Consider the following 144,179-nt stretch of genomic DNA (forward strand, 5'->3'; position numbering starts at 1 on the left):
TGAAAAAAATGGAGGGATGGCGGCACCACTTTAGATGTTATGAATAGGACATTGATCCACCAAATGGGGCTGAGAGGAGGGGATCGAATGTACGCAAACAGCCTAGGAGTGTTTTCATAAATTATTACTCTACGAATCATAATAATGCCAGGCAGAGTTGATTTAAGAGTAGGGTCTGTTTCTTCTTTCTCCTCAGCATGTTCCCTATGTGCCTGGTTAGACATGTTTCGGAGGCTTCTGTATAGCGTGGCTTTCGTCTTGGCCCTGATGCTGGCTGGGGCTGAATTGGCTAGCTGACTTGGCTGGTTCTCTCACCGAGTGTGTGCCGCAGCCATAACGCTCTCTCTGGCTCATTGACTCCTGGGGAGTGAGGGCTGACACACACACACACACACACACACACACACACACACACACACACACACACACACACACACACACACACACACACACACACACACACACACACACACACACACACACACACACACACACACACACAAACACACGCACACACACACACTGGAGTGTGTGCGCATCTCAAAGGCCATGTTTCTGTCAGCACCACTGGTATATTAAAGTAGACCCAGCAGAACAGGCATGGCAGTGAGACCGTGCCCCTCTGGTCATCCAACTCCCAGGACACAACTAATCTTAGACGTTTCTTGGAGCTCCGTTTGATGTGCCATCATCACCTGAGTGATTTTGACTGTACCTCCATCTACCCCAAGAGAGCATTGGCACCCATGGGCTATGTAACTAAAAGCATAGGCCAACAATTACTTCTGATGTTGCTGTAGGTTTGGGAGTGTTTTTAACCCACTGCATCCTCTTCATCTTTAAGTACATACAAACTGTCAAGTGTGTCAAGCCCCTAACGTCATCGTCTCAGCTCGGTGTGGTCTACCTCACCCAGAGAGTAAATGGTATCACAGTTTCTGATAATATCTTCGTTGTTGCTGGGTGGCTCCGTTGGTCCTGCCTCTCTGCAAACTCCATGGCAGCGCTATCTTATCTGGCTGGCCTTCCTCTATGGATGCTCATTGGGTTCCATCGTCTCCTCCTCAGGAACAAACTAGAGCTCAGGCATAGAGCTGATCCCTTTGTGTAGACCTTATCGGCTTGTTCCATCTGAAGGCGCTATCTGCCCAAGAGTTTGCACGAAGGCCTGTGTACACAAACAGAACTGCAATGGGCTTGTACTGTCTAGACATGCAATGGGCTTGCATTGTGGTAGGTCGAAAACTTAAGTAGGCGTTTGAGCATCTTCATTATTAAAACCTTTTTACAGTTTCATCGCAATACATAAAAATTATGCTTTTCATATGAATATTATACCCTAAGACTGGTATCTGTAACACACACCTAGGGTACAAAGTTAGACAATTGAGATACACCTTAAGTTGCACACCAACCTGTGTAATTATAGTGTATAACTTGAATGTAAGCACAATGAGTGGATAAAACATGCTTGATAGACAGACCAACCAGGGTGTCAGCCTGGAGAGAACTACTGTATCAAGACAAAAATACACTGCTCTTTGCTGCCAACCGTTGGCACAAAAAAGAAGACAAAAAGAGGACAAAACTTTGGGACTGAGTTATATGGATGTGGTGAGAGTTCAGACGCACTCTCCAGCTTTTCAGCGGGCTTAACATACAAACCCTCAGTGTATCTAACTCATATGATTGGCAGTCTGCTTCTCAACTTAAAGGGGAACTTATTAGGGGAGTAATTGACTTTGACAAATCTTGGATGATAGGTTAGTAACTTGATGGAGCATCTCAAAAGTTTGAAAAGGAATGTAGCCAGCGGTTGGGTATACATAGGCACTGAGCCTTTTGCACAGGAGGAAGTCTTCAGAGAAAGGGGGGGTGACAGGTGAAAACTGCCTTTGTACAACATTACATTAGGTTATTTTATCAACTTAAACTAGAATGTGTATTTACAGGAAAATATATCAAAAGACGAAGAATATCAGAAGTTAAATCATCTGAAAAGGAGAACATTCTGAATGTTGCTGATACTGATATTGTGGGTGTGCAGTTATGCCTTTAATGTGGACAGGGTGAGAGGGCACAAAAAGTGAAGGGGTACGCATTTTACCTTCGTAGGATGCCAACAAAGAAAACTAAACAGCTCCATTCATTCATTCAGCAAGCCTAAAATATCCAGTATTTATTTTGAATCAATTGCAATTACGACCCAAGGAAAACAGGGTTCAGTTTACCCCAGCTTCAAAACCTTGGGTAGGATAAGCATTTTCTTCAGCCCTCTGCAAAACAGCCTCAGGGAACCCCAAGGAACTGAAGAGGGACTTGTCTGACTGGGTTTACAACGATGACCTCCAATGCTGCGCTTTGCGTGAGTGAGTGAGAGTGTCCACAGTTTATAAAGGCGGCATTATATGGTCTGAGCTTTTGCTGAATGTGTCAGAAAGGACACCGTCACACACCATACATGACTGTAGAGCAACCTAAATGAGAGGTTTCACACCCACACTGGCTAATGTAATGGATGCAAATATATTCACACCAGACTAAAAACTCTCCACGCACAAAATACCTAAATCCAAGCCTTTCAAGTCCCAAAGACGAGAGTACAAAGCCTAGTGTTCCGTCTTTATCACTCAAAGACAAGCACTTCAGATACTTTAGAGGAAATGTTAATGGTTAGACTTCCCAAATCCTAACTAATTCCCAAAACCCTACCTCAACAACACTCCTCCGCCATTCATTACTCAGAATATTCTCAATAAATAGAATGTATTCATCAACCCCAAATAATTACTCTAACCCATTACTTGGTAGTGATATTTCAGATTCCATCCTGTATCTTCATAAATGAACAATAACAAGTCCAAATAATGCACTTTCAATACAAGGTAAATGGACACTCTTAGCAAAAAGGGTTCCAAAAGGGTTCTTTAGCTGTCCCCATAGGAGAACCCTTTTTGGTTCCAGGTAGAATCCTTTTGGGTTCCATGTAGAACCCTCTGTGGCAAGGCTTCTACCGGCAACCAAAAATAGTTATTCAAAGGGTTCTCCTATGGGACAGCTGAAGAACCCTTTTAGGTACTAAATAGCACATTTCAAGGGGGTAGATTCAGTGCAATCCACTGCACTTTAGATGCTGACTGAATCACGCTCAAATTTTTTTTTATTACAGACTATACTGTAAACATAATTACTCAACAGCATTCATGGATTCTAAACAAATGTGGTTGCTCACCCTCTAGCATAAACAAATCTTAAAATAACATAACTTTGCAATTGGACAGACTTTTGAAAGTCATAGTAAAAGGAATTTGGATGTCCTGATTCAAATATAAGCCTGCGCTCATTCATTTAAAGTCAAGAGGACAGGATCACAGAGGGAATGACAACTAAAATGAGTGGCAGAGTACATCCCTGTGGACCAGAGCAGGATTGTGGACAGATCTGTATAGTCTCGGTCTTGCATCTGTGTATGATGGAAACACATAAATACCCACACCCATTCCACATTTAGCCAGAAGTGCACAATTTACACAGCAACAACCACATTTAAATGATTGCTACTGATTTTCTTATTGGGGCTCAAAAAGAACTGGGCGTGCCCTGCAAACACAAACTTCCAAATTAACACCTATAATTACAAATGCTCGAGCTGCTGCATTTGGTGACGTGTTAGACGAGTAGCTGTCTTTTCTACTTGCAATATGAAGATGGCCGTTTTGTGTCTACTGAACATGACCAGAATAGTTAAAATATGAAGCATAATAGTCAGCGATAGCATTAGCACCAGACACACTTAGTCTGCAAAGCCTCAAACAGGCAGAGCATGGAATGGCAACATCAGCAAAACGGCATCAACCAAAGCCACTCAACCCAAAAAGCTAAGAACAGTAACTTAGATTTTTTTTTATCTCACAAAGCAAACTCTGACTGATGCTTCTCAATTGCACAACATTGCCCGAAACCACTATTTCTAAAGGGCATCTGGTTTGGATTAATTGTATTTGACCAAAATAATGTCAGTTATTGTGGGTTGAAAAAACTAAATCAAAACACATGCCAAGAGAAAAGGGATGAAACGTTCAACATGACTGGATAGATAATGTAGGAACCACCGAATTATTTGGGACAATTGCATATTTGATCCCCTTTTAAAGCATTTTGCACCAGAGAAAAAAACATTTATCTCCCCTTAAATGAAACCATCAGACCACTAAAACCATTTGAATTGTACCTCTAGTGTTTAATGACAACACCTTTGAGTCCTGGTTCCAAAGTGGCAGCATGCATTTTGAGCATGTGTACTATGATGGCTCTCAACTGTCTTTAAATCAGTTACAAGAAAAATGTGTGATATCCAGGGCCAATTTCTTTAAGTTCTTAAAACTAAGAAATCTTATTCAAGCGCTTCAAAAGAATCTGGATGAACACAAGGCATCTAGCTTTGAAAAGATACTGAAAGAAGCTGCTACGCCAAAGAAGTTGATTGCCAATTTATATCAAGGGTTCATTGAAATTCCTGATTCGGAAAGTATTCAGACACTTCCCTTTTTCCACATTTTGTTACGTTACAGCCTTATTCTAAAATGGATTCAAATTTTTTTTAAATCCTCATCAATCTACACACAATACCCCATAACGACAGAGCAAACAGACATTTTTGCTAATGTATAAAAAAAATAAAAAATAAACTGAAATACCTTATCTACATAAGTATTCAGACACTTTGCTATGAGACTCGAAATTGAGCTCAGGTCCATCCTGTTTCCATTGATCATCTTCAAGTTGTTTCTACAACTTGATTGAAGTCCACCGGTGGTAAATTCAATTGATTGGACATGATTTGGAAAGGCACACACCTGTCTATATAAGTTCCCACATTTGACAGTACATGTCAGAGCAAAAATCAAGCCATGAGGTTGAAGGAATTGTCCGTAGAACTCCGAGACAGGATTGTGTTGAGACACAGATCTGGGGAAGGGTACCAAAAAATGTCTGCAGCAGTGGCCACTACCCAAATACAGGTGTGCCAAGCTTGTAGCGTCATACCCAAGAAGACTTGAGGCTGTAATCGCTGCCAAATGTGCTTCAACAAAGCACTGAATAAAGGGTCTGAATACTTATGTAAATGTGATACATTTTTTATTTTTAATACATTTGCAAACAGTTCTAAAAATCTGTTTTGCTTTGTCATTATGGGGTATTGTATGTAGATTGAGAAAAAAATAACAACAATTTAATCAATTTTAGAGTAAGGCTGTAACATAACAAAATGTGGAAAAAGTCTGAATACTTTCACGAATGCACTGTACATTCAGAATGTATTCAGACCCTCGACTTTTTTCACATTTTGTTACGTTTTTTTTTCTCATCAATCTACATCTGTAATCACTGCCAGCGGTGTTTAACACGTACTGACTCAGGGGGGTGAATACTTATCTAATCAAGGTATATTAGTGTTTTACTTTTTATTAATCTTAAAAATGATATATTCATTTTCATTCCACTTTGACATTAGTATTTTGTGTAGATCGTAGACAAAAAAAAGACAATTAAATCCATTTGAAACCCACTTTAACACAAAATGGTAAGAAATCAAAGGGGGTGTATGTCATAATGGTGGGTGTAGCTGGTGTATGCAGTCAGGCGCAGGAGAGCAGAGAATTGGGAGCAATGTAACTTTACTTAGAATAATGAATGGTGCAAGGTAAAAATCTACACTTGCCCAAACACAAACATCAAGTTTTACGCACGGGCAAAAAACAGCATCCGTCGAAATAACCAGTCACCAACATACCGAACATGACATAAAACAATCCCGCACAACACCATAGGGGAAACAGAGGGTTAAATACCCAAACAATAATTAGGGGAATGAAAAACAGGTGTGTAGAAACAAAGACAAAACAAATGGAAAATGAAAAGTGGATCGGCGATGGCTAGTAGACCGGCGACGCCGACCGCCGAGTGAACAAGGAGAGGAACCGACTTCGGCTGAAGTCGTGACAGTGAATACTTATGATAGGCTCTGAGATTGTCATTGATATTGACAATGTACGAAATATAAATATGCTCGATTGAATACTATGGAAAAACAATAAAAACAAATTAATTGTGCCCTGTAAATGGAAATGTTAAAAAAGGAAGGAGGCAACTGCACTGGGTGTGGGCCACACCATTGAAAAGGCCTGAAAACCTAGAGAAAGGTGAACTGTAGTACCAAGTAATGATAGAAAATGAACCAAGTTAAAACCTAGATGTGATAAAGCCTGAAAATGATTTGCAAAGCATGACCTTTTAGCCATATTCAATCCCATCAAAACATGTTTTAAAACGTTTTGCAACAGAAAACAAAAATAAGCCTTTCTTATTGAACAGATAGGCATACACAACTTACCGGCTTGTTTTTCTGTCAGGTCAGGTGTTCTCCGCTGGGAAAGATCTAATTGTAGTTAGTGTTGTTGTGGATGTAACAGTCAGAGGAGAGTTGCTGCTCTCCACACGATCTTCCCACCCTATTTCATCAATTAGATTTGCTCAACTCCTGTGTCCTCTCTCTCTCTCCTCCATCCTCTCTGGCCTCTTTTTGAAAAAGTCAAAGGTAATTGAGGAGAGGCGGCAAGGAGTGTGAAAGTAGACAAAAATGCGCTTGTATGAAATGACAACTCCAATCACGTGTTACAGGGTGGAAACCCAAAATAATTGTATAACGTGATTAAAAACTAAATGTGCAAGACATTTTATAGAGAAAGGGATAAGTAACATATCGTTTTTAGCCAATGTTTGCAATGATGATGAAAAAAATAACATTAAATTGCTAATTAGATTGTGAGGTTGCTTGCTTGTGTTTGATATGCTGCCTAGATAGCTGCATGTAACTCCCCACTTGAGTATTGCATTGGGGCAAAAAACTATCTGAGAGTTTGTACAAACATGTTGACCATGTCTTTTGTGTACAACATGAAGTTTGTAGGCTGCACCAGACAAAGTGTTCATTGCTGATCAAAGAGGGGGAAGCTGCAGTGTAACACTGAGCAGCAGGTACGTAGGCAGCAGCTATGTGAAAAAAAACCTGCAAATGTCTTTGGCCATGGCAAATCGGGTTTACAGAAAATCAGTAACCACAGCCAGTACATAATAATGGGTTGCCTCCAACCTGCACCAATGACTATAGACCTAGACATTGAAAAATGAGTGCCTCTAGCCTATTAGACTAAATTGACTAACTCCTTTAGCAGTAAAAACATGGTTTCCCTTCCAATCATAATACAGAGTAATTGGAATGGCTCTGGGTCCGCTATAATGAGCAAGCTATCTCGTGATCATCTACCACTTTAAACAAACACCGGGTGGGAGAGTTTCTCTGCCTCACTTGTGGTTAAAAGCCAAACACTGTTACGCTGAGGTTCTCCGACAATGCTCTTTGGTGAGGCACACTCGCTAAACACACATGGCAGGCTCACTCCTGGACAATGATGGTAGGCGGAAACCACATTGTCTGCAGAGTACCCGGCAAGCATGCCCCACAGTCAGCTAAGCAGAACAGGTGAACATTTAGGATAGATCTCGGGTCTAATTTGGCTTCTTCCCCTTCTTTCCTACCCCATCTACACACATCTGAAAACACAGGTAAAATCAATATGACAGACACCCTACAGGAATTTACTTTCACTTGTCCAGTTCTTTCACACCAGCATAAATAAAGGAAACAAGATGAAGGTAGGAACCACTTAGACCATTCAGATGCACCTTTCAAGTTCCGCCATTGAATTCCTCAGTACTTGGGGAGTGGGCACCGCCAAGGCAAAACTGTGTGGCAGGAAGTGGAGGTAGTAAAAGCGGTCCTAGTGAAAGGTAGCCCTAGGCTATAGGATTTGGTAAGGTGAAGGGCTAAATAACCGTAGACATGGCTTCCACTCTACACTGCACGCACATCTTACCTCGAAGAACCACCTAGGCTCTTTAGGTTGGTCAGTGTTAAAAGAAAAATATCCACCGGACCACCGTCAAATCAAGCTCACAGCTCTTTCCAAAACCTGATATGAATTTAGAAATAGGCCGACAAGTAAATTATAGTCAGATTGAAGCAATTCCTCGATTATGGCTTCTGAAACCATAATGCTAGGCATAGGATTCAAATATGGTCATAACCAAAGAGATTTATTTAATATTGCTGTCTGCATAATGAAACAGAAAATCTATCATTTTAACATTCATTTACTGAACAACTCCTAAAAGCTACTCCTGGTGCAGCGGAAACAGCAACGCCCATGCCCCTCCCACCTGAGGATCTGTCTTTTTCAGCCATCTATTTCCTGTGTTTGAGGGGTGGAAAATACACTTGTCACTTAAATCTCACTGGATTGACTGCTTCAATTTGACTCTTTTATACTCTTGCTTTTGCCTGTCGTTTTTTCCTGTTAACGTTACCACCACGGAAATGTTTGCAATGAACTGTCATGAACCCGGTAATTGCTGAAATGGGCTCAATGGAATACATCATCTTTCCTGTTGCATTTCTAAGAACGGTAAAGCTTCATAAGGGATTTAACACACTCTTGACACTTATATCACAACAAAGAAGAAATATAACTTTATTTTGATGTACAAGCATGTTGATTTTTAATCAAGGGTATCTGCTATTGACAGACTTGTTGAATTATGCAAGAGAAACGTGACAACAGTAAAAAATGAAGCAGTATAGACAGTGCAGGTGAGTGCTGGTAGGGTAGACAGAGCAGGTGAGTGCTGGTAAGGTAGACAGAGCAGGTGAGTGCTGGTAAGGTAGACAGAGCAGGTGAGTGCTGGTAGGGTAGACAGAGCAGGTGAGTGCTGGTAAGGTAGACAGAGCAGGTGAGAGCTGGTAGAGTAGACAGAGCAGGTGAGTGCTGGTAGGGTAGCCAGAGCAGGTGAGTGCTGGTAGAGTAGACAGAGCAGGTGAGAGCTGGTAGGGTAGACAGAGCAGGTGAGTGCTGGTAGGGTAGACAGAGCAGGTGAGTGCTGGTAAGGTAGACAGAGCAGGTGAGTGCTGGAAGAGTAGACAGAGCAGGTGAGTGATGGTAGAGTAGACAGAGCAGGTGAGTGCTGGTAGAGTAGACAGAGCAGGTGAGTGATGGTAGGGTAGACAGAGCAGGTGAGTGCTGGTAGGGTAGACAGACCAGGTGAGTGCTGGTAGAGTAGACAGAGCAGGTGAGAGCTGGTAGAATAGACAGACCATTTGAGTGCTGGTAGAGTAGACAGAGCAGGTGAGTGATGGTAGGGTAGACAGAGCAGGTGAGTGCTGGTAAGGTAGACAGAGCAGGTGAGTGCTGGTAAGGTAGACAGAGCAGGTGAGTGCTGGTAGGGTAGACAGAGCAGGTGAGTGCTGATAGGGTAGACAGAGCAGGTGAGTGCTGGTAAGGTAGACAGAGCAGGTGAGTGCTGGTAAGGTAGACAGAGCAGGTGAGTGCTGGTAGGGTAGACAGAGCAGGTGAGTGCTGATAGGGTAGACAGAGCAGGTGAGTGCTGGTAAGGTAGACAGAGCAGGTGAGTGCTGGTAAGGTAGACAGAGCAGGTGAGTGCTGGTAGGGTAGACAGAGCAGGTGAGTGCTGGTAGGGTAGACAGAGAAGGTGAGTGCTGGTAGGGTAGACAGAGAAGGTGAGTGCTGGTAGGGTAGACAGAGAAGGTGAGTGCTGGTAGGGTAGACAGAGCAGGTGAGTGCTGGTAAGGTAGACAGAGCAGGTGAGTGCTGGTAGAGTAGACAGAGCAGGTGAGAGCTGGTAGAGTAGACAGAGCAGGTGAGTGCTGGTAAGGTAGACAGAGCAGGTGAGTGCTGGTAGGGTAGACAGAGCAGGTGAGTGCTGGTAGGGTAGACAGAGCAGGTGAGTGCTGGTAAGGTAGACAGAGCAGGTGAGTGCTGGTAGGGTAGACAGAGCAGGTGAGTGCTGGTAAGGTAGACAGAGCAGGTGAGTGCTGGTAGGGTAGACAGAGCAGGTGAGTGCTGGTAGGGTAGACAGAGCAGGTGAGTGCTGGTAGGGTAGACAGAGCAGGTGAGTGCTGGTAGGGTAGACAGAGCAGGTGAGTGCTGGTAGGGTAGACAGAGCAGGTGAGTGCTGGTAAGGTAGACAGAGCAGGTGAGTGCTGTTTTGGTAGACAGAGCAGGTGAGTGCTGGTAGGGTAGACAGAGCAGGTGAGTGCTGGTAGGGTAGACAGAGCAGGTGAGTGCTGGTAGGGTAGACAGAGCAGGTGAGTGCTGTCTGGGTAGACAGAGCAGGTGAGTGCTGTTTGGGTAGACAGAGCAGGTGAGTGCTGGTAGGGTAGACAGAGCAGGTGAGTGCTGGTAAGGTAGACAGAGCAGGTGAGTGCTGTTTGGGTAGACAGAGCAGGTGAGTGCTGGTAGGGTAGACAGAGCAGGTGAGTGCTGGTAGGGTAGACAGAGCAGGTGAGTGCTGTTTGGGTAGACAGAGCAGGTGAGTGCTGGTAAGGTAGACAGAGCAGGTGAGTGCTGTTTGGGTAGACAGAGCAGGTGAGTGCTGTTTGGGTAGACAGAGCAGGTGAGTGCTGTTTGGGTAGACAGAGCAGGTGAGTGCTGTTTGGGTAAACAGAGCAGGTGTTTGGTGGTTGCAGCCCTGTTCCACCCTTTTATGTTAATGTGTTAATATATGCAAATACACCCGGTGTTTTTATGTGCAATAGTTCAGTCAATATCTAATGGATTACAACAATTCTAAAAGTTTGGAGTAGCTACGTCCAGTTTCCAACTGCTGCTTTTATTCAAGTTGTTTTTAAAGCCTTAACAATTTTGATGTCTGTTGCTAGTTAAAGAGTTTGTCAATGGTATCAAGAGATTTAAACAAAGAGAAGTATATCAACTCTGCCTTGTAAAACCAGCATGTTATGGTATTCCAACTGGCTTCAATGAAATGTCCTTCAATACAGGTTTCGCCAGGAATGCTTTATCTGAAACTTGTTTGAATCACTGGAGAATATGTTTATTCAGACAAGACAATGGTATGTTTTGGAGAGGCTTTACTTCTTGAATATATCTCAATAAACAACAATGGCCCTTGAAAATATTATAACAAGATGAACAAACACATTTTTCATTATTAAGACATTTCACTGTGTCCCAACTGCAGTTGGATTTAGTGTACAGAATAGCTTTGTAAATGTTGGTACATAATGACCAAAAACTCTTGAAATCAAAGTGAATATATTTACATAATGTACATTTACATTTAAGTCATTTAGCAGACGCTCTTATCCAGAGCGACTTACAAAATGGTGCATTCACCTTATGATATCCAGTGGAACAACCACTTTACAATAGTGCATCTAAATCTTTTAAGGGGGGGGGGGGGGTTAGAAGGATTACGTAGTAAGCCTTATGTAGTAAGGCTTGTGTCAGTCTTCGGTGTTGACTTTAAGTTCTCCTTACACCATCACCTGCAACAGAATGTGAGTCCAAAATTTTGCTCCAGACATTGCTCCTCTCACTCTATCTCTCCTGTCAGGCAAAAAGGGCAGATCCCACCTTGTGATACAGGGAGGATACCTCAGCAGAACTGGAGTGTCCTAAAGCTCTGTAGAACACCCAGAGCATGTAGGCAACATGATTCCCAAATTACACTCAGAAGCTTTTGATCTTGAGAGAGCGCTGCCACTTGAAGATGAGAGTCTGGAGTTTGGACCCTTGCATAAGCAAATATTTATGTACCTCTGGAAAAAACAGGTTCTGACAAATCACACTCAAGTTTCGGTCGGTCATCCCTTTGGGAACAGATGACTGCAATATCTCTGTGAGCTGCCAGTGTTGTTGCATCTTCCAATTCACATGAAAACACGACTATACAAATATGCTAGATGATTGAATTGTCTTAGATGGGCACTGATGGCACTGCGTCTCTTATTAAGACAAAGTGAAATGGGGCAACTATGTGAACTGGATACAGATAGTTAGCAATGTATGTGGCAAACATCAATCAATGCTTTGAATCTGTTCATACGGCGCCCTCCTGTGGCTAGCACAGAAATACAAGGTTACCATCCAGCCTTTTTATGTGAGTAAAGTTCATGTCGGATAAAGAAAAGTCACAACAGGTCTGATGTAAACAGAAAACGTGTCCGTAAACGTTCCAAATGTCGACAAAACAAAATACACTAGACAAGGTGGGCTCTCCGTGTTGGCAAAATTAATTATGCAAGAATTTTTCAAATGGTGTTGGAAATGCATTTATGCGCAATGGACTTCTGTGGGCAAATGTTCACCTTTGACGGCCACTGGCACGCTGGAGAAGTGTGCTCTTCACAGATTTATCCCTGTTTCAACAGTACTGGACAGATGGCAGACAGTGTAGTGTGTATGGCGTTGTGTGGGCAAGCGGTTTGCTGATGTTAACGTTGTGAACAGAGTGCCCCATGGTGGGGTTATGGTATGGGCAGACATAAGCTATGGACAACGAACACAACTGCATTTTATCGATGGCAATTTGAATACACAGAGATACCGTGACAAGATCCTGAGGCCCATTGTCATGCCATTCATCTGCCGCCATCACCTCATGTTTCAGCATGATAATGCACGCAAGGATCTGTACACAATTCCTGGAAACTGAAAATGTCCCAGCTCTTCCATAGCCTGCATACTCAGACATGTTTGGGATGCTCTGGATCAACGTGTACGACAGAGTGTTCCAGTTCCAGCCAATATCCAGAAACTTCACACGGCCATTGAAGACGAGTGGGACAACATTCCACAGGCCACAATCAACAGCCTGATCACCTCTATGCGAAGGATATGTGTTGTGCTGCATGAGGCATATCGTGCTCACACCAGATACTGACTGGTTTTCTGATCCACGCCCCTACCCTTTTAAGGTATCTGTGACCAACAGACGCATATTTGTATTCCCAGTCATGTGAAATCCATAGATTAGGGCCTAATTAATTTATTTCAATTGACGGACTTCCATATGTGAACTGTAACTCAGTAAAATCTTTGAAATTGTTGCTTGTTGCGTTGAGTGTAGTTGGGATGTGGTTAAATCATGGTGAATCAAATCATGCGAATCAAAATAATCATTTGTGAAACACGAACAGTAATTTTCATAGACTTCCTTTGGGATTATGTGGCTGCAAAACTTGTTTTGTAGATACTTCAAATTGATATGGGCATTTCATTTATGGGACATTGCAACTCAATAGATGTCAGCCTGCAAAGTAACTTCTAAGGTAAGATAAATATGACTAAACTAGAAAAGGTACATTTCCTGAAGAAAATCTGTGTGCTTGCCTGTCTAAAAATATTTGTTAAAATGAATAATTCAAGCTGAATAGAAAGTGAAGCAGTTCGTCATAGTAAGAACAGGTCTGATTACTTAAGTATATACACTCGTTGGCTAGTTTATTCGGTACAACCGACTAGTACTGAGTTGTACCCCCCTTTGCCTCCAGAACAGTCGGAAATTCTTTGGGGCATGGAAACCTAACGTGAGCCAGGAAAACATTCCCTACACCATTACACCACCGCCACCAGCCTGTACCGCTGAACCAGGCAGGATGGGGCCATGGACTCCTGCTGCTTATGCCAAATCCTGACTCTGCCATCAGCATGACATAAGCCTGTAATGCTGGAACCGGGACGCAACAGGAACTGGGATTCGTCGGACCAGGTAAGGTTTTTCCACTCCTAAATTGTCCAATGTTGGTGATCGCCCACTGAAGCCGCTTCTTGTTTTTAGATGATAGGAGTGGAACCCGGTGTGGTCGTCTGCTGCAATAGCCCATCTGTGACAAGGACTGGCGAGTTGTGCGTTCCAAAATGCCGTTCTGTACACCACTTTTGTAATGCGCCCTTATTTGCCTGTTTGTGGCCTGCCTATTAGCTTGCACAATTCTTGCCATTCTCCTTCGACCTCTCAACAATGAGCTGTTTTAGCCCACAACACATTTAAAGTTGCTTAGGTCATATATTTTTCCTATTCTAACGTTCAATCGAATAGTAACAGAATGCCTCGATGCCTGTCTGCCTGCTTTATATAGCAAGCCACGGCCACGTGACACAGTCTGTAGGGGCGAACCATTTCCGTGAACGGGGTGGTGTACCTAATAAACAGCCACTGAGTGTATTTCAACTAGCAAAGTTTTAGGCAATTAACTGTGCCTAAAACTCAGCTGGGACAGGCTTTCAAACTGTGGTCCTTGTGACTGTCATTCTAAAACCATTATAACAAAAGGCTAAAATCTCTTGGTAAGGTCGCTAGGTGTTGGTGGTGTAGTGGTGCCTAGAGAAGTGGGTATACTCTTAATTTTTCCAAAAATGTCCCAAACGGCCCACTCGGCAAAGGAAAGGCGACCTGTGTGAAAAATGATATGAGAAACAGTGGCATACACTCTGAATTACCTAAAAATATGAATCCCATATTGGTCTTTCACAGTCAGGCCAACCCAAGTTGTACTGTGCAAGTAGGCTAATAGTAGGCCTACTATTGAAACAGATAAATGAGTCTGTCAACTGAGTCAGAAATCAGGTTTTTGTTCTCAAAGTCACTTTTTTATAGAAACCCCCCCCCCCCAAATTGTACGTTATAAGTCCATAACAATGCTTAAACCACAACAGGAGACCACTTTTGAGGTCTGGAAAAATGTAAGACATTTTTATTTGAGTGTAGTTACCCTTTAATTCAAGTGCACAGGCACCTAGCACTGTTTGGTTAGTGGTGTTTCTGTAGCACGAGATGGAGTTTACAAAACAAATGGCCATTGGATTGAAGCAAATAATCATGTCATTCTGCCAGGTAGGCAACCTCTATGGGCAAGGCGGGACGAATTCGTCCCACCTACGTAACAGCCACCTGAATTCAGTGGCGCGATTTTTGAATCGTTTGAAATACTATTACTTCAATTTCTCAAACATATGACTATTTTACAGCTATTTAAAGACAAGACTCTCCTTAATCTAACCACACTGTCCGATTTCAAAAAGGCTTTACAACGAAAGCAAAACATTAGATTATGTCAGGAGAGTGCCCAGCCAGAAATAATCAGACACCCATTTTTCAAGCTAGCATATAATGTCACAAAAACCCAAACCACAGCTAAATGCAGCACTAACCTTTTATGATCTTCATCAGATGACACACCTAGGACATTATGTTATACAATACATGCATGTCTGTTCAATCAAGTTCATATTTATATAAAAAAACAGCTTTTTACATTAGCATGTGACGTTCAGAAAAAGCATACCCCCCGCAAACTTCCGGGGAATTTACTAACAGTTAGCTAAATTACTCACGATAAACGTTCACAAAAAGCATAACAATTATTTTAAGAATTATAGATACATTACTCCTCTATGCACTCGATATGTCCGATTTTAAAATAGCTTTTCGGATTAAGCACATTTTGCAATATTCTAAGTACATAGCCCAGCCATCACGGCTAGCTATTTAGACACCCGGCAAGATTAGCCTTCACCAAAATCCTATTTCCTATAAGAAAAATGTTCTTACCTTTCCTGTTCTTCGTCAGAATGCACTCCCAGGACTTCTACTTCAATAACAAATGTAGGTTTGGTCCCAAATAATCCATCGTTATATCCAAATATCCTCTGTTTTGTTCGTGCGTTCTAGACACTATACGAATGGTAAATAACGGTCGCACGCATGGCGCATGGCGTGACAAAAAATGTCTAAATATTCCATTACCGTACTTCGAAGCATGTCAACCGCTGTTTAAAACCAATTTTTATGCCATTTATCTCGTAGAAAAGCGATAATATTCCGACCGGGAATCTGCAATAAGCTAAACAGCCGAATGAAATTTCTCCACGGGGGCGAATCGTGCACGCGCCTCATTCAATGGTCCTCTGATCGGCCACTTGGATAAGGCGATAATCTGTTTCAGCCAGAGGCTGCCTCGTCATCGTTCAGGTTTTTCCCGGGTTCTGAGAGCCTATTGGAGCCCTGGGAATTGTCACGTTACAGCTAAGATCCTTACTCTTCAATAAACAGATGCAAGACGCACGACTCCTTGTCAGACAGGCCACTTCCTGCATGAAACCTTGTCAGGTTTTAGCCTGCCATAGGAGTTCTGTTATACTCACAGACACCATTCAAACAGTTTTAGAAACTTTAGGGTGAACAATAATATGCATATTCTAGCTTCTGAGTTGGTGTAGGAGGCAGTTAAAAATGGGCACATATTTTTTCCAAAATTCTCAGTACTGCCCCCTAGCCCAAACAGGTTAACATTTAATTGAGAAGGTTATTGGGAAAGCCTTTCCATCTACCAGAGTACAGTTAGGCCTATCATTAACGTCGCTATATTTTTCCTGTTCCTTAATTGCTTGAAACTTGGACGTTTTACTTCATATTATGAGGCATGTCTTATCTTGCTTCAAAGTAGCCTATAGCCAAAATCCCACCATAGAAACGTGGAGGAAATTGTTTTTTGTAAAACAATTTCCTCCACGTTTCTATGGTGGGACTTCCTCATTTGCTTTCTCCTTTTCTATTAGTTTTCTTTCTTTCATTGTCTAGCAGCAAAATACAAATTATCCTAGTCATATTATCAACCCATGATAGTTGTTGCATGTTTAGATCTCCCCTCTTTCTACATTTCTAACAGATATTTCCATCTCTGTCCATGAAACCGCTCGCATGTGCGGTGCACATTCTAGAAAGGTGTTTTACTGCAATTTGCATTTTGGAACATTCAGGCATAGGCCTACTGCAGTGTGCACATTGTTATGTCTAAAATGTGAAGAAATATTAGTTTATCAACAGTTTAAACTAAACATTCTGATCTGTTCCATCAGCCTTATTAAATGATATGGCGTATACCTCTACTACACTACTTTAAGACGCATCATGGGGATTAAGAAGTCAATATACGCAATTCTCAACGAAAAATAAGTGGCTATGTGGCATATACCCTCCACTACCCCACTGGTTGTAAGGCTGGTCAGTATTTTTATAAGGGGTTCAAATTGTATTTCTTTATACACTGAAGAAAAATATCAATGCAACATGTAAAGTGTTGGTCCCATGTTTCATGAGCTGAAATAAAAAAAATCCCAGATATGCTGCATACGCATAAAAAGCTTATTTCTCTCAAAATATATCCAGTTTCTGTTAGTGAACATTTCTCCTTTGCCAAGATAATCCATCTACCTGACAGGTGTGGCATATCAAGAAGCTGATTAAACAGCATGAGGATTATTTCTGTCTTTAATAAAGCCCTTTTCTGGGGGGGAAATCATTCTGATTGGCTGGGCCTTGCTCCCCAGTGGGTGGGCCTATGCCCTTCAAGGCCCACCCATGCCTGCACCCCTGCCCAGTCATGTGAAATCCATAGATTAGAGAATAATGAATTTATATCAATGGACTTATTTCCTTATATGAACTGTAACTCAGTAAAAACATTGAAATTGTTTCATGTTGCGTTTATATTTTTGTTCAGTATATATTTTATTCGCTTGCCTCAACTTTGTATAGCCTTACCATCACTTCTTCACAAAGTCTGCACACATCTTGAAGCACATTTCTTTCTCTTTGTCCAAATAGTCCTTGTAGCATCTGCACAAATAACAATAATGTAGTTGAAACAATGTGTCACTTGGGAAATAATCAATGAACGTCAATGAATAAACAATGAATGTCAGAAATATTATCTTACATGGCAAGCTTCCTCAGGAGATTGTTGATGTCGATGTCGAATGGTTTGTTGGCCTGAGACATCCTGTGGTAATCCTGGGCTTTCTCATAGTCAAACAACTCCAAATAGGCCTGAGGAAAACCCTCTGGTTAAAACATCTGTGACTGTGATTCTTTCAACAAGTGAGCCATCACCAAACATGCAAATCTCAAATGTATGAAAATGGGAAGATGTACGCTTTAGAATCATTTTAAGATGCTAGTAAATGGGTAAATCTTCATAAAACATATGGTCCTAGCAAATGCACAACCTGTAAAAGTATTTTTTAAAGAACATTTATGTCTGCCGTCAGATCCGTCTGCTCACCTATATTTAATATCCATAGCACAAACTATGATGCCAAAAACAAGTACATATACTGTAGGCACACACACACACGAACCCAGCTTATTGACAAGAATATGACTTCCCCCACCCTGAGGGTCTGACCTGACCTGACCACAGTGGAAGAGGGCCTTGGTGTTGGTGGGGTCGATCTCCATAGCCTTGTGGCCGTACTCCAGGGCTTTCAGGGGCCTGTCCAGACGGAGCTGGGTCAGGGACAGGGTGAGGTAGATGGGCAGCTGCACCGCTGCGATGCTCCTCTTCTCCTCCATCTCCCGATTCCCCAGCAGAGTCACCGCCTGACCAGACACATGGAGAGGTCATATGTAGAAAGAGTTATTTGATGTATTTATTTATATATCACATGCACACTTGCGTGCGGACACAGTAGGGCGTGCACACACTACACGCACTCACACAACAGTGTGCTTGTCAAATATTACACATGACAGTGAGTTTCTGACAATAAAATAAAATCTACAAAAAACTCAATACTTATGAGAGGGATCCAGCATAACATCACAATCATTCCTCTCATTCATTCACATACACTTGAAGTAATCCTTCATCATAAAATAATGCTGAAACTAAAATCAAGGGGCTCATTAGACGACATAACATTTAGGACATAAAACTTGTTTTTCTGATACTACCTGTTTGTAGCGATCTTTGGCATCCTCGAAGCAATGTGTCGACCACATTGAAGAGCGTGGACAGAGGAACAGTGTTCTGCTCCTCCTGGAGGGAGAGAGGGGTTTAGGAAAGGTAAAAACAGGGGAGAGGGAGCCAACAAAATTACAACTAATCCCCAGATAGTAGTGAGAAGCATGACCAGAAATAGTCACTTCAGTCCAAGTAGAAAATGGCTTTATTCAACCCCCTAACATATCTCAGCTCCTTCCACTGTATTTAATAAGGTAGGTTGACATTCTCTGTTACAACAACATCCTGGTCCTGGAGGTTATCACCATTAACCTTGAGGGAACTCTAACTAGTTTTGTCTGAGTCGAGTAATGATATACAGCTAGGGCTCGGCGATATATAGATATATATATTTTTTTTAATGAGCGTTTATGTCGACTTGTTCTCATGTTGTCTTTTTAGTCTTGTCTCTTTTCCTAAGATCACTTCTAACTCTCTGACAAGTATTTTCAACTCGCTATTTGCATTTCTGGTTTGGTCCAACAGAATGGGTCATATGGACACTGAAATACATTGAGACATTATTTTACTGTAATAGAGGAGAAGATAACCTTTCTAACAATACCCTTTTTCATGTCTCAACTCCTCAAATTGTGTGCAGAGCAGACACTATTAAAACAGGAGTATCAATAAACATAGATTCTGGTAAATTAATGCTCAGTTTGTTGTGCGCGGCATAGAATTTTAGCCAAAGACTATTATACTAGCTGTCTAGTCTGTGTTTTATAAATGTGCAATGAGCCTAAAACCTAATTATATAAGGAATTGGCAACTTGTTCTCATTTTCAGAAATAAGGTAGGCTACTTGATTTCAACATCTGAACAGTGGACCAGCTAACATGCCGTTCAAACAATTGGAGACAGACAGAAGGGTGTGTTCATAATAATGAAACTGTAAAGCTACCTTGTTAGCTAGCAAATGGATACAAGTATGCTAAACTTGAAATATAAAGATTAGCTGGCTACTCACTAGCATGTGCAGGGATGCAAACTGGTGAGCACCCAAAAAGGTGACACTTTTTTTTATTTGCACCGAAACATGCAAAAAAATCCCTGCTAGGGGGAAATGCAGGTTTTAACTAATTAAACAACAAAGAATATATGATGTACATGCTCAGTCTGTGTGTCATTTTTTTAAAGTGGTTAATGTGAAATAAACTCACAGGTAAAAAATGTAAAGAACGCAATCTAATGTTATTTGTTGCCTAGACTTTACTGCAAATGACACTCAATGTCTTGAGAAAAAAACAATACACTAATATTGCAGTTAGCCATGACAGCCTTTATAATAGAACGCTTGTGACCACACACATCTAAATATTGCACTTGGGGAAAAAACATCTTAAAGTAGAAATAGAATGAAACAAACAGGCATTCTATTTTTGCTCTATTATAGTGGCCACTATAGTAGACATCGATCAAGTGCACAAGGCTACACGTGTGCAAAAATAACGTTCACCGGGTAAAAAAAATTGAATTATCCCCCCTCACTCGCACACAAGTTGTACTGTCAAGTTCAACTTTATGCATTATACCGCCTCCAACGTTCTAATTTACTTCCGATCGGGTTGATGACTTCCGGAGCGTGTTCTGCTATTGTTTTTATCATTAGCTTACTAGCTATCGTCGATGCATTTCTGACTGAAATAGTTCGCAATGACTACGTTTAAATTACAGCCCCGCGAGGAGGTGCTAATGAACATTGTTCACGTCACCCCGCTCCTCCGCTGGCTTCCTGTTGAAGCTCGCATCCGCTACAAGACCATGGTGCTTGCCTACGGAGCTGTGAAGGGAACGGCACCTCCGTACCTTCAGGCTCTGATCAGGCCCTACACCCAAACAAGGGCACTGCGTTCATCCACTTCTGGCCCCCCTACCTCTGCGGAAGCACAGTTCCCGCTCAGTCCAGTCAAAACTGTTCGCTGCTCTGGCACCCCAATGGTGGAACAAGCTCTCTCACGACGCCAGGACAGCGGAGTCAATCACCACCTTCCGGAGACACCTGAAACCCCACCTCTTTAAGGAATACCTAGGATAGGATAAAGTAATCCTTCTAACCCCCCCCCCCCTAAAGATTTAGATGCACTATTGTAAAATGGTTGTTCCACTGGATATCATAAGGTGAATCCACCAATTTGTAAGTCCAGAGCGTCTGCTAAATGACTTAAATGTAAATGTTCAGTGCCTCTGTGTTCAGTTTCTTTCAAATTTAATGGTATTGTGAGCTTCCATCGTTTCCCGGTCGATGTAGAGCTCAGAAAAAGGTGGTTGGTGGCAGTACGTCGAGACAATTTTGCTGTCACCAAACACCTTTTCTGTTTCATTACAGAAAAGGTGTGTAGTACACATTTCGTCGAAAGTCACTTTGTTGCGGGAAGAATTGGGGGGCGACAATACCTAAAAAGAGGTGTTGTTCCTACTGTCTTCGCGTGGAACTGGCACATTCAAAAGAGACCTGGTGTTTGGGGAAGATGACTGAAACCTCCTGCTCCGACTGAGGGGGATGAAGAACAAGGTGCGCTGCCTGTGGACTGTGCCATCTCTGATCCGGTCCAGAGCATGGGCCAAGCCAGTGTAAATGTGTTTATTTGCTCTTAGCAAAATAATAATTTGTTTATCTACGACATGTACTAATCATTTGTGTTGTAGTGAATATCAGTTTGTGTGGAGCTTGTATTGGCTTTAATTAGGCAATGAGTAACAGGGGTGGGGGAAAGAAATCAAGTAAAACACAGAATAGCCAGAATGCAAGATTGAATACAATGTTAGAGATGTGTAATTGATTAACTGAACTGTTGAACATTTGCTGAAATATATATATATTTTTAAACAAATCTATTCTACTGTAGATTTCTTCACGAGAACATCAATACTTATTTTTCATAAAACCACTGAACTTGGCACCCATTCAGTTGCGAGATAGACACTTCTGCAAGTAGTGGTAAAAATAAAAGTGGTCAACCTTCTCTCTTATAGTTTTTGAAACCTGTAGATCTGTATATATCCTTTCAACTAGGATGTCCTCCTGTGCACAGATGACAAAGTCACACCACCTACAACCTGTGATAAGGATTTGACCTTGCACCTGCCAGTAGTAAGCATGAGATCTCTTCAACTTCAGCTCTCCATTCTGTATCTTCAGGTAAGGGCAGTCAACATAACTTGGTACATTTGGGCACTTGACCTCTAAGAGTCCAAAGTGTGGTCTCACAAATATGATTCCATCTGGAGAGGATCCTAACCACAGAGCATCCGGGTGCACTACGAAGCCACACGGAAAGAAGTTAACATTCTTCAGTGTGCAGTACTCCTGTACAGCCACTGGCTCCATGGCTAGCCCCCTCTTCATCTCCATGGTCTGCATACCAGATCCCTTGAACATCCGCTCAGCTAGGTGGTCAGCTGAAGTCTCCCCGGACATGGCAAACCTCTTGGAAACGAGAGGATGTTATTCTCATTTTCCTGAGCTGATGCCATTCCGGGCTGCTGCTCTGCTCCCTTGTAGCAACCTCGACTTTGTGTGACATCTCGTAGGTTGTCTCTAATGCCTTGAGGTGGAACTGCTCCTGATGGCTAAGGACGTAAGCACACTGGGAAGCCTGAAGCCTGTAGCCATCTAATGGAAGTATTGGTGGAGAAGTGGCATCGGCAATCTTCACAATTTCACGGGTCTTTGGCTGTGGAAGCTGATAGGACAGAACACTGCCGGCTTGCACTGGCCCAAAGGCGGACTCAACCAGGGGCACGTCAGCTGACATTTCCATTGTTGTCACAAGAGGGGCAGTAAGTGGAGAAAAGTTGGCATGTATCCATTGAGTGCTTTGTAGAGAGAACTTCTGCAAAACATTTTAAAACCTTAACATCAGGTTGGAGAGATTACTATGACAAAGACTCATGTAACTTTTCCAGAAACAGCACAAGCCCGAAAGTTCAAATAAAATGAATTAAAATATACAGATTTATAGATTATATATTTACCCCCAGGCTTTTCCCAAACATTTGTCATTATCATCTGGATACAATCACAAGAAAATGGTTTCTAAAATGTTTCCATTCTAGGAACCTCCAACTTACCTTATTCCATCAGCACACAAGTTAGTAGGTTTACGGAACTCTATCCCATCAACCGGACCTGGTTTCACACCCTAATTAACAACGATTTACTGTTACATAGGCTCAATATTTTTCAGGTGCATTTTTTATGGATATTGATAAGACTCACAAGTGTTCTTGGCTTGTGCCAATGCTGTTCTGTGTCTGTGCAGCAGGAATGTTTAGTTGAGAGTAGTGGGCTGTCTGGTAAAGAAGGGCCACCAGATGATTGCACAGAGCACTTCCTGCAACACAGGAGCAGTGGCTTTGGACCACTATCACTGGTTCGGAGTGCTTTAACACCATCTGCGAAGTGAATGAAGTGAGAAACAAGAATGATGCGGCCCTGGTAACCACATATTGTAGAGGGAAAACAATAGTTCACAGATAGTAGTTAGTTCGTTTGCTAGTTAACATTTCACACAGATTGCCAGGGTCCAGTAAGCAACTAACGCGTTATAGCTTGAGGAACAGCAAGGAGTCGTAACGTTATACCAGTTAAATTAATACTATAGCGAATTGGTTAGGTCACTAATGTAAGCTCATCTGATGTTGTAACGTTAGCTGTCTGACTTTATTGACCAGCTCATTTTCACACCATAAACTCAATTATTTGATCAGTTAAGTTGGCTAATGTTGCTCAACATTTCTCGGGCTAGCTAACGGAGAATTTGATCCAGCTAGCAAGATAGCGTTACTTAACAATGCTAATACTAGTACTTGTTCCACCACACTTTCTCCCTCACCTCAAACTGTCCAAATACCAGTTGTTTTTCGGTTACAGCTCATGAACTACGCTTTATCACCTTCTCACCCCCGTCTCCGTGGTCAGGCTTTTCACCTACCTCTCCGTTATCGTTCAGGAGACGCGCTGCTGTCAATGGCAAACTGCCTTTCTACTCTCTGCTGTCTTTCCAGAGCACGCACTGATGCTGTAACTAGCAAATTGGTTGTCTCTTCTCTCTTCAGTAGCGTGCTGCATTCTGCTGTTATGTGAACAATTGGCTGAGCCTTGGATACAGCCAGTATTGCCCCAAACGCGCATCACTCGTTCGCTTACAGCTAGTAGTGTGATCCAAAGCCCCCCTCCCTCCCAAACATTTCTCATCGGATCTACACGAATCACATAGGTCACCTATTTTGAATTCAAAACTGCGAATTTAACCGAAAGGTGACTAGCTTGCATCCCTGCATGTGGGCTTGTGTTCGAGTGACTGTTTATGAGACCTGTGTTAATTTTCTATAATGACTGCTACAAGAAGTTACTCATTATTAGTGAATGTGCAATTACACATGGTTCTGGTTAAATTTGTAACAAAAAGGGCATTTTCATCTGAGAAACTTGAATGCCAGATCAGTGATTATTGCAGAAAAGCAGGTTAAACTATTTTGAAAAAATAATTACATTATTAGTGAGTTATGGTTGTGGAAGGCTTCAATTTAGCCTTGGTATAAATTTGGTATTTGACCTATAATTGTACAACAAAGCTTATTTAGAGAAACATTTTTAAATATCTAGGTATATGGTGAATCACCCATAAATTAGAAACATTTCTAATAAAATTGGCGATATTGCCCATCCCTAGATACAGCCCTGACTGAATAAGGCCCCTAGTCTCCTCATTGCGAAGAACTCATCCACGAAGAACTCATCCACTTGGGCTGAGTCAAGGAAATCGAGGACCTGCACCTCGTAGAGCACAGTGGCTACAGGAGGGATGAGTGGAGGGCAGCCCATCTCTCCATTCGCATACGCAGGCAGGAAGAGAAAACTCTCCCTTCCTCATGGTCAGAATACCCAGCTCCAGGCCACATAGAGTCACGTCTGTAAGGTAAGGAGTGTGTATTAGTTGTTTATGAAGCCACATATGAAAACCAGTTACCTAAAGAGTAGGCTATACCTTACCTCTTCCAAGCTTCATCATTCGAGGGTATTGCAGGTGGCTGGTGGTCTCAAACGGTCAGTCAGAGTACTCAAGAAATCCTGAGAAATTAACTGAAGGAATATTAGCAGGTGTACAAATGGGAAATGTTATAAGAAAAAATGGTGGTGTCCCACTATGGTGTAATGTTGATACATATAATCGATTGCATTATGTCCCAATAAATATGCAATACATATACTTTACATTGTAAGGCATCCTAAAGATAGGAGTATTTTTAGAGGGTACTTGACACAGATGAATCTCTTGGCACTGGTGGGCCTTCTCCAGGTTGGATCACTTCCTTCTTGATCCGCCATCGCCCAAGAGGTCCTGCATCTGCTGGAAAGGGCTCTGACAAGGATATAGAAAAGTTAACAACATTGATAACACTTACCAAAAAATTTTCAAACCTTTTTAAATTTGTTTGCAGAGGGGCACAAAGAAACAGTCTTGCCAAAACACCGTTTTATATCTTAGTTAGATAGCTAGTAAGTTGAAACGAAATTCTGCAAGGTGGGACGCGAAGCAAAAATAATTTTGCGTGACAGGTTCAAGTTCGCGAGGCTGCAGCATAGTGTCTTGGCTAGTTAGCTAGCTAGCAAATGAGCAAATTATGCTCAAAAATGTATACATTGTAACCAGTTAGCAATACATTTTGGTTTATGAAACATCCCTATTAATATGATGGTGTAAAGTTGAGCAAATAATAGTTGTGTTAAAATGTTGACATCACATGTAACGTTAGGTTAACTAGCGAACATTAACTCGCTGCTGGCAATAGGCAGCCTCCCATCCATCTGTTTACCTGAGTAAACATTAGCCGCTCGTGGGAATCCAAAAACTGCTGAATTCTGGTCCACAGTCCATTTCCTGACATAATGTTGTCGAAAGATGATTGAACATTTCAATTGCACTAGCTAGCTATGATAATATAACATTCTATGAATAATGTGGGTTACTAGTTAGCTTGCGTTAACAGATTTCCCGCGGCGAACGTAGCCAGGGGTGCGTTCAGTTCGATCGAACGTTTGCTACTTTGCGTAACGACTTTTACACATTTCCCCAAAACGTTCAACGTTCTTGAACATACTTTGAGGTACGTTCTCTACGTTTGGCGGGTGTGTCCTTTTAGCAATGAGTGACGTTTTAAAGGGCAGCGGTGCATTTTAGATCCCACAACCCAACCAAAGTGGTCCTTCAGAACAGCACTGTTCCCGTTTAATTGAACCTTTAGAAACTGTGTGGTTGCATTACATGTTTTCGTGTTGAACGCAGGTATGGTCATTAGGTCACAGAACACCACGTGAGGTGCACTGACCTTTTGACATTATTCAATCAAAACTGGAAATCCACTAATGGTTAACATTAAAAACAACATACTATTTCCCCTTTTGCACAATTCTTATTTTTCATGTTTCATTGGCATAACAGTCTATGGACATAGATAAGCCTACTGTACAAATTTAGTTTGTAAGTCTGTTGGAGTACTTTGACATTTTTATATTGATAAAAATATAATAAACAAAATATATGCACAAGCGCATCAATAGCATATAATACATTTTCAAAAATATGTTTTTCTGAATAATAAATGCTATGAGCTTCTGTTGTAGTTTTAAGAACTGATCAAGCATTTAGCTCATTTAGCCAATACCGCTGAACACATGTTTAAACTACAAAGGCAATAGTCCATGCTAGTAATTTGACAAATGTACAACACACTCAAACATATTTCAAATTATACTGTGGCATGGGACTATTTTATACAATTTCACAGTTGTTTAAAATGAAGTTAAATCCTCAGCGTATACCAAACACAAACAAAGGATTTCACAAATACAGTTATACTGTATATGAGTCATTCCAAGTGTTTTCAAACAGACTTTTGCCAGAGCAGTCTTCCTTTCTTTTCAAAAGAATGCATGCAAATCTCTCCATCAAAGTTTTACTTCATATGCTAATAATTAATCTTTTTCTCCCAGGGTGGGATAGTGCAGACTAATTTACCTGTTCTAATCTATTTACTGGTGGGGGTGTTAAGCTTTTAGCGCAACACTCCATAGCAAGGCATTTGCAAAAATGTTGACCATTCGAGCATCAAATATATGATAATTTTAGTCTGATAGTCTTCAAAATACGTCCATCATTTAAGAATAGTACATTGATTTGTCTTCAAAAATTCAAAAACACCTCAATTTTAAAGTCACCAATCACAAATTCACATGGATATCTACACTGTGGCTCAGTTGGTAGAGCATGGTGTTTGCAATGCCAGCATGGTGTGTGCAACGCCAGGGTTGTGGGTTCGATTCCCACGGGGGGCCAATACAATTTTTTTTATTTTTTTTAAATGTATGCATTCACTACTGTAAGTCGCTCTGGATAAGAGCGTCTGCTAAAATGTAAAAATGTAAATGTACACTCTTAGAAAAAAGGGTTCTTCGACTATCCCCATAGGAAAACCCTTTTTGGTTCCAGGTAAAAATCATTTTTGGTTCCATGTAGAACCCTCTGTGGAAAGGGGTCAGCCGTAGAACCCTTTTAGGTTCTAGATAGTACCCTTTTCTAAGAATGTAGGTCCTCAGAAAACAATAACTATAGGACTCTCTGGGCAAAAAAGTGACACAAACATGCATTACATTAAGGTTATATTTTATGCCTTTTGAGGCCAAAGTTCGCATTGAAATCCCATCAGAAAGAAGGCATTATATAGGAGGCTTTTCTTTAAATACTGTAATTAGTAGTCTGTCACACATTTGATATACTGTTAAGGGGATATATCAACAGACCTTGCCTTGCAAGTAAATCAGGTACTCAAGAAGCAGCAGTACTACCTACATTGTGTGCCAGACTATACTGTATGTGGCAAATATGAGCTTTCTTTGTTGAAGAGTGTTCTGTAAGGGTAAAATATGTTGTTTGGAATGTTTAGATATTGGGTTGGGTTTAACTAAATGTATGCACACATTTTACAGTGGCTTGCAAAAGTATTCACCCCCCTTGGCATTTTCCCTATTTTGTTGCCTTACAACCTGGAATTAAAATTGATTTTCGTATCATTTGTATCATTTGATTTACACAACATGCCTACCACTTTAAAGATGCAAAATATTATTTTACTGTGAAACAAACAAGAAATAAGACAGAAAAACAGAAAACTTGAGCGTGCATAACTATTCACCCCCCCCCCAAAAAAAGTCAATACTTTGTAGAACCACCTTTGGTAGCAATTACAGCTGCAAGTCTGTTGGGGTGTCTCTATAAGCTTGGTACATCTAGCCACTGGGATTTTTGCCCATTCTTCACAGAAAAACTGCTCCAGCTCCTTCAAGTTGGATGGGTTCCACTGGTGTACAGCAATCTTTAAGTCATACCACAGATTATCAATTGGATTGAGGTCTGGGCTTTGACTAGGCCATCCAAGACAATTAAATGTTTTCCCTGAAATTACTCGAGTGTTGCTTTAGCAGTATGCTTAGGGTCATTGTTCTGCTGGAAGGTGAACCTCCGTCCCAGTCTCAAATCTCTGGAAGACTGAAACAGGTTTCCCTCAAAAATGTCCCTGTATTTAGCGCCATCCATCATTCCTTCAATTCTGACCAGTTTCCCAGTCCCTGCCAATTAAAAACATCCCCACAGCATGATGCGGCCACCACCATGCTTCACAGTGGGGATAGGGTTCTCGGGGTGATGAGAGGTGTTGGGTTTGCGCCAGACATAGCGTTTTCCTTGATGGCCAAAAAGCTCAATTTTAGTCTCATCTGACCAAAGTACCTTCTTGCATATGTTTTGGGAGTCTCCCACCTTTTGGCAAACATCTTTAAGCAATGGCTTTTTCCTGACCACTCTTCCGTAAAGCCCAGCTCTGTGGAGTGTACGGCTTAAAGTGGTCCTATGGACAGATACTCCAATCTCCGCTGTGGAGCTTCACAGCTCCTTCAGGGTTACCTTTGGCATCTTTGTTGCCTCTCTGGTTAATGCCCTCCTTGCCTGATCTGTGAGTTTTGGTGGACATCCCTCTCTTGGCAGGTTTATTGTGGTGCCATATTCTTTCAATTTTTTAATAATGGATTTAAATGGTGCTCTGTGGGATGTTCAAAGTTTCTGATATTTTTTTTAACCCAACACCGATCTGTACTTCTCCACAATTTTGTCCCTGACTTGTTTGGAGAGCTCCTTGGTCTTCATGGTGCCACTTGCTTGGTGGCGCTCCTTGCTTAGTGGCAGTGTAGACTCTGGGGCCTTTCTGAGATCAGGTGACACTTAATCCAAGTCCACCCGTGTGCAATCTATCTAATTATGTGACTTCTGAAGGTAATTGGTTGCACCAGATCTTATTTAGGGGCTTCATAGTTTTTCACAATTCCTGACATTTAATCTTAGTAAAAATTCCCTGTCTTGGGTCAGTTAGGATCACCACTTTATTTTATGTGGTGAAATGTCAGAATAATAGTAGAGAGAATGACTTATTTCAGCTTTTATTTCTTTCAACACATTCCCAGTGGGTCAGAAGTTGACATACACTCAATTAGTATTTGGTAACATTGCCTTTAAATTGTTTAACTTGGGTCAAACGTTTCGGGTAGCCTTCCATAAGCTTCCCACAATAAGTTGGGTGAATTTTGGCCCATTCCTCCTGACAGGGCTGCTATAACTGAGTCAGGTTTGTAGGCCTCCATGCTCGCACACGCTTTTTCAGTTCTGCCCACAAATTTTCTATAGGATTGAGGTCAGGGCTTTGTGATGGCCACTCCAATACCTTGACTTTGTTGTCCTTAAGCCATGTTGCCACAACTTTGGAAGTATGCTTGGGGTCATTGTCTATTTGGAAGACCCATTTGCGACCAAGCTTTAACTTCCTGACTGATGTCTTGAGATGTTGCTTCAATATATCCTTCCTCAGGATGCCATCTATTTTGTGAAGTGCACCAGTCCCTCCTGCAGCAAAGCACCCCCACAACATGATGCTGCCACCCTCGTGCTTCACATTTGGGATGGTGTTCTTCGGCTTGCAAGCGTCCCCCTTTTTCCTCCAAACAAAATGATGGTCATTATGGATACAGTTCTATTTTTTTTCATCAGACTAGAGGACATTTCTCCAAAAGTACAATCTTCGTCCCCATGTACAGTTGCAAACCGTAGTCTGGCTTTTTTATGGCGGTTTTGGAGCAGTGGCTTCTTCCTTGCTGAGCAGCCTTTCAGGTTATGTCAATACAGGACTCGTTTTACTGTGGATATAGATAATTTTGTACCTGTTTCCTCCAGCATCTTCACAAGGTCCTTTGCTGTTGTTCTGGGATTGATTTGCACTTTTCGCACCAAAGTACATTCATCTCTAGGAGACAGAACGCATCTCCTTCCTGAGCGGTATGACGGCTGCATGGTCCCATGGTGTTAATACTTGCTTACTATTGTTTGTACAGATGAACGTGGTACCTTCAGGCGTTTGGAAATTGCTCCCAAGGATTAACCAGACTTGTGGAGGTCTACAATTTGTTTTCTGAGGTCTTGGCTGATTTCTTTTGATTTTCCCATGATGTCAAGCAAAGCGGCTCTGAGTTTGAAGGTAGGCCTTGAAATACATCCACAGGTACACCTCCAATTGACTCAAATTATGTCAATTAGCCTATCAGAAGCTTCTAAAGCCATGACATCATTTTCTGGAATTTTCCAAGCTGTTTAAAGCCACTTCTGACCCACTGAAATTGTGATACCGTGAATTATAAGTGAAATAATCTGTCTGTAAACAATTGTTAGAAAAATTACTTGTGTCATGCACAAAGTAGATGTCCTAACCGACTTGCCAAAACTATAGTTTGTTAATAAGAACTTTGTGGAGTGGTTGAAAAACGAGTTTTATTGACTCCAACATAACTGTATGTAAGCTTCCGACTTCAACTGCATGCATGCACCACTTTTCCGTTGGTATTTTTTTTATTTTTCAAACAAGTTATTTTTTTCATTTCACTTCAACAATTTGGACTATTTTGTGTATGTCCATTACATGAAATCCAAATAAAAATCTATTTAAATTCCAGGTTGTAATGCAACAAAATAGGAAAAACACCAAGGGGGATGAATACTTTTGCAAGGCACTGTATGTTATCATTTGTGCAGAAAACACTCCTCAGAAAGAAGGAGTGACTTGACTGACAACCTGGCTTGTATAAAATGATGTCCAGGATAAAAACGAGATGGGTGACGAGAAGTTTGTAAAAAAAATAAAAAAAATGGATCCAGTTGTGTCATGACACTGACATATCTTATTTCACCTGCTCTCTGCAAACTACACGTGAGATTATTAATATTGTTGCATGATATTATCATAGTTATTGACAACAGACATATCAAACAGACTAGTATAAAAATCTATTTGCGATATTGGCCATCACAGTAAGAAATGGTTTTGTTATTGGAGCTAAACAACTTAAAACCAGTACATTCATTTCAGACAGACTGGGTATCTGGGATGAACAGAGTCTATCCCAGCGGATATGAATTCACTAAAACAGACATTAGTATAAGTGCATTTTCCTTATATGAGCAGTTTTATGGTACATTCATTACCTATAAAACAAGATGTACAGTAGAAAGACCATTTAAAAGTGAACTGTTATGTTTCTCTATGATTTTAAAACAACATGTTCCATAAATGTTAGTTGCAGAGAGGGCTGGCAAATCATTTCAATTACAGGAAATTTGACAAATGCATTCCAATTCACATTAATTATCGAAAATTGCCCCTAATTTCATAAATTCAATCTCAATTTACATTTGAGTCATTTAGCAGACGCTCTTATCCAGAGCGACTTACAGTAGAGTGCATACATTTTATTACTGGCCCCCCGTGGGAATCGAACCCACAACCCTGGCGTTGCAAGCGCCATGCTCTACCAACTGAATTGCCTACAGTCGGAATAGAATGAACCCCTCCTAAAAAACACTCACAGAAACAAAAGTAAATTTGCAGAACACTTTGATGTTTTGATAAACTAGAAGTTAACATAATACATCAACTTGTCATTAGGAAACGAGTGCATTCAGTGCACTGCGTAGTCAATGAGCATTCCATTCTTGGGCACTTGCTGATAAGAGGGGGATGGTGAGAGCCTTAGAATGTAGACATGCTGCCAAACGAGGTCAGCTCTCTTTACCTCAAACCTAATTTGGGGTAAGGTCACAGAACCACCCTCAAACAACAGCAAACAATTGACAACATCCAGAGAATTTTTATAAATGCATATCTACTGTGCATGGTTTACATTTCAGAAAATGTTCCCATTGTGGCTCATTTACAGAACTGTATGAACTGTCAAGTCAATGTGTGTTCTTTTCCAGTTTTGATAAAATAACTACAAGTTAAAGGGTATTTTGACCATAAAAGGGCAAATGAAACCAAGCCGTATGCCTCCTTGATCCTCCTCAAGTACTTTCGGTGAGCTACATGCAGACAATTGCATTGAAAGGGCTGTTTCCACTCCTAGGATGCTATGTTCAACCACCACACATCTCTGTGTCTGAAGGATCGCCCATAAGACAAATAAGGCCTGGGTTCTATGCTTAGCAAGTGCACTGCAACCTAAAGATGGCTCTGGACCACAAGACCAATTAACAGATCAGCTGGGTTGCAGGTACTGAAGTCAGTGAGTGACATTTCGAGGGTGCAAAACAGACTTTAGCACTTCAAATATTCTGTGCGCCACTTAATGCACCAATTACACAACTACTGCATTGCCTGCATTAAATATCCACACCGTCATATCCAAGCCTGCTTTTTCCAAGCCTTGCTTGAGGCGATAAGGTTGGAAATAAACAGTTTAGAAGTTTTCCAAATTTTGGTCTCTTACATTACCGCCGCTTATTCGCATTGTCAAAATGGGGCCCTGAGTGTTGCTCACCATTGGTCAAATAGCACTATTCTGGCCACTCTCTCCGTTTTGCTATTGATATGAACAACAGAGTAAAACTATTTGAATAACAAAGTTATTGTACTGAAATCTTGAGTTCTTGTAAGACGCTGAAAGATCAGAAACAATAGGTGCAGGTGGAGTAGAAAAACTGAGTGTCACGCCGTGACCATAGAGAGCCCTTGGTTCTCTATGGTGTAGTAGGTCAGGGCATGACTAGGGGGTTATCTAGTATGTCTATTTCTATGTTGGTGTTAATATGGTTCCCAATTAGAGGTAGCTGTTTATCGTTGCCTCTGATTGGGGATCATATTTAGGTAGCTATTTCCCCGCCTGTGTTTTGTGGGATATTGATTGATTGTTAGTGTGTTTGGGCACTACGTCCTCACGGTCTTTGTAAGTTTTGTTTTGTTAGTTTCACTTAAATAAATATGTGGAACTATACTCACTCTACACCTTGGTCCGATCATTTTCAAGAACGTGACACTGAGAACCCGGAAAAGTGGAGTCAGGTTATTTCTCTGGAACACCAGTGTGAAGAAGACTGTTTGAATGAGTGAGAGTGTGCATTATATAGTTTATTCTTGTAAGCTATGCTATCACTGAGCAGTGGTGGCAGTAATGCCATTTTGTCCATTGTGTCCCTCCCTGTGGCAATGCATCAGGACCTGAAGACATGCACCGCCCGTACCACGTACTGCCTACAGATGGGGCACTCGCTCATGCGCTTGCCGCACTTGCTGCAGGTGACCATGTGGCCACACTCCAGCAGAACACAGTCAATGGGTGAGTCCATGCAGATCCGACAGAGGTTCTCCTCCTGGCTCTTGGGAGCCGCAGGGTCTATGGTACAACGACAGAGGAAAGAGGAGAGGTCTCTATTGAGTGTATTCTAAATAACTACTTGGGTCATCTTTCATTGTTTCATATTTGTCAGGTTGCCCATAAAAGGACACATTTAAGCAGTGGGAACAAATATTTCCTTTTGGATCAGTGGATGATTTGGGTGATCTTCAAGTGCTTCTCAAAATGCTTTTGATCATGCTTCTCTTGTCTTTAGAACTTGATACAAATCCCTTACCTTCTTTACTTGTTGTATTTGAAACTGGAAAAAATAAACAAAGAATTGAACTGATATTAATATATATTTTTTTACAGGCTAAAATTCCACACCAGTCATCCCCAGATATAATATATGCCATTTAGCAGACACTTGGAGTAGTCTACAGTGAGTGCATACATTTTCATATATGTGACCCCAGCGGAAATCGCATCCACTTCCCTGGGATTGCTAGCGCCACGCTATTACCAACTTAGCCTCACAGGACCACACACTGGAAATGCTCACCTTGGTTCTGGAGGTCCTTCTGGTTGTTGTAGAGGCGGGTGACCCTCTCCATCAGCTCCCACTTCTCGCAGCAGCCCTTGTAGTTGACAAAGTTGCGGGCCAAGATCTCCTTCAGCTGGCGCACGCTCAGGCCCTCGATGTCCTCAACGCAGCTCAGGTCAGACAGAGAGGCCCTGCGGCCGGGGATCAGGGTCTCCTCGTTGTCTGATGACTGCAGCAACAGGACAACCATGGAGGTGGGTAAAAATAATAATGTATATTTTGTCTGGTCTGTTTTGTTTGGTCTGGCCAGTGTGTATTTTGTCTGGTCTTTGGGTTTGTCAACAGCGGTTTGCTAAACAAAAAACAGCAACCTTTCTGAATGTTATTTTGTCTGGTCTACGTGTATTCTGTCTGGTCTTTGGGTCTGTCTCTGCTGCTGTCTGACATTGATTATCCCCTTGGTGGTGATGGGTATCCATTTATCTAACAGCTACTGATTAATCAATCCCAAAACATTGAACTTAGCAGTTACCTCTTCACCCTCGTCCTCCTCTTCTTCATCCTCCTCCTCAGATATCTGCTCTGACTCTGGCTCTGCCTCAGGGGCTGATTGTTCTGGCTGCTCTGGGCTCAATGTGTCAGGGCTGATAGGGCCCTGTGTCTGGAGAGGGGATGGTGTGCCTGGGGAAGGGACGTTGTTGTGAGCCCTGGGCTGGGAGGACACGGTCTCACTGCTGGTGCTGGTGCTAGGGGTCTGCTGGCCCAAGACCAGCTCAACCAGCTCCTCCTTTTCCCGGCACGTCTGGGTGGGCACCTCATGCAGGTGGAGGTAGTCACGCAGCTCCCGCACCTAGTTTTTGGGGTTATTGTTGAATTCCATCTAACACTATTTAGATATTCCCTATTTGTCTGTGTAATTACAAAACAACGCTCAACTCCATTACTACTCACTTATAATGCAGTTACTAAACTTGACATCTTAATAAAATGTAACTAATGTAATTAGTGTTATTACACAGATATACGAATAACAGAATGAAAAGTGTTATTGCTTTAGCTTTCACTTGACTTAGCTACAATATATATAGTTAGACATGTACCTTAACCTAATGCATTTGTCCTTGTTTATTTGCCATCAACTGTTACATTTTTTTTTTTTAAAGAGCAGCGGCACACCTTGAGTCGCATCAACTGGGCGCGGTCGAATAGGGTTCCGTGAAAGTGCTGACATGTGTGGCAGAGTCGCAGGCATGGCGGCTCCAGCTGCACCGAGCAGTGGCCGCAGAAGTTCTTCTTGCAGTCCACGCAGACATGCTGGGGTAGTGAGAGAGGAGGACAGGACACAGTGAGGGTGAAACTCTTACCAAGGAATGACCGGTCACAGTACGGGGTGTGAAAGAATAACAGTGTGTGTGCACTGCACAGGCTACCTGAGCTCTAGACTACAACCTTATTGATAAGTAGTTGAGAAGTTGAATCAAGTATGATAGCCATACTGTACAAAAACTTCCTCCAACTTTTCTCACAGAAATAACTAACCTCTGGCAACAGCTGTTGGCACATATATAGAAAAGATGATAAGATCTTACTTCCATGTAAACTGGTGATGCACGTACAGTAATAACTTATATAAAATGCAATTAAAAAGTTGCTGTTTACTTTGCAGGTGAGATTGTGTGTGGCAACTGGCAGGCAAACATGTCAGGAGGGTAAGGCCTGCTGGAGGAGAAATAACTGACCTACATTTGCTAGTGATTTAAACAGCCTTCTCAAAAAATATAGTCACTATTCTAGAGGTGTAGCCAACTGTATTGGATTTTCCAGAACATGAGCATCTCTGTGTTGTAAGACTGACTAGTACAGGGTCAGTTACTGTCAGCTACTGACTAATTACTTACTGACAGTGAATCTAAGAATTGTAGTGAATCATAGAAGTCTAAATTCTAGTAACTCTGTTGACAATCAAATCTGTTACTTTGGAGTCTGTAGCAGCTCATCTGTATCAAATCCTCTTGAGTCTATGCTGTTCCAGACTTTGAATTCACACTCTGTTACCCAAATTTCAGATGAGAGCTGGCCAGCCAGCCCTCCTTTACAATATTTATCAAGGTATTACCCAGTGCCTCTTACCTTCCTAGCGATGGTGTTGAATTGGCCTCCGCAGGCCTTGCACATATGTTCGGGAGAGGTCAGGGATTGGCTGTAGCCCGAGTTTGTGTAGGCCTGGCGCCAAGAGCTGACGTTTTCTTCCACTGTGGCGGTGGGTTCTAAACAAAACCAGCTACAACAGGATGTCCACATGCTCCTGCCTGTTCACACAAAATACATACACCGGAAATTACATAACTTTCTCATGGAAAGACTTGCACATGGAATTAGAATCTTAATTCTAGTTCTATGGCCTTACATCACAAAGGTGCATAGAAAAACAGAGTTGCCTATTAAGGAAATGTAATTTCAGAATAGTGAAGCATGGCTTTCAGATGAATTGTATAGATATTAATGAATGGGAGGGTGGGGGGGTGGCGAATCGAAACAGTTACATATCGGGATATTATTTTTGACGATATATCGTATTGACAATATCGCAATTTAATTTGAAAAAAGTTCAGTTAGGATCATTATTTTAAGAATGTGAAATGTCAGAATAATAGTAGAGAGTGATTTATTTCAGCTTTTATTTCTTTCATCACATTCCCAGTGGGTCAGAAGTTGACATACACTCAATTAGTATTTGGTAGCATTGCCTTTAAATTGTTTCACTTGGGTCAAATGTTTCAGGTAGCCTTCCACAAGCTTCCCACAATAAGTTGGGTGAATTTTGGCCCATTCCTCCTAACAGAGCTGGTGTAACTGAGTCAGGTTTGTAGGACTCCTTGCTCACACACTTTTTCAGTTCTGCCCACACATTTTCTATGGGATTGAGATCAGGGCTTTGTGATGGCCACTCCAATACCTTGACTTTGTTGTCTTTAAGCCATTTTGCCACAACTTTGCTTGCAAGTATGCTTGGGGTCATTGTCCATTTGGAAGATCCATTTGCAACCAAGCTTTAACTTCCTGACTGATGTCTTGAGATGTTGCTTCAATATATCCACATCATTTTCCTTCCTCACGATGCCATCTATTTTGTGAAGTGCACCTGTCCCTCCTGCAGCAAAGCACCCCCACAACATGATGCTGCCACCCGTGCTTCACAGTTGGGATGGTGTTCTTCAGCTTGCAAGCATCCCCTTTTTCCTCCAAACATAACGATGGTCATTATGGCCAAACAGTTCTATTTTTGTGTCACCAGACCAGAGGACATTTCTCCAAAAAGTACAATCTTTGTCCCCATGTGCAGTTGCAAACCGTAGTCTTTTTTATGGCGGTTTTCGAGCAGTGGCTTCTTCCTTGCTGAGCGGCCTTTCAGGTTATGTCGATATAGGACTCATTTTACTGTGGATATAGATACTTTTGTACCTGTTTCCTCCAGCATCTTCACAAGGTCCTTTTCTGCTGTTCTGGGATTGATTTGCACTTTTCGCACCAAAGTACGTTCATCTCTAGGAGACAGAACGTGTTTCCTTCCTGAGCCGTATAATGGCTGCATGGTCCCATGGTGTTTATACTTGCGTACTATTGTTTGTACTGATGAACGTGGTACCTTCAGGCGTTTGGAAATTGCTCCCAAGGATGAACCAGATTTGTGCAGGTCTACAATAGTTTTTTCTGAGGTCTTGGCTGATTTCTTTTGATTTTCCCATGATGTCAAGCAGAGGCACTGAGTTTGAAGGTAGGCCTTGAAATACATCCACAGGTACACCTCCAATTGACTCAAATGATGTCAATTAGCCTATAAGAAGCTTCTAAAGCCATGACATCATGTTATGAAATTTTCCAAGCTGTTTAAAGGCACAGTCAACTTAGTGTATGTAAACTTCTGACCCATTGGAAATGTGATACAGTGAATTATAAGTGAAATAATCTGTTTGTAAACAATTGTTGGAAAAATTACTTGTTATGCACAAAGTAGATGTCCTAACCGACTTGCCAAAACGATAGTTTAACAAGAAATTTGTGGAGTGGTTGAAAAGCAAGTTTTAATGACTCCAACCTAAGTGTATGTAAACTTCCAACTTCAACTGTATGCATGTAATGAAATCCTGAATCACCTGAAATGTTTTTTGGGGGAACAAGCAACATTAAAGGAGCAATATTTCATTCTCTAAAGAAGTAATACACAGAGCATACCAAACATAAGGAACACCTTCCTAATATTGAGTTGCACCCCCACCCTTTTGCCCTCAGAACAGCCTGAATTCATCGGGGCACAGACTAAGAGGTGTTGAAAGCGTTCCACAGGGATGACTCCAATGTTTCCCACAGTAAAGTTGGCTGGATATTATTTGAGTGGTGGACCATTCTTGATACACACATGAAACTGTTGAGCTTGAAAAACCCACCAGCGTTGCAGTTCTTAAACCGGTGTGCCTAGCACCTACTACCATACCCTGTTCCAAGGCACTTAAATATTTTGTCTTGCCCATTCACCCTCTGAATGGCACACATACACAATCCGTGTCTCAACTGTCTCAAGGCTTAAAAATCCTTCTTTAACCTGTCTCCGCCCCTTCATCGACACTGATTAAAGTGGATTTAACAAGTGACATCAATAGGGATCATAGCTTTCATCTGGATTCACCTGGTCAGTCTGTCATGGAAAGAGCAGGTGTTCTTAATGTTTTGTACACTCAGTGTATAATCAACTAACCAAACCCAAGATAATAAAGACTTTGTATTACATTCCTATTCTTGCAATAAACTTCCTGCGATTCTATAAGTAGTGCACAAGGGAATGATTGTAATCAAATAGGACAGATCCAAGAAACCTTCATCCATCATTTCAGAATTCACTGGAAACCTCACAATTTCAACACAACTCTTAGTTACATTCAGAGCCGTTTCCATAATGGACTTTATTTTCTCCTACGCTCTAACTGAAACACAGTAGGAGCAAATGGGAACAAACATATGATCAGATCTGTGCCCAACTGAGTTCAGGAACAATGAGAGTGCTGTGTGTCATTGTTCTCAGAGCTAGAATTATGTAGGAAAATGACAGATACTCTCTCTCTGTTAAGAGGGGCCAAATGGGAGCGTTATAAAATTGAGATCTCTTAACTGTTAAGAAGTATGTGTGAGAGGAGAGTGAATGCTGACAAGTCAATGTTATACTGCATGTAGGCTGCTGTTCAACATCTATGGTAGCCTACTACAGTAGACCTATGTTGTTGTCATAATAAATTTGGTCCCGTTTTCCTCTATCATGGATGTTACTCTTTCTCGTGTTAATGAAACTGAATCCCTCTTCCTAGATTTTATTTACATACTAACTACCTGTACTTGTGATTTTAATGCTGACAGGTGCAGTTTGTTTCTGTCATAGGACCAATAAGCGGAAGTTCGTTTGATTCCTGGTATCAATTTGCAGTCAGCTGCTTGCTAACTGAACTGTAACAATGTATCAACTTTGTGGCTCTCTAATAGAAACATGTCGACAAGTTTATTTAGCGAATATTCTTACCTGTCGACAGGTACGCAGCCTACCAACTGTGATTGGTCACAGAAAATTGTACTGTGGCCTATTTTGAAAAGTCTACGAGAAATGCTGGAACCAAGGGACTTTTCGATAACAGGGAGCTCCAGAAAGAACCAGACACAACAAACCCTCCCCAGCTCTGCTTCTCCCCGCCTAGCCTATCATCGCCTGTCGCCAGCCTCGCACGCTGTCTTTGAAACTGCCCCCATCAAGTCTACAGCATTGGTCTTCAGCGCACCAATAAAAAGTACCTGTGAATAACAAACTGTCAAGTGCTTACGAATTGTTAAATTGTGATCTCTGATTGTGGAATGGTGGATCAGGGCAAAAATAAAATACATTAAATGTATATTTTTTATGCTAAAAATAAATAAATGGTTTGTACACTAATTATGTTAAGGAAATGAATGCGTAATTAGGCTACTTTGCATTGAAATGTCCATAGATTAATCTAGGCTAATGATTAGGCTAATACAGTGGGTCATTCTGCCTACCAGTGTCTGGTGCACACGGCATCTTATTGAGAGAAGCTCACATTAAATATTATAAAAACACAGCAATGACTGTATGTCTTGTCTAGGCCAACAGCGGGTGCTTGGTGCAATCGATACTAATTGCTGTTTTAATTAGCCCCAACGTGCCTCTGTGGTGGTCACGCCTAGAATAACTTGGACAGTGTATGGGCATGGGAGGGGCACCTTGCAAAATGCAAATCAAACCAACATCAGTTGATTTTTGGATTCCAAAAGAATGGATAAATAAATCAAGGCTTGCACAATAGAGATATTTGGCCTGCATTGAACTATCCCTGTGATTGACGCAAGGGCGTGTGATCGAATGGCCTTGATGCTACATGATGTTTCATTCCACCCAGCCATTTCGAATGGGATATCCCAGATCCTTGCCAAGAGGATAGGAAAACATTAAGGGTGGCATCTTCGAACAATAAAGGGGGTAAGCCTCCATTTTGTAATTATTTGACATCATGCAACTACTAACTGAGATTTGGACATAGGCTATCTCACTCTAATTTCTTAGACCCGCCGGTTTGTCTGATCACACTGATGCGCAAGCGACCTTACCTGGGTGACCCGGAGCAAATCCCTTTTGTAACGGCCATCTCGGATTGCTGAATCAATCACACACATGCAAGGTCTCAAAGCCAGGATTTTGTCGTAAATATAAACTTGGCCCACTGTGTTGTTCAATGTCTGGCCAAACAACCAACTGGCTGGTATGAAAATCTACTGTTGGAAGACTGTTCGCATCTTCAAGGAAATGACGTCAGTTTAGCGCCAGCTGTTTGGTTCCTGTCGTGGCGGGAGTTTTGTGCACCCGAGAAGATGGACGTGGCGATGAATGAGGTAGATTCTGAGCAAATTCAAACAGAAGTTCAACCGAAGAAAGATGAGGCCCCTGCGAAGTTGTCTAGTAGTGGATATGAGCTTCCATGGTAAGGTTTACTAGCTAGACTAGTTGGCTAATTGCAGTATTTTTGTTTTTCTTAGCGGACTGAAATCGCTCATCACGGCTAGTAGTGCTAATGGCTAATTTAGCTAGCCAGCACAATCATGAGTACAGATGCTAGCATTGTACTTAGCTATGCAAGGCATACTATTAGCTATGAAAACAAACCTATTCTGCATGCCTCTCAAATTAAGTAGATGGCTTGTTATGTAATGTTATGTCAAATATATACTGGTAACTAGCTATGTTAAGCATCTCATAGAGCAACAGCTAACTAGCTAGCTAACTACTAGTGAAAGTTATTGCAATAATACTTTGGTGGGTGCTTATTTGTCCTATTTTGCACATGTACAAGCGTGTTTTATACACATACGTGAATTGGAAATGTGTGTTTTTTATTGCATATCCCAACCCTCCCTGACACCCTCGCGGAGAGTGCGGTCACAGCCCGGCCTTGTTAAACGGCACAATGACATATTGTCACCGTGTCGTCTCGGGGATTTGAAATGGCAACCTTTCAGTACTGGCCCAACCACTGGGCTACCTGCCGCACATATCTACCCTCCATATATATCAATATATTGTGTGAATCACTATGAATTGCTTGTTGCTGATAGCTATGCGTGTTGCGAATATCTCACAGGGTTGAAAAATACAGACCCTTGAAGTTGAATGAAATAGTAGGCAACGAGGAGACTGTTAGCAGATTGGAGGTAAAGTATCCTCAGTATTTTATGTTACAGTAGTTTGACAGTTTCAATACATTTGATGCTAAATAATAGCTACCTGTATGAATTCTTGTTCCATTCTTTCTTACAGGTGTTTGCCAGAGAGGGAAATGTGCCGAACATCATTATTGCAGTGAGTGACTGAAATGATTCGTTCTTAAATCATAACTATTTGATATTACATACTGAGATGTTGGTGCAGCAGAGTAATAGTATGCAAGTTATGCCATCTTTCATATGCCATCTCTTTTTAAACACAAGTATCAATATTATAGGGTCCCCCCGGTACAGGAAAGACCACCAGTATTCTGTGTTTGGCGCGAGCTCTTCTGGGCCCAGCCATGAAAGATGCTGTCCTGGAACTGAACGCCTCCAATGACAGGTGAGTAAGTGAAGTCTACCATGAAAAATGTCACACTGGAATACTTAAGTGCACAACCTGTGAGTCCAGGAGCAGCATTTTGGGTTAAAATCATGTTGTGTTTCTTTAGAAAGTGAAGCCTACACTAACACATTGTCATCCATCTTCATCAGAGGCATCGATGTAGTTCGAAACAAGATCAAGATGTTTGCCCAGCAGAAAGTCACCCTCCCTAAAGGGAGACACAAGATCATCATCCTGGATGAGGCTGACAGGTAAGTCAACTGAGGGTCACGACATCTAAGCTGATCTAGTGTACCTGTACCTCTAACGGCTGTGTCGGTAACGGCTGTGCTTGTGCCACCAGTATGACAGACGGAGCCCAGCAGGCCTTGAGGAGGACCATGGAGATATACTCTAAAACCACACGCTTTGCTCTGGCATGCAACGCCTCCGACAAGATCATCGGTGACTGTCCTAACTTTTTAATTTATTTTTGAGAAAAGATTTAACAATTCTGCATTGTTGGTTAAGGACTTGTAAGTAAGCATTTCACGGTAAGGTTGTATTCGGTGCATGTGACAAATAACATTTGATTTAACAGTTCAACACCGATGCTGTCGTATTTAATACAGACCCTAGTGTAAGCGACAGTCGCATTACAAAACCAACCTGGCTTTTCACTGTTGTGATGGTCTTCCATGTTGCTGTGCCCCCTCCTCCACAGAGCCCATCCAGTCACGTTGTGCAGTCCTGCGTTACACCAAGCTGAGGGACGAGCAGATCATGATGCGTCTGCTGGAGGTGGTGGAGAGGGAGAACCTGGTCACCAGCAACGACGGCCTGGAGGCAATCATCTTCACCGCCCAGGGAGACATGAGACAGGTGGGGAAAAGGGCCAACTGTCCTCAACCTCCATGTTGGCACTAAGGGTTCCATGAGAATAGCATTCCTGTTACCATTGACTAGATTGGGAATGTCTTAGGCGGTTTGGGTGTAAACATGGCACCCTTTAAAAATCTGAAGTTTGTTGAACAATGTATATCCATGGCTCCTCATAGTGTCTTGTACTTTTGGGCCAAGTTTGGCTGAGACGTGTGAAACTATATCATAACTTAAGCTGTCTTTTTTGCATCATCAGGCGCTGAATAACCTACAGTCCACAAATTCTGGGTTTGGCTACATTAACAGTGAGAATGTGTTCAAGGTACAGTTCTGTTACCAAACCTGTCTTTTTCAGTCATTTTAGAATGCAAAGTTGACAAAATGCCTAGCTCTGTTTCGAAAGGAAAGAAAAGTAAAGAATTGTTTGTTTTTCTCAGGTGTGTGATGAGCCACACCCCCTGTTGGTGAAAAGCATGCTGGAACACTGTGTCAATGCAAACATTGATGAGGCTTACAAGGTATTGCAATCCACATTCAATAACAGTAGACATAAATATAATCATATGGCTCTCAATGAATAACCCTTATTTCTGTAGCGTTTAAGCATGGTTCTTGAAGTGACCAATAACTGATTAGTTAGAATGTATATATATATATATTACACACACAGTACCAGTCAAAGGTTTGGATACCTACTCATTTAAGGGTTTTTATTTATTTTTACTATTTTCTACATTGTGGAATAATAGTGAAGGCAGAAATAACACACATGGAATCATGTAACCAAAAAAGTGTTAAACAAATCCAAATAGATTTTATATTCTTCAAAGTAGCCACGCTTTTCCTTGACAGCTTTGCACACTCTTGGCATTCTCTCAACCAGCTTCACCTGGAATGCTTTTCCAACAGTCTTGAAGGAGTTCCCACATATGCTGAGCACTTGTTGGCTGCTTTTCCTTCACTCTGCGGTCCAACTCATCCCAAACCATCTCAATTGGGTTGAGGTCGGATGATTGTGGAGGCCAGGTCATCTGATGCAGCATTCTATCACTCTCCTTCTTGGTCAAATAGCCCTTACACAGCCTGGAGGTGTGTGTTGGGTCATTGTCCTGTTGAAAAACAAATGATAGTCCCACTAAGCGCAAACCAGATGGGATGGCGTATTGCTGCAGAATGCTGTGGTAGCCATGCTGGTTAAGTGTGCCTTGAATTCTAAATGGAGAAGAAAAACAATCACCAGCAAGGCACCCCCACACCTCCATGTAACACGGTGGGAAATTTGGGCTGCAATCGGAGGTACAGTTAACGCTAAGGAACTTATCCTCTGCATCAGAGGTAACTCTAGTTATTCGTTTCCTATGGCGGTCTTCATGAGAGCCAGGTTCATCATAGCGCTTGATGGTTTTTGCGACTGCAGATAATAAGTTCATTAGAGTTAACTGCACCTCTGATTGCAGCCCAAATTTCCCACCGTGTTACATGGAGGTGTGGGGGTGCCTTGCTGGTGATTTATATATTTTTTTCATTTAGAATTCGAAGCACGCTTAACCAGCACGGCTACCACAGCATTCTGCAGTGATATGCCATCCCATCTGGTTTGCACTATCATTTGTTTTTCAACAGGACAATGACCCAAAACACACTTCCAGGCTGTGTAAGGGCTATTTGACCGAGCCTTTTAAATTATAAACATGGATTAGCAAACATAACATTGGAAAACAGGAGTGATGATTGCTGATAATGGGCCTCTGTAGGTATTTTATATATATATATGTATTTTATATATATATATATGTATTTTATATATATATATGTATTTTATATATATATATGTATTTTATATATATATGTATTTTATATATATATATATGTATTTTATATATATATATATGTATTTTATATATATATATATGTATTTTATATATATATGTATTTTATATATATATGTATTTTATATATATGTATTTTATATATATATATATGTATTTTATATATATATATGTATTTTATATATGTATTTTATATATATATATATGTATTTTATATATATATATGTATTTTATATATATATATGTATTTTATATATGTATTTTATATATGTATTTTATATATGTATTTTATATATATATATGTATTTTATATATATATATGTATTTTATATATATATATGTATTTTATATATATATATGTATTTTATATATATATATATGTATTTTATATATATATATGTATGTATTTTATATATATATATATATGTATGTATTTTATATATATATATATGTATGTATTTTATATATATATATATGTATGTATTTTATATATATATATATGTATGTATTTTATATATATATATATATGTATGTATTTTATATATATATATTTTATATATATTTTATATATATATATTTTATATATATATATTTTATATATATATGTATTTTATATATATATATATATGTATTTTATATATGTATATATGTATTTTATATATGTATATATGTATTTTATATATGTATTTTATATATGTATGTATATATGTATTTTATATATGTATGTATATGTGTATATATATATATATTTATATATGTGTATATATATATATGTATTTTATATATATATATATATATGTGTATATATATATGTATTTTATATATATATATATATATGTGTATATATATATGTATTTTATATATATATATATGTATTTTATATATATATATATATATATGTATTTTATATATATATATATGTATTTTATATATATATATATATATATGTATTTTATATATATATATATGTATTTTATATATATATATATGTATTTTATATATGTATTTTATATATGTATATTTTATATATGTATATTTTATATATATATATGTATATATGTATATTTTATATATATATATGTATATATATATATGTATTTTATATATATATATACCTACAGAGGCCCATTATCAGCAACCATCACTCCTGTTTTCCAATGGCATGTTGTGTTAGCTAATCCAAGTTTATAATTTAAAAGGCTAATTGATCATTAGAAAACCCATTTGCAATTATGTTAGCACAGCTGAAAACTGTTGCGCTGAATAAAGAAGCAATAAAACTAGCCTTTAGACTTGTTGAGTATCTGGAGCATCAGCATTTGTGGGTTCGATTATAGGCTCAAAATGGCCAGAAACGAAGAGCTTTCTTCTGAAACTCGTCAGTCTATTCTTGTTCTGAGAAATGAAGGCTATTCCATGCGAGAAATTGCCAAGAAACTGAAGATCTCGTACAACGCTGTGTACTACTCCCATCACAGAACAGCGCAAACCGGCTTTAACCAGAATAGAAAGAGGAGTGGGAGGCCCCAGTGCACAACTGAGCAAGAGGACAAGTACATTAGTGTCTAGTTTGAGAAACCGATGCCTCACAAGTCCTCAACTGGCAGCTTCATTAAATAATACCCGCAAAACACCAGTCTCATCGTCAACAGTGAAGAGGCGACTCCGGGATGCTGGCCTTTTTAATGGACAAATGAAAGTGCTTTTCTTTCAAAAACAAGGACATTTCTAAATGACCCAAAACTTGTGTGTGATCTATGTATGTATGTGTGTCACACTATTTGGATAGTCACCTATATGTTTACAGATGGTCAAAAGAATCTGTTGATATGCAATTGCTTGTTTAGATTATTGAGCAGCTGTGGGCCCTGGGTTACTCCCCTGAGGACATCATCGGTAACATCTTCAGAGTGTGTAAGACTTTCCAGATGCCGGAGTATCTCAAGCTGGAGTTCATAAAGGTAAGAGACATAAAACAAGTCTGCAGTTGTATATTGTTATGTATGTCTCTGATTAAGTCAGATCCTTTCCTGTGTTATCTTTTTTTTCTGAAAGGATTTAGTTGGGTAAAACAGAATGGCTGAAAAGTGCCAAAATGTAAGCCATATCACCTCTCCATTTCGCTCCTTTTCTACTGTCCCTTTTCTCAGGAGATAGGCTACACCCACATGAAGGTGGCGGAGGGCGTGAACTCTCTGCTGCAGATGGCAGGCCTCCTGGGTCGACTGTGCAGCAAGACAGCCACCCCGGATACCAGCTAACACCCCACCCACACTGCCACCCATCATCTCAGCACTGTCTCCTCCCACCTGTGTCTTTCTGGGGTTGTGTTCATTAGGGGAAACATGTAAATTTGCATTTCGTAGATTGTCCCTCCCTGTTTGGCTGGTTTCTTCTGTTTCGTTCATATTGTACACGACTTTGCTTCAACACTCTAAGAGTCCTGGGGAGTCTTCTGTTTAAACATTTCTGGATGAAATACATTTTGTATTTTATACAAGTTAGTATTTACATTAACTATTGTAAGTGACTTCTGTAATAAATCAGTGTTTTGTAATTATGACTTATAGAACAGAACATTGGCGTATATAAAGAGGTTGTAAACTTAAGTTTTGAATTAAGGATTTATTATTACAGACTGACATATGTTATCTACATTTTACAACTGTTTCTGAGCTCTTTTATTCATCTTGTACCACTAGATGGTGACAATTACTATGTAACACTCCAACAATCAAAGTACTGTACATGCTTCCCCTACATTTTTAGACTCAAGGGAATTCATTATGAAGTAGTAACACTGTTTGGGCGTTTACCCTTATGGCATTGCTCTGGTATAGCACATTGACATTTGTATCACTTAGCATTTGTCCAAGCATCTCAACAAAGATCATAAGAAAAATCCATTCCCATAGTCATCTACTCGTTGAGCATGTAGTTTCCATATCATGCAGTTTTGTTCACATAAACTGGTTCATCTGTGAAGAGTAAAAGTAAATTCCTAGTTATTTACATTTGAGAAAGCATTTAGCACAGTGTTTCCCAACTCCAGTCAATGAGTATCTTCAACAGCCCACATTTCTGTTGTAGCCCCAGCCAAAAACACTTGATTTAGCAAGTAGAATCAGGTGTGCTTGTCTGGGGCGACAACAAATATGTACTTTTGGGGGTACTGGAGGACCGGAGTTTGGAAATGCAGATTTAGCAGATGATCTTACCCAAAGTAACTTACAGTTAGTGCATTCATCCTACGTTCATAGCAAAAGTGTTCTTTGTTATAAAGCACTATGGTGACTTACCATCCCCTGACCCCATTTTGATTTTCTCCAGGAATTCAGAGTTCTCGTAATCTGATCCATCTGTTAGGTGTGAGGTGTGGGGAGAATAATCTTAGTTAAATATCGCATGTAAGAAATCGACTCCCAAGTTCAAAACTAAACTTTTCCAAAAACAATCTTCATAAATATGACTTATTTCAAAGGAAGGATAGGCCTAGATGTATTCTTGTTAAAGTGCATACCAGAGTCACGGCTGATTGTATCACTAGATGGAAAAACGTTCTCATATGAACATTGATCATCATCTAGAAAGAAAGAAGAAATGTTTTAATCAAATTACATTTCTCTCAAATTATACTTTCTGACATCCAAATAAGGCAAGTGACAATCAAATAAGTGTGTGAGGCACATGCACAGGGTTGCAGATGTAATTGCAGGGTACAGTGAAATTCTTATGCTCTGAGCTCCGACAATGCAGGTCAAAGAGAAGTGAGTGGCAACTACTAATTGGATATCACGAAATTGGGCAGAAAACAAAAAAGAAAAGTGAGTGAAACAAAAGTAAAATAGAATAGAAAAAGATCACAAGACGGCATATATATATATATATAATATACAGAGTGTACAAAACATTAAGAACATTTTCTTACTATTGAGTTGCACCCCCTTTTGCCCTCAGAACAACCTAAATTTATCATGGCATGGACTCTACAAGATGTCGAAAGCGTTCCACAGGGATGCTGGCCCATGCTGACTCCAATGCTTGCCACAGTTGTGTCAATTGTGCTGGATGTCCTTTGGGTGGTGGACCATTTTTTTGATACACAAGAAAATATTGAGTGTGAAAAACCCAGCAGTGTTGCAGTTCTTGGCACAAACCGGTGCGCCTTGCATGTCCATGTCTCAATTGTGTCAAGGCTTAAAAATCCTTCTTTAACCCATCCCCTCCTCTTCATCTACACTGATTGAAGTGGATTTAACAGGTGACATCAATAAGGGATCATAGCTTTCACCTGGATTCACCTGGTCAGTCTGTCATGGATAAAGCAAGTGTCCTTAATGTTTTGTATGCGCAGTGTATATATACATATTTTCAACTAGTTTGCTGCAGTTAAGTGGCAAAGTATGTAAACAAGGATACTTGTCCATAGAGTGATGGGTGAGCAACAAGGATAAATGTCCTTTGGGGGGGTGGGGGCTATTGGCCAGTCTGTCAGTTTTTGCCAGGATGCTCCTACACTGTGCTCTGAGCACATCAGAGCACATACAAAGAAGTTATCGAGGATCTGTTAGTCCAGTGTAGGTAGACCGCCATGTATTGTTGCCTGTACCTTTTGATGATGTGGTTTTTACTGAAGCTTGACATTACTTTTAACTGCAGCAGACTACATTATCTGAGAGGATATCACCTGACCCACCCACTTGCCTCCCCTCCTTTAGGTTACATGTTCTTTCCATTAGCCTTACAATAAACGGCTCTACTGATCAAAATGCATAAATGGTGGGCCGCCCATCTTTCTTTTCATTATGTTTTGGATTCATAAAAAGGCCCAGGGAGTGGGCGAGAGGTAGGGGGTTATTTATTTGTTCCTTTTGAGTGTTTTTCCCCCTCATTCCATCTGTTTCCATCTGATAAAACCATAGGCATACAAATTGTATTCATGTCATTGGATAAATCATACTTACCAATTTCAGAATGTCTGGTCTCTGCATTTGTACTCTCATCAACATTCTGGTACACTAACACTGGCATTGGATCTCTGTTAAAACAATGGGCACATGTATTATTATTCACAGGGGGAAAAAATACAGATTAATTGTAAGTAGACTATATATAACGTTTTACATGGAAATCAAAACATTAGCAGATAGATACTTACACATATGTTGGTTCAAAGTTTCCCATCGGAGCTAAAATAACAATTGAAAAGTCAGTTAGTGCTGCGTAATTTGGTGCGGCGGAAGCTGTAGTGAATTAGCCTATTGATAGTGTTTCAACACTAACCACGTTTCCATCCACAGTTTTTATGCGATGTAAAGTCATAATGTATATACAAAACAATCACGACAGCTGTGATGGAAACAGGAAGTTTCAGTACAATTTTATGAATACCAACAGATCATTGAGATTTTGTGTTGGTAAAATGCATTATGCGAGAAATGGTGGTGGAAACGCTTTTATGCGCAAATATTGATATAACAACCATCATATCGAGGTAAACTTGGAGTCATGCGACGATATGGTGTGTGGTCCTCCCACTGAAACTCAGGAAACCATACAGATTATTTGGCTACAGATGAAGTAATTAATGTAACTTCACAGGGTGGTGAAAGCGCAAGGTGATCTTGATGCTCCTTTCCAATAAATATCGAGGGTCAGATTCTGGTGACATGATGATCAAAGCTTTACTACCGTTTAAAAAATAATAATTATGGAGTTGGTCCCCCTTTGATGCTATAACAGCCTCCACTCTTCTGGGAAGGCTTTCCATTAGATGTTGGAACATTGCTGCAGGGACTTGCATCCATTCAGACACAAGAGCATTAGTGAGGTCAGGTGCTGATGTTGGGCAATTAGGCCTGGCTCACAGTCTGCGTTCTAATTGATCCCAAAGGTGTTCGATGGAGTTGAGGTCAGGGCTCTGTGCAGGCCAGTCAAGTTCTTCCACACCGATCTCGACAAACCATTTCTGTATGGACTTCGCTTTGTGCATGAGGGCATTGTCATGCTGAAACAGTAAAGGGTCTTCCCCAAACTGTTGCCACAGAGTTGGAAGCACAGAATCATATAGAATGTCATTGTATGCTGTAGTGTTAAGATGTCCCTTCATTGGAACTAAGGGGCCTAGCCCGAACCATGAAACACAGCCCCAGACCATTATTCCTCCTCCACCAAACTTTACAGTTGGCACTATGCCTTGGGTCAGGAAATATTCTCCTGGCATCCGCCAAACCCTGACTTGTCAGTTGGACTGCAAGATGGTGAAGCGTGATTCATCACTCCAGAGAACGCGTTTCCACTGCTCCAGAGTCCAATGTCGGCGAGCTGAGCTCTTCAGTAAGGCCATTCTACTGCCAATTTTAAGATTGCATGGCTGTGTGCTCGATTTAATACACCTGTCAGCAACGGGTGTGGCTGAAATAGATGAATCTACTAATTTTATCGGGTATCCACACACTTTTGTATATATATACAGTACCAGTCAAAAGTTTGGACACCTACTCATGCAAGGGTTTTTCATAATTTTTACTATTTTCTACATTGTAGAATAATAGTGAAGACATCAAAACTGAAATAACACATATGGAATCATGTAGTAACCAAAAAAGGGTTAAATATATTTTAGATTTGTGATTCTACAAAGTCACCACCCTTTGCCTTCATGACAGTTTTGCACACTCTTGGCATTCTCTGAACCAGCTTCATGAGGTAGAATGCATTTCAATAAACAGGTGTGCCTTGTTAAAAGTTCATTTGTGGAATTTCTTTCCTTAATGCGTTTGAGCCAATCAGTTGTGTTGTGACAAGGTGGGGGAGAAACGACAGTCCATTGTTACTTTAAGACATGAAGGTCACTCAATCCAGAAAATGTCAAGAACTTTGAACATTTCTTCAAGTGTAGTCGCAAAAGCCATCAAGCGCTATGATGAAACTGGCTCTCATGAGGACTGCCACAGGAAAGGAACACCCAGAGTTACCTCTGTAACTGCACCTCAGATTGCAGCCCAAATAAATGCTTCACAGAGTTCAAGTAACAGACACATCTCAACATCAACTGTTCATAGGAGACTGCGTGAATCAGGCCTTCATGGTCAAATTGCTGCAAAGAAAACACTACTAAAGGACACCAATAAGAGAAGAGACTTGCTTAGATTAAGAAACACGAGTAATGGACATTAGACCAGTGGAAATCTGTCCTTTAGTCTGATGAGTCCAAATTTGAGATTTTTGGTTCCAACCACGTGTCTTTCTGAGACGCAGAGTAGGTGAACGGATGGTCTCTGCATGTGTGGTTCCCACCGTGAAGCACGGAGGAGGAGGTATGATGGTGTGGGGTTGTTTTGCTGGTGACACTGTGATTTATTTAGAATTCAAGGCACACTTAATCAGCATGGCTACCACAGCATTCTGCAGCGATACACCATCCTATCTGGTTTGCGCTTAGTGGGACTATCATTTGTTTTTCAACAGGACAATGACTCAAAACACACACCTCCAGGCTGTGTAAGGGCTATTTGACCAAGAAGAAGAGTGATGGAGTGCTGCATCAGATGACCTGGCCTCCACAATCACTCAACCTCAACCCAATTGAGATGGTTTGGGATGAGTTGGACCGCAGTGTGAAGGAAAAGCAGTCACCAAGTGCTCAGCATATGTGGGAACTCCTTCAAGACTGTTGGAAAAGCATTCCTCATGAAGCTGATTGAGAAAATGCCAAGAGTGTGCAAAGCTGTCAAGGCAAAGAAAGGGTGGCAACTTTGAAGAATCAATAAACTTTACAAAGGTGGGATATTTTTGTGTCATAAAATGATCTATGCAAGAAATGTCGGTGGAAACGCTTTTATGAGGAAATATTGATATAAAAACAATCATATAGAAGTAAACTTGAAGTCACGCGATGACTCCCACTACGACTCATCGGGAAAGCATGCAGTTTACTAGGCTACAGATTAAATATATTATGAACTTCACAGGGTGTTTAAAATGCAAAGTGATAAATATCGAGGGTCTTATTCTGGTGACATGATTATCTATGCTTGACTACTGTTGACTAAGAAAAATAATCTGTCTCTTTTGTCCATAGTCATGTTGGCTATACCCGCACTGTATCTGCGAGCTGCTGGCTAGAGTGCATGTGCCAACATCACATATTTTTTGTGAGAAAACCATCAGTCGAGTTGAAAATGTCATGGAAGCCCATATAACTTGTATTTTTTATTTGGTACATAGGAATTTAACAGGAAAAGGTATTTTTATGTGCACTATGTCATCACGCACAGCCTTTTACGCACAGCATATGTTTGTATGTAGAATTTTGAATATTTGCATGAAAATCTGTCTCCAATTGGAAGGAAACCTAGCTAGTGTTTCCTAAATGGAAATGTTTGCATTCATATATACCTAATACAACTAATAACAGATAGTGTTGATCATTTGCAACGTTTTGATACTTGGGTTGCTCCTCATTCACAGCTGTACATATTACAAGATAGTATTACACACATACCATATTGAAACATCTGTAATGGTAATAATCTTGAATGACTGTTCATATTCTGGGTCCAGTTGTTTCAGTTTTGTCAACAAGCTTTGTCTACAGACTCTTTAGACACTGACACCATAGAAGTCAATGGAAAGGTCTGTATTGTACATTAACAAATACATACAACGTACCTTGTGGTATTGGTTCCCTGTAAAATAAAATACATTTAAAGTATTTATTGTGAGTGTAGAGTATCTGTTGTCTGTTACTAGCATATCTGGTGACAATGATAAAGTGCTGAGAGGCCACCGAAGGGAAAACAGACCATAGCTAATATGTGGTCAGAAGTAAATCTATGGTCATTACATGTAAGAACCAAAAGGGGTGAGCTGGAAGGTGAAAAACTGAACTCCAATCTTCTTTTAGATTTTCTCAAATTTATTTGAAGCTATTGTTTGCTTGTATTCATATTTGTACAAGTATATATTTTGCCACCCATCCAGTTTTAAGGAACATTTCAATTGTCATGTTGAAACCAGACAAAAGCAGGGTGGGCATAAAACCTTCATGTATGAGTAACATTACTTACACTGGTGTTGGCGGCAGCTCTCTTATAATCTGGTTGGATCGTGTGACTAGAAAAGACCAAGAGATTCAATAGAGAACGATTCAGTAGTGAGAACATATCATTTACTGTTGATCAGCACACTTGCCAAATATATGAATTAGATTCATTCAATCATTCAATATGAGATGAGATATCACAATAATTGAGGACAATTGTGAATGCATTTTTTTTTTATTCTGGCTTATTTTAAGTAGAATAAGGCTAGTCCTGCAGGTGAAACTGCCTCAAAGGGTATGAGGAATCAAAATGTCAGTTTACCTGTTTGAGATCGCATTACTGCAAATCTGTTACCTTCGCCTTGGCTGTGGAGTGGGCAGAGTTATGTAAGCTAAAATCATATTGTAATATATTAGCCAATAATGAGGTTAAATTGTTTTACAACATGTAATTAAACTGTAACGTTAGAATAGAAACAGCTCTTTTATGAATGATAAAAAATTCCTATTTTATGAATTTCACATTAGAAAATACATACACTAATTTTCCCATTCATCTATGTAATATTCACCATATCCATAAGATCACAATCGGTCTTACAGTGCATCAATTATTTCATATCTATGTTTATGTTATACTTACAATATTTGAGGGTCATAAATTTGATTCTCTTCATGTATTATTTCTACAGATGAGGAAAAGCGGGACAATTGTATTTAATGGCACATACACTACACTGACTGATTCTGTCCAATTATTTCACAAATCAAAGTGGCAAATGAAGGAATTAAGTATATTGATTTAGCTTTAGTGCTACATGACGTATTGATTTCATGACATTGTACAGGTTGATTAGTGTAACATGTAATACATATGTAATACATTTCATAATATTTAATACAGTGCTACTCACTGGTTTTCCTCCTGCACCACAGGCAGAAAGCGGAGAAAACACTGAGCGATGCCACAGACACAATGGTGAGGACAGATCCTTGTAGGCTGAAGATGGCTATCATACCTAAAGGGGAAAAGTAGCACAACAATGCATTTTTCTTTGGAATAATCTAATTTATTTCCTCCATAGTTTTCGTCTGTATAAGTAATTCACCAAGAACAGGTGCTTACTGCTGTTTTTCACTTTACTAAAAAGAACTTAGAATATTTGTTTGGTATCACTATTAGAATGTATTACTGCTTTCTCTCTTCCACAGGGGTTGGCCAAACTTGTTCCTTATTCAGCTGTAACGGCACAAATGTCCTGCTCACCTAATGTTGTCTTAAAAAGACTGTAGAAAACCCCCCACTTGGTATAAATTGCTGTGTTCCTGTAAAGAACCTAATGCTATAGATAACCACATAATGTGTGTGGTCATCATAGCACTAATGCCATTGTGCCAAATGCCATTGTGCCAAATGCCATTGTGTCAAGTCTTGACAGTTTTCAAGAAAAAATGATAATGGTATTATATTCAATACACCCCTGTTAGTTCAGTGATACAGTATCTGCATCAGAAGATAAGAACACTTTCAGCTTTAAAACATTTAGGCTTATGTATACAGTTAAACAGAAATAGTTACATTGTTTTAATTGTACTCAACTTTATCATACTCTTTTTCACACATCACACATCTGAACATCATCCATGATTGCTGGTTGATCTTTTTGACATTTCAAAACAGACTTCTGAAGTGGTACAAAGTGGTACATTATTGAAAGCTATGAATATAATTAAATCAATCTTCACCTTAGTGTGATGATGAAAATAACACAACATAATGTGTCGAAAATTGAACCCCTTCAAATAGTCTATCTTTCCCCAACCAAACTGCTCCTACACTCTTAAACATGAGACAATAGAAGTACATGTATTGTGTTGTTCTCACCTTTAGTAAAGCCTCTTCAGGCCACCTCCATCACACTGACAGCTCCACTTACAGACAGGCTGCTGTGACAGAGCTGTTAAGGGGGAGAGTAGAACGAGCTTCCTGTTTCTAACTGAACTCCACACCACATCCGTCCTGATCAGCAGGCTGGACAGAGAGTCTAGTCGACCACCTCTAAAGGGTGCCCTACATAACTATGTTTAAAGAGTGTGCAAGAAATGACACATTTCACCAGGTGCATTAAGGACAGTGCCTTGATGCACATAGAACATGGCCCTGATGCACATTTTTAAATGGACTTTAGAATTTGCTTTGTCGTAACTGTAGAAATATTTCAGTGCTCTTCACTACTGGTCCTAGGGGTCCTCACATTGCAGGTGCTGTAGTGTGGCCCTCTGGGACCAGGGATTAAAAAAAACTATGCAATGCAATACAGTTTGAAGTAAAAACTATGTTCTTCATGGAAAATAATGCTAATGACTGTGGCAGAAAAACACTTGTCGCTGTAGTTTATGAAGAAGTCTGTGGAGAAAACGTCCAGTTATAAAGAGAAATGTTTCCAAACAGATGCCCTTATTATATGATTAGGTTATTACCAATGATGTATATAAACCCTGGATTGCTGATGATATGTATTGGCCAATGAGAGGCTTTGAAGCCACTAGTCGCCATATTGGTACTACTCAGAAAGAGCAGTCCTCAATAGGAATTAATGTGATTCTACAGTATTTCAATAAAATGTTTTATTGGACAAAATTACATGTAATCAAGTTTCTCTTTGTTGTAGCAGGGACAGTAACATTCAGGGCTAAAGCCCCTGGGCCCTGGCCCGTAAGGGGCCTAAGAGGAAAATATATTGATATCACTTGTTAAATGCATTTCAATCAGTGTAGACGGACAGAAGGAGACAGGTTAAAGAAAGATTTTTAAGCCTTGAGACAATTGTGGACTTGTGTGCCATTCAGAGGGTTAATGGGGAAGACAAAATATTTAAGTGCCTTTGAACGTGGTATGGTACTAGGTGCCAGATGCAGCAGTTTGTCGAGAACTGCAACACTGCTTGGGTTTTCACACTCAGCAGTTTCCGGGTGTATTAAGAATAGTCCACCACCCAAAGGACATCCAGCCAACTTGACACAACTGTGGGAACCATTGGAGTCAACATGGGCCAGGAAGTCTGGGGGCAGGAAGAGAACAGGGGCTATTCAGCAGCCTGATGGTCTGCTGGTAGAAGCTATTGGCCAGTCTGTCAATTTTTGCCATGATGCTCCTATACTGCCTGCGTCTGAGCGCATCAGAGCACATACGAAGAAGTTACCATGCTTGTCTTGAGAGGATGTGTTAGATTGTGTTAGTGTATGTAGATGTATTGTTGCCTGTACCTTTTGATGATGTGGTTTTTACTGAAGCTTGACATTACTTTTAACTGCAGCAGACTACATTATCTGAGAGGATATCACCTGACCCACCCACTTGCCTCCCCTCCTTTAGGTTACATGTTCTTTCCATTAGCCTTACAATAAACGGGCTCTACTGATCAAAATGCATAAATGGTGGGCCGCCCATCTTTCTTTTCATTATGTTTTGGATTCATAAAAAGGCCCAGGGAGTGGGCGAGAGGTAGGGGGTTATTTATTTGTTCCTTTTGAGTGTTTTTTCACCCCATTCCATCTGGTTCCATCTGATAAAACCATAGGCATACAAATTGTATTCATGTCATTGGATAAATCATACTTACCAGTTTCAGAATGTCTGGTCTCTGCATTTGTACTCTCATCAACATTCTGGTACACTAACACTGGGATTGGATCACTGTAAAAACAATAGGCACGTGTATTGTTTTTCACAGAATTGTTTTGGGGATTAATAAAAAGGTGTGCATGGCAACATGGGGTGTGTAAATACACCCATCAGTTGAAACTAATTTACTGTACTTCTACACAATTTTAAAACTCTGAAATGAAATAACAAACAAAGATGTCCCCCAGACATGATATGTTTATATTAGGTTTAAAGGTCTGTGGAATGGCCTGTACAATGTACTACTCAACTTCATAATATATAGGCTACATTGACCGATTTAGCCTTCTTGTGGAACACTGCATACTATGCAACAGGAAATAGATGCATAATACACGCTATCGAGGCCAACTTCATATACCGACATTAATGTGAAAGTAACCGGAGCATCAGCATCGTCCTGGTTTGGGTTTGGCCGGTGTAGGCTGTCATTGTAAATAAGAATTTGTTCTTAACTGGCTTGCCTAGTTAAATAAGGGCTAAAAATGTTTTAATATAAAACAACTGACTGAGAATGCAAACTATGCCAGATAAATCCTACACATGCATTTAAATAAAAGGCATACATTAAAGGAATTACTTAGGCCTACAATCGAAAAGGATGCATAAAGACAAACAAACTCGACCAAGGAATCTCCAAATGAAAGCCGAGCCTGTGATTCAGAACCGCTGAATGGACACAGCCTCGGTACAGGTACGCATAGTGGAGCTCTGTGGGATGTGGCAACGTCTCTGTCTAGTAGCTAGCTAGAATTAGGCAATTCAGTTTGTGGGCAGTTAGACATTTTCTGGGCACAGTTGAGTAGCCTACAATGCTTTTATGAAAATCATAACTGGCACGCAGATCTTTAAAAATGGTATGATCAATTGTAAATTGAGCAAATGGCACTGTCCATAGCTGCGGAAGTAGGGGTTCTAAGGGTTCTGCATCGCCCCTGAAAAATCTGAATAAAAAATATATATTAATAAAAATACATATTTTATTAATATATTATTTTTCACAAAAATAGTTCACTGGGATTTACTAGCTCTGTATTAGCGGACCGATATAGCAGTTTTTAGCGTGGGCAAAAACATTTTTCTCTCTCACAGAAGTAGTGCACTGGGCCTTTACAAGTCCTAATTAGCAGACTGATAGAGCCTTCTGTTGCGCGGCCCCCCCCAAAAAATATAGTACCGCAATATACAGTGCCAGTCAAATGTTTGGACACACCTACTTATTCAAGGGTTTTTCTTTATTTTTTACTATTTTCTACATTGTAGAATGTATTTGGGGCGGCAGGTAGCCTAGTGGTTAGAGCATTGGACTTGTAACCGAGCTGACAAGGTAGAAATCGGTCGTTCTGCCCCTGAACATTGTAAATAAGAATTTGTTCTTAACTGACTTGCCTAGTTAAATAAAGGTAAAATAAAATAAAAATAAAACATCAAAACTATGAACTAACACATATGGAATCATGTAGTAACCAAATAACCAAGGTGACTACCTCAGAGTGAAGTAAAAGCAGCCAACGAGTGCTCAGAGTATATGGGAACTCATTCAAGACTGTTGGAAAAGCTTTACAGGTGACGCTGGTTGAGAGAATGCCAAGAGTATGCAAAGCTGTCATCAAGGCAAAGGGTTGCTACTTTGAAGAATCTGAAATCTAAAATATATTTTGATTTGTTAAACACTTTTTTGGTTACTACATGATTCCATATGTGTTGTTTCATAGTTCTGATGTCTTCACTATTATTCTACAATGTAGAAAATAGTAAAAATAAAGAAAAACCCTGGAATGAGTAGGTGTGTCCAAACTTTTGACTGGTACTGTATATCTGTTTATTGCATTAATCGTAAATTACATGATAATTTCCTCAATCATAGTTTGTACCAATTAAAAAGCCTATCAATACAGGGCTCTCCAACCCTGTTCCTGGAGCACTACCCCGGTTGTAACCAATGTTACTTCAACTTTTTTGGGGGGGGACTGAGCAAATTTTAGGTCTTGTGAGCGGAAACTTGAACATTGTGAGAATTTTGTGCAACTTCGGCATGTGTTTACAGTGAACACTGAGGCTGTACACTTACAGTTTTAGACAGTAGCCAATAGGCTATTGTGGCAATTTGATCATAATGTAGGCCTTTCAACAAAACCAATGGAGCAATTCCCATAACATTTTCACATGGAAATAGCTTTTTATTTGTATGATATAGCCTACAGTAGCCTATAGGTGGTGTTCAATGCAGGCCTACATTACATTAGACTTTTAAACATGTTTTTACATTATGAAGGGCTTGACATTAATGATGTTTTACTTGGTCTGTAACACCATGGCCAAATAGGTGACTGTAAATTGCATTGTATTGTGTTGTATGATGCAAGAAACCACTTTACAAAATACAATTAATTATTACCATACAGAGAATTAGATAATGTTGGCTACCCCTCTGCCTATTGGCTTATTTGCACATTCAAGCCTGTCTCAAAACACAACACTGCCCCTTTAATTAAGACATAAGCTTTTTACCTAACGGGCTTTTCAAAGACAGCTTGAAATGTACCCTACACGTTTTGTGCTCTTGTAGAAAGCAGTAACTCCCCATTGCTGACCTATAATTATCTATAACTGGGATCATAACTCGCTAACTTGCAAAGAATATCAACAAATGTGCACATGCGCTGTTCTGCGTTCTGATCTGAAAAGCGCATTCACTCGCCGGTGATTGAAAGACCGCTCAAGGACGACCCCCGCCAATATAATTTTACTCCATTGTGCTCTGTGCTCTGGCTCTGCATACAACAAAATCACAGACTCCGTCTTGCAAAGTTAGATTTATTTTGGTTTGTTGCATTGAAAAGGGGCTGATATAATGTTGATTTGATCTCAGAAAAAACGTTGATCTATATAGTGCAAAGTAATGGGAGAACTCAGTGAAGTTCAATCTCTTGCATCTCTGAGCGGCAAGGCATTGGTGTCGCACCGCAGTCCTGGAGAAAGTGCTCGACCGCGCGCAGTTTAGAGTTGTAACTAACCCCATTCATTTTATAAACTAGCTAATTATTAGAATCAGGTGCGCTAGATTAGGGTTGGAATGAAAACCTATAGAATGGTAGCTCTCCAGGAACAGGGTTGGAATGAAAACCTATAGAATGGTAGCTCTCCAGTGAAAACCTATAGAATGGTAGCCCTCCAGGAACAGGGTTGGAATGAAAACCTATAGAATGGTAGATCTCCAGGAACAGGGTTGGAATGAAAACCTATAGAATGGTAGCTCTCCAGGAACAGGGTTGGAGATCCCGGTTATAAAATATGCATCAAACGCATCCTCCAATTGCAACGTCTGCCTATGCCCACACATATTGCCTCAAGACAATGTTATATTTTTAATACCCTCAAACACCAAGTTAAGCATACCTATAGGCCATCATCACTGTCAATCATGAATTACAAGTATTCAGGTTTTACTGGTGAAACCGCATCTGCATGCCAATAATTTGATTGATCTCAGTCAGTTAATGGAAATAGCCTATGCAATTCGAATTGAATTACTGTTTTGTGAGCCAATTAGAGCAGATTAGGTTAACAAACTATTAGCCTTTTTTGAATTTTGTTTAAATCAAAGCATGTATCTTGCAGATTATGGCGCATGATACAATATATATATGTTTTTTTTGGGGGGGGGGGGCTATTCAGCACAGCTAACCATCCTTAAATATGTTTTGTTGTAACAGTAACTTTATAGGCCTGGTTGTGTTCTGTAAAATACTAATGAATCGTTATGTCGTTATGTGATTTTGCAAGACATTGATATAACTGAACTAACAAGCGCCATTGTGAGAAGTGATAATCTTCTATTTGTAATAATAAGCTTGAGCACATGGTTACAATATAACCTATTACTGATCAAATAAAACAGAGGGGTGAATTATCAATTCATATAATTCATTTTCATAGATTTAATCATCAAATCAATTGACCAAGTAGTGAACATAAATCATTACCACATAGAATTGCAGGAAATTCGTTTTAAAACAGCCATAAAATCAAGCTTTTGGTGTGGTGTATTCATGCATCTCAATAAACAATAACCTAAATGCGTTATTACCTTCAACTTGGCCCAATTCACATTTCCAATTTCCCACCCTTACATAGCCTACCAAGAGAGAACGGGCAATTGCATCATAAAAAATAGCCAATATAGGCTAAATATCCCAAGCGGGGCTACAGCAACTTCCAGAGAGGGTCAGGCTCTAGGGCTTTGTCGTGACCACTTGTTTGTGTGTCCTCGGCAGAACAGTGTCGCTGTATCCAAGTGGTCCATATCGTTCTGGGTTCCACTGCACAACAGAAGGTCGGTGGAGTTTTATGAACGTCAAAGCATTCACGGTGATTACATTTCTTTCAACATTGTGAAGTTGGCAAGCCTCCAACGGGCCTCTGCAGTGCATACCTGTAGCTCACAGTTCTTGATCATTCGCCAGAGACATCAGGGAAGAAACCACCATGTGTACCTACCTCTGGGTTGCTGTAGCCTAGATATTTATTTGGTTTGTAATTCTATTGTTTTTCATGGAATCTGTGCGGTGATTAAATATCATGTATTTAGAATTTATCAGGATAAATGTTCTTTGTTTTCTCAAATTGAAAAAAGTGAGGTCCCTCAGTACACACCTGCTTACTAGTGAAGTGAAGGCAGCTGCACTGCGCTATTGCATCAATACATGTTGTTGATGTTTTTTGAAGGGGGGATTATTTGTTGCGCCGCATACAGTTTATTAGGCTACAGATGAACTTCACAGGGTGGTGGAAGTGAAAGGTGATGAGCTTAATGCTCCTTTCTAATTAATGCTCATTTCTAATTAATATTCTGGTGACATGATAATCGATGCTTGGCTGCGGTTTGACAAATAATCTAGATTTGTTTGTCCATAATAATCTCATAATGTAGTAGGCTGTATCTGCGAGCTGTTGGCTAGAGTGTGCACCAGAGTATGAGCCAATACCAGAGGGGGCACAATTGCTATATAACGCCACATTTGTCGTGAGAAAACCATCAGTATAGTTGACAATGCGATGGAAACCCATTTAACTTGTATTTTTTATTCGGTACATGGGAATTTAACCGCAAAAGCTATTTTTATGTGCACTACATCATCACGCACAACCTTTTATCAGCAACAAGTCAATTTAATGGAAACATCTCTGGTGGGAAAATTCAGGCATATTGTTTTTATGTGGATTTTAGAAAAGTTGCATTAAAATCTGTCGCCAATTGGAGGAAACCTAGCTAGTGTTTAAAACATTTTAAATGTTTGACATTCATATATACCTAATACAACTACTAACAGATCGTGTTTACCTGTTGCAACATTTTGATACTTGGGTTGCTCCTCATTCACAGATGTACAAATTACAAGATACATACAGTGAATTCGGGAGGCAACTTTTTATACATTTTGTTACATTACAGCCTTATTCTAAAATTGATTAAATTATATTTTTTCCTCATCAATATACACTCAATTCCCCATAATAATGAAGCAAAAACTGTTTTTATAAACTGAAATATCACATTTACATAAGTATTCAGACCTTTTACTCAGTACTTTGTTGAAGCACCTGGTGGCAGCGATTACAGCCTCGAGTCTTCTTGGGTATGACGCTACAAGCTTGGCACACCTGCATTTGGGGAGTTTCTCCCATTCTTTTCTGCAGATCCTCTCAAGCTCTGTCAGGTTGGATGGGGAGCATCGCTGCACAGCTATTTCCAGGTCTCTCCATAGATGTTCGATGGGGTTCAAGTCCGGGCTCTGGCTGGGCCACTCAAGGACATACAGAGACTTGTCCCGAAGCCACTCCTGAGTTATCTTGGCTGTGTACTTAGGGTCGTTGTCTGTTAGAAAGTGAACCTTTGCCTCAGTCTGAGGTCCTGAGCGCTATGGAGCAGGTTTTCATCAAGGAGCTCTCTGTACTTTGCTAGGTTCATCTTTGCCTTGATCCTGACTAATCTCCCAGTCCCTGCCACTGAAAAATATCCTCACAGCATGATGCTGCCACCACCATGCTTCACTGTAGGAATGGTGCCAGGTTTCGTCCAGATGTGACGCTTGGCATTCAGGCCAAAGAGTTCAATCTTGGTTTCATCAGACCAGAGAATGTCGTTTCTCATGGTCTGAGAGTTTTTAGGTGCCTTTTGGCAAACTCCAAGCGGGCTGTCATGTGCCTTTTACTGAGGAGTGGCTTCCGTCTGGCCACTCTACCATAAAGGCCTGATTGGTGGAGTGCTGCAGAGATGGTTGTCCTTCTGGAAGGTTCTCCCATCTTCACAGAGGAACTCTGGAGCTCTGTCAGAGTGACCATCGAGGTTCTTGGTCACCTCCCTGACCAAGGCCCTTCTCCCTCGATTGCTCCCTCGGCGGCCAGCTCTAGGAAGAGTCTTGATGGTTCCAAACTTCTTTCATTTAAGAATGATGGAGGCCATTGTGTTCTTGGGGACCTTCAATGCTGCAGAAATGTTTTGGTACCCTTCCCCATATCTGTGCCTCACCACAATCCTGTCTCGGAGCTCTACGGACAATTCCTTTGACCTCATGACTTGGTTTTTGCTCTGACATGCACTGTCAACTGTGGGACCTTATATAGACAGGTGTGTGCCTTTCCAAATCATGTCCAGTCAATTTAATTTACCACAGGTGGACTCCATTCAAGTTGTAGAAACATCTCAAGGATGATCAATGGATACAGGATGCACCTGAGTTCAATTTTAGCAAGCATTTTTAAAAACCTGTTTTTGCTTTGTCATTATGGGGTATTGTGTGTAGATTGGGGGGAAAAAATATTTAATCCATTTTAGAAAAAGGCTGTAATGTAACAAAATGTGGAAAAAGTGAAGGGGTCTGAATATATTCTGAATGCACTGTATTGCACACATACCATGTTGAAACATCTGTAATGGTAATAATCTTGAATGATTGTTCATATTCTGGGTCCAGTTGTTTCAGTTTTGTCTACAGACTCTTTAGACACTGACACCATGGAAGTCAATGGAAAGGTCTTTACTCTACATTAACAAATAAATAAAACATGCTCTGTGGTGTTTGTTCAGTATCAAATTAAATACATTTAAAGTGTTTTTTGTGAGTGTAGAGTATCTGTTGTCTGTTACTAGCGTATCTGGTGACAATGATAGTGCTGAGGGGCTACCAAAGGTAAAACCGACCATAGCTAATATGTGGTCAGAAGTAAGTCTGTGGTCAAGGCCTAGTGTAATAGACTAGACATAACATAGTAAACGTTGGTCTGTGGTCGCAGCCTGGTGTCATAGACTAGACGTAACATAGTAAATGTATATCCGGGACACTCAATTTAGTATGATACAGTTGAAGTCGGAGGTTTACATACACTTAGGTTGGAGTCATTAAAACTTGTTTTTCAGCCACTCCAAAAATGTCTTGTTAACAAACTATAGTTTTGGCAAGTCTGTTAGGACATCTACTTTGTGCATGACACAAGTCATTTTTCCAGCAATTGTTTACAGACAGATTATTTCACTTATAATTCACTGTATCACATTTCCAATGGGTCAGAAGTTTACATACACTAAATTGACTGTGCCTTTAAACAGCTTGGAAAATGTCAGAAAATGATGTCATGGCTTTAGAAGCTTCTGATAGGCTAATTGACATAATTCGAGTCAATTGGAGGCGTACCTGTGGATGTATGTTACGTCCTGACCAGCAGAGGGAGTAATTGTATTCGTTTTGGTCAGGACGTGGCAGAGGTTTTGTGTTATGTGTAAGTTGGGTTGCTGGACTCTCAATTGGAGGCAGGTGTTTCTAGTTGCCTCTGATTGGGAGTCCTATAAACAGGTGTGTGTTTTTCTTTGGGGTTGTGGGTAGTTGTTTGTGAGCACTGCTTTGTTTGGCCTGCCACACTGTTCTAGTCGTTCATGTTTATTGTTTTCCCGTGTATGCTTTATTCTAAAGTAATTAAAAGATGAGCATCCACATTCCCACTGCGTATTGGTCTTCTCTCCACTACGACAAATGTTACAATGTATTTCAAGGCCTACCTTCAAACTAAATGCCTCTTTGCTTGACATCATGGGAAAATCAAAATAATTCAGCCAAGACCTCAGAAAAAAATCGTAGATGTCCACAAGTCTGGTTAATCCTTGGGAGCAATTTCCAAACGCCTGAATGTACCACGTTAATCTGTACAAACAATAGTACGCAAGCATTAACACCATGGGACCATGCAGCCATCATACGGCTCAGGAAGGAGACGCGTTCTGTCTCCTAGAGATTAACGTACTTTGGTGCAAAAAGTGCAAATCAATCCCAGAACAACAGCAAAGGACCTTGTGAAGATGCTGGAGGAAACACGTACAAAATTATCTATATCCACAGTAAAACGAGTCCTATATCAACATGTTTAGCCATAATGACCATCATTATGTTTAGAAGAAAAAGGGGGAGGCTTGCAAGCCAAAGAACACCATCCCAACTGTGAAGCACGGGGGTGGCAGCATCATGTTGTGGGGGTGCTTTGCTGCAGGAGGGACTGGTGCACTTCACAAAATAGATGGTACATGAGGAAGGAAAATTATGTGGATATATTGAAGCGACATCTCAAGACATCAGTCAGGAAGTTAAAGCTTGGTCGCAAATGGGTCTTCTAAATGGACAATGACGTCAAGCATACTTCCAAAGTTGTGGCAAAATGGCTTAAGGACAACAAAGTCAAGGTATTGGAGTGGCCATTACAAAGCCCTGACCTCAATCCTGTAGAAAATTTGTGGGCAGAACTGAAAAAGCGTGTGCGAGCATGGAGGCCTACAAAACTGACTCAGTTACACCAGCTCTGTCAGGAGGAATGGGACAAAATTCACCCAACTTATTGTGGGAAGCTTGTGGAAGGCTACCCAAAATGTTTGACCCAAGTTAAACAATTTAAAGGCAATGCTACCAAATACTAATCGAGTGTATGTCAACTTCTGACCCACTGGGAATGTGATGAAAGAAATAAAAGCTGAAATAAATCATTCTCTCTACTATTATTCTGACATTTCACATTTCACACTTAAAGTTCGCGAGTTAGAATCTCATTAGGGACAGAATTTTAGCTAATTAGCAACTTTTCAACTACTTAATACTTTTTAGATACTTTGCAACTACTTAGCATTTTAGCTAACCCTTCCGCTAACCTTAACCCTTTTAGCTAACCCTCCCCCCTAACCTTAACCCTTTTAGCTAACCCTAACCCTAACCTTAACCCTTTTAGCTAACCCTAACCCTAACCCTTTTAGCTAACCCTCACCCTAACCTTAACCCTTTTAGCTAACCCTCACCCTAACATTAACTCTTTTAGCTAACCCTAACCTTAACCCTTTTAGCTAACCCTCACCCTAACCTTAACCCTTTTAGCTAACCCTCACCCTAACCTTAACCCTTTTAGCTAACCCTAACCCTAACCTTAACCCTTTAACCTAACTCCTAAACTTAACCCTAACATTAACCCTAACCCCTAACCTGAACCCCTAGCCTAGCTAAGGTTAGTCAGCTAGCTAACGTTAGCCACCTAGCTAGAATTCGTAACATACTGTATCATACGCTTTACAAATTCATAAGATATTGCACATTTTGTAAAATCATAACATATAATACAAATGATAATTTATAACATATCATACGAATCGGTGTTGGACATCCACAAATTAATCCAGACCATACAAAACATATCATATCATACTAAATGGAGTGTCTCAGATATAGATACAGAACAATACGAAATCCTCAGAGACCAGGTTGTTACACTGGTGTTGGAGGCAGGTCTCTTATAATCTGGTTGGGTCATGTGACTAGAAACCCCCCTCAAAAAATTCAATTGACAATGATTCAGTGGTGAGAAGATATAATTTACTGTTGATTAGCACAAGATAGCCATAGCATATTAATTAGATTAATTCAATCATTCAATGTGAGAAGAGATATCACAATAGGTGAAATCCATTATTAATCTGGATTAATTTAAGTAGAATAAGACTAGTCCTGCTTGTGAAACCGCCCCAAATGGTATGATGAATCACAATGTCAGTTTACCTGTTTGAGATCGCATTACTGCAAATCTGCTACCATTGTGTTTGCTGTGGAGTGGGCAGAGTTATGTAAGCTAAAATCATATTGTAATATATTAGCCAATAATGAGGTTAAATTGTTTTACAACATGTAATTAAACTGTAATGTTAGAATAGAAACAGCTCTTTTATGAATGATAAAAAAATCCTATTTTATGAATTTCACATTAGAAAATACATACACTAATTTTCCCATTCATCTATGTAATATTCACCATATCCATAAGATCACAATCGGTCTTACAGTGCATCAATTATTTCATATCTATGTTTATGTTATACTTACAATATTTGAGGGTCATAAATTTGATTCTCTTCATGTATTATTTCAACAGAAATGGGTGACAACTGTATTTAATGGCACTTACACTGAGTGTACAAAACATTATGAACACCTGCTCTTTCCATGACATGACCAGGTGAAAGCTATGATCTCTTATTGATGTCACCTGTTAAATCCATTTCAAATCAGTGTATGTGAATGGGAGGAGACAAGTCAAAGAAGGATTTTTATTTTTACACCTTGAGACAATTGAGACATGGATTGTTAATGTGTGCCATTCAGAGAGTGAATGGGCAAGACAAAATATTGAAGTGCCTTGAAACAGGGTATGGTAGTAGGTCCCAGGCACACCGGTTTGAGTGTGTCAAGAACTGCAACGTTGCTGGGTTTTTCACGCTCAACAGTTTCCTGTGTGTATCAAGAGCAGTCCACCACCCAAAGGACATTCAGCCAGCATTGGAGTCTACATGGGCCAGCATCCCTGTGGAACGCTTTCCATGCCCCGACGAATTGAGGCTGTTCTGAGGGCTAAATGTGGTGCAACTTAACTTCTCTTGGGTAGGGGGCAGTATTTTCACCTCCGGATGAAAAGCGTGCCCAAAGGAAACTGCCTGTTACTCAGGCCCAGAAGCTAGGATATGCATATAATTGGTAGATTTGGATAAAACTGTTAAAATAATGCCTGTGAGTATAACAGAACTGATATGGCAGGCGAAACCCCGAGGACAAACCATCCAGGGAAGAAAAAAAATTGAGGTCATAGGATTTGTTTTCTATGGGATACCCTTATTATTAGGAGCCTGGTTGCAGTTCCTATGGCTTCCACTAGATGTCAACAGTCTTTAGAAATTGTTCGATGTTTTTCTTTTGAGAAATTAAGAAGTAGTGCTATTCATTGTAAGTGTCACTCCAGGTGGACTCTACTGTTTTGATGCGCATGAACTGGAGCGCGCTTCACGTTGTTTTTATCTGGTATTGGAAACAGTTTATTCCGTCTTAAATTGTATTGATTATTTACGTTTTAGGGTACCTGAGGTTGGATTAGGAACGTTGTTTGAAATGTTTGGACCAAGTTTACAGGTAACTTATTAGATACTTTGTAGGCATGTTTGTAGGCATGTTGAAACCGGTGTATTTCTGAATCAAACGGGCCAAATAAATTGAAATTTTTTGGACATAAAGAAGGACATTACCGAACAAAAGGACCATTTGTGATGCTTCTGGGACATTTTGGAGTGCCAACAGAAGGAGATCTTCAAAGGTAAGGCATGAATTATATAGCTATTTCTGACTTTTGTGGCGCACCTGCCTGGTTGAAATATGATTTTCATGTGTTTGTATGCAGGGCGCTGTCCTCAGATAATCACATGGTTTGCTTTCGATGTATAACACATATATTTTCAAGATTGTTAAATATTTGAATTTGGTATTTTTGAATTTCGCGCTCTGCAATTTCACTGGATGTTGGCCAGGTGGGACGCTACCGTCCCACCTGTCCATAAGAAGTTTTAATATAAGGAAGGCGTTCCTAATGATTTTTTACACAACACTGACTGATTTGGTACAAAGTGGCAAATTAAGTAAGTTAGGTACATTGACTTAGCTTTAGTGCTACATGACATATTGATTTCATGACATTGTACAGGTTGATTAGTGTAACATGTAATACATATGTAATACATTTCATAATATTTAATACAGTGCTACTCACTGGTTTTCCTCCTGCACCACAGGCAGAAAGCGGAGAAAACACTGAGCGATGCCACAGACACAATGGTGAGGACAGATCCTTGTAGGCTGAAGATCGCTATCATACCTAAAGGGGAAAAGTAGCACAACAATGCATTTTTCTTTGGAATAATCTAATTTATTTCCTCCATAGTTTTCGTCTGTATAAGTAATTCACCAAGAACAGTTGCTTACTGCTGTTTTTCACTTTACTAAAAAGAACTTAGAATATTTGTTTGGTATCACTATTAGAATGTATTACTGCTTTCTCTCTTCCACAGGGGTTGGCCAAACTTGTTCCTTATTCAGCTGTAACGGCACAAATGTCCTGCTCACCTAATGTTGTTTTAAAAAGATCTCAAGTTAATCAGACACTGACGAAGGGTTTAATGATTGCTTCCATCGCATTTCTATAGGCAACCAAACTAAGTGAAATGAAAGACAAAACTGTAGAAAACCCCACACTAAATTGCTAATGTGTTCCTTTAAACAATCTAGGTCAACAGATAACAACAAGATGTGTGTGGTCATCACAGAGCAATAGCCTCATGCCATTGTGTTTTGAAGGAAGAATGATGATGTTATTGTATTCAATACACCCCTGTTGGTTCAGTGATACAGTATCTGCATCAGAAGATAAGAATGCTTTCAGTTTTGATGAAAGACATTGGTTCAGTTAGGGGAAATTATAGCAGATTTTGTGATAAAAGGTATAAAAGCCACATTTATAGAGATAGGGAAGAGGCATATCATGTACATTTGGTATTGATCAAACTTAGGAATGCATTTAGTATGTTTAACTACCGTGACCATAATAGTTACTATGATCTACATTACTAATAAAAACTAATAAAGTATTAATGACTGATCTATAATTTGTATTCCAAAGAGAAGATACAGTATTTGACACATATAGGCTATGACTATACAGTTAAACAGAAATAGTTACATTGTCTTAATTGCACAAAACGTTACCATCAAAGTATTTTTACAATGTTAATTTTCTTTTTTTTACACACTCAGCTTTACTTCATCATACCAAATAAAATCAAGTATTCACCCTGGTGTGAGGATGACAACAACATGACATGATGCATCTCTCTGAAATGGAACCCCTTCAAATAGTCTATCTTTCCCCAACCAAGCTGCTCCTACACTCTTAAACATGAGACAATAGAAGTACATGTATTGTGTTGTTCTCACCTTCAGTAAAGCCTCTTCAGGCCACCTCCATCACACTGACAGCTCCACTTACAGACAGGCTGCTGTGACAGAGCTGTTAAGGGGGAGAGTAGAACGAGCTTCCTGTTTCTAACTGAACTCCACACCACATCCGTCCTGATCAGCAGGCTGGACAGAGAGTCTAGTCGACCACCTCTAAAGGGTGCCCTACATAACTATGTTTAAAGAGTGTGCAAGAAATGACACATTTCATCACGTGCATTAAGGACAGTGCCTTGATGCACATAGAACATGGCCCTGATGCACATTTTTAAATGGACTTTAGAATTTGCTTTGTCGTAACTGTAGAAGTATTTCAGTGCTCTTCACTACTGGTCCTAGGGGTCCTCACATTGCAGGTGCTGTAGTGTGGCCCTCTGGGACCAGGGATTTAAAAAAACTATGCAATGCAATACAGTTTGAAGTAAAAACTATGTTCTTCATGGAAAATAATGCTAATGACTGTGGCAGAAAAACACTTGTCGCTGTAGTTTATGAAGAAGTCTGTGGAGAAAACGTCCAGTTATAAAGAGAAATGTTTCCAAACAGATGCCCTTATTATATGATTAGGTTATTACCAATGATGTATATAAACCCTGGATTTCTGATGCTATTTCGTGGCCAATGAGAGGCTTTGAAGCCACCTGCCCGCAATATTGTTACTACTCAGAAGGAGCAGTCCTCAATAGGAATTCATGTAATTCTACAGTATTTCAATAAAATGTTTCAAGGACAAAATTACATGTAATTAAGTTTTTCTTTGTTGAAGTGGGGACAGTAACATTCAGGGCCAGATTAATGTGGGGGCTTACAGGGGCACAAAAAACAGTAAGTCACTCTAAGAGCTTCTGTTAAATGGGTAAAATATTAAATAAATGCATTTTTCAATGTACTTTGTGTACAATACAAAACACATTTATTGTGCACAACATGACAATACACTTATTGTATGTACAATGTAATCTGAGTAGAAAAATGGCTGCGCAGTGGCTCCAAAACAGCGCCCCCTATCAGTCATCTAGGGTACATTGACATCATTGGTTATTACAGAGGTGTAAACCAGCTGGCATAGCCTACCGCCTGTTTGTAGTCCTAGAAACCGGAACTAATTTACTTACATATGATTCATTCAGCCATTCCTTTGGGGAAAATTAATAGGTAAAGAATAAGGTTTTGGGATAAACGCCGAAAATATGGTCTGAGGTTAAAAAAAGCTACGTTTTTCTCTATGATATAATATCAGTCAATTAACATGACCTTTATGAATTATGAAGCCTTTGTGCTTTTTCTTTACTAGGCCTATAAAAATAATTCTAAATTCACAAAAAGTTGACGTTAGCCGAGGAAGATTATCTCATAGAACAAAACATATAAAAAATTCTAAGCCTGGGTTTACCACATACCTTATTTTCAGTGTTTATCCAAAAACCCTACAAATATTCAATTTATTTCATAGGCTGATGTCTACAAAAAGATGCCATTAGTAGTAGTTTGGGAAATTCTACCCTGGCTCTTCTGAATCAAGTCTATATATTCTTAAATTATAATTAAAAAAATAGCAAAATAGTCTGTGAATCTGCGAATATGACCAAATGTACAGTACCAGTCAAAAGTTTGGACACACCTACTCATTCCATGGTTTTTCCTTATTTTACTATTTTCTACATTGTAGAATAATAGTGAAGACATCAAAACTAGAAAATAACCTAAAAAGTGTTAAACAAATCAAAATATATTTTATATTCGAGATTATTCAAAGTAGCCACCCTTTGCCTTGATGACAGCTTTGCATTCTCTTGGCATTCTATCAACCAGCTTCATGAGGAATTTGCCTGGAATGCATTTCAATTAACAGGTGTGCCTTCTTAAAAGTTAATTTGTGGAATTTATTTCATTCTTAATGCGTTTGAGCCAATCAGTTGTGTTGTGACAAGGTGGGGTGGTATACAGAAGAGAGCCCTATTTGGTAAAAGACCAAGTTCATATTATGTCAAGAACAGATCAAATAAGCAAAGAGAAACAACAGTCCATCATTACTTTTAGACATGAAGGCCAGTCAATCTGGAAAAGTTCAATAACTTTAAAAGTTTCTTCGTGTAGTTGCAAAAACCATCATACGCTATGATGAAACTGGCTCTAATGAGGACTGCCACAGGAAAGGAAGACCCAGAGTTACCTCTGCTGCAGAGGATAAGTTCATCAGAGTTAACTGCACCTCAGATTGCAGCCCAAATAAATGCTTATTTGAATGTTCAAAGGAGACTGCGTGAATCAGGCCTTCATGGTCGAATTGCTGCAAAGAAATCACTACTAAAGGACACCAATAATAAGAAGAGACATGCTTGGACCAAGAAAAACTAGCAATTTACATTAGACCGGTGGAAATCTGTCCTTTAGTCTGATGAGCCCAAATTTGAGATTTTTAGGTTTCAACCGCTGTGTCTTTGTGAGACTTAGAGTAGGTGAATAGATGATCTCGGCATGTGTGGTTCCCACCGTGAAGCATGGAGGAGGAGGTGTGATGGTGTGGGGGTGCTTTGCTGGTGACACTGTCAGTGATTTATTTAGAATTCAAGGCACACTTAACCAGCATGGATACCACAGCATCTTGCAGCCATACACCATCCCATCTGGTTTGCGCTTAGTGGGACTATCATTTGTTTTTCAACAGGACAATGATCCAAAACACACCTCCAGGCTGTGTAAGGGCTATTTGACCAAAAAGGGGAGTGATGGAGTGTTGCATCAGATGACCTGGCCTCCACAATCATCCGGCCTCAACCCAATTGAGATGGTTTGGGATGAGTTGGACCGCAGAGTGAAGGAAAAGCAGGCAACAAGTGCTCAGCATATGTGGGAACGCCTTCAAGACTGTTGGAAAAGCTTTCCAGGTGAAGCTGGTTGAGAGAATGCCAAGCATGTGCAAAGCTGTCATCAAGGCAAAGAGTGGCTACTTTAAAGACTCTAAAACATAAATATATTTAGATTTGTTTAACACTTTTTTGGTTACTACATGATTCCATATGTGCTATTTCATAGTTTTGATGTCTTCACTATTATTCTACAATGCAGAAAATAGTAAAAATAAAAACCCCTTGAATGAGTAGGTGTGTCCAAACTTTTGACTGGTACTGTAAATTTTGCTTCATATGAGAAATGTTACAGATTAGGCTACAGAAATATGAGTTCAAAGATGTTATGCTGAAGCAGCCATTATCACCATACACCACAGTGTAGGCTACAAACGGCTGTGTTTACACAGGCAGCCCAATTCTTATCTATTTCCACTAATATGTATTTTTGACCAGTCAGCTCAGTTATTTTGCCAATAATTGGGTAAACGGTCAGAATTGGGATGCCTGTGTAAACCAGCAAAGAGCTGACAAAAGCTGGTTGGCTCGTGAAGAAAAGGGACTTCCTTTGAACCCGGAAGATGTACTTTTTTTTTTTTTAGGTGCTGGGGTCATGCACGTTTTTCTCCAAATTGTCACATGGCATGCATGGCCACTACGATGCATTTAGATATGGGGGAGATAGAAAATGAACCAGTGCGACCAAAAATTAAGGATGCAAAGGGTGTTCTCAAACAGAACCGCGAGTTCCTGGACTTCTTCTGGGATATCACTAAACCTGAACAAGATATACGGCTGAAGGCCATTGAAAATCTCATACAATATTTGAAGAAGAGTGAAAAGGTTGGTGTGTTTGGGTCTGCTCTCAGTTGCTAGCTAGCTAACAGTTAGCTAACATAGCCTACTTATTTTGCTAAACTATCGACCATAGTTAGCCACATTATGCTATTGGTGGGTGTTGCACTTTAGAGCAACCCATAACGTTATCAATTTCCAGTTTAGTACAGCTGTAAAACGCTGAGCAGTATGGCTAGCTAGTTAGGCTAACGTTGCTAACTACTGGAGATGCCCAGGAATATTATTTCACACATGGCCACGTGGGTTGAGTTGTGAGCTTTGATTGCTGGCATGTGCCTTACTCTAATTCTATTAATTTGAGTTGTCAAACTCTCTTTAGAAGGGATAGGTGCTACCACACGTACATGTTGTTAACTTTATGGAGCCATCCAGTTCTTGACATTTAGCCATAAGGTCTTGTCTTTCCTTTCAAGCCAGATGAGCTGAAGTACACTCTGAAGAGACTGGTGGATGGCTTGGCACACACCAGAGAGGCTGCCCGGCCAGGCTTCAGTTTGGCGTTGGGACAGGTAATGCAATCAAAAATGCATATTTTGATAAATTGGTAAAACAATGTTAATTGTGTAGATAGTCCTATAAGAAAACAAATGGTCCAAACCTTATGTTGCTATCATAATCCGTAATTGGAGTTTTTCAGTGGTGGAAAAAGTAACAAATCTCATACTTGAGTAAAAGTAAAGATATGTTATTAATAGAAAATGACTCAAGTGAAAGTCACCCAGTAAAATACTACATGAGTAAAAGTCTAAAGGTATTTGGTTTTAAAAATACTTGAGTATCTTAAGTAAATGTCATTGATAAAATGTACTTAAGTATCAAAAGTAAAAGTATAAATAATTTCAAATTCCTTATATAAAGCAAACCAGGTGGCACAATTTTGTTTAATTTTTAAATTTATGGATAGCCAGGGTCAACAATCATTTAAAAACAAAGCATTTGTGTTGGGTGAGTCTGCCAGATTAGAGGCAGTAGGGATGACCAGGGATGTTCTTTTGATAAGTGCGAATTGGACAATTTTCTGTCCTGCTAAGCATTCAAAATGTAACGAGTACTTTCGGGTGTCAGGGAAAATGTATGGAGTAAAAAGTAGATTATTTCCTTTAGGAATGTAAAAGTTGTCATATATATCTATCCCCCAAAAAACGACTTAAGTAGTATGTTCAAATATTTTTAACTTAAGTACTTTACTCCAATGGAGTTTTTACCCATGTAAGATGGCCAAAATTAGGGTGACTAAATCAATGAAGGCCAGAGGGGGGGGGGAAGGAGGAAAAAATCTGGAAAATTGCACAGCATCACGTCAGCTAGGCTGGGTGCTGTGTGAGAATGTAGGCTACCTGACAGGCTCCCTGACCTGTTGATCTCATCATTCTTCAAGAATCCACAGGACATAAAACACTAGAGGTAAGATAAATATTGATTTTGAGATGTGACATGTAGTATTTTGGTATACGGTTTTCATATTGATGCTAATTTCCTGTTCTTCAAAGATTTTGCACAAAAACAAGCATATCTGTGAAATGTCAATGGAGCACTGAGCATACAGCAAGCTTTTATTCTCAAATCCTTTTACATTTAATTCAGCTGGTGTCATGCTAATTTAGGTTTTTGCAACATATGGAAACATTGAAGACGACCACATGTAAAAACCTCAAGTTGCAGTGAAAAAGCTGCACTGCTCTGTCAACATAGTTCTGTGCTTATTATCGGATGTATTAGGTTATGAAGTCCGACTTTGTGGATTTATACGCTTAATTAAAAGACCCCCTGAACGATTCAGAACAGGAACAATCATATTTGTCATGGTAAACTGTATTTTATAACACAAGGAATTGAAATTGTATCACCAAAGTGTGTTTTCACCCCCCCATGGCAGTGGGTGGCCACCCTACTACACATCTAATGGCTCAGCAAAATCCTGTGTCTTTGTACATGTTTAACGAATGACTTATTAAGGTGTTACTACATAACATGTAGAAGATGTGACTTATGCATAATTTCTCTTTCATTGTTTTGGTTGTCAGGTCCTGAGCGTGTTTGAGGAGGTATCTCTGCGTACCGCATTTGATCAAATCAAAGAGAAGCACAACTTGTCGACAGTGAAAAAGGTGAGCATGTGATATGACTAAAGTTAGATGCTGTGTACCATGGTAAATATACTGCTCAAAAAAATAAAGGCAACACTTAAACAACACAATGTAACTCCAAGTCAATCACACTTCTGTGAAATCAAACTGTCCACTTAGGAAGCAACACTGATTGACAATACATTTCACATGCTGTTGTGCAAATGGAATAGACAATGGGTGGAAATTATAAGCAATAAGCAAGACGCCCCCAATAAAGAAGTGGTTCTGCAGGTGGTGACCACAGACCACTTCTCAGTTCCTATGCTTCCTGGCTGATGTTTTGGTCACCTTTTGAATGCTGGCGGTGCTTTCACTCTAGTGGTAGCATGAGACGGAGTCTACAACCCACACAAGTGGCTCAGGTAGTGCAGCTCATCCAGGATGGCACATCAATGCGAGCTGTGGCAAGAAGGTTTGCTGTGTCTGTCAGTGTAGTGTCCAGAGCATGGAGGCGCTACCAGGAGACGGGCCAGTACATCAGGAGACGTGGAGGAGGCCGTAGGAGGGCAACAACCCAGCAGCAGGACCGCTACCTCCGCCTTTGTGCAAGGAGGAGCAGGAGGAGCACTGCCAGAGCCCTGCAAAATGACCTCCAGCAGGCCACAAATGTGCATGTGTCTGCTCAAACGGTCAGAAACAGACTCCATGAGGGTGGTATGAGGGCCCGACGTCCACAGGTGGGGGTTGTGCTTACAGCCCAACACCGTGCAGGACGTTTGGCATTTGCCAGAGAACACCAAGATTGGCAAATTCGCCACTGGCGCCCTGTGCTCTTCACAGATGAAAGCAGGTTCACACTGAGCACGTGACAGACGTGACAGAGTCTGGAGACGCCGTGGAGAACGTTCTGCTGCCTGCAACATCCTCCAGCATGACCGGTTTGGCGGTGGGTCAGTCATGGTGTGGGGTGGCATTTTTTGGGGGGGCCGCACATCCCTCCATGTGCTCGCCAGAGGTAGCCTGACTGCCATTAGGTACCGAGATGAGATCCTCAGACCCCTTGTGAGACCATATGCTTGGGGGGTTGGCCCTGGGTTCCTCCTAATGCAAGACAATGCTAGACCTCATGCGGCTGGAGTGTGTCAGCAGTTCCTGCAAGAGGAAGGCATTGATGCTATGGACTGGCCCGCCCGTTCCCCAGACCTGAATCCAATTGAGCACATATGGGACATCATGTCTCGCTCCATCCACCAACGCCACGTTGCACCACAGACTGTCCAGGAGTTGGCGGATGCTTTAGTCCAGGTCTGGGAGGAGATCCCTCAGGAGACCATCCGCCACCTCATCAGGAGCATGCCCAGGCGTTGTAGGGAGGTCATACAGGCACGTGGACGCCACACACACTACTGAGCCTCATTTTGACTTGTTTTAAGGACATTACATCAAAGTTGGATCAGCCTGTAGTGTGGTTTTCCACTTTAATTTTGAGTGTGACTCCAAATCCAGACCTCCATGGGTTGATAAATTGGATTTCCATTGATTATTTTTGTGATTTTGTTGTCAGCACATTCAACTATGTAAAGAAAAGTATTTAATAAGATTATTTATTTCATTCAGATCTAGGATGTTGTTTAAGTGTTCCCTTTATTTTTTTGAGCAGTGTATTTATTAGACATTTTACTAACATCCATATACTTCATGTACGGCCAATGAAGATCTCCATTTTATACTGTATCTTGTGTTCATGTTGACAGAAACTCATCAGAAATGCTGCTTTTGGGAACTTCTTTGGTGTGCTTGCCTTGTCTCAGTCAACACGCCTTCCAAAGGTAAGAATGACACCAGGTAACCCAAGGGCTTGGCAGAGAAGATTAGTATACCGTGTTTGGTGCAGATAATGGAGGAGCACATAGACGGGTTGGTTGTTTAGCAACTGACGGGTGCGGAACAATGGGGCAAAACAGACGTGGTTGGCTTAGACTGTTGACAACATGTAAACTACACTGAACAAAAATATAAATGCAACATGTAAAGTGTTGGTCCCATGTTTCATGAGCTGAAATAAGATGCCAGAAATGTCCCATATGCATAAAAAGCTTATTTCTCTCTGTTGTGCACACATTTGTTTACATCCCTGTTAGTGAGCATTTCTACTTTGCCAAGATAATCCATCCACTTGACAGGTGTGGCATATCAAGAAGCACACCTGTACTGGTGACAATAAAAGGTCACTGTCAAATGTGCAGTTTTATCACATACACAAAGCCACAGATGTCTTAAGTTTTGAGGGAGTGTGCATTTGCCATGCTGACTGCAGGACTGTCCACCAGAGCTGTTGCCAGATAATTTAATGTTAATTTCTTTATCATAAGCTGCCTCTAACGTTGTTTTAGAGAATATGGCAATGCGTCCAACCGGCCTTACAATCGCAGACCATGTGTATGACGTCGTGTGGGCGAGCGGTTTGCTGATGCGAACGGTGTGCCCCACGGTGGGGTTATTGCATGGGCAGGCGTAAGCTACGGACAACAAACACAATTGCATTTTATTGATGGCAATTTAAATGCGCAGAGATACCGTGATGAGATCCTGAGGCCCATTGTCGTGCCATTCATCCTCAACCGTCACCTCAGGTTTCAGCATGATAATGCACGGCCCCATGTTGCAAGGATCTGTACACAATTCCTGGAAGTTGAGATGTCCCAGTTATTCATGGCCTGCATCCTCCCCAGACTTTTTATTTATTTACTTAACCCTTTTTCTTCCTAATTTTGTGATATCCAATTGGTAGTTAGTCTTGTACCATCGCTGCAACTCCAGTACGGGCTAGGGAGAGGCGAAAGTCGAGAGCCATGTGTCCTCCAAAACACGACCCTGCCAAGCCATACTACTTCTTAACACACTCGCTTTACCCGGAAGCCAGCCGTACCAATGTACAACAGAAACAGTACAACTGGCTACGTGTCACCTAGCATGCGCCTGGCCCACCACAATACTCAGACATGTCACCCGTTCAGCATGTTTGGAATGCTCTGGATTGACAGCATGTCCTAGTTAAAGCCAATATCCAGAAAATTCTCACAGCCATTGAGGAGTGGGACAACATTCCAATGGCCACAATCAAGAGCATGATCAACTCTACGTGAATTGGGAGATGTCGCACAGCATTTACATTTTTTATTTAACTAGACAAGTCAGTTAAGACCAAATTCTTATTTACAATGACGGCCTACCGGGGAACAGTGGGTGTGCTTGCCCTGCCTTGTTCAGGGGCAGAACAACATATTTTTACCTTGTCAGCTCGGGGATTCGATCCAGCAACCTTTCTGTTACTGGCCCGAAGCTCTAACCACTAGGCTACCTGTCGCCCAAAAATGAGGCAAATGGTGGTCACACCAGATCTAGTTTTTTGATCCAAGCCGCTACCATTTTAAAGTTCTGTTACCAACATATTTTATATCTGTATTCCCAGTCATATGAAATCCATAGATTAGGGCCTAATGAATTGATTTCAATTGACTGATTTCCGTATATGAATTCTAACTCGGTAAAATAGTTAATTGTTGCATGTGGCGTTTTTATTTTAGTTCAATATATATTTAGTCTCAATGTTTTATTGTAGCCATATTAGCATAGACATGACATCAGTCAAAAAAACTAAAAACAAGACGTATCAATAGCAAGATACAATGAGCTGAAACGAGCCACCTTTGATTCCCCACATTGCAGCTTGCTTTTTGCCATTGCAGCTTGCTTTTTGCCATTGCAGCTTGCTTTTTGCCATTGTTGCTAGCTATCTGACCATTCAGAATCATAACAACGCACGCCTTCCGGCCTCGTCAATGCTTGCATCATTTTTGTGAAGTCAGCCAACCCAGTCTATATGTCCCTCTATTGTTACTGCGGAACCTAGCTGTGTCTCTAATGTTCAGACTTCAGTGTGTGTTTGGTATGCTTACTTACCTGTGTGTGTGACAGGAGCCTCAGGTGGTGCTGGAGTGTGTCCAGCTCCTCCAGAGCCTCTCGCTTCACAGAGAACACCTGCGGGACCTGCCCAGGAAGACCATGGTGGACATCCTGTCTGAGGTGAGTGACTCGGCCAGCTCTACTTCATACTGTATCACTCTTTATGGTCCAACGGTAACTTTTTATTTTTTCTCATTGGCCCGGTTGAAAAACATCTACTGGCCCGAACATGGTGTAGTTTTTAAATGCATTGGGACCATGCAGGGCCTGTAGGTTGGCATGCTTTCTCTCAGTATTCAGCTATTAATAGGCTATATCTGGTTATTATGGTATTGAAGTTGTGTAATATTATTTAGCAATCTAAGTCATTACTCCATTCTTTAGAATTGTATTAATTGCATACATTTTTGTTTCTAAAAAATGTCATTAAGGTAATTTTTTCCTACTTTCCAAAATAGGACGCTACCCCTTTTTTTTAAGACGTTCTGCATTCCAAAAGAGATCGTCATGGCTACAGTAGGCTAGCCAAGACGAATGCCAGGTGTCTTTTTGTAGCTTTCTTTGTGCAGACTATCAACAGTAGCCAGCATACTGCTAGTCTGTTCACTATTTCTCTAAAATAAATAAGCTCAGCCAGTAGATTGGGGCTCCCGAGTGGCGCAGCGGTCTAAGACACTGCATCTCAGTGCTCGAGGCGTCACTACAGACACCCTGGTTAGAATCCAGACTGTATCACAGCCGGCCATGATTGGAAGTCCCATAGGGCAGCGCACAATTGGCCCAGCATCATCCGGGTTTGGCCAGTGTAGGTCATCATTGTAAATAAGAATTTGTTCTTAGCTGACTTGCCTAGTTAAATAAACAAAAGATTGATGGGCACTTGTTTTTTCTCTGGACAGCTTGCGTGTGCTGTGTGTAAAGGCATCAACTCATGTACTGCTCAACAAGTTGTGACTAGCGGAAGCGTCATGGTGCTTGAATGAATGGCCAATCATATTGCTCAAATACAAATAGCGTAACTATTCCACGTGTAGTCTTCAATGGTTTAAAATGGTGTACTACGACATAGCAGGTAAATGTTGATCTGGAACATGCTGAGAAGTTACTGGCCCTGACAAGATCCACTGGCCCTTAACCTCCCTGGGCAAGGTGGGACGTTTGCGTCCCACCTAGTCAACAGCCAGTGGAATCGCGTGGCGCGAAATACAAATACCTCAAAAATGCTATAACTTCAATTTCTCAAACATATGACTATTTTACACCATTTTAAAGACAAGACTCTCGTTAATCTAACCACATTGTCCGATTTCAAAAAGGCTTTACAGCGAAAGCAAAACATTAGATTGTCAGGGGAGTACCCTGCCAAAAATAATCACACAGCCATTTTCAAAGCAAGCATATATGTCACAAAAACCAAAACCACAGCTAAATGCAGCACTAACCTTTGATCTTCATCAGATGACACTCCTAGGACATTATGTTATACAATACATGCATGTTTTGTTCAATCAAGTTCATATTTATATAAAAAACCAGCTTTTTACATTAGCATGTGATGTTCAGAACTAGCATACCCACCGCAAACTTCCGGTGAATTTACTAAATTACTTAAGATTAACGTTCCCCAAATAAATAACAATTATTTTAAGAATTATAGATACAGAACTCCTTTATGCAATCGCGGTGTCAGATTTTAAAATAGCTTTTCGTCGAAAGCACATTTTGCAATATTCTGAGTACATAGCCCGGCCATCACGGCTAGCTAATTTGACACCCACCAAGTTTGGCTCTCACCAAACTCAGATTTACTATAAGAAAATGTGGATTACCTTTCCTGTTCTTCGTCAGAATGCACTCCCAGGACTTCTACTTCAACAACAACATGTTGTTTTGGTTCCAAATAATCCATAGTTATATTCAAATACCTCCGTTTTGTTCGTGCGTTCAGGTCAGTATCCGAAGGGTGACGCGCGAGCGCATTTCGTGACAAAAAAAATCAAAATATTCCATTACCCTACTTCGAAGCATGTCAAACGCTGTTTAAAATCAATTTTTATTCTATTTTTCTCGTAAAATAGCGATAATATTCCAACCGGGCGACGTTGTATTCATTCAAAGGCTGAAAGAAAAAAATGGAGAATTCTCATGAACGCACTTCTCAGTGTCACTGTTCCCAGCCTGACCACTCACAAACAGAGCTGCTGTACTTCGCCCAGAGACTGCAGACACCCCATTACACTTTCTGGCGCCTTCTGAGAGCCAATGGAAGCCTTAGAAAATGTCACGTTACAGCAGAGATGCTGTATTTGATAGAGATGCCACAGAAGGAGAACAAATTGTCATACAGGGCACTTCCTGTATGGAATTTTCTCAGGTTTTGGCCTGCCATATTAGTTCTGTTATACTCACAGACACCATTCAAACAGTTTTAGAAACTTTAGAGTGTTTTCTATCCAAATCAAACAATTATATGCATATTCTCGTTTTTGGGCAAGAGTAGTAACCAGTTTAAATCGGGTACGTTTTTTATCCGGCCGTGCAAATACTGCCCCCTAGCCCCAACAGGTTAAACATGATTTTACTCGCCACAGGCCATCTTTAATGTCGGACCCTGCTTCTCATGGGGTCCCAACGTGATAAATCCTGGTGTGGAAGGGTGCAGTCAATATGACCTGTGTTTTGTGTGTTTCTCCAGACGTCAGAGGAGGTGTTTGAGGAGGTGCTGCTGGGAGCTCTGCAGACAGACTTGTCCTCTGCCTTCAACACCCCCGAGCAGCTGCAGCTCCTCCTGGTGGCCATGCAGAAGTTCCCCCAGGTGCTCAAGCCCAAGAAGCTGAAGAAGTTGCTGGGCACCTCCACAATCATTACCATGGACAATATCCCTAAGTGAGCAGCTTTTTACCACTATGTCTAGGTTTCTTCTTCCATGGTCATGGTGACACACACACACACACTTTGACTAAATGTACAATCAAAACCCGTGTTTCCTCTCCCCTAGGTTAACAGAGGTACTGAAGATGGCGGCCCGCTCTGTCAAAAAGGACCGCCTGCTGCCTGCGGTGGCTCTGGACCTGCTGCAGATCTCTCTGAAGGAGGACAACTTTGAGCTCTTTTGGAGGGAGACCATAATTAAGGGAATGTTGAAAGACCAGCCAGGGCCCACACAGTAAGCACAGAACTGGGGTTAAAAGACTATTGCTCCCCACTTACATTTGGACCCTGAACCTGAGTATTAGATGATTGAACTATGTTCTGTAATCAAGACCCCTGTCATCTTAAATTGTTCCCCTGTCATTTTTCAAATTTATTGCAAGCACCCCCCCCCCCCCCCCCCCCCCCCCCCCCCTGTACATGAATGTTCCTGTTTTCCTTCCTTTGTTGCAAATGTCTATAGCTGTGCCAACATGCGGTCTTCTCTCTGTGCCACAGTTACCTGAGCTACCGGCTGCTGGGCAGTGCCCTGCCCTTGCTGACCCTGGTCCAGCTGAAACGGGTGCTAAATGGAGAGGTGATGAGGGCCTACGGGGAACACGTGGTCTCTGCTCAGGTCAGTCTCCCATCAAATGTCTTGACTCGCGACTGCACCAGGTCAAATGTCTTGACTCGCGACTGCACCAGGTCAAATGTCTTGACTCGCGACTGCACCAGGTCAAATGTCTTGACTCGCGACTGCACCAGGTCACATGTCTTGACTCGCGACTGCACCAGGTCACATGTCTTGACTCGCGACTGCACCAGGTCACATGTCTTGACTCGCGACTGCACCAGGTCACATGTCTTGACTCGCGACTGCACCAGGTCATAGAAATACATAGTAATGCTGCAGGTGTCTTAGTTAGTCACAGAACATGTGTAGCAAGATGCTCACTTATCCAAAAACTTAGTTTTTAATATATTGACTTACAAGTATGCGCTCACCTCGCCCCCACAGCTCCCAGACCGCTTCAAGTTTGCCCCCGAGATGGAGACGTACGTGGGCGACTTCCTGCAGGGCTGCGATGACCCGGAGAAGCAGCTGGCGGTGGTGGTGGCCTTCTCCCTGCTCACCAACCAGGGCTATCCCGTGGTGCCCTCCTTCTGGAGGGTTGTGCAGCACCTGCGGCCCACCGCCCTGCAGAGCTACGTGGACTGGCTCAAAGACATGTTCCTCAACCCCCAGCTGGACAGCTGCCTGGACTTCAGCACCCGCAGGCAGAAGGAGAACCAGGAGGGCGGGGTCCAGTGAGTAGAACCCTTATAGCATGTCATAGAACTATTAATATATGCCTTTCCAATGAATTGCTGACTCTCTATCCTTAGGAGAGAGAACTGTATATTCCGCCTGAGGAAATGGATCATTCCGCGCCTCACCTCCATCGTGGAGAACAACCAGGTGAAGAGAGAGGAGGATCTAGTGATGGATGTAGCTAGGTGAGAGATCACTGCAGGGAAAACATCATGTCACTGACTGTTTGCTGCTCCTCCAAGTGATTTTAAATAATGCCTTGGTGGTAACCCTTTGCTGCTCCCACAAGTGATATCTTTTTCCTGTGCCAAGTTGGATGTACGTAATAATCTTAACATTTATATCACTGCAACCAATGTATTCTGAAGGGCAGTTTATATTCGTAATGTAGCGATTCACCGATAAGCACCGGTTCCCCATTCAAATGTTTAAGACGAGTGCATTGAATTGTTTCAAACTAAAACGTATCGGAGCCCATTTATCGAATGATCTTGAAAGGGAAAGATGCACATCCCTAATAGATGCTAAGCCATTGTTTTATCCTCCATTGCACTAGGTTTGTCTTTTTCCATGCATTCTTTAATGCTAAGAAAGCTACCCCAGACATACCTGAGACAGAAGCCACTCTGTCAGTGCCCCTGGATGAGAAGACCAGAGTCGTTATCATCAACTCCTTCTTTGGGTGAAATAACACATTACACTATCACTTTACCAAACACAAGCTGTGGGGTAGTCAAATATGAAGAGCATGGCTGGAATAGTCATTTAAGTTTTAAACATGTATAGTTTTAAAGGGGCAATTACATGAAACGCCACAGCATGAGTTAATTTGTTACTCTACACACCCTTATCAACACGTCTCTAACCTCCCAACTCCTTCAGACTCCTGCAGCACATGAACCACCTGCCTTTGCTGGGCGACTCCCCTGAGGTGGCGGTCCACAACCAGAGGCACGTGCAGGGTGTGACTGGTGACGGCTCCATGTGGATCTACTGCCTCGTGCAGTATGCCGACGCCCTGCTCAACCAGCCAAAGTATGCCCAGAGCACCCAGCCCTTCAGCCCTGAGCAGAGACAGACCTGGGACAGGTATGGACCATGTAGAGATGGGGGATTTAAAGGTTGGTGTAAAAAATGTAAGCCAATAGTGAACCTGTTGTTATGATATCTAGTATGCTGGCGTCAGTAAGGACTCTAATGAAGAAATCTAAGAAAGGCCAGACTCCAGAGACCTCTGCATTCCAACAACTCTTCCTGCTGGTTGGCATTCACCTGTTCAAGGTAAGCAAATAACTAACAAATGAGGGGAGAAAAATAATTGTTGTAGTATTATGAACATTTTAGATTATAAAAAAAGAAAAGAATTGTAGATGCATAATTGTACTTTGTTCTTTTCCCACACATTTCTGTATATGTGTTTGCTTGTACCGTAAAGGCTCCAGAGGATTTGGTGGACCTGATGCAGGATCTGCAGAACTGCATGGCGAAAGCCCAAGAAAAGAAGTCCAAGAAGAAGGCAACAGGTAAGACCACATATCCGTAGGCCATGTGTCAGAGCCAACAAACTTTACAATCCACCCCGGTCTTCATCTGTGACAGGGAAGGAAGTACTCATTCTCCATAAATTGAACAATGAAAACGATCTATTTATCTAGTTCCCCTCCATACTCTTTCACAAGTTTACAGTGACCGTAAGGTTTGATAAATACCACCCTCTGTTTAATATGGTAGCCCTTGGTGTGATGTCTCTGTAACCACATGTCCTCCATTGATCCAGGTTCTGCAGGAGAGGAGCCCCACTGGGCTGAGGTGGTAGTGGACATCCTGCTCTCACTCCTGTCCCAGCCCAGTAGACACATCCGCCACGTCTGCCGGACTGTCTTCTCCAACATCTGTCCCCACGTCACCGCCAGAGCCCTCACCGCCATCTTGGATGTAAGTGTAGACTAGAGAATACTTTACTGTTGCAGAGCTGTAGTTTTGATATGTTACGTTCAAATATTACATTGTGCTCACTGATGGTAACTTTAGTTGATTTGTAAAAGTGCTTGTGGATATATTACAGGAATGTCCATTAATTAGAGGCATTGTGTATTTAGGTTCTGGACCCAGATAAAGATGAGGAGGACAGTGCCGTCGTGGTGACAGATGATCAAGACTCAGACAAAATAAAGAAGAAAGACATTAAAAAGAAAGGAGAGGAGGATGAAGGAGAGATCGAGGTCAGATCAGTTGTTTCACACCTGGTCACGTCCACAAAAGTGTATTCTATAGAATATTATGAACTGGGTAGTTTGAGCCCTGAATGCTGATTGGTTGAAAGCTGTGGTATGACACATGGTGACTAGTTTAGAGGTCGACTGATTATGATTTTTCAACACCGATACGGATTATTGGAGGACCAAAGAAAGCCCATACCGATTAATCGGCCGATTTTAAAATAAGTAATTATGTATGTGTATATATAGTTGTAATAATGACAATTACAACAATACTGAATGAACACTATTTTAATATAATACATAATAAAAATCAATTTGGTCTCAAATAAATAATGAAACATGTTCAATTTGATTTAAATAATGCAAATGTTCGGAAGAAATAGTATTCACACAGTTCGCAACGAGCCAGGTGGCCCAAACTGCTGCATATACCCTGACTCTGTTGCACAGAACGCAAGAGAAGTGACACAATTTCCCTAGTTAATATTGCCTGCTAACATGAATTTCTTTTAACTAAATATGCAGGTTTAAAAAAATATATACTTGTATATTGATTTTAAGAAAGGCATTGATGTTTATGGTTAGGTACATTGGTGCAACGATTGTGCTTTTTTCGCAAATGCGCTTTTGTTAAATCACCCGTTTGGCAAAGTTGAAGTAGGCTGTGATTCGACGATATAATAAATGCAACGCAGGACAAGCTAGTTAAACTAGTAATAACATAATCACTCGTTAACTACACATGGTTGATTGATTGTTTTTTTTATAAGTTTAATGCTAGCTAGCAACGTACCTGGGCTCCTTGCAGCCACCAGGTCCTTTCGATGCTGCACTCAACAGGTGGTCAGCCTGCCACGCAGTCTCCTCGTGGATTGCAATGTAATCGGCGTCCAAAAAATGCCGATTACCGATTGATATGAAAAATTTGGGCCGATTTCAAGTTATCGGCCATGTCGATTAATTGGTCGACCTCTAGACTATTTTATGAATGTATTTTAAATGAAGGATATATTTAAGCAGTAAGGCACCTCGGGGGTTTGTAGTATATTGCCAATATACCAGGGCTAAGGGCTGTATCCAGGCACTCCATGTCGCGCCTAAGAACAACACGTAGCCGTGTATATTGTCCATATTCCACACCCCCTTGGGCCTTACTGCTTAAATATATCCTTCATTTAAAATGCATCCCATAAGAGTGATTGCTTATATTTTATATCCTAAATATATGTATTACTTGCTTCCTCAGAAGGAGGATCAGTCGGATGCATCAGATGACGACTCTGAGGGTGAAGATGAGGCCATGGAGGAAGGGGGCGAGGTGGATCAGAACTTCCGCATTGAGCTGATGAAGGTCCTACAGAACCAAGATGCTTTGGTAGGTGTCTTTCCTGTGATTGATATTCTGTTCTACCTCTGGGTTTGTATTTACTGGTAACTCTAAGGTTTCACTTGTCGTGCTCAAGAAATGGTTGTTATTAGCCTTCGTTTTTTTAAATGCATTCTGTAGTAAGTCTCAGGATAAGTTTCTAGTGGTTTCAAGGTTGAAATTGTCATTAAGTAAAGTGGAGGATTCAAAAGAAAGGACATTGATACACAGCGCCGGGGTATTCTAGACATTAACTGGATTGAGTCTTTCTTCCTGCCCGTCACAGGCCACAGAAGAGGACGGCAGCGATGACGACGAACTGGACGATGAAGCTATGATGAAGCTGGACGGCAATATCGCAGCGCTGTTCCTTGAACAGAAGAAGAAGATGCAGGCTAAGAAGGATGAGAAGGACAAGCTAAAAAAGGAAAAGACCCTCGTCAGAGACTTCAAGATCAAGGTCTATTTTTGTCTCATCTGTTTGGATAGAGAGATGAGTTGTATGAGTGGAAGGTGTGATGTTTCCAATGCTCCTACTAGTGCTGGCTTCAGGGCACATACTAATAACTCTGTTACACAAGCTACGAGCAGTGCTATTTCTAACACTGCCTCTTGTTCTTCTGGTGCTGGTCCCCCCTATGTTCATGGTGCGCTGACCCTGGTTCTTTGCTGTGTTCCAGGTGCTGGACCTGGTGGAGGTGTTCCTGGCCAAGCAGGGCAGCAGCCCCCTGGTGCTGGGCATGGTGGAGCCCCTGCTCAGCGTCATCGAGAGCGGCATGAGCTCTGAGAGCGACCAGCAGGAGCAGGACTTCCTCCGCAAGGCCGCAGACATCTTCAAGTACGGCATGCTAGTGCCTTTAGACACACAGCCACTACTATCTTTTTTCTTCATGTCATTTATATAGGCAGTTTAATATTTGATCAAATAAAATCATCATGTCACTAGCACATCTGTGTTTGTGCACATCACCTGCATAGTGCAGGACGAGTGGGCCGTTGCTCAAGGACAGAGACAGTCAGACATTGCGTCAGCAGGTAGGCCTATAAAACATGATAGAGAACAGATTAACTTGGTAGCCAATTAAAAACATATATTGTACCCTCTAGTTAACTGTTAAGCTATTTTATTAACTGTTAAGCTATGTGTTAATGTTCCAAAAAACGTTCCACCGACTCTCGCGAATAAGGCCATACAAAGTTGATTTACTTTTTTAAACATTTCATATGACTTAACTAAATTATTATTTTTGATGAAACGAACTATTCAAGTTACCATGGTATTAGTTGGGATTCGGTTCAATCGCGGTGAATCTAATCATGAACATTTAATTGTAGAAACAAATATTAGACGTTGCCTTTGGATTATGTGGCTTCAAAACTTGTTTTATAGATACTTCCAGTTGATTTGAGCATCCAATGTATGGGACATTGCAACACTAGTCAGCCTGCAAAGTAAACACTTCTAATGTAGCTAAGATAAATGACTGAACTGGAAAAGGTTCATTTCCTGAAGATGTGTGGGCCTACCATAGCTATTTCATCTTTTGATATTTTGAATGAGCAAATTATTTCAAAAGGCATAAAACTTATTTGTAATGTTGCGATGTTTTTCATCAAGGGTGGTCAACCATCCTCCAGGAGAACTAATTGTTGTGCAGGTTTTTATTCCTGCAGGTTTTTATTCCTGAACACCCAGTAGCTCTCCACACTGAGGGCTGACCACAGGTGTTTTATACAGTTGCCTAGCAGGGTTTCTACTTTGTGGGGGATTAAGTGCCTTACTCAATGACAGGAGATGGTACATGGGATCAGAGAGCAGCCTCCCAGTGTCAATACCACACTACGCATACTTTTTTTATACAGTGCCCTCCGTAATTATTGGGACAGTGACATTTTTTGTTTTGGCTCTGTACTCCAGCACTTGGGATTTGAAATGATACAATAACTGAGAATGTTAGATGTGCACATGTCACCTCCCCAGACAAGCTAACCTCTCACTAATTGCAACAACAGGGGGGGTTAGGGTTTTTGAGGGGGTATGATATTTGTGCGTCTAACTTTCTCACTCATCCTTATTCACGATTCTTTCAGGACTATCCGCAGTCATGGTAGCATGTGCATTTAATATAGAAGTGTTTACAATCATATTATATTCTTATTTACAATTCAAGTGAATCCAATGACAATACATTATTTACCATTCATTTCTATTGGGCACAAAGTTTGATGTAATCATTGCCTGCTAGGATTGTGACTAAATATTACACTTTAGATTACTTTAATACACAAATGAATTTGGCCCAATACTACGTACAAAAAATACTGTAATTTCTAAACGGTTCACCCGATATGGATTAAAATACCCTCAAATTAAAGCTGACAGTCTGCACTTTAACCTCATGGTCATTGTATCATTTCACATCCAAAGTGCTGGAGTACAGAGCCAAAACAACAATGTGTCACTGTCCCAATAATTACCGAGGGTGCCATATGTACATGAAGACTCCGCAATTGTTGATCGTGGACATTTGGTTAAGTCATAATGTGTATGAATCCTGCATATCATTGACTGAGTACAGAATGCATCCATACTCATCATACAAAAAGTGATATCAAACAAGAGTTCAGAGTGGGATGTTAGATATGTCCTATCAGGAAGTTAAAGGTAGTTTCGCGAGCCAATGCAAACTAGTGTTAGCACAATGACTGAAAGGCTACAGATACAGTAGCATACGCTAGAGAACAATGCAAGTGGATCCATAGCTTCCAATCACTCCTCCTCTTGTCCCAAATGGCACCACATCCCTATATACTACCTCTAACTTAAAGGGCAGCTGAACATTTCTCTCACAAGTGACTCATATGAGAGTACATTGTGCCTGATTGAGCATAGAACCCTCAAACCGTTTATTCATTAACTTTCAGTTATTTCTTGTCATTAAAACACTCAAATACTTTTATTGTGCTCCCAAATGTCAGTGCATTAGAGCCATGTATAATAGTGTTAACGGTTTTAAAACTCATTAACACTAAGTGCCAAGCTATGTATTAGATGTAAGACAGGATTTGTTTTACTTCTTTATGCACCTATATAGAACAGCTTGTCAGATGCAGCTGCATTGAAGACTGATCTATTCCTGTCTGAGTAGACAGACTTGTCATGTCAAGTTTTCCAGTATTATTCTGCTATACTGATCAGCCAGTAACGTTATCCTCTACTCCCCCAGGAACCAGCTATGCCGGGCCAAGCAGTACTGTAAGACCGTAGGTGACAGACAGGGGGAGCTCCACGACCTGCTGGAGAAACTCATGACCAAAGCCCAGAAGCTCTCAGACTCCTCAGTGTCACTCTACTTTTTCAGTGCATCTCTGTACCTGGTCAAGGTGCTGAGAGGGGGGGTGCCCGGGGCCTCCGCAGAGAGCAAGACAATTCTATCAACTGAGGAGGTAAGTCTCTACCTTTCAGATTTCACTACAGTGACAGAAGTTGGTCCTTAACCAACCACTTGATAGATTCAACCTGAATGTACGCTGAGTATTTACTATTATTGTGTCTTTTGTGTAAAACCAACCTGTTGATATGCTGAAATCTCCTTGTGCTGCAGTTGAGGTTCATGGGTAACGTGGACGTGGAGAGGGTGTCTGATATCTTTAAAGGGGCTCTGCGCTCCTTCATGACGCGCAGGAAGAGCCCTCTGTCAGGCCTGATGTTCATCGACCTCTTCACCCGCTTCCCTGTGAGAACGGCAACAACTCTTACTCTATCTACACTGCCCTGAAGGGACTGTATAAACACTTGAAGGTGCATCGTTCTTTTCCTCTTGTGGCTGGTGTAACTGTGATTATCTTCTGTTGTGTGTAGGTTCTGTGTGTGAACCTATTGGAAACTGCAGTGGAACACATCACAACAGGAATCAGAGAACACCAACAAGTAAGACTAGCAGGCTCCTCACCTCAACAATCTGGAGTAAAAATATGCATTAACCATGGGTCAACTTCTACCAGCTCCTTTTAATACAATAATGACTAACCTAACTCTTCCCAGCCAATAATCCTTTCGGCCTGATGGTAAATACCACTGATCTGCAGAATAACGTCTGCACATTGAGGGTTTGACTTTGTGTTCCACAGAGCCAGGCCAGTGCCATGGTGCTGCGGGGGCTGCAGAGCAGGGAGGTACAGCAGCTGTTGGCGGGCGACCCCTGGGCAGGGCTGCTTCAGAAGGCGGTGGGCCAGGTGGCAGCGGTAGGCATCAAACACCTCACCCAAGCTTAGACATTAGAGAACATGTCACTGTGTGAAACTGCACAGTGCACCATACTGCAAACCATAGGAATCGATCTCTAGATCACATTATTACTATAAAACATGGGAACAATTATATCACATTAAAAAAACTCTGATCAACTAACAATTGTTTTTCATGCAGTTCAATCTATAGGTTTGTCTTAGATGATAAATGACCTCTCTCTCCCTGGGCTGTCGATTTTAGAAGACGTTACTGAAATGGTTGTGGATGTTGTTCTCCTCAGAGTCTGGAGACTGTAGTTGAGACCACTAAGAACAAGGTGGTCCAGGAGAAGTTGGTCAAAGCCCTGGAGCTTGGCCTGTTCCTGGTCAAAAACATCAACCAGCAGGTAAACCAACTCTAATTTCACCACATTTCCCTGTCCTACTAACATGGGAGGATTTTTGGAGGTTCTTTGACCTACCTTTGTCTCCTGTGTTTTACAGAAACTGTCTGTGGCTCTGGAGCCCCTCAAGACGGTTCTTCAGTCCATGAGAGAGGTTCTGGGTTTCAGAAAGACAGGCCAGATGGAGGACACCTACTGGGCCGTCATGAAACACTTTGGAGTCATGTGAGTAACTCCGCCACACGATCACTGTCTGCAGTTACACTACCATGTCATAGTGAATTAAATGTACCAACAATACTCATAGTAACATATAATCATTGAGACCTACTTGACAGGTTTTTGTTGTTGGATGTGAGCAATGTTGATAGTTTCCTACTGCAGTGGCAGTATACCCATAGAGCAGGGTGGTTCGTTGTCCTTCAAGGGGTTCTCCCTTTTCACACTCTAGTCATTTAAAAGACTCATCCAGAGTCTTACAGGAACAATTAGGGTTAAGTGTCTTGCTCAAGTGTATATCAGATTTTTTTACCTAGTCGGGTCTTGGCTTCGACCCAGCGACCTTTTGGTTACTGACCCAACGCTCTTAACCGCTAGGCTACCTGCCACCAATTTGTGATAGCGAATTCATCAGGAACCCCATCATATTCCGAACAACTCGAGTGAGATACAAGGAGTTTTACTATGACTTCGGCAGTGAATGGCCAGACGAGCCTAGTCTCGGGCCCTGGGAAGGTATATTGTAAATGTCTGCCTCTTGGCATCGGAGAGAAGATTTAGCAATTCTACACATTTTGCCATGAGGCAGAGAGAACTTGGACTAATTTAAGCTTGTGGATACCAATATCCCATGTTGCACAGGAACATGCATTGTAAACTACATTATAAAAATAATAAAATAAGAATATTACGAACATTTATTTTGAGATCTGGCTGCGGACCCACTTTGAGAACCTCTGCTCTAATACCATGTTTTTGTGGCTCCATCTTTTAACAGAAAGCCCAAACGGGACAGGATCAGGAAAACCAAGGAGGACCAGGCTGAGCCGACCGCTCCCAAGAAGAAAGGATTCCTACCCGAGACCAAAAAGAGAAAGAACCGCAAGAAGCAATTGCCTGTCTCTGAGCAGGGGGCAGCAAATGCCAACACAGTCCCCTTGGGGAAACCAGAGGAAGGGAAGAAGAAAAGGAAGAAACAGCCAGGAGAAGAGACACCTGGACAGGGGCTGGCCAAGCAGGCCAAGATGACACAGTCTGCAGTCAAACAGAAGAAAAAGAGGAGAATAAAGTAGACTGTATATATGTGTACGAGGCCTCTCACTCTGGTTTTGTAACTTTTCTGTTGATATATTTTTCAATTGTGGCCTGTGCTAGATTGTCTCTGTAACCTTCTCGTCTATGAACTAACAAATGTCATTGGCCAGGATTCAATCAGGTTATGCGCAATTAAAAGACATATGGAATGTTTACCTTGAATGAGCTCCCCGAACATTGCCTTTAAAAGATACATGGTGTGAATCCTGACCTTTTGGCATTATGCTAGTAGACCTCAAGCCCATTGAATGTGGTACATGGTAGTGCTTTTATTGATATGTTAAATCTGTTGTAGAACCTGATGTGGAGATGGGCCTCACGCTCTGGTATCTTTTCATAAAGTCATGGTGAGGTTTGTGGACAGTGCTATATTGTCTCTGTAACCTTTGCTTCCCCCTACACCTTATGCACAAGGTTCTCTTGAGTGTTCAAGCCTTTGAACTATGATTACTTTGTCATTGGCCAGGATTCAATTAGGACATGCAAAGTTTACCTTGAACGAGGGAACATTGTGTGAATCCTGACCTCGAAGCCCATTGAATGTGGTACATTATAGTGCTTTTATTGATATGAAACATTTCATACAGAATTTGGGACAGTGTTCACTTTAATATTGGGTTGCTAGTAATTCTGTCTCAACCCTATGGAGCTGGGCCTCTGTAGGCAGATTCTCTGGTCTGTCCTCAGTATACTGAGACTGGAAGAGAAACGGTCTGCTTTGCACCTCAGAAGGTAAAATACTCAAGATCAGAATAGCAAATCTAGAAATAACATGTTTTTGCTTGTGGATTTACAGTATCTTGACATTGATGACCTATTAAAATAATTTTTCAGGATACACAAGTAATACTAGTTCCTAGATGGGAGCTGTGTTCAGGCTGGAGGACATGTAGCTGCTCCAGACCCGTCCCTCCACTGGCTGTCTTAGGAGGCACGACTTCAGTCTGAAATGAGACAAATACATGACTCTCATAGATGTACAACTTCAGAGAGCATCAATCCTTAAATGGTTGTGGGTGATGTATGAGACCCTCACTGTCTAGGAGCGGTGATGTATGAGACCCTCACTGTCTAGGAGCTTCTTGTATGCAGTGATCAAGACATTTGACTGGACAGGAGGTCCTGGTTCTCTTGACTATAGTGTGTGTTATTTGCTGTAAGAAGAGCATGATTCATGGGTTATGCTGCACATGAAAGTGCCTCATATCAGGGTTGAAATCAGTCTGTTTTCTAACAGGTGTGTACTGCATTCTTACGTCATCAAGCTGCGAGTTGAGGGTCAGCATCTGCTCCTGATGGGTCTGTGGGAGCTGGAGTGGGACTCTGCCTCATCCACCTGGATGTTTTACAACGGGAGAGGTCCGGTCTGATTATTTAACACTGGTGAGCATTTATCAGGTTCTGTCTAACCTCGGTTAACCCAGAACTAAAATTGTGTGGAATTTGGTTAGCTGCTCCATAGTCTGTCCACGAGATACTACTGGGATACTTCATGAAATCAAAGAAATAAACAAACATTTTCTTTGAGACAACGTTGCATGTCAACAGCTCAGATTATCTTCAAGATAATAATCCTACCAGGGGCTTGAGCCTGTCCATCTCCCTCTGTACTGAGTCCATACACGTGCTGCTCCTCTTTGGTTTGGGTCAGAGTCTGGGGGCTGGGATGTCATGGAGAGCTGGGGTTGGAAATGACAAAAGGAGATGTTACATTTCCATGGTGCCCTCACCAGTCTTAGTGTAACGTTTGTGGTTGGATGACAATGTTCCAACAAACAGTCCTGTGTAGGCTAAAACATACAGCATATTCTGAGTGCAATACTAAGAACATCCACTTGAGGGGGAACGAATCAGGTATAAGAATGACAGATGATGGATGTTGTACTGGTTCCAATGGTGTTTGCAAAACTAGTTATAATTTTTGCAATCGGTAGATACTGCCTGGCAGACTTCAGATAACTTTATATCGCATTAACATAATACTAGCTTGACCAATAGAGAAAATGCAGACAAGATACTACTGTAGTTCACTGCAGGGTAAATACACTATCCTGTACAGACACCAGGGCATCCTGCTTGCTGGGTCAGGGCTTTGTAGTGGGCCTTGATGTCCGTCAGGGCATAGGTCGTGTCCTGGGCCTGGTCTGCGTTGTCCACGGCCATGGAGAAGGCTGACCTCACACTGAGCAGTGATTGACAGGCACAACTGAACTCTGGAAACACATTGGGCATGTAGCCTTTATTTGAACACGGTTCAATATGACTTTGGTAAATGTTCCCTACTCTTTGTTGATCCCCATTAATACTGTAACAGTGTTGTTTTTGTTGCACTTACAGACCCATATTGTCCCTCCTGTGTACCAAAATGAAGCTGTTTTTAAGGATGCAGAAATGTTACAGAGAGAGTCACACAGGATCTGTAATGTGAATTGTTAATGTTGTGAACACTTCTGGAAGGTCAGGTTCTGCAGTGGTGATCATCTGGGTGATTTAGTGAGAGGGGGAGACCAGCAGCGGTGCTTCGTGTTGAGTGCTGGCTCTCAGCTTGTCTAAATCTCCATAATTGATGGGGAGACATTTTAATGCAGCGCCTGGTCAGGGGAGCATCTTCACAACGCTCGGGAAGGCATGCTTTTACTGGTTGAGTACAGGAGCAGATAAGGAACAGTGCATATGTAGAATTCGAATAAAACTATCGCTGGGAGAGTGTACCAAGAGGAAAACATGCTTCAATGTTTTCATGTTTGCTCATTTTTGAGAGCCTAAATGTGCACTGAACCCCCCTGCATTGCAAGTTTAGCGAGAATGTTGGAATGTTTCAGTAAAATAGTTATGTCATCATGTACTCACAGCATCATACACCTGCTTTGAGAGACTGATCTGACCTTCCAGTCCACCAATGTTGGTTTGAAGCTGGAAAATGCTCAGGTAGCGGTTGTTCACCTCCTATCATAGCATGGGAATAGTGGTTTTCCTAGCCAAAACAGAATGTCATTCATTATTTCAATTGTTTGAATCAGCAGAGGCTGGTGGAAGGAGTGATGGCAGGAATGGACTGAAGGGAACAGGGTCAAGTGTGGTCTCCATATGTTTGATAGTGTTCGATGTATTCCCTTCCAGCTATTACAATGAGCCTGTCCAATAGCACCTCCCAGCAGCCTCTGTTTGACTAATCTTTCCATAGTTTGATGACAACACCATGATGTATCCATACCTCTTAATGTGGTCCAGTCCATCTCTAATGACTTGGTTTGGGCAGTCTCCTCCTCAAATCTTAACACAAAACCAATAGAAGGTTTTATATCAATGAACTTTCAGTCACATTTATGCATTAAGTTTAATATATTATCAATGTCTACAATTCTGCTTCATGAGTTTAAAGGATAATATATTGTGTACTCGGCTGAAACAAAATGTCGGTATTTGTTAGCATTTTCACAGTATCAATTGAATCTCAAGCTGTGTGATGATTGGATACAGATTCTCTTTAGAACAAAAGTCTCAAGACTCTGCTGCTGGAGAACAACGAAGGCTATTATTAGATTTTGCTCCAACTGAGCATTAAAAGCATTGATCTGCCGAGGTAATTATAAAGCAAAGTCACAACACCTACATGAGGCTGAGAGACTTCGGGCGGCAGGTAGCCTAGTGGTTAGAGCGTTGGGCCAGTAACCGAAAGGTTGCTGGACGAATTCCCGAGCTGACAAGGTAAAAACCTGTCGTCATGCCCCTGAACAAGGCAGTTAACCCACTGGTAGGCCGTCATTGTAAATAAGAATTTGTTCTTAACTGACTTGCCTAGTTAAATTTAAACAAAATCTTCAGACCTGGTGCGGCCAGCAGATTATTAATGTATTGAACACTACAGACTAGTAGACCCAACTGTATGTACTGTACTGTGTATTATGGGGTCACAGATTATTTCATTATGGCCCCACTGTATTGTGAGGTAATCGACCCTAACCCCACTCCACCTGCTCTGGACGTCGTCGATGAGGCTCTTGTAGTGCTCGATCTCAGCGATAATGGCCTCGGTGGAGAACAGGCCATCGATCTGGGTCTTGTAAGTGCCGATGGCGAAGGTGAGCAGGATAGAGGTGCTTGCAGGGCCGCCCTCCCCCGGGTTGGTGAACATGGAGATATTGGCCCTCAGCACAGCATTGGTCTGCTCCAGAGATCGAGCCTGGGGACCACAGAGAGTGAGAGAGGCCAGATCGATGATTACTGTACACACATTGATTTCTATTAGGTTAACACACAGACATACAGTCTGGTGATGTTCCTCTCTGGCGATGTTCCTCTCCATGAATGGGTCTGAATTTCAATGAGCTTGAATGATTTTGGACATTGATGTTCAGGACATTCCAATGGGCCTGTTTTATTTTGCCAGACCAAATCACATGCACAATATACAAACAATACATGTGTAATATGTTTTAGCATGTTAACAATGTTGAATGCATACATGAGCATTGCTATCAATTCCAAAACAAGGACAATCTGATACTATCCTCAATTGGGTTTCGATTGAAGCACAGACATTAATTATGGTAGGTCAATGTATGAAAAATCCTCACAGGATTGGGGTGTGGAGGATGTTGATGGGAAGATGGGATACTGATAAACATAATGCTAATAATTGTGTTTATTCAAGCAGAAATACAAATATTAAGTTTAATTTGGTTGTTCGAATACAAATGCACTTCAAATATTACTGTGATAGAAAAATGTATACAATTTCATTAAAAGTCTGAAACAGTGGCTAAATACCAACATCAACTTTCACTGATTATTGATTATAGTCATTAAAACATAATGTCTATGTGACATTACCTTGTCAATAAAGGTGGCAAACCTTCAGCTCCTCCTTTTCCTTTAGGCGGGTTACCTGGACTGTGTCGAGGGAGGGCAGCGAGGGGTCGATGCTGGGCACGGGGCTGAGGCCACCCACGTCACCACCCACTGCGGTGGTGGAGCTCAGGAAGGACGGGTAGCCTCCGATCTTGAAGACGCGGCCACCCAAGTGAGCCCTGAGTGGGGCCACTCCAGCCCTGAACCCTGCTGCCCTGCCACCACCACCTCCTAGAGCCAGGGCATGTCCACCCATTCTCATCCCAAGACCGCCTCCTCCACCTCCCATTCCCAGCCCCATACCCTGGCCTCCCTCCATTCCTAGCCCCATCCCTGAGCCCTCCTCTCATGCCGAGCCCCGCTGCCCCCCCCCAATTCCAAAAGATCTGGAGAGGGCCAGTCGAGCCCCTCCGCCACCACCTCCACCACTCCTGCCCCCAGAGAAGAGCCTGTTGCCCCCATAGGTGAACCCCAAACCTCACCGCCCCCCCACTGATTCTCAGGTTAGTCTCCGCCATGTCAGCAGCCTCAAAGCTGGGGTGTCCAAGATGAGTTCCCTAGTCATAGACAGACGGACTGCCAGCCTCCCAGGGGTTTATATACACTAGGGCTGCCCATTTGCTGGGGAGGCGGCTCACGTCACTGCAGGTAGCTGGGCTCACAGAGAGGCCAGCTAATCCCACAGATGTCGGGAGAGATACTGCTGCCCCCCAGGCGACCAGGGACTGATGTCTTTCCAGAAGCTCAGCCTCCCTGACTCGTGTTGCCTTGGCACTGGATGGATGTTTTTCTCGACAATAAGGGTGCACTTACTTTGGCTCTTTCACTAAAGCCGTTTAATTGCCTGGCAAGGACTGATCTCCGTTTTATCTTCCAGTGTCGTGCTATTGAGCAGTCGTTTTTGGAGATTGTACCGCTTCACTGAAGGCGTCGCTTATAAATCATTCACAGGGATCACTGCACATTCTTGGATTAACATCCCCTAAGGATGAGCAGCAGGGCCTTTGACAGAGGTATATGGTATGCAACATGCTGCAACAGACTATAGGAGCTTCAGCATTCTACCCACCAGGAGGGTGGTAATGGATGTGCGGGTTTCAACAATATACAATCTACAGTAAAAACGCTTTTTAACACCTAGAAAGGTCCATTCCAAATCCATCATCCTTTTGATTGGACCGAGTTCAGTTCTAGATCTCCTTTGTCCAATCCACGGCTGAAACTTGTCCATACACATATCAGCCCTAATGGCGAAAAAGTAAACATGCAGCTCGTGTTGAGTTTTTGCTTCCTTATAACCTTGTAATGCAAATCCAATTACAAAGAGTAAATAGCAGGGATCTATTTGTTCCCACAGTCGCCAATGAGATTAGTCTGTGGACAAATCCGGTGAGAGACTCCCAACAGCAGTGTGTCCTATAGGAGCTGAATTCCAGCCAGGGATTTATCTTATTTAACCTTTATTTATCCATGCGAGTCAATTAAGAACAAATTCTTATTTACAATGACTGCCCCGGGGCTGGTTTTTTAGGAAACATTTAGGAACATGCTCCTCTGGCACCTGGCCAAGGGCCTCAGCCTCACTAGTTACCACAGCCACAAGGTCATTAAACTGCCACTTTCTACAATTTATTATTAAAATTGTATTCTAACCCTAACATTAACCATACTGCCAACCTTATGCCTAACCTTAAATTAAGACCAAATAGCACATTTGTTTTCAGGAATTTTTATGATAGCCAATTTTGACTGGCTGTGCTATCCAGTGGAAACCCACTGCCATCGACTCCTGTTAGAGAACCGGTCAAAGCACTCAAATACCCAATCAGAGGTAGGTGTGACTTTAGATTCAATAAGAGCAAGGAACCCATTGGGTTACTGATAGAGCCAAGGTCGATTTAAGACACATTGTGGTTGACTGCGTTCACTTGTGCAACTGACAAGGCATCCCCTCTCTTTGAGAGTATCATCCATTCTACCCTTAAAGTGAGGCTCAGAATGCACAAGAGTTTTCCAACATCACAATGTTTCATTAATATTACAAGCTACCTGGGATGGCAATATTTAAGATGAATAAAGTTAATATTCAGGTTAGAGTAATTAACACAATGCTTAGCATATTTGTTTTCCGTTTCTGTAATATTCATGATTTCCACTGTTCTATTTGCGACTCATTTGTGAAGGCCGGGTTGATGGTCACTAGACTTGATATGGAATGTTCTCATATCGTTTGATAGTGATTGACACCAGAGTTACTGAAGGACCGATGATTATTATTGTATTGAGACATTATGAACACTGTGGGATTCTGTTGCAGCTGGCAAAGTCAATGGTCGTGTCCGAATACCCATAGGCCTACTTGCGTTTTAAATAGTCAGCATTTTAGGTAGACCTATCTGACAAAAAGCTGTATACTAAGCCTACGTGAAATGTAAAATTCAGCATGCTTTAAATGCTGGGATGTCATACTTATTTTGGATTCTCCTCTAGTTTTAGAATTTGCTGCACACTATTGAGGAAGATTATCGTCTTTTCCAGATTTCAGTGTCTGACAACAGGTGACGTGCTGTACCAAACTGATGAAATGGCTGGAATCAACGCAATGGCTCAGTAGTATGAGCCTAGTGCAGCCCAAACATCTTACTGCGGCTATAGCCTAGCATGCTGATATTTGTTGCTTAATGCATTCGTTAACAGAAGGGTATACTACAAAGCAGGATCAAGGAGTTCGTTATCAATAGTTATTTCTGGTTGCTCGTCAAAGTAGCAGAGCCCTCAGTACGTTCTGCTGGGAGGAGCTATAGGAGCACGGGCTCATTGTATTGGCTGGAATGGAATATGGAATGGGGTCAAACGTGGTTTCCACGTGTTTGATACGGTTCCATTTATTCCATTCCAGCCAATACAATGAGCCCGTGCTCCTATAGCTCTTCCCAGCAGCCTCCTCTGGTACATAGTATTCAGTAAGTAGTAGCCTAGGCAAGCCAGATTTTGGACAAGGCCACTGTCTTTGGTTTTGACTGACTTTGTACAAGCGTCTTGCGATGATGTGTAGATAACATTTGGTAGCCTACTGTCTGATTAGAAAGGGCCTGTCTCCAAGGCCCGTTCAACATTTCCTATGTGTCTGTTCTGGAGGCATCTCCCTGAATGATTGTATTAAACTCTATTGATCTTTGATTGGTATTATCAATGACTGCTCTCCTTTTTGTTCACCTGGAAATGTTTTGTTACACCAGTATTCTGTTTGATGTAATGTGGCTCAAGGTAGAAAAGGAGACAAAATGTGACTTTCATGACAAAGAAAATAAGCATGAAGAAATATTTATGATGCCCCATTTATTACATTTCAGAGGGTACATTATAAATACTGGACTGCTATAGGCTATTAGGACTCACAGCTATCTGGCACATGAAAGTCAATTAAATCTGGAATAGTGCATTATTACAAACCAAACGCATTGTGCCCTACAAGAAGTCACACATGCTAGAACCTACAGTCATCTTAAAGACATTAAAGAAAATATTGATGTCCTTTATATCAACAACCAATAAAAATGCATAATTTTAATTAAACTATGTATCTCTGAAAATAATTATTTGAGGCCATTTCTAAATACAGTCTGCACTGCCTAACCGCAACAAATGGAAACTTAAACTGCTTGCCACACTTTTAACAAAGCCAAAAGTCCGAAGTAGGTTTGTGAGACCTTGTCAAACATGACATAAAAGCTTTATTTGATAGCTCCTGCAAAACGTTGTGAAAGGGTGCCAAAGCACATGCCAATCAGAGAGTCTGGTTCCTCTTAAGGTATCTTCCTACATCTACTTGTTCTTCGTTTGAAAGTGTTGTACAAATAAAATAAAACGGATTTAGACTAAGAGGAATGCATGGTCGCCAGAGCATATTACATAAAATGTGCTATGTCACCTATTTCAAGCCTGCCAATATAGCAACTGAATGATTTATAAAGTGAAGCTTGTTCTGTGGAACTGGTTTTAAGAAGTTTGAGTGAACTTTTGGGGCAATATTTCTTTAGATAAAAATCTAATTCCACCATTTGCAAGTCCAGTAGTAGAAATAGTCGCAGAAATAAATACTTTAGAATACTTGGACAACTAGCAATTTACATCTACACAACGAAATTGTGCTAGGGGCACATGAATGTATCTACATTTCAGCACCATGGACAGCGCTCTTTCTAGTGGGCCTGGGATTTCATAACCACGGACAGCGCTCTCTCTTGTGGCCTGTCTTCAATTTACAATACTCTACCAAATTGTCCTTTGCTGAAATTATTCCACAAATGTATTCCAATATACTGACGAACTCGACTTTTATACACGATTTACAAACGTGGCACATATCAATCCACTCGGTGTGATTTATGATGAAAATGGCAAACATAGTTCCTTGAGGTCATATTGTTTGTTTTTGTGCCATATTGCTTTTCCCAGTTAATCCCAAATTGATGTTTTTTTGTCAGTTACACCTGAACTATAACGTGGATGTTGTTTATTTACAAAGTCCCAACACTTTCAATTGCAGCGTTATCAAGACAAGACGACCGTTTCCAGCACTTGTCCGTCTCCTTGCTCAATGTGTGCCATATCCAATTCTGACGCATTATTTGTAATGGGTAAGGTACCGACGTCCCCCTGAATGTGACAACTGGTATTTTGGACAGCGGAGTGTGGCCGGTGTTCGCCATCTCGAGGCGATGGTCGGACAATAATGCATGGTCTCGTAGGCTCTCTCTTCGCCTTGGTGGACGGGCTGCGGTTGTCACGCTCGTATTCCTCCTGGGCACGTTGGATCTTCCTCTTCTTCATTCTCCTCTTGTTAAAGTGAAATGCTGCCAGGGAAACCAATATTATCCCAATTATCATGGCCACCAGCACCATGAGCGCAAAGGTCGAGGAGAACGGTTGGAAGAAGCGGCCAATTTGGTCCATGCAGGTACCATTGGTTTGGGAAGCTCCGTTGTAGATGCATAGTGGTATGGAGAGACCCACATCCTCGGACTCCTTGTTTGTCATTTCGTTGAGCTTTGCTTTTCACTTCAGGGTAGTAATATGTCCTCTCCAACCTCAGCGCGACGAGGCAAATGGAATCAAAGGCCTTGACTGTCCCATTAGATTTACCTAAATGGAAATTAAAACCCCGTTGAGATCAGTGGCAACATGTTAAGAATACAATAAGCCAATGACATTGTGTAGCGAGACTACAGTGGTCTGCATATGCCATCAGTGTATAGGCTCACCATTCACGGCACGCCCGATTAAATTATTTAAATAATTGAGAGGACTATTAAGCGTGCGTAATTGCGCGTCAGTTTTGAGATTACAACAAATTTATGGCTCCAGAACAGAAATCATAATTATATTTGGACGCCAGAGCCATAATTCTAATCCATACAATTACAATCTGTTTACTGCAAAAGTTCCTATGTGAATAGGGAAAAGATGCACTTGAGACGTGCATCTGCAGCATCCAGGCTACTACAATTACAATGAAACGAATGTACTTACATGAAACAATACGTGGTCACTATGATTTAAGCTAGGCTAATTTCAAGAGTCAGAAATGTAAGAAAGCACTTGGAATATTTCAGTCTGTTCGTTTATGTTTGAGGAAAAAATAGATGTTTTAATCTCTTACCTGATGAAACTGTCTAGTCGAAGCCGTTTCAGAGTCGAGGACCGTCCGGAGTGGCGATATAGGTAGCAGAGAGAATTATCATGGATCGCAATGACGTATCACACAATGCGAAAGCTGTACTCTGTCCACACACACACCCACAGTGGATGCACATCTGTGTTCCACATTCATCACTTGAGTCTACATTGCAGGTTCCTCTGCCTTCTGAAAAGCTTAGAGGAAACGTATACAGTAGAACATCAAGCGTAGCCTATACGACCTACAGATACGCGATCAATAAACTGAAAAAACGCCTTGAACCCCAACGTACATTATATTGGTCACATGCACGCACTCCAGCAAAAGCATGAAACATAGTGTGGAGCTGTTCCCACGACACCGGTGCTGAAATCATCTGCACAGCATCACGACTACAAACACTCAGTCTACCTAAGACTATCGACATTGCATTTCACTCACTTTTACTTCTCACATGGTCATATGCTTGGTCAAACCAACACAGCTTTTGACCCTGATGTATTGGGACTGCCATGGTGATGCAGGTTGTCTAAAAGGAAAGCTGGTGTCAAAAGGAATTGATAGAGATTACTGGCATTCATACTGAGGGGGAGAGCAGAAATAACTATAAATCAATCACCTCACATAAATAACTTGAAGTATCACTGGACTGTATTTGTAGTAGACTAAAGCAGCATTTCCTTGTCAAGAGAGGCTAGTGGGCCCAATTTTACACAGCAAGTTACAATAGTAGGGTAGGCCTAAGTGGCCCATTGTAAAAAATAAAATAAAAATGCTTGACTTGGCCAACAGCAAAGGAAGATCTTAGAGATGCCAATGCCAGAGTTTACAGTCAGGATCTCATAAAAATGGTTTGGGTATACTGAAGGGGAGCTGGTAAATCAAATTATGCCATTTCCTGTGGTAAAGGATAAATACATGCAACATGATCTCACAAACTCACTGTAAAACTGATGTTTAGCCAAAAGATGCAAACATCACACTGCGAGGCTGCAGCAAGACATAATGTAAGCTAAATGTTTTCAAATGTGCAACCAGGTTGCCCAAATTCCCGACCAATATGCAGGGCTCATTTGCTCCTGAAAATTATGACATTACCCTTGTCCAAATTATGACTTTCAGGATGCAAGAACCTTGAGGGCCATACATTTGAAAAGTTGAAGTTTAACCTGGACCTCTGTCTCTTAAAATTGTTGACGTAGTTGCACGTGGTCAAACACTGTTAGCTGTTCCCATCAGATAACCTGACAGACTTAGCCCTGTGCTAACCTGCGAGCATGGCGGGATTATATCCGGTTGAAATACCTTATTAGCCAATTAAAATCGTTGCTGTAGTTGGACGTGATCCAACACTTGTTCATGAAAGCGCACTTAACAGCAGTCCAATGGCAAGTTCTGAAAATCAAAGCACTAGATCACATGCATTTTTACTCTCTGTTCCGGACGTCCTAGACGACCAATTCTCATAGCTTTTAGCCGTACCCTTATCCTACTCCTCCTCTTTTCCTCTGGGGATGTAGAGGTGAATCCAGGCCCTGCAGTGCCTAGCTCCACTCCTATTCCCCAGGCGCTCTCTTTTGATGACTTCTGTAACCGTAATAGCCTTGGTTTCATGCATGTTAACATTAGAAGCCTCCTCCCTAAGTTTGTTTTATTCACTGCTTTAGCACACTCTGCCAACCCGGATGTTCTAGCCGTGTCTGAATCCTGGCTTAGGAAGACCACCAAAAACTCTGAAATCTCCATCCCTAACTACAACATTGTCAGACAAGATAGAACAGCCAAAGGGGGCGGTGTTGCAATCTACTGCAGAGATAGCCTGCAGAGTTCTGTCCTACTATCCAGGTCTGTACCCAAACAATTTGAACTTCTACTTTTAAAAATCCACCTCTCTAAAAACAAGTCTCTCACCGTTGCCGCCTGCTATAGACCACCCTCTGCCCCCAGCTGTGCTCTGGACACCATATGTGAACTGATTGCCCCCCATCTATCTTCAGAGCTCGTGCTGCTAGGTGACCTAAACTGGGACATGCTTAACACCCCAGCCATCCTACAATCTAAGCTTGATGCCCTCAATCTCACACAAATTATCAATGAACCTACTTGGTACCACCCCAAAGCCATAAACACGGACACCCTCATAGATATCATCCTAACCAACTCGCCCTCTAAATACACCTCTGCTGTTTTCAACCAAGATCTCAGTGATCACTGCCTCATTGCCTGCATCCGTAATGGGTCAGCGGTCAAACGACCTCCACTCATCACTGTCAAACGCTCCTTGAAACACTTCAGCGAGCAGGCCTTTCTAATCGACCTGGCCGTGTATCCTGGAAGCATATTGACCTTATCCCTTCAGTAGAGGATGCCTGGTTATTTGTTTTAAATGCCTTCCTCACCATCTTAAATAAGCATGCCCCATTCAAGAAATTTAGAACAAGGAACAGATATAGCCCTTGGTTCTCTTCGAACCTGACTGCCCTAAACCAACACAAAAACATCCTGTGGCATTCTGCATTAGCATCGAACAGCCCCTGTGATATGCAACTTTTCAGGGAAGTTAGAAACCAATATATACAGGCAGTTAGAAAAGCCAAGGCTACCTTTTTCAAGCAGAAATTTGCTTCCTGCAACACAAACTCAAAAAAGTTCTGGGACATTGTAAAGTCCTTGGAGAATAAGAGCACCTCCTCCCAGCTGCCCACTGCACTGAGGATAGGAAACTCTGTCACCACCGATAAATCCACTATAATTGAGAATTTCAATAAGCATTTTTATACGGCTGGCCATGCTTTCCACCTGGCTACCCCTACTCCGGTCAACAGCACTGCACCCCCCACAGCTACTCACCCAAGCCTTCCCCATTTCTCCTTCTCCCAAATCCAGTCAGCTGATGTTCTGAAAGAGCGGCAAAATCTGGACCCCTACAAATCAGCCGGGCTAGACTATCTGGACCCTTTCTTTCTAAAATGATCAATTGTTGCAACCCCTATTACTAGCCTGTTCAAACTCTCTTTTGTGTCGTCTGAGATTCCCAAAGATTGGAAAGCAGCTGCGGTCATCCCCCTCTTCAAAGAGGGGGACACTCTTGACCCAAACTGCTACAGACCGATATCTATCCTACCCTGCCTTTCTAAAGTCTTCGAAAGCCAAGTCAACAAACAGATTACCATCTATTTCGAATACCACCGCACCTTCTCTGCTATGCAACTTCGTTTCAGAGCTGGTCATGGGTGCACCTCAGCCACGCTCAAGGTCCTAAACGATATCTTAACCGGCATCGGTAAGAAACAATACTGTGCTGCTGTATTCATTGACCTGGCCAAGGCTTTCGACTCTGTCAATCACCACATCCTCATCGGCAGACTCAATAGCCTTGGTTTCTCAAATGATTGCCTCGCCTGGTTCACCAACTACTTCTCAATTCTTGGGCTGACTCTTTTCTCTGTATACATCAATGATGTCGCTCTTGCTGCAGGTGAATCTCTGATCCACCTCTACGCAGACGACACCATTCTGTATACTTCTGGCCCTTCTTTGGACACTGTGTTAACTACCCTCCAGAAGAGCTTCAATGCCATACAACTCTCCTTCCGTGGCCTCCAACTGCTGTTAAATACAAGTAAAACTAAATGCATGCTTTTCAACTGATCGCTGCCTGCACCTGCCCGCCCGTCCAGCATCACTACTCTGGACGGTTCTGACTTAGAATATGTGGACAACTACAAATACCTAGGTGTCTGGTTAGACTGTAAACTCTCCTTCCAGACTCACATCAAACATCTCCAATCCAAAGTTAAATCTAGAATCGGCTTCCTATTTTGCAACAAAGCATCCTTCACTCATGCTGCCAAACATACCTTCGTAAAACTGACCATCCTACCGATCCTCGACTTCGGCGATGTCATTTACAAAATAGCCTCCAATACCCTACTCAATAAACTGGATGCAGTCTATCACAGTGCCATCCGTTTTGTCACCAAAGCCCCATATACTACCCACCACTGCGACCTGTACGCTCTCGTTGGCTGGCCCTCGCTTCATACTCGTCGCCAAATCCACTGGCTCCAGGTCATCTACAAGACTATGCTAGGTAAAATTCCCCCTTATCTCAGCTCGCTGATCACCATAGCAGCACCCACCTGTAGCACGCGCTCCAGCAGGTATATCTCTCTGGTCACCCCCAAAGCCAATTCCTCCTTTGGCCGCCTCTCCTTCCAGTTCTCTGCTGCCAATGACTGGAACGAACTACAAAAATCTCTAAAACTGGAAACACTTATCTCCCTCACTAGCTTTAAGCACCAGCTGTAAGAGCAGCTCACAGATCACTGCACCTGTACATAGCCCATCTATAATTTAGCCGAAACAACTACCTCTTCCCCTACTGTATTTATTTGTTTATTTTGCTCCTTTGCACCCCATTATTTCTATTTCTACTTTGCACTTTCTTCTACTGCAAATCTACCATTCCAGTGTTTTACTTCCTATATTGTATTTACTTCGCCACCATGGCCTTTTTTGCCTTTACCTCCCTTATCTCACCTCATTTGCTCACTTTGTATATAGACTTATTTTTCTACTATATTATTGACTGTATGTTTGTTTTACTCCATGTGTAACTCTGTATTGTTGTATGTGCAAACTGCTTATTTTATCTTGGCCAGGTCGCAATTGTAAATGAGAACTTGTTCTCAACTTGCCTACCTGGTTAAATAAAGGTGAAATAAATAAAGAAACAAAAATTTGTCTGACAGGTCATATAGCTGGCTTCACACTGTAGAGCGCCTAGAACTCCTCGTATTTGTCGTAGATGGTGAAAGGGTTCGAATCCCACTTTAGTTCCCCCCCTTTGAAATGTATAATTACATTTGTGATAGTGTGTTAAGAGAAGTGCAGCCAAAACCTTGTAAATGAAGATTACGAATGCATTTAATGAGGAGCTTCTTGTTAGAGTCCCTCTTGCAGACCGAGACACAGGCTACTGGCACTGCTACATAAATAATCGTCCCTGCTATAGGCTATATTTACATGTACAACATTTCATATGGATTATTATAATCATCCACGGTCACATATGCATTATTTTACTGAAGCGTTGAGGAGCAGCTGTAACAAAAATGCTTGATGCAAGGGGGGCTAGAATTAACAGTTAACGTGCACTATTGTTTTAGAGTCAACCGCTTTAGTATCACAAGGACCCAATGATTAAGATTTTACATGACAGCTATTTGAAGTCCATAAGGCTCTTTAATTTCTTTTACGATGTACGACAAACTTAAAATGTTGTCGACTTCCTCTATCTTTTTTTCCATTAAATCGTGGTATTTTGTCATGTGTGAATTTGTCTAAAGTTAGTAGCTAATAGCCTAGTCAAGGATGCATCATCATGCAATATTGCCACTCTACACTTGAGACAGATGATTGGAACAAAAGTAAACCTTGAATTTAGAGGTTTAAAATATCCCTCTGGTGGCCAAGTTGACCTATTTTAAGTAATGCCATGGATATAAAGTCTAAAATATTTGATTGGCTGATGCAGAATTTGTGACAGGAAAAAAATCACTGTCAGCTGGTGAGGTTAGCATAGGGCTAACGTATGCCAGGTTATTTGATGGGACCAGCTACAATGTAGCGTTCTATCACCTGCAACTACGTTGACGATTGTAATTGGCAGATGCACATTTTGAGAAGGAGGTCTAATTGAATTGAATTTTTCAAATATTTGCAAGTATGGACCCCTGTGAGGGTCAGATAAGGAAAGGGAAGGTTAAAGCTGAGCTCCGCATAACATGCATTGGGTGTGCGAGCATTGCAAAATAAATGTACACAATCATGTTATTCAATCATTGCACCCACACTGCTTTCGTTTGCGTTGACGTTCGACGCGCTGCAAGTCCTGCCTCTCCCATCTCATTGGTTTTTAGGAGCATATACCCACGTGGGTGATTGGAAGATGAACTGGGGTTTACACTCCAGTCCAGTCGGTTGTGGTAATGCACCTTAAAGTTGGTTACCAACCGCCATATAAAGTCCAAAGAAGAAGAAGCCTGAAGGAGGAGATTACTAGAAACTGATTAATTGTCGGAGTAGAGGACCTTGTGCATTTCAGGTAAAATAACAACCCAATGTTTATATCGCAGGACAAATTAACTTGCAACAGCAAGCTAGCCAACTAAATTGCCATAAATGTTTAATGCTTTTTGACCTGTCCCCAAATTAATATAGTTGGTTCAGAGTTTGTTTTGATATTTCAACCTGCATGCCTTGATCATGTTTGGTGTGGGGGGACAAAATCAACATGCGCGCAATAGCAGACACACGCAAGCGGTCTGGTCAGCATGTAAGGTGAAGCAGCAGCACTGATCGCCCCAGGCACATTTGTTATTGTTTTTTAAACAGAGCAGAGGAGCATCTTGCATCGTAGTAAAAAATAAATAGAACAGCAGTGTATGTACTATTGTGCGTGTGTAGCACATGGGGATGTGTGAAACTTACTCCTCATTATCTAGCTTTTGATGTGGCGCGATCGGCGGTGAGATGCTTGAGGGCGGTGGTCACGTGTGTTTGTGAAGCAGAGGTCCCGCGTTGGTGCCATGTATGGGCAGAATTGGGAGGAAGTGGTACGCGTTAATGAAGCAGCGTGACATCTTTTACAAGTGGAAATGATGTCCGAGGGGGATTTTTTTGTTTGTTTTAAGTGATGTCTTTGTTGTTGCAATATCGCAAACGGACGTTGCAGTTTCACTGCTATGGATTCCAGAAGTATAGTATAAAGCAGGATCAATGAGTTAGCCAGCTAAATATTCTGAAATAACTTATTTTTAATAAAGATAAGCTTGAAATATGCATGGTCTAATTGATTCAACAAACAAAAACACATGTTTAGCTTCCATAATAAATCAGAAAATCAGTAGTTATTTTTGGTCGTTTATCAAAGTTAGCTGGCTAACTCATTGATCCTGCTTTGTAGTATACCCCTCAGTTTCAAGATCACGGGAGAAGTTAAAATAGAAAACATCATTTTGTTCGACAGACTTTCAATTTTTTACCTCAAATCAAGGAAGTGCCTGCAATCCAAAGGAAACCTTTGGCAATCCCATTTTGGGGTCAAAACCCCTGGTTGGGAACCTCAAACTAGAGGATAGTAGCAGCAAACACTCCTGAGTCAATACACACATAAATAAATTATTGTTGCATCTTGGGGCCTGGCAGAGGTTCTCTCTCCACTGTGTTCAATCGTTATCAAGGTGAACTCGTTAGACAAACAGATGGAATCATTGTTTCTCATTGCCGTGACTGATAATGACTAGGAAAATGACACACTATTTACAAAGATGGGGAGATTTTCTTTCTCCCACAAAAATGCCTGAATTGAACTCATCACTCACAGTGAAATGTGACTGATATTTGAGTCACACTGCATTACAGCAATCTTTACTCTGTTGAACACTCCCGAGGAGCCACAGAAAACATTACCATGAGATGTGGATGGAATGTCAACATACTGCACACATTCAAGATGACAAACTAGACCTTATAACATCAACAAGGTAATGAGGAAAATAAAAGTCTACAAATGGAACCATCTACTCAATGCTATACTATGGCAATGGTATATAGGGGCAGGGTTATTCTCTACCCCTCTACACTGTTACAAGGGCCAGTTGAGAAGCATTGGTAATACTGAGACAAAGATGTTGATAATAAGTGACCAAAGAGGAACTTGAGGGCTATGGTCTTTTGGCCATATGAGTGGATTGGAATGGGTCAAGCTTGTCCTCTGCGCATAAAGAAAGGAAGGAAGATAAGGATGGAAAAGGTTGGAAAAATTGGGGCGAAGTGGATGGCGAGGCGAGTGGAGGGCACACAGCACTGATGGATGACTGTGGACACAGACAGCTTAAAATTTAAGGAACTGCCTCCATCCGCCCCCATCACACACAACTTCATCAGCTCCATTTGTCACTGCCGTGAGCAGGGCCCGACTGTTTGCTGCTCCGGCTAAGTTTGATAAGGTCATTGTGGGAGAAACTCACTTTGCTGCTCCGTCTTCTGCAGTCTATATTTTCCCCCTCTCTAATTATGTAGATTTAGTTGGAAAGGACAGGCAGAGGACTCTGCGCTAAAACCCAGTAATCCAGCCTTCCCTGGATTACACACTCTCTCAAAGCACGGCAAAAAGGGGAGTCAACACCACAAAAAGGCCATCTGCTTCATTCCCAAAATTGGGGACTGATTTAAAGGCCATATATTATACAAAGGGCAAAAGCCAGATACGCTTCTAATAAGTGGGTAGCATCTAAACATTACACCTTCAGTCTTTTACTGTATAAAAACCCTGACTGCATTGAAAAGGGGATTTACTGCTGTGCAACTTTCAGGTCCTAAAGAGGTATATTCAAATAAAACAACATTGTTCCACACTTGTTATAAGTAGATATTACCATACATCTTTCAATAGCTTTTCCACAAAAATGAAACAATTACAATGACAAAAGGAGGCCATTTTCAGTACTGAAGCAACAATAGAGATTTGCTGACTTTCTATTTTGAGAGTACATTACCGTAAAATAGCTGTGAAGATAATGCAGCTCCCCTGGTTAACCACTGACATGTTAAAGGGAGAGTAAGACGAGTGCTTATGGGCTTTGCAGAAAGGAAAAACAAAGTACTGCAGAGGAAGGTGACCTCTCAAGCACACTAAGTGGGTTTAAAGACATCTTTCATACATAACTACTCATAGAAATAAATGAAAAACTATTGGATTTCAGGAAGTAAAATCTCTGTCCCAAATATTTTCAAGTGATCAGTTCTGTAACAGGAGGAGACAACAAATGTCAAAAACACTAAAATACACTCCGGGGTGGAAGATTATGAAAAAGCCCATCCTGGCATTCTACAGCATTCGGGATTTGCTAAATTACAAAAATAAAAATGCAACATGTAAAGTGTTGGTCCCATGTTTCATGAGATGAATGTTCCATATGCACAAAAGGCTAATTTGATCATTACACAGGTGCACCTTGTGCTGGGGACAATAAAAGGCCACTCTAAAATATGCATTTGTGTCACACAACACACAACACAATGCCACAGATGTCTCAAGTTGAGGGAGCGTGAAATTGGCATGCTGCCTACAGGAATGTCCACCAGAGCTGTTGCCAGAGAATTGGATGTTCATTTCTCTACCATAAACTGCCTCAGTATTTTTAGAGAATTTGGCAGTACGTCCAACTGGTCTCACAACCACAGACCACGTGTAACCGCCATCACGTTTCAGCATAATGCACAGCCCCATATCGCAAGGATCTGTACACAATTCCTGGAAGCTGAAAATGTCCCAGTTCTTCCATGGCCTGCCTGCATACTCACCAAACATGTCACCCATTGAGCAGCTTGGGATGCTCTGGATCAACGTGAATGACAGCGTGTTCCAGCTCCAGAAACTTCTCATAGCCATTGAAGAGGAGTGGGACAACATTCCACAGGACACAAATCAACAGTCTGATCAACTCTATACGAAGGAGATGTCACACGCTGCATGAGGCAAGTGGTAGTCACACCAGATACTGACTAGTTCTCTGATCCACGCCTCTTTCTTTAAGGTATCGGTGACCAACAGATGCATATCTGTATTCTCAGTCATGTGAAATCCATAGATTAGGACTGATTTCCTTATATGAACTGTAACTCAGTCAAGTCTTTCAATATTGTTGCATGTTGCTTTTATATCTTTTTTCAGCGTAAGTTATGTTAATCACAAGGGAGTCATAGGCAAGGCCTACGCCCATGTAATCTTTGAACATGATGTGCTGGGAGCTGGAGGTCTGAATGCTGCCTCAGGCGAGCCTCAGACATGAAACCACTTCCTTCTCTGTGAAAGGCATAACAAGCTGCACCACCGATGCCAATAAAAGTAATGGAATACCTTGAAGTCCCTGTCACCAACTGTGCCCCATTATTCTGAGCAAATGCCTGGGGTATCTCTAGAGGTATCGGGACTAAGTGCACTACAGATGCTCAGATGTAAGTGTAATAGCAGAGCTATACTATTATGACATGTCATACAGAAGTCTAATTTTGTGATGTCCCACAATTTGCATTGGGTTTTGTCATACCTAGGATTACAAAATTACCGTAACTTTACCAACATTTTTCCAGAAATCCTGGTTAGAATATTCCTGTCATCAAGAATAAGCAGGACATCTGGGAATCCTTCATCCAGGACTTCTGGAAAACCTGAGAATCTTACCAGAAAGTTAAGGGAATTTTGCAACTCTAGTCACACCTATTTTGATATTACCGTCAATGACATGGATCTTTCATTTCTATCAAGTCAAGAGGCGCTACAGCCGAGCATAAAAAAATAAATGAATAAGCCCCCCCAAAAAGTGGGATAAAGCAATAACAGCACACAGATGGCGGCTGGGACTTGAAGGTATTACATTACTGTTGTTTCTTTTGGACCAGTGATGCAGCAATTTATGCTTCACACAGAGAAGGCAGTGGTTTGAAGTAATCTGAGCCTGCACTGGCTTAAAGCCAGAGAAAGGGCAGCTTTCAAAGCTGGAACTGCAGTGAAGGGAGAGTGGGAATAGGACAAGTGGAGACAGAAAAAAAACATGATGAAAAAGCCAGTGAGAGCTAGAGAACAAAACCGAGAGAGGAGTAAGATGTAATGGGGGGAAACAGTGTGACAGAGAGCAACAAGAGTGAAAAAGAGAACCAACGGGACAGCAAGAGAATATTTAACACAAAAAGTTAAAGGGTCAGAAAATAGAGAGTGGTTTTGGGATCTGGGACAAGCATGTCTGCATAATGTACACTGCCAGTCAAAACTTTGAAAACACCTACTCATTCCAGGGTTTTTCTTTTTACTATTTTCTACATTGTAGAATAACAGTGAAAACATCAAAACTATGCAACAACACATATGGAATCATGTCGGAACCCAAAAAGTGTTAAACAAATCAACATATATTTTAAATTTCTGATTCTTCAAAGTAGCAACCCTTTGCCTTGATGACAGCTTTGCACACTCTTGGCATTCTCTCAACCAGCTTCACCTGGAAAGCTTTTCCAACAGTCTTGAATGAGTTCCCATATACTCTGAGCACTGGTTGGCTGCTTTTACTTCACTCTGCGGTCCACCTCATCCCAAACCATCTCAATTGGGTTGAGGTCGGGAAATTGTGGACGCCAGGTCATTTGATGCAGCACATCATCACTTTCCTTCTTGGCCAAATAGGCCTTACACAGCCTGGAGGTGTGTTGGGTCATTGTTCTGTTAAAAAAAGAAATGATAGTACCACTAAGCGCAAACCAGATAGGATGGCGTATCGCTGCTGTGGTAGCCATGCTGGTTAGTTAAGTGTGCCTTGAACTCTAAATAAATCCCCAACAGTGTCACCAGTAAAGCACCCCCACACTATCACACCTCCTCCTCCGTGCTTCATGGTGGGAACCACACATGCGGAGATCATCTGTTCACCTATTCTGCGTCTCACAAAGACATGGCGGTTGGAACCAAAAATCTCAAATTTGGACTCATTAGACCAAAGGACAGATTTCCGACCGGTCTAATGTCCATTGCTCAGCATCTCTTGGCCCAAGCATGTCTCTTTTTCTTATTGGTGTCCTTTAGTTGTGGTTTCTTTGCAGCAATTCGACCATGAAAGCCTGATTCACGCAGTCTCTTCTGAACAGTTGATGTTATGTGTCTGTTAATTGAACTCTGTGAAGCATTTATTTGGGCTGCAGTTTCTGAGGCTGGTAACTCTTATGAACGTATCCTCTGCAGTAGAGGTAACTCTAGGTCTTCCTTTCCTGTTGCGGTCCTCATGAGAGCCAGTTTCATCATAGCGCTTGATGGTTTTTGCACTGCACTTGAAGAAAATGTCAAAGTTCTTGACATTTTCCAGATTGACTGAAATTCATATCTTAAAGTAATGATGCATTGTTGTTTCTCTTTGCTTATTTGAGCTGTTCTGCCATAATATGGACTTGGTATTTTACCAAATAAGGCTATCTTCTGTATACCACCCCTACCTTGTCACAACACAACTGATTAGCTCAAATGCATTAAAGAAAGAAATTCCACTAATTAACATGGCACACCTGTTAATAGAAATGCATACCAGGTGACTACCTTATGAAGCTGGTTGACAGAATGCCAAGTGTGCAAAGCTGTCAAGACAAAGGGTGGCTACTTTGAAGAATCTCAAATATATTTTGATTTGTTTAACACTTTTTTGGTTACTACATGATTCCATATGTGTTATTTCATAGTTTTGATGTCTTCACTATTATTCTACAATGTAGAAAATAGTACAAATAAATAAAAACCCTGGCATGAGTTGATGTGTTCAAACTTTTGACTTGTACTGTACATCTGTCAGCCTGTCAGTCCCCCCTTGTAGTGTGTGGAGCAGATCTCTGGTGAGACCACAGGGGGTAGAAGGAATTATACATTAATTTCCTTCTAGAATGTGTCATTTACATCGGTGAAAAGAAAAACCTGAAAGTGGGCTTCATGCTTTAACCAAGTGAATGGTGGCCCCTGCATCGAGCTAGAATCACATCATTCCAGTCAAGGTGCAGCATGTTCCATGCCATTATATTACAATAGACATCACTTGGAACGAGATGCAGAGAAACACGTACGCCAAGGAAATGGCTGTGTGATATTACTTTGTCATAAAATGGATGGGTACTTGAAAGGTTATTTTAGAACAAAGAGAAACACTTGAGAAGAAAAGTAAAACAGTATGTGGATAGGTACTAACTAAAGCATTTATCAAATGTTTTCCATGTTAAATTTGATTTTTTTTTGCAAACAAGCACAGGGAACTACAATAAAACAATCACATGTAACAGTAAATTGTATGTTTTATTTGACAGTTTGGGAAATCGCTAATGTTCCCAAAATACTGGGGAACATCCAAATAATGATGACAAGCCATTGAAGAGGATCCTCCATAACACAGAGTGTTCGGTAAATGTCCTCTCTTTCGCGAGCCCTAGTGCCGGTTCCCAGGCAGATGCAGGACCAGCTCTTCGTCCTCAGCCAGAGAGAGACCAGTGTCCAGGGGCTTGGCAGCTGCCTTGGTCTCTTCCTGCTCCCCTCTGCCTCTTCTTCCTCACCAGAGTCATCGCTGCAGTCACTGAGGCTGCGCTTCCTCCTCCCAGCAGCAGGGCTTTAAACAAAGAGGAGGAGAAAGGTTTCAACCATCAGTTTAGCTCACATCAATGGGAGTGCACTTTATATTGAGGGTCGGTCTATGGAGATGGGCTTTGAAAAAAAGGTGTTATGAGACATTCTGTGGTTCATGGGGATCTGCGTAAGACAGAGGTAGAGGATTGCAACCCTGGGAGGTACCTTCACTAAAATTCTTCCAATGTTGCTAGCTATTTGATTGCATGAGGCTGCTCAAGATTCTTTGTAATTGAGAGGGATGGAAAGAGGCACCCGTCTCATATCTATCTGATAGGGGAGATAGCTGGCTCTCTTTATTCAAAGGTGTGAGATGGCTTGGAAATAAGCAGTTCTAAAGAGATCTCCAAGACCTTGTGTCGGGATGATCAAACACCAGCAATGGCATAATGGGATTAATTGAACAAAGGAGCCGAAAAAAAAAAGGTCTAAAACTTGGGGAACACAACTTAACTTTGATTAAGTCAATTGGTGTGGATCAAGAGAGTGGGGAATGCTTTATCATGTGAACAGGAAGCAGAGTGAAACACAGTTATTGCTGATAGAGCTGTCTCTCCTATTATCTGAACCTCTGATTCTTGACACTCCACAGCTCAGGGGCTGGGTGGTGAGCATTAGGAATACAAAATGGCTACCATGCATGCAGAACCCCATTGGGGGTCAATTCATTAGGACACACTGTAGGAAAACGGTTCGCAACAGAAATATAAAACAAGCATTTCTTTGTTGGATGGTACCGTCTCGTTTCGCCTGTTTCTTCCAATTAATGTATAATGCGTTACTTTTAAAGTAACCTTGCCAACCAGAAACATGCAGGCAAGTGCATTTTCTTGACACAGTCTTTCCGCTAGCCATAAAGAGGAGTAATTTCACCCAAAGTAAAAAGGAAGGGGAAAACCAGTGGTACATTTGTCTTGCTTTGCTGTTTGTTAGTGCTGACAGGGTGGTTTTCTCTAACCTTAGCCCCTGGTAAACACAACCTGAGCCCAAATTAAGAACTTCGTTTGTAGAAAATCTGTTTTCCTGTAGACTCAATTGAATTCCAAAGGCCAGCAGGTCTCATATAGTGAAAACATGAGAATTTGGGGAATGGTCCCACCTGATCAGAGTAAGTTGTTTGCAATTTTAATCTATACTGAACAAAAATATAAAACGCAACATAAAACATTTCAACAACTTCGCTGAGTTACAGTTCATATAAGATAATCAGTCAATTTAAATCAATACATTAGGCCCTAATCTATGGATTTCACATGATTGGGCAGGGGCGCAGCCATGGGTGGGCCAGGAGGGCATATGCCCAGCCAATAATAATGAGTTTTCCCCCACAAAAGGGCTTTAGAGACAGAAATACTCCTCTGTGCCCCCGACCCTGATGATCCCGCTGGTGAAGAGCCGGATGTGGAGGTCCTATGCTGGTGTGGTTACACGTAGTCTGCGGTTGTGAGGCCGGTTGGATGTACTGACAAATGTACTCTATTAAACGACGTTGGACACAGCTTATGGTAGAGAAATTAACATACAATTCTCTGGAAACAGCTCTGGTGGACATTCTTGTTGTCAGCATGCCATTTGCACGCTCCCTCTAAACTTGAGAAATCTATGGCCTTAATGTCCCCAGCATAAGGTGCACCTGTGTAATTATCATGCTGTTTAATCAGCTTCTTGATATACCATACCTGTCAAGTGGATAGATCATCTTGGCAAAGGATAAAATGTTAGCTAACAAAATTTGAGAGAAATAAGCTTTTATTTCAGCACATGAAACACGGGACCAGCACTTTCTTTGCATGTTGCGTTTGTTCAGTATAAAATAGCTAAAAGAGCAGCAACAATAGACTTCAAAGATCAAACCTCTGACTCATTCTTCTGGCAAGTTTTGAATTTACCCCTTAACTGACCCCTGTATCATGCTCTTATCGTAAGTGTTTTTCCTGTAGACTCAATTGAATTCCAAAGGCCAGCAGGTCTCATATAGTAGTGTGTTTAATACACTCCTGGGCGCCATCACACACCAGCCAAGCTGTGTCTTCTGAGAACAAGAACCTGACCAGGGGAAAATATCATACCCTATACAGCTACATGTCTATGATGGAATAATTGGTAGTGTATCTTAAATAAATAAATCTTTACAGAAGTTCCGAAGGTAAGGAAAGCTCAGAATGTCCTGTACAAGCCGGCTGGTTGTAAATGTTGTTTTATGCATGACTGCAGTCATATGCATTTCTGCATGGATTGTTTAGTTAAATCCAGGAGTTGGAACCAAAATTATTTTCCAATCATTTCATTCAGAACCACAATTATTTTCATTCCATTCCACTGTTCCGACCTGTATAATAAAGTTCTGAACCGGTTAAAACCAGAAAAAGTACTGGTTTATATTGTTCCTTTCTATTCCTTTTTTAACTTGTTAAGTCAACAGTTTTTACAATTAGCTCATTTAGCTTATTAAATGAATCCACCAGTCAACGCAGATTGAGCAGCTTTCTATGGACCAGGCAAGCTATTTGTTTACATGCTTGATGGACAAGTGTAGGGTGTGAGATGCGATTGAAATTTTGCGAGGTGAGTGCGAGATGGGGTGGACATGGAGGCTTGGCTTAAAGCTCTGAACACCATGATATGACATGCATTATAAAGTGTTTAGGATATTAGTAGGCATATAATTACTTCACTGAACTGCATAATTATATGCTAGCTAGATAACTACACTGAACAAAAATATAAACCATTTCAAAGATCTTACTGAGTTACAGTTCATGTCAGGAAATCAGTCAATTGAAATAAATTCATCAGGCCCTAATCTATGGATTTCACGTGGCTGGGAATACAGATATGCATCTGTTGGTCATAGATAACTTTTAAAAAACAAATAAGGGCGTGGATCAGAAAACCAGTCAGTATTTGGTGTGACCACCATTTGCCTCATGCAGCGAGACATCTCCTTTGCATTGAGTTGATCAGGCCTGTGGAATCTTGTCCAGCTCTTCTTCAATGGCTGTGCTTAGTTCCTGGATATTGTCGGGAACCGGAACACACCATTGTACACGTCGATCCAGAGCATCCCACACATGCTCAATGGGTGAAATGTCAAGTGCGTATGCAGGCCATGGAAGAACTGGAACATTTTCAGCTTCCAGGAATTGTGTACAGATCCTTGCGACATGGGGGTATGTTATCATGCTTGGAACATGAGGTGATGGCGGCGAATGAATGGCACAATAAATGGGCCTTAGGATCTCGTCACGGTATCTCTGTGCATTCAAATTGCCATCCATAAAATGTAATTGTGTTTATTGTCTGTAGCTTATGCCTGCCCATACCATAACCCCACCTCCCCATGAGGCACTCTGTTCACAACGTTGACATAAGCGAACTGCTCGACCACACAATGCTATACACGCGTCTGCCATCTACCACCTTTTGTTCCTTGCACAAGATGCGCCTGTGTAATGATCATGCTGTTTAATAAGCTTCTTGATATGCCACACCTGTCAGGTGGCTGGATTATCTCAGCAAAGAAGTAATGCTCACTAACAGGGATGTAAAACATTTTGAGAACAACATTTTAGAGAAAAAAAGATTTGAGAGGAAGGAACATTTTGGGAATCTTTCATTTGAGCTCATGAAACATGTGACCAACACTTAACATGTTGCTTTTATATTTTTGTTCAGTGTAGCTACGGAGGAGCGGCTAATATAGAGTAAATTTAAACATCCGAGAGTTGGCTCAACGCTGAGGCTAGCTCAACGCCCTGGACCAGAGCTTGCTAACAAGCTTGTGTGTGGAGTGGCACCAGACTTCAAAACATATCTTAACTTTTTGTTATTAATAAATCCAATGTGAAACATACAATAATAACTATAGTATCCTTAACAACCCTAGAAAACTAGATGGCAGGACGGCACTGGAAGGAGAGGTTTGAGTGACAGTGCCTTACATAGGCACTTTGATGGCCTCGGAACATAAAAGGACATTATTAACCAGTTCCCATGCATTTAAAATAATGGTTCTGGTTAAATCATCAACACTTATGCCGTGTTCACATTGGCAGTTTGAAGTGACTCATACCATTTTTTTTGCATATCTTATTCAAATATCTTATTTGTCCTGCAGTCTGAACAGCCAAAAAGCACATGGAATCAGATATTTCAACACACATTTCAAACCACCTTTGTAGCTATTCTGTTGACAGTCTGACAAGAACATGTGGTAGCTAATTAGATAGTTAATTTTTTTACAAACAAATGAGTGAATGTGCTAGAAAGCTAAACAGCTACCCAGCTAGCTAGTTGACTGCCTTGGCTAGCCAAAAAGGACTTGTTTTGAAAGTTAGATCATCATATCCTTTGAGGCTTAAAAAAAAAAGTGTTCTTACACTATGATTTTGAACATTGAGAAATGTTCATGGCAGGCATTGTCGTCACCTTCGTTTGCTACATAAACTACTGAGTGATGGGAAGCACGAGCCCACCACCACCAATCAGCCTACACCATTGTGCACACACCCGTCGTTACTATGACAACTAGCATAGCCATGTCAACAAATGACTGCTGTCTGAACACACACAAATATGATTTGGTCACTTGTAACTTGCTGTTTGGACCGTCAGTACTCCAAAACAGATTTGTCTTGCAGTGTGAACAAGGCTTAAGTCTATTGAATCATTTAAGGCTTTTCTCCAGTGGATGCACACAGAACTGTATATGGTGGTAAATAATGTATAGACTTGAATGGGGTTAACAACTGATAAGAGGGAATGTTTCATATGTTATGGTCCTCACGTCAGTCATGGCTTAAGTTGTGTTTCAAACATAATTTATTCCGATCAGGTGGGACGATTCCCCAACATCTAATGTTCTTACTATCTGCACCAAACAGATTTTCTACAAAATAAGTTTTTAATTTGGGCTCAGGTTGTGTTGTTCATCATGGGCTAAGGTTAGAGAAAACCACCCTGTCAGCATTAACAAACAGCAAAGCAAGACAAATGCACCACTGGTTTTCCCCTTCCTTTTTACTTTGGGTGAAATTACCTCTTTCTTGTTAGCAGAAAGACTGTCAAGAGAATTCACTTGTCTATATGTTTGTGGTTGGCAAGTTTACTGTTAAAAGTAACTCGCCTTACCTTATATCCTCACAGCTTATCAGCTTATACTCCAGAGTTTTATGTTTTCTGTATTTATATTGTATATTCCGTATGTTGATTATGTTTCTGTATTCTGTTTGTACATTGTCTATCGATGGCAGCAACTATTCACCAAGTCAAATTCCGGGTATGTGTATTGGTTGGTTTATTCGGATCCCCAGTAGCTTTTGTCAAAGCAGCAGCTATTCTTCGTGGGGTCCACACAAAAACAAGACAAGTAACAAAACACAGATACACAGACACACAAATCTAAAATACTACGGTGCCCTCCTGAATTATTGATCCTGTTCACTGCTGTTTATCAGCTATATCTTACACTCAAAATATCATATGAATCTAACCTTTGAGTTAAAACATTTAAGAAAGAAATGGTCATCAAGAAATAATTATACTTAACAAAAATATAAACGCTACATGTAAAGTGTTGGGCTGCAATAAAAAGATCCCAGAAATGTTCCACAAGCGCAAAAAGCTTATTTCTCTCCAATTTTGAGCACAAATTTGTTCACATCCCTGTTAGTGAGCATTTCTCATTTGCCACGATCCATCCACCTGACAAGTGTGGCATATCAAGAAGCTGATTAAACAGCATGATAATTACACAGGTCCACCTTGTGCTGGGGTCAATAAAATGGCACTAAAATGAGCAGCTGTCACAACACAATGCCACATATGTCCACATTTTTGAAAGAGCGTGCAATCAGCCCCCTTTTTTTATGAGCGAACTACATGACATTTAGTGTGAAGTCACCCAGGTACATTTGGGCAAATCGTGAAGGAGACATTTGCATTCATACTACATTTTTTCTGCAAGAATATCGTCAAATCTGTATACTTGGACTTTGATTTAGCTTTTCCAGTATTAGTAGCCATATTATAAGTTCAACATTTGCAAAACAACCAGTTTTCATAACTTCATAACTCTGAATATTCTTATAATTCTTGTCCAAAAGGAAAAGGCATGCTGTCGTACAAGGTTAGTAGCTACATTTTCCGACAGATACAAGGTTTCCGGATACTCCCGTAAAGCCCAGCTCATTGGCTATCTAGCTTGCTTTGTTTGACCCCAATTGGTGCTTATTTGACAAAGTTAGAGTCGTTCAAGTGAAGAGCGTCCGCATCACCGGCGTGCCATGAAGGCGTCGCTCTCTGACCAAATATGGTGTCCTATAGGATATACTACACCCCTAATGATATAGTGAAGTGTTGTTACGTTCTAGGATCTCTAAGGAATACATACTAACGTGATTTGACTGGTTGAAACAACGTTTAGGGTTAGATTTTCACAGATTCCTTTCTTTGCTAATTGAGCGAGTGGAAATACAAAACCGATCATGCATGCTATATGGACCTTTTTAGGATATGAAAAAGGATTTTATCTAACAAAACGACACTTCATGTTATCTCTGGGACCCTTTGGATGATAAATCAGAGCAAGAAGATTTCAGAATGTAAGTACACATTTTACCTTCAGAGGTAAATTTATCAAACCTAACGCGGTGAAAAATTTGTTTTGTTAAGAGCTCTCAAACAACTGCATGGCCTTTTTTCGCAGTAATAGCTACTGTAAATTGTACAGTGCAGTTATATTAACAAGAATTTAAGCTTTCAGCCGAGATAAGACACTTATATGTACCGACATTGGTTGTTTCTCTAAAATCTGCGATGGTGACACAAGGCCCTGCATGAACTGTCCCGTTGACGGGTTGCCGATCCCTAAGAAGTTTTTAAGTCGTTAGCCATGACTTCCTGTTTCACTAGGGTATAAATATGAGGTGACAAACTCCCTTTGTCCTTTTCCATGTTGATGGATGACTGAGTACACACAAATGAAATAAGACAAAAGGTTGTTAGCCTTCACAAATCAGGTAATGGCTTTAAAAAGATAGCTACACTCCTGAAAATATCCATCTCCACTATTAGGGCAATAAGACATGTAAAACAACTGGAGCAGTGATGAACCTGCCTGGAAGAGGACGCAAGTGTATTTCGCCCCCACGCATAGTGAGAGGGCTGGTTCAAGTGGCAAAATAAATCTCCAAGAATCACAGTTGGAGAATTGCAATAGTTGGTTACATCTGGTCTCCAAAACTACAATAACACCACCTCCATGCCAAAAAGTTATTTGGAAGGGTTGCCTGAAGAAAGCCTCTGCTGTCACCAAACCACAAACGTAAGCGCCTGGAGTTTGCTAAATGTCTTTGGAACTTTGATTGGAACCAGGTTGTATGCTCTGATGAGACTAAAATATAGCTTTTTAGCAAAAAAACACCAGAGGTGAGTTTGGCATAAAAAGAGCCATGGTCATGCAGAAAATAACCTAATCCCCACTGTGAAGTATGGTGGTGGATCTGTAATGTTGTGGGGCTGTTTTACTAACAAAGGCCATGGAAACCTTGTTAGGATACACGGCACCAGACTCCATCTAGTGTCAGGAGATTTTAGGCCAAAACCTATGACAGTATAAAAAAAAAGAAAAAAAAAAAAAAAGAATTGGACGATATGATGGTATTTTGTTTTTTAATAATAAAAGTTCTAAATGTGCTTTATGAGTAATGAGTGACCCTAGGGTGGCAACACATTCATTGTAAGTGATTTTAATGGGTCCTTTCGCCACACTGTTCAATTCAATTTATTTATTTTAAAATATAATATAAAATATATAAAATTTATCAATTTTATACATTTCTGCATTTCCTGCACTCATTTGAGAATTTCCACACTGCCACGTAGGGCTGCACGATATGGGGAAACAATCTAGGCCTTATTTTTAAACAAATGTTGCAACTGCGATTTGACATGTGATTTAGGAGCAAAACACTTGGGTAAACTGTTGGAATTAGGGATGCACGATATATCGGTGAACATACTGGAATCGGCCGATATTAGCTAAAAATGCCAACATGGGTATTGGACCGATGTCTAGTTTAATACCGATGTCAAAGCTGACGTGCATACCTATATAAATGCAATGACGCCACGTAAAATGTTGCGCAACACGTGCAACACAGCATTCCTAGCCCACAATTTCTGCTGTGTGGATCGAGCAGTCAACAAGTCGAGCAGTCATTTGAAAGAGTAAGAACATTTCAGCGAGACAACTCAAAGGCGAAATCCATTAAAGTCAAGATAATGGAATTCATTGCCCTTGACAATCAAGCGTTCTCTGTTGTGGGTGATGTTGGCTTTCGCGACTGGTCTAGCACCGGTACACACTAACTTTACCAAGTGCGCTATTGTTCAGATGTTGCCGTACCGGAGTTACACAGTAACAGCGTCACTGCTATTAGCTTCATGACATACTATGGAACGCTGCTTGGGTCTTTGCGTGTCAAAAAAGATACACGTCAAATAACTATTGACAATAACACGACTTGACGCGTTAAATAACACCGTTTTATTATAGAATGTTGTGTGTTCTGAATTTGCACGTGCAAGCCAAGCACCACCACTACTATCAGTAGCACTGTTAAAGCTGTACAAAAAAGTGTACAAACAAGCAAACACCGGCCACGAACAATGCATTTACAATACAATAAAGCATTATTTGTTTGACCGCAACTTCTGGGTAGCTAGCTAGCTTCAGCTTGGTACCTAGCTAGCACAAATACAACCAGCCTGAAAACAATGACCAGTAGAAACTGCAGTCATTTTCACTATTCTTAGCAATGATTTAGGAATACTTGTGAGTAAATATTAGTTAGGTAGCCACTTGTTCACCTATTGAAATTGAACTTCAGTTCATGAAAATAAACAGCTAGCCAGCTACTTAACCCTGTTGCCCAAAGCTAACGTTATAAGCAGCCAGCTAGCTTAATCTGGCTAGTGAAGCTCAACCTGACCGGGTTATGTTGTGAAGCTAGCCACAATAAGGATTAGGCACAATAGTGGAATTTGCGATTTGCCTTCAAAATAAAAGTACCTCTGAAAGTGATGCAGAAGGTTACAATTGGTGGAATCATGCCATATTTAGACTAGATAATGTGAAGCAATGAAATGGGGGTAACAGTGACACCCACAGAACACAACTGTGAAGACTTTACGCAAATATTAGTGTTGTAGAGCTTATCGTGGGGACTGTGACAGTGTGTGAAATCACCTCCCCAGTCAGCCTGTTGTGTGTATTGACATTCATATTTCACTGAACAGCTTTACCTAAAGATTGGGGATCAATGAAATGGGGTATTAGTCTACTCAATACCCAAGATATTTCTTCCCCAAAGTCATCCTCAGAGTAATCAGACTCCAAAACACCCACGCAGTATTGTTTTTCCTCGGGAATAGGGTTCAATACACATAGGTTGACAATAAATGTGGCTCAATTCACAGTCCCGCAATAAGAGCTACAATGCTAATTTTATCTGGGTGTCACTGAGTAGACTGATACCCCATGTCATTGATCCAAAATCCATAGGTAAGGCTGTACAGTGAAATAAGTATGCCCCCAATGCAATTCTAAAGTATAATACATCCAGTGTGATTTCAACAGATTTTTGTCAAATTAACAAATGATTGTCTTTTGTTGATTTTATATAACATTCCAACCTCGTTTAGCATGATCTATTCAATTATGGAATAATTATACTATTTGTATTCATTTGCATGACATACTTTTATTCTGAAGGCTAACTGCAAAGTCCACTATTGCTGCTAATCCTTAATGTGGCTAGCTTCACATAGATGGTTCCGACCACCATTAAATCAAATAACTGTCTTATAAATGAAGGTTATTTTACATTAATGACACCTAGCTATATAGTCAGGTAGCTAACTATAGCTATTGAAACATATGTCATTTTGCTATGTTTTTGGGGAAGAACATTGTTTGCATCCATGACCTAGCTAGCTTTTTTATGACCAGCACTGTAGGTGCTCGAGACAACTTTACCAGCATCATAGCATACATATGAAATACGAGTGATAGTGTAATCAATGTGTAATAACTACGTAAAAAATTAAGTAACGCGTTAAATTATTACGTGACGTTCAGTCATATTCAGGTCCTGATTTGGTCAACAAGCTTATTTGACACGTCAGTGTTATTTGACGTGTATATTTTTTGACACGCAAAGACCTAAACGACGTTCCACAGAAATCCTGGTTGAGAATGAAATGACTGAACAAATGAACAACCAAACAGCACAGCAAGTAAGTGAAAGGAATAAGTCTTGATTATGTTTTACTGGTAATGGGAACATACGTAAATGCCAACAAAATACCTTTTGGTCAGCGCGGTGTGTGTAACCTTTATTTAACTAGGCAAGTCAGTTATTAAGAACTAATTCTTATTTACAAGACGGCCTACCCTGGCCAAACCCGGACGACACTGGGCCAATTGTGCACTGCCCTATGGGACTCCCAATCACAGCCGGATGTGATACAGCCTGGATTCGAATCAGGGACTGTAGTGACGCCTCTTGCACTGAGATGCAGTGCCTTAACACACACACATGGACGCAGTGGTCTAACTATTTAACTGCACTAGAATGCCGCTAAAATGCCGATATCGGTTATCGGTATACATTTTTAGTTGGAATCATGGAAATAGGATGATTATTCTAATTATATAGTTAGAATACAGTGTTGTTTCACATGACAACGAATGAAAATGCCAGGGAGGAGTTATTGTGACAGGGTAGGAACCAAAGTGTTCTTTTTTTTCTTCTTTTTTTAGGAACCACAGTGTTAATAAGTGTTTCCTAGGGGACCCTATAATCTTTGGCTACATTGAAAGTTCTCTCTTAACTACTTCATGTAGCTAACCTACCGTAAATTCCGGACTATAAGCCGCAACTTTTTTCCCACGCTTTGAACCCCACGGCTTAAACAATGACGTGGCTAATATATGGATTTTTCCCGCTTTCAAAATGTTTTTCTAAAAAACAAAACATTCTGTGACGTGCTCAGTTTTTTGGCGGCATGAAGCTTTCATTAGACCAATGAAATTGCAGAACGGGTAAAGGTCAAACAACTTTTTTGTTTACTGTTTAGATTAAATCGAGCGCTCTCAAACTTCCCATCATTCTGATTACGGTAGTCATTTTGTCACCCTCATCATGGCAAAGACACGGAGAAATGCATATGATGCAGCTTTGAAGTTGAAGGCGATTGATCTGGCTGTTGGAAAAGGAAATAGAGCTGCTGCACGGGAGCTTGGTCTTAATGAGTCGATGATAAGACGTTGGAAACAGCAGCGTGAGGAATTGACTCAGTGCAAAAAGACAACTAAAGCTTACTGCTAATTTTTTATTTTTTGTTACAAGCCGTGTTTCGTTAAAGCCTATTTATTTTTGTTACAAGCCGTGTTTCGTTAAAGTCTGTGTAAAGTTTATTTGTTTCAATGTACCGGTAGGCACCTGCGGCTTATAGACATGTGCGGCTTATTTATGTTCAAAATAATATATATTTTTTTAATTCAGTGGGTGCGGCTTATATTCAGGTGCGCTTAATAGTCCGGAAATTACGGTATTCATGCTTTGCATATTCCTGTTTGATTTATTAAATACTGTTGCACAAACAACATGCTGATTTAGGTCTACACCATCAATGGTTTTATCAGGCTGTATAGCTAATTACGTTTGCTCTGACATGTATAGCTAACTAACTTGCTATTATCATTAGCAGCTAACAAGATTTAGCTCAACTTGCTAAGAAAAGACAAACTAGCTGTTTGCAGATGTGTTTCTTACAAACTAAGTGTAATTATAGAATGCTAGTGGATTTATTAAGAAGCAAAGTGAAAACAACACCATTGTCATCAACATTGTTGCATGTGCGGCATTGACCATGCAGACTGAACGCAAGTGTCTCCTGGTCGAGGAACAACAAATGCGCTCCTTGAGTGACATGGGCCGGCTAGGTCTGTGTGGAAAGCAGCATGGAGAGGAGAGATGACTCAAGTAGCGAAGTAAACTATAAAAATGGACGTTACACACGGTGTATCACATTTAACAAACTAAACATTCAAATACTGTTATAGAAGGTAAAGTAAAAACCCAAACCTGTCCGTGTATCAATACAGGTATATCGCAAAATACAGTATACCGTCTAGCCCTAGTTCCAATATGGAGGAATGATCTCAAATCCCTTCCTTTGTGTCCTCCAACCTCATCAAACATTATAGCAGATGACTCAGATCTGTTATCTTGGCAAAGGGAGGGAGCACAAAATACTACATGCTGTGGCGCCAATAATTGTGACATGTATGTTTTTGAATAAAATAATGATTTATTGATGACGAAAGTTTTTCTTTTAACAATTTTAACTCAATTAAAAGGTTAGATTCATATGATAGTTTGAGTAAAATCAAGTTGATTAATAAGGACATTTTTTCACAGCCTTCTTTGTTCATACAGTATTTACCTAGTGTGCCAATAAATCAGGAGGGCACTGTACAAATAATACGTCTAAAGAATAATGTGTGTGTAGATTGTGTGTGTTAGTGTGCCTGTGTGTGTTTTTGTCATTTCACAGTCCCCACCGTTCCATGAGATGTTGTTTAAATCAGTATTTTAAAGGTCATTTAGCTGTTTGCTTGAGTAAATGGAGATGGAAGGGAGTTCCGTGTGATCATGACTCTGTATAAAACTGTGCCTTGCTGTGAATTCGTTTTGTACTTGGGGACTGTGAAGAGACCCCTGGTGCATGTCTTGTGGGGTATGTATGGGTGTCTGAGCTGAATGTTATTTGATTATGCAGACAATCTGTCATTTTCTTCAGTAATATTTCTCATAAAAACTACTGTAGGAGAGAAACAGTTACTCTCATCAACCCTCAACCAGGAGAAACTGGCATGCATGTTGTTGATGTTAGTTCTGTATGCGCAGTTAAGAGCTAGACGTGCTGCTCTGTTTGGAGTCAGCTGCTGCTTTGATAGGTCTTTCTTTTCTGCACTTAACCATATTACCAGACATATTACAAGACTGGACAAGACCAGAGTCTGAAACTAGTACAGTTGATTTTTATACTTGGCGAATAATGTGATTCTGGTGGTGGTGATACATAGTTAACACAGTGTCAGAAACGACGGTAATATGGGCTGCTAAAGGCTGAGCATCAATCAATTGCACCTCGATGGTTAGCGAGTAGCATGCTAATGATCGTCTATATCAAGGTACAGCCAATTGGCCTTAGAGCTGTCCTGGGGACATCCATCCATCCAAATACTTGACGGTGCTGCTACTCATGTCACCGGCTGTTGACCTGGAGATCACGATCAAATGACTCAGTGATTACGTCAGCCAGGGAGACTGTCAATTACACTGTCATTCATCATCACCACAGGATATGATCAGTGGAGTGAGTCAGAGGAATAGGCCAGTACAGGCATGGATGGACTGAGCAGGGATATGGAATGGATACAGTACATCCTTGGTGCGCTGTAACAATGGTCAGGCCATAAACCAGCAGCATGGGGGGGTACTCTTACAGATAGTACTGGTGTGTGGAAATCTGCCAGGGGAAGGCACTAGGAGGTGGTGTTAATATACACTGGAGGAAAGAGACGGAGCGAGGGGGAGAGAGACGGGAGGGGGGTGCAGTAGAAGGTGTCAATGTGAGGGTGATAAATAAGTGGTGGTGTTCTGAGAACCCCCTCCATGGTATAAACCAGCATCCCAGTGAGAGAGGCAGGCAGGCTAGTGGTAGATCTCCGTGGTAACGGGCAAGCGTAGTCATGCAGTGAACGCCTGGGGAGCATAAATCTGTTCTCGCCCCCAGCCCTGTGGACTAGTGGGCTTACGGAGGAGGAGGAGATGGAATTAACATCACCTGCTCCTCCACACTCCTCCACACACAGGGGAGAGGCAGAGAGAGAAAGAATTGTATGTGAGGAAGCGAACGGAAAAGGGCCAGAGAAAGGTAAGTAGAATCAAATCAGAGAGCGAGAGCACAAAGACAATACACAGGAATAGACACCTAAGACACTGAGAAAAGAGAGGAAGCAGAAAACCAGAAGCCTCGTACTGCCTGCCTCTCTGCCTTTAAATCCTTGGTGCATTGCCCTGTAGCGAGAGGCCGCGTTGCCCTTCACCCTCGGCTGCCACTTTTAATCTGTCTCTAATTACACACTTTATAGCCTAGCTGCCGCACGCCCTGCGATCAATGCCTCGGCCAGCGGGCTACAAGGGAGTTCTCCCTCCTGGAAAGGGTATAGTTCTTCTCCGGAGACAATTACACCCCAAATCCCAATAACCCTAGGCAGACGAGCAGTGATACAACATTGCAAATCTAATGAATCTAGGAATGCTCGAAGGAAACAACCATCGCTACAACAGACTGCTGGTCCAATAATGCTGAGCAGCTCACTGTTTTCCAATATGGATTTCTTGAGAAATGTCAGACCATTGCTGAAATGAAGCCCATGGCTTCTCGATTCTGTCTGGTAGTTTTTAAAGGATTGGACATGTAACAGTGATATCCAAACATCTAGGCTTGGTCGAATTGATGCCTGTTCTTTCAGATCTACTAGTCACAAAATCCTTATGGGTAGGGTCTGCATTGTGAAGTGATTTTAAATGCTTGGGCTGGAGCTTTTAGTCTATCATACATTCAGTTTCAGCCTAAAAACTAGCTGGTACAGTAGCCTATAGTTTTTACCTGCTCTGGTCATCATCTTCCTCTGAGTCAGAGCATAGTTTGTCCGGGTCGGGAAGCGTGCTGGGGTCAAACTCCTCTCGATCGGCACCGTCCAGGTACGCTACCACCTCCTCTTCATCTTCTTCACCGGACTTCTGCTCCTGGGACAAACGGGACAAAATACAGTTACTTCAAATACCTCAGGTGTTGGATTCAATAAGCAAATCAACCAATTGTGCTAAGACTATATGAAACCTGATGAATGTTGCACCAGATGTCTTGAAAAAGGTCTTACTGACCGAATAATTTACACATCATGGTGAGTGGGAAAATCACAAGCCGCGTGCGATGTCAACAGCTTCACTTGGCATTGGCAATGCAATCAATGAATAGATGAATTAACATGGCAAGGAGGAGAAACATATTCCCCATACAGAGTAATGTATGGGTACCGATGTCAGTGTACCCAATTACTGGAAGCTATCTTTCACGAGGTGAAAGCTTGCCAAACCACACTAAAATCACACCCCTATATGAACTCAGCAATAATACTAAGTCTGAAGCTGGCAAGTAGCAATACTGCAGGGCGGACAGAAATAATAGCATGAAAATGTATTCACAGCGAAAGCCAGAGGGATATAAAGCAGTATAAGATAAGAAAAAAGTCCAACTGCCTGGTGCAGGAGTAGGTTAAAAGAAGATGGAGAAAGATAAACGCAGCTCGATATTGAGGTTTACAGAGACCGGCAGAAAGGTAACCCTAGTAATGTGAGCATCGTAAAGACCGAATCGGGGGCACCAAACAACTCTGCTCGTGTGTGTGTCACTAATAACCTGTGGCTCTCCCTCACACAATGTAACCTATATGCATAAAATAAATAATAAAACAAGTGGAAGTTCTATGGAGTTTTACTGTGTGCTCTTTAATGCAAGCAGGGAATGAGAGGGGAGGTATAGAGAGAGAAATAATTGATCTACTTAAAATGGATGAAACTGCCCAGTGGAACGCACTTGTTAATGAGCTTGGGTTCTCAGACACACAGAGCCCCCATCTTATGAAAGAATCTGGGACAAACACGGCTGTGGTAGATTTCTCTATGGACAGTTATAATGAGAGGGTGCTGTTTGTTCCACATATCTGAGTCCATGTCTCTAATCTCACTGTTCAACGAGCCTTATTCGCCCCACACGGACAAGTCAGACTTAATGGCTTCCAGAAAACCATGAAGAAAGAGAGGAGAACATTGCTGTTTTTAACAAAAGTCGATGGACTTTCTCAGACCGTCTGATGTGAGAATGAGACCGATCCACAGAATGTTTGAAAATGAAAAAGGTCAAAGGTATCATGACTGTTACTTCAAATCGGGTAAACGGCGTTACTCCAGAGGCTACCGCAGAAAACAGAGGGTCATGAGCACGAAACGTTGCAGATGAAAGAGTTAGGGCTGGAGTGCACTGCTGTAGCTTTCATAGCTTTCCAAACAGAATCTGCAGTATGGATTTTCCTACGTTCTGGTGGTTATACACAATGTATAAAACATTAAGAACACCTGTTCTTTCCATGACCGACTGACCAGGTGAAAGCTATGATCCCTTTTGATATCACTTGTTAAATCCACTTCAAAATCAGTGTAGATGAAGGGGAGGAGACTGGTTAAAGAAGGATTTTTAAGCCTCGAGACAATTTAGACAAGGATTGTGTATATGTGCCAGAGTGTGAATGGGCAAGACATAAGATTTAAGTGCCTTTGAACAGGGTATGGTAGTAGGTGCCAAGCACACCGGTTTGTGTCAAGAACAGCAATGCTGCTGGGTCAACATGAAGCTGGTAAAAACTCAATATTAGGAAGGTATGCGCAGCTAAGTAAATAGTTCAATGTACTTCGCTGATTTAATCAAGTGATATTCACATGAAGTAGAACGAAAGGCAGAGTTCTAAGCTTAGTGGATGACATTGAAGCAATAGCCATGCCGCATATGTAGGCTTAGACAGACACATTATGCCATAGTATTTCACTCTTCCTACAGTACTTTAGATTCTATATACTAAAGCTGGACGATATGGACCAAAATCCATATTGCGATAACGTGCCTGAATTGATGCGATAACGATAAACAGAAGTTCATGATATTGCGTTTTTATTTTTATCCTTTAAAGTTCTACTACTAGTTTGATGGTTGTAGCCATCAATTGTCTCATTAACAGTCACCCATATTAGCAAACTTATTTCATTTAAAAACGTCACATCTCTCTAGTATAGGCTACTTATCGTTATGAACGATATCAAACTGCCTGCGATAAGTGATTGGTGTCGATCATTTTCGTTTTAGCTTCCTTGCTCTACTATCTACTCATATATCCTATCGACTCCTATACCCATTTTCTACCCAGAGACGACAAAATGGGGGAGGTAATGGAAGAGGCGGGTACTTTATTGTAGTAATTCTTGAATCTAGGGAGGAAATCTAATCTTTGCTTTATCTAATATTAGAATACGTTAGAATTAGCTGCTGTTTCCCGCCACAAGTCTTGCTGTGCAGGGAGACAGATTCAATGTCTGTATGTGCTGTAAACCAATCCTGTCTGGAAACCTGGCTTTGTGCGATTCATTTGAAATTCTGCTGACAGAGACTTGCGGTAAGAACAGTCCTGTCCATGTGAACAGAATAAAAACAAGAGTTGGCCCTGCCTCATGCTGACGACAGGGAGACTGAAAGAAATCCAACCCCTGACAGAGAGCAGGGAGAACTCAATGAGATTGACACTACCACTGTGTCCCAACACTAGTTCTTGAAATCAGGTGAGTACTGTATTTTTTCCCTAACCTGATCATAATATACAGATTAACAGCAAACATGCATAGTTTCATTCACTTTGCTCAATAGATAAGTAATTACGAAAAAACAAAGCTGACAGTATCATAAACTAAATCTACTGATGAACTGGCAGCATAACGCCACACCACCATGCAGGCCTGTGCGTGGTTTCATATCATTATCTTCAGTATAGTCTCAGATGTTCAATACAGCCACAGTGCAATCTCAGCCCCCGCTAGGGAGACTTCTGGACTCATCATAACAAGAATGCCTTATTTAGCTGAGCGAGGAGCCAGTAGTTCCTTAGAAACTGAAAACCATTTTAGGCATATTACAGATACTGTGTGGAAAATAACTGACAATATGTTCAATAAAATACTCAGAGCACCTTTAGTTGGAAATGTGTTAACATTCGACAGTATATGGCATGCCATGCATATGGATGGAAACAGGATATATAATATTATAGAGTGCATTTGGAAAGTATTCAGACCTCTTGATGTTTTCCACATTTTGTTACGCTACAGCCTTTTTCTAAAGTTGATTAAATTGTTTTCCCCCCTCATCAATCTACACACAATACCCCATAACGACAAAGAAAAAACAGTTTAATAAATTTGCAAAAATGTCTAAACACTGAAATATCACATTTCCATAAGTATTCAGACCCTTTACTCAGTACTTTGTTGAAGCACCTTTGGCAGCAATTACAGCCTCGAGTCGTCTTGGGTATGACGCTACAAGCTTGGCACACCTGTATTTGGGGAGTTTCACCCATTCTTCTCTGCAGATCCTTTCAAGCTCTGTCAGGTTGGATGGGGAGCGTTGCTGCACAGCTACTTTCAGATCTCTCCAGAGATGCTCGATTGGGTTCAAGTCCGGGCTCTGGCTGGGCCACTCAAGGACATTTAGAGACTTGTCCCGAAGCCAGTCCTGCGTTGTCTTGGGTGTGTGCTTAGGGTCATTGTCCTGTTGGAAGGTGAACCTTCGTCCCAGTCTGAGGTCCTGAATGCTCTGGAGCAGGTTTTCATCAAGGATCTCTCTGTACTTGCTCCATTCATCTTTCGCTCGATCCTGACTAGTCTCCCAGTCCCTGCAAAATATCCACACAGCATGATGCTGCCACCACCATGCTTCACCGTAGGGATGTTGCCAGCTTTCCTCCAGATGTGACACTTGGCATTCAGGCCAAAGAGATCAATCTCGGTTTCATCAGACCAGAGAATCTTGTTTCTGGTCCAAGCGGGCTGTCATGGTCCAAGCGGGCTGTCATGTGCCTTTCACTGAGGAGTGGCTTCCGTCTGGCCACTCTACCATAAAGGCCTGATTGGTGGAGTGCTGCAGAGATGGGAGAACCTTCCAGAAGGACAACCATCTCCACAGAGGAACTGGAGCTCTGTCAGCGTGACCATTGGGTTCTTGGTCACCTCCCTGACCAAGGCCCTTTTCCCACGATTGCTCAGTTTGGCCAGGCAGAAAGCTCTAGGAAGAGTCTCGGTGGTTCCAAACTTCTCCCATTTAAGAATGATGGAGGCAACCGTGTTCTTAGGGACCTTTAATGCTGCAGACATTTTTTGGAACCCTTCCCCAGATCTGTGCCTCGACACAATCCTGTCACGGAGCTCTCTGACAATTCCTTCGACCTCATGGCTTGGTTTTCGCTCTGACATGCACTGTCAACTGTGGGACCTTACATAGACAGGTGTGTGCCTTTCTAAATCATGTCCAATAAATAGAATTTAACATAGGTGGACTCCAATCCAGGATGATCAATGGAAACAGGATGCACCTGAGCTCAATTTTGAGTCTCAAAGCAAAGGGTCTGAATACTTACAGTTGAAGTATTGTTTTGGCAAGCCAGTTAGGACATCTACTTTGTGCATGACACAAGTAATTTATCCAACAATTGTTTAGACAGATTATTTCACTTATAATTCACTGTATGACAATTCCAGTGGGTCAGAAGTTTACATACACTAACTTGACTGTGCCTTTAAACAGCTTGGAAAATTCCAGAAAATGATCTCATGGCTTTAGAAGCTTCTCATAGGCTAATTGACATCATTTGAGTCAATTGGAGGTGTACCTGTGGATGTATTTCAATGCTTACCTTCAAACTCAGTGCCTCTTTGCTTGACATCATGGGAAAATTTAAAGAAATCAGCCAAAAACTCAGAAAAAAGATTGTAGACCTCCACAAGTCTGGTTCATCCGTGGGAGCAATTTCCAAATGCCTGAAGGTACCACGTTCATCTGTACAAACAATAGTACGCAAGTATAAACACCATGGGACCACGCAGCCGTCATACCGCTCAGGAAGGAGACGCGTTCTGTCTCCTAGAGATGAATGTACTTTGGTGCGAAAAGTGCAAATCAATCGCAGAACAACAGCAAAGGACTTTGTGAAGATGCTGGAGGAAACAGGTACAAAAGTATCTATATCCACAGTAAAACGAGTCCTATATCGACATAACCAGAAAGGCCGCTCAGCAAGGAAGAAGCCACTGCTCCAAACCTGCCATAAAAAAGGCCAGACTACGGTTTGCAACTGCACATGGGCACAAAGATTGTACTTTTTGGAGAAATGTCCTCTGGTCTGATGAAACAAAAATAGAACTGGCTATAATGACCATTGTTACAGTGCCTTGCGAAAGTATTCGGCCCCCTTGAAATTTTCGACCTTTTGCCACATTTCAGGCTTCAAACATAAAGATATAAAACTGTAATTTTTTGTGAAGCATCAACAACAAGTGGGACACAAAAATGACAGTTTTATATTTTTATGTTTGAAGCCTGAAATGTGGCAAAAGGTCTAAAAGTTCAAGGGGGCCGAATACTTTCGCAAGGCACTGTATGTTTGGAGGAAAAAGGGGGACGCTTGCAAGCCAAAGAACACCATCCCAACCGTGAAGCACGGTGGTGGCAGCATCATGTTGTGGGGGTGCTTTGCTGCAGAAGGGGCTGGTGTACTTCACAAAATAGATGGCATCATGAGGAGGGAAATTATGTGGATATATTGAAGCAACATCTCAAGACATCAGTCAGGAAGTTAAAGCTTGGTCGCAAAAAGTGTGTGCGAGCAAGGAGGCCTACAAACCTGACTCAGTTACACCAGCTCTGTCAGGAGGAATGATGACAAAATTCACCCAACTTATTGTGGAAAGCTTGTGAAAGGCTACCCAAAACATTTGACCCAAGTTAAACAATTTAAAAGGCAATTCTACCAAATACTAATTGAGTGTATGTAAACTTCTGACCCACTGCGAATGTGATGAAAGAAATAAAAGCTGAAATAAATAATTCTCTCTACTATTATTCTGACATTTCACATTCTTAAAATAAAGTGGTGATCCTAACTGACCTAAGACAGGGACGTTTTACTAGGATTAAATGTCAGGAATTGTGAAAAACTGAGTTTAAATGTATTTGGCTAAGATGTATGTACACTTCCGACTTCAACTGTATGTAAATAAGGTATCTATTTTTAATATATTTGCAAACATTTCTAAAAAGCTGTTTTCGCTTTGTCATTATGTGGTATTGTGTATAGATTGATGATAAAAAAAAATATATATTTAATCTATTTTAGATTAAGGCTGCAACGTAACAAAATGTGGAAAAAGTGAAGGGGTCTGAATACTCTCCAAATGCACTGTACCTCAGATCCTTTTAAGGCTCCATTACGTTAACTCCGTTCCGACTGACATTTTGCACTTTAGTTATCGGTCTTAGATGGCTTGCATTGAGCGGTAGCCCCGGTTCTCAAGGACACAGGAGTATATATCTTCCGCCTGTGTGATGTAGGATGTGAAATCTGACACCACTTGAATATGGGATGTCCCTCCTACCATTTCATCCGCTCTTCCGACCGTCCAACTCCTGGCTGAACCCTACGTCACCCCCTGACAAAGCACATGCCTGCAATCCTGACATCGTAGCACAGCAGGAGAGTGTGGTTTCGTCAATCTAGCACATTTAGACTATAATATAATCTAAAATAATTCAGAGATTTGAAACAAAAAAACACTATCAGACTGACAATATTAATATAAGATGAAAGGAGAGTTCCTAACGAGTTCAGGAAGTGAAGCTAGAGCTCTGTTTGATGTTCACAGTGGTGGTGGCAGATGTTTGATCGAGAGAGACCATTAGAAAATATGCAAATATTTTCCAACACTAAACCCACAAATACGTATTTTACAGTAATAAAGGTGAAATCATAGTCATTTTATAATTTGATTATACAATATTTAGAAACCAGTCATTTCAAGCCTTATACAGTTTTGTTGAATGGGAAATACATAATATTACAAGCTATTGTTTATGAACCTCATGATAAATAATTACTTTACGAAATTACGTGGATTACATTTAACTGGTTAAGGTCAAAGTAAAAAGCTGACATTCAACATCAAGCAATGCTTATTTCCCAAGTGTTTGAGTGAAAGTGTCTTGTACAAGCCTTTACTGTGTCTGCTGCTTTAACACACACACACACATCTTCAGAGGCACCCCCTGGGATGTCACGATCGTTGAAGATGTCTGACAGTGTACGCACGCACACGCAGAATCCATACCTGGTGCCAGTTTAGAATGGCTCCAGAAAGAGCTATTGCCTATAAATATTTAAATAAATGCTGCAATCACTTAACATTAAGGAGACCATCAAATGTATGTGACGTCTTCCCCATGCCCTATATTAACTTGTCTATTCCTTTTGTGATTATTCTGAAGGCCATTGAAGGCCGCAACGTCAATCTTTTAAACTCGTCTAATAAAACTATGCATTTTTAATAGTGAGCGAGCATTGCACCTCTTCCTGTCCAATGATGTCTACACATTTTTAGTTTCCACCTCTACTCACATTGGTTGAGCACCTTCTACTTCTTTCCAGCAAGCTAGTCAACCAGCTAACGTTAGCTATTTAGCCAACTAGTTATTTGCCTAGCCAACTACCACGGTTATGGTCACTAAGCTAGAGCCCAACTACTGGAGACCAGCTAGAACACAAATAACAAAACTAGGACTGTCCCCGACCCCAAAAAATATTGGTTGACCGAACGTTGTCTGTTCTTTCAACCAATCGATTGCCCAATTTGTTTTTTTACATGCATTTTTCCATATATATACACACACACTACGTGTTTTAGTAAAATCAACTATATGCATTGAGCTTGTCTGATGCTTATGTTTTGATGCCTCAAGAGGGTGCCAGAGATCTAGATAGCCGGAAGAAAAAAAACCTGACCCAACTATTCTCCTTCCGCTCCTGCTGGTTTTCGCAAATTCTGCTAAAAGGCTACAGGAGGAGTCGGCAACCTTTCTCAGGTGGAATGCCAATTTATCTTATCATTTCTACTGATCTGTGTGCCAGTAATGTTTTTTATATGCACATTTTCCTAAAACAGTTTCATTTAATTTAGAATGTATCTCAAAATCATTGTCACGTGGTTAATCAAAATTCTATCCAAATCTAAATGGAAATGATAAACCTAAAAAGTAACTTGAGCTGAGTACCGGCACCTCAAATTTGCTACTGCTTGAGCTCCTGTTCCTCTAATAGAATATTAGCTCAAAAGTATTGTGGAGCTCCTGCACCTAAATATTAACAGTACCAGCACCCAAAATGAGTACCGGAACCTATTTTAGTCCAAGTCAAACAACGATAAGAAGCCTATTTTATGACGTATCCACTGGATCAGAGCCTGACATTTTTCCTTTTCAGGCTGAGTGGTTATCCAAAGGGAGAGAGCTGGAAAGATTTTTCAAATAAATTGAGGAACTATTATAATTCTCAATGGATGTAAAAACAGACTTCGTTTGCGGTGAATAAAACATTACTTTGAGAAGCTCCACAAGTCATTAGTGTTGGTGCGTTAAACCAATCAGAACTACTATCAGATCCCCAAATGGGCACATTTATATGCCTACATTTGTGCGCAGGCCAGGCAGCCTATAGACTTACTTCTATGCTTACTCAACATTGACAGGAGCGCTCCAAACAAAAGACAATGACTAAATTGACAGAAATCGTAAATGGAATTAAATAAACCAAAACTTGTTTCTCACAAATGTAGCATAGGTTGTGCACTCTGCAAACGTGTCCACTCCAACAATGAGAACAGGAAGACTGGAGTATTAATATTGAATTCATGAAAATAAATTACCATAACCAAATTATAAAACATTGTAGATTAGAAGTAATAGGAATTAGCGATAAATGTACTACTGGTGATATATGTAATGTGGAATTGATATACACTAACAATCAATTCACACAATTCATTTATGAAACAATGAATGTACACAAATCGTCAGGAGAGTGTGCATTCTGGAGAGAGCATTGCATTGTGCATCTAGGCGCATGGTCAATCTGACATCTGCATTGGCCATGCAGCATTTAAGGTGATATGGCCTCAGCAGAAGTCAGGGCATTCATACTTCTTGCGCTTTGCAGAGCAGTGCAGAGCTGTTGTCAAGGAAGTGAGTTTGTGTTTAACCTGTTGGGGCTAGGGGGCAGTATTTGCACGGCCGGATAAAAAACGTACCCGATTTAAACTGGCTACTACTCTTGCCCAGAAACACTCTAACGTTTCTAAAACTGTATGAATGGTGTCTGTGAGTATAACAGAACTCATATGGCAGGCCAAAACCTGAGAAGATTCCATACAGGAAGTGCCCTGTATGACAATTTGTTCTCCTTCTGTGGCATCTCTATCGAAAATACAGCATCTCTGCTGTAACGTGATATTTTCTAAGGCTTCCATTGGCTCTCAGAAGGCGCCAGAAAGTGTAATGGGGTGTCTGCAGTCTCTGGGCTAAGTACAGCAGCTCTGTTTGTGAGTGGTCAGGCTGGAAACAGTGACACTGGAGATGCGCGTTCATGAGAATTCTCCATTTTTTTCTTTCAGCCTTTGAATGAATACAACGTCGCCCGGTTGGAATATTATCGCTATTTTACGAGAATAATAGCATAAAAATTGATTTTAAACAGCGTTTGACATGCTTCGAAGTACGGTAATGGAATATTTTGACATTTTTTGTCACGAAATGCGCTCGCGCGTCACCCTTCAGATACTGACCTGAACGCACGAACAAAACGGAGGTATTTGAATATAACTATGGATTATTTGGAACCAAAACAACATTTGTTGTTGAAGTAGAAGTCCTGGGAGTGCATTCTGATGAAGAACAGCAAAGGTAATCCAATTTTTCTTATAGTAAATCTGAGTTTGGTGAGGGCCAAACTTGGTGGGTGTCAAATTAGCTAGCCGTGATGGCCGGGCTATGTACTCAGAATATTGCAAAATGTGCTTTTGCCGAAAAGCTATTTTAAAATCTGACACCGCGATTGCATAAAGGAGTTCTGTATCTATAATTCTTAAAATAATTGTTATGTATTTTGTGAACGTTAATCGTGAGTAATTTAGTAAATTCACCGGAAGTTTGCGGTGGGTATGCTAGGTCTGAACATCACATGCTAATGTAAAAAGCTGTTTTTTGATATAAATATGAACTTGATTGAACAAAACATGCATGTATTGTATAACATAATGTCCTAGGAGTGTCATCTGATGAAGATCATCAAAGGTTAGTGCTGCATTTAGCTGTGGTTTTGGTTTTTGTGACATATATGCTTGCTTTGAAAATGGCTGTGTGATTATTTTCTGGCAGGGTACTCTCCTGACATAATCTAATGTTTTGCTTTTGCTGTAAAGCCTTTTTGAAATCGGACAATGTGGTTAGATTAACGAGAGTCTTGTCTTTAAAATGGTGTAAAATAGTCATGTTTGAGAAATTGAAGTGATAGCATTTTTGAGGTATATGTATTTCGCGCCACGCGATTCTACTGGCTGTTGACTAGGTGGGACGCAAACGTCCCACCTTGCCCAGGGAGGTTAAACAGGATGTACCGCCCCCACCGAACCGTCAAACAATCATGTCAATGAGGAGCTATACAGAGCACTCAGCATTGTTACAACATTTGGAGCCGTGGACCACATTTTCTAATCAAGCATAAATTGGCTTTTAGTTCAGGCATCCGCAATGGATTAGTTCACTGAGATGGGCACAAATATATACAGGTGAAGTTGGAAGTTTACATACACTTTAGCCAAATACATTTAAACTCAGTTTTTCACAATTCCTGACATTTAATCCTTGTAAATATTCCCTGTCTTAGGTCAGTTTGGATCACCACTTTATTTTAAGAATGTGAAATGTCAGAATAATAGTAGAGAGAATGATTTATTTCAGCTTTTATTTCTTTCATCACATTCCCAGTTGGTCAGAAGTTTACATACACTCAATTAGTATTTGGTAGCATTGCCTTTAAATTGTTTAACCTGGGTCAAACGTTTCAGGTAGCCTTCCACAAGCTTCCCACAATACGTTGGGTGAATTTTGTCCCATTCCTCCTGACAGAGCTGGTGTAACTGAGTCAGGTTTGTAGGCCTACTTGCTCGCACACGGTTTT

At 41.1% G+C, this 144,179-nt stretch overlaps 6 protein-coding genes, 1 long non-coding RNA gene and 1 pseudogene across 10 annotated transcripts; 2 read left to right on the forward strand and 6 right to left on the reverse strand.

Moving 5' to 3' along the window:
- Positions 1 to 16,474: 16,474 nt before the first annotated feature.
- On the reverse strand, positions 16,475 to 18,972 carry LOC106603627 (inactive peptidyl-prolyl cis-trans isomerase FKBP6). Its single transcript, XM_082974673.1, has 3 exons — positions 18,673 to 18,972; positions 17,657 to 18,318; positions 16,475 to 17,556 (listed from the first exon to the last, which is right to left on the reverse strand). The coding sequence occupies exons 1-2, from the start codon at positions 18,718 to 18,720 to the stop codon at positions 17,998 to 18,000; spliced, it is 369 nt and encodes a 122-aa protein (XP_082830799.1). The 5' UTR covers positions 18,721 to 18,972; the 3' UTR covers positions 16,475 to 17,556; positions 17,657 to 17,997.
- Positions 18,973 to 19,752: 780 nt separating this feature from the next.
- LOC106603628 (uncharacterized) lies at positions 19,753 to 25,782 on the reverse strand. The gene is made up of 6 exons (XR_001328462.3): positions 25,544 to 25,782; positions 24,720 to 25,089; positions 24,504 to 24,638; positions 22,944 to 23,119; positions 22,796 to 22,866; positions 19,753 to 22,557 (listed from the first exon to the last, which is right to left on the reverse strand). It is a non-coding gene; the product is annotated as an uncharacterized LOC106603628 (long non-coding RNA).
- A 7,416-nt stretch (positions 25,783 to 33,198) lies between these two features.
- LOC106603629 (E3 ubiquitin-protein ligase rififylin) lies at positions 33,199 to 40,803 on the reverse strand. The gene is made up of 7 exons (XM_014197517.3): positions 40,639 to 40,803; positions 36,106 to 36,284; positions 35,152 to 35,289; positions 34,508 to 34,825; positions 33,994 to 34,204; positions 33,727 to 33,750; positions 33,199 to 33,488 (listed from the first exon to the last, which is right to left on the reverse strand). Exons 2-7 carry the CDS (start codon positions 36,274 to 36,276, stop codon positions 33,307 to 33,309), a joined length of 1,044 nt encoding a protein of 347 aa, XP_014052992.1. The 5' UTR covers positions 36,277 to 36,284; positions 40,639 to 40,803; the 3' UTR covers positions 33,199 to 33,306.
- Positions 40,804 to 40,899: 96 nt separating this feature from the next.
- Positions 40,900 to 47,433, forward strand: rfc2 (replication factor C (activator 1) 2). The gene is given in 11 exon segments (NM_001141314.1): positions 40,900 to 41,009; positions 41,667 to 41,736; positions 41,843 to 41,884; positions 42,027 to 42,133; positions 42,286 to 42,387; positions 42,480 to 42,580; positions 42,840 to 42,997; positions 43,254 to 43,319; positions 43,435 to 43,515; positions 46,674 to 46,787; positions 46,977 to 47,433. Coding segments are annotated over 11 exon segments (1,062 nt in total). The 3' UTR covers positions 47,088 to 47,433.
- A 3-nt stretch (positions 47,434 to 47,436) lies between these two features.
- On the reverse strand, positions 47,437 to 70,990 carry LOC106603630 (uncharacterized). Of its 3 annotated transcripts, XM_014197518.3 has the most exons (14): positions 70,892 to 70,990; positions 69,672 to 69,776; positions 57,496 to 57,569; positions 55,758 to 55,830; positions 54,787 to 54,891; positions 54,516 to 54,558; positions 54,195 to 54,238; positions 53,898 to 53,943; positions 53,500 to 53,516; positions 49,985 to 50,015; positions 49,791 to 49,864; positions 48,347 to 48,409; positions 48,126 to 48,185; positions 47,437 to 47,804 (listed from the first exon to the last, which is right to left on the reverse strand). In XM_014197518.3, exons 5-14 carry the CDS (start codon positions 54,887 to 54,889, stop codon positions 47,773 to 47,775), a joined length of 513 nt encoding a protein of 170 aa, XP_014052993.1. In that variant the 5' UTR covers positions 54,890 to 54,891; positions 55,758 to 55,830; positions 57,496 to 57,569; positions 69,672 to 69,776; positions 70,892 to 70,990; the 3' UTR covers positions 47,437 to 47,772. The 3 variants fall into 3 exon arrangements, with proteins under 3 accessions (XP_014052993.1, XP_045573174.1, XP_045573176.1); XM_045717218.2 differs by lacking the exons at positions 57,496 to 57,569; positions 69,672 to 69,776; positions 70,892 to 70,990 and having other exon boundaries at positions 55,758 to 55,951; XM_045717220.2 differs by lacking the exons at positions 57,496 to 57,569; positions 69,672 to 69,776; positions 70,892 to 70,990 and having other exon boundaries at positions 47,441 to 47,804; positions 54,195 to 54,264; positions 55,758 to 55,815.
- A 3,353-nt stretch (positions 70,991 to 74,343) lies between these two features.
- On the forward strand, positions 74,344 to 94,781 carry LOC106603631 (myb-binding protein 1A-like protein). The gene is made up of 26 exons (XM_014197519.3): positions 74,344 to 74,604; positions 75,033 to 75,128; positions 76,644 to 76,727; positions 78,443 to 78,517; positions 80,667 to 80,774; positions 83,350 to 83,540; positions 83,653 to 83,820; positions 84,084 to 84,201; positions 84,586 to 84,875; positions 84,954 to 85,064; positions 85,436 to 85,561; positions 85,762 to 85,968; positions 86,052 to 86,160; positions 86,315 to 86,402; positions 86,657 to 86,814; positions 86,979 to 87,101; positions 88,348 to 88,476; positions 88,754 to 88,927; positions 89,148 to 89,305; positions 91,695 to 91,914; positions 92,073 to 92,204; positions 92,330 to 92,398; positions 92,599 to 92,712; positions 93,000 to 93,104; positions 93,202 to 93,326; positions 94,099 to 94,781. Exons 1-26 carry the CDS (start codon positions 74,401 to 74,403, stop codon positions 94,391 to 94,393), a joined length of 3,777 nt encoding a protein of 1,258 aa, XP_014052994.2. The 5' UTR covers positions 74,344 to 74,400; the 3' UTR covers positions 94,394 to 94,781.
- Positions 94,782 to 95,502: 721 nt separating this feature from the next.
- LOC106603633 (thread biopolymer filament subunit alpha-like) lies at positions 95,503 to 99,904 on the reverse strand (annotated as a pseudogene). Its single transcript, XR_014392206.1, has 5 exons — positions 99,249 to 99,904; positions 98,390 to 98,598; positions 97,630 to 97,688; positions 95,994 to 97,389; positions 95,503 to 95,751 (listed from the first exon to the last, which is right to left on the reverse strand). The product of XR_014392206.1 is annotated as a thread biopolymer filament subunit alpha-like (transcript).
- Positions 99,905 to 102,557: 2,653 nt separating this feature from the next.
- Positions 102,558 to 106,100, reverse strand: LOC106603634 (uncharacterized protein C11orf87 homolog). Its single transcript, XM_014197521.3, has 2 exons — positions 104,929 to 106,100; positions 102,558 to 104,411 (listed from the first exon to the last, which is right to left on the reverse strand). The coding sequence occupies exon 2, from the start codon at positions 104,304 to 104,306 to the stop codon at positions 103,821 to 103,823; it is 486 nt and encodes a 161-aa protein (XP_014052996.1). The 5' UTR covers positions 104,307 to 104,411; positions 104,929 to 106,100; the 3' UTR covers positions 102,558 to 103,820.
- Between the last annotated feature and the right edge of the window lie 38,079 nt (positions 106,101 to 144,179).

Source organism: Salmo salar, chromosome 04 (assembly GCF_965601325.2).
Source record: "Salmo salar chromosome 04, fSalSal1, whole genome shotgun sequence".
In the NCBI taxonomy this organism is placed as follows: domain Eukaryota; kingdom Metazoa; phylum Chordata; class Actinopteri; order Salmoniformes; family Salmonidae; genus Salmo; species Salmo salar.

What these genes read in the sequence shown, in the direction of transcription:
- LOC106603634 (XM_014197521.3), bottom strand. Translation starts at nt 104,306, where the DNA reads ATGACAAACAAGGAGTCCGAGGATGTGGGTCTCTCCATACCACTATGC.
- LOC106603631 (XM_014197519.3), top strand. Translation starts at nt 74,401, where the DNA reads ATGGCATGCATGGCCACTACGATGCATTTAGATATGGGGGAGATAGAA. An exon ending in TCAGAGACTTCAAGATCAAG is followed by an intron (nt 88,928 to 89,147) that starts GTCTATTTTTGT and finishes GCTGTGTTCCAG; the next exon opens with GTGCTGGACCTGGTGGAGGT. An exon ending in GAATCAGAGAACACCAACAA is followed by an intron (nt 92,399 to 92,598) that starts GTAAGACTAGCA and finishes TGTGTTCCACAG; the next exon opens with AGCCAGGCCAGTGCCATGGT.
- LOC106603627 (XM_082974673.1), bottom strand. Translation starts at nt 18,720, where the DNA reads ATGTGGTCGACACATTGCTTCGAGGATGCCAAAGATCGCTACAAACAG. An exon ending in CCAAAGATCGCTACAAACAG is followed by an intron (nt 18,319 to 18,672) that starts GTAGTATCAGAA and finishes GTGTCTGGTCAG; the next exon opens with GCGGTGACTCTGCTGGGGAA.
- LOC106603629 (XM_014197517.3), bottom strand. Translation starts at nt 36,276, where the DNA reads ATGTGGACATCCTGTTGTAGCTGGTTTTGTTTAGAACCCACCGCCACA. An exon ending in TCAACACCATCGCTAGGAAG is followed by an intron (nt 35,290 to 36,105) that starts GTAAGAGGCACT and finishes TCACTACCCCAG; the next exon opens with CATGTCTGCGTGGACTGCAA. An exon ending in AGGAGGACGAGGGTGAAGAG is followed by an intron (nt 34,205 to 34,507) that starts GTAACTGCTAAG and finishes CTGTTGCTGCAG; the next exon opens with TCATCAGACAACGAGGAGAC.
- LOC106603630 (XM_014197518.3), bottom strand. Translation starts at nt 54,889, where the DNA reads ATGATAGCCATCTTCAGCCTACAAGGATCTGTCCTCACCATTGTGTCT. An exon ending in GTGGTGCAGGAGGAAAACCA is followed by an intron (nt 54,559 to 54,786) that starts GTGAGTAGCACT and finishes CCTCATCTGTAG; the next exon opens with AAATAATACATGAAGAGAAT. An exon ending in GACCAGACATTCTGAAATTG is followed by an intron (nt 48,410 to 49,790) that starts GTAAGTATGATT and finishes CTTTCTTTCTAG; the next exon opens with ATGATGATCAATGTTCATAT.